Below are 120,875 nucleotides of genomic sequence, written 5' to 3' on the forward strand. Positions count from 1 at the left end.
TTCTTGAGGCTATCTCTGTGTCCCAGTATGTGGCTGATTCTTGAAAATGTTCCATGCGCATTTGAGAAGAATGTATAAGCAGCTGTTTTGAGATGAAAGTCTCTGTCAATGTCAATTATGTCCAGTTGGCCTAATGTGTCATTTAAAGATGTTATTTAGTTATTGATTTTCTGTGTGGACAATCTGTCCATATCTGACAGTGGGGTATTTAGGTCCCCTACTACAATAGTGTTTTGGTCTGTTTCTTTTTTTAGTTCTCTTAGTAATTGCGTTACATATTTTGGGGCTCCCTGATTGGGAACATAGATATTAATAAGTGTTATGTCTTCTTAGTGAATGATTCCCTTTATCATTATGAAGTGTCCCTCAGGATCTTTCTTTATCTTTTTTAAATTATGAAGTCTATTTTGTTCGATATTAGTACTGCTACTCCCACTTTTCTTTGAATGCCATTTGCTTGAAATATCGTTTTCCACCCTTTCACTTTGAGTCTATATTTGTCTTTGGAACTGGGATGTGTCTCCTGGAGGCAGCATATGGTTGGGTTTTGTTTTTTATCCAATCTGCAACTCTGTGCCTTTTAATTGGTGAGTTCAGTCCATTTACATTTAGGGTGATTATTGAAATATAAGGTCTTATAGCCATTTTATGTTTTGCTTTCTGGTAGCTCATTGTTTCCATTGCTTCCTTGTTCTTGTGTTTCTATTTTCTTTATTTTGGTTGGCTTCTGTGGGTTTTCCCTCTGGTCCTTCTTGTTTTATGTTACATGCTTCAGTTCTGAATCTTTGGTGTGTGGTTACCATTACGAAAATGTAAAGGATAAGTTATATATATAAAGTCGTCCATTTTTTTCTGCATGTGCCTTATCGCCATTCCCCTTTGAGAATTTGGATCTTTGCATCTTCCCTTTTTCAGTCATCGTAGTCTCAATTTGTCCTTATGTATGCCGACCATTCATTACTATCTTGCTATAGCAATTCTCTTATTATTATTTAAGCTTATTCTGTCCTGTTCTTAGTAAGGTAGTACTCCTCTGCTTCTATTTGTCTGATATTCACCTTACTCCTAATTATGTATTTTTTTCGTCATTTTGTTTTAGGTGAGCTGACCCCTTTCAGTATTTCTTGTAGTGCAGGCTTCATAGTGGAGAATTCCCTCAATTTTTTTATATTTGGAAAGGTCTTAATTTCTCCTTCATATATAAAGGAGAGCTAGCTGAATAGATTATTCTAGGCTGGTAGTTCCTTTCACTTAATAGTTTAAATATTGATTCCATTCCTTTCTGGTTTGTAAGATCTGCACTGAGAAGTCCAATGATAATCTAATGGGTTTTCCTTTATACGTTCCCCTTTTCTTCTCCTCTGAGAATTCTGTCTTTGTCATTGATTTTTGATAACTTTAACAAATATGTCTTGGTGAAGGTTTTTTTTTTGGTTGAGATAATTGGGTGTTCTGCTGACTTCTTGAATTCCAAGTTCCAGCACATTTCTTAGATTTGAGAAATTCTCGTCCACTATTTGTCTGAAAATGCTTTTAGTCCCTGCTCCTTTTCCTCGCCTTTGAGAATGCCCATTATTCTTCCGTTTCACCTCCTGATGGTATCAGCTAGTTCTTGTATTTCTCTTTCATTAGTTTTTATTCTTTGGTTTCTCTCTTCTTCCTTCTGATTTATTTTTATATTTCTATCTTTGATACCATTGATCCTTTCCTCCACTTGATTGACTATTTCCTACTCCTGTTATTTCATTTTTCAACTCTTACAGTCTGTTTTTTATTTCCAGAAGATCAATTCTGTTCTTTTTGAGGGTTTCAGTCTCCTTGCTAAAGAACTCATTCTGCTCATCTAGGTGTTTTTTCGATTCCTGATATTGTCGATATGACTCATTTTGGAACTACTGAGTTTTTTCAGAAGTACCATCTTGAATTCTCTGTCATTTAAGTCACATATATCTATGTCTGTAGGTTTATTTTCTGGAGATTTTTATTTCTGAGATGCCTTGTTCATGGTGTTTATTGGACTATTTATCTGCCTGGACATTAATGGAAGTGTATTTAGCTTTCTTCTAGAAAGATTTATCATAGGAAAGTCTCTCTTTAGCCTGCTGCAAAGATGGCGCTTTTCTTTTGGTTTCCAGTAGATGGCATCTAAACCTCTTGGATCCCAGGTTTATTTAAAGCTTTAATAATTCCTTTTAATTTTCTTGTAGATATTTAATCACACATGCTACCCTCAATTTCAATCCCTGTCAGTGTTAGCAGCAGTTTCAGTAGTGTTTGCTCAGATTCCCCTGGGCATCCCCGGCTTTCCGTCTCGGAGGATATGTGGGGAGGAGCCCTCTGAGTTGGGGCTAGGGGTTATGCCTCAACCTTGGTTTTGCAACCGTGGCTGGTCAAAATCAACTGTATTTCTGTGCTATCCTGCTTCTCTGTTTTCTCCATGATGACTTGGCCCTGCCACTCACCATGTGGAGCTCACAGCACTCCTGGGCAGGGCTGTTCAGGGAAGTTGCTGCACCTTCTCCCCTCCCCCTCCTCCTAAATGGAGGTCTCGTGGCTGTGTGAGGCAGCTTCTTTATTTTCCCCATTCCTCTGCCTGACACCCGGGGTTGTGACCTGTGGTAGCTCTTATGTGCAGATCCCATGCTCAGACATGCTGGTGTGCAGTTTGGGTAATTTTTTTGTTGAGTTTTAGATATTCAGCTTCTGTTGTTTCATGGGGATAGATCTGGGGATGTCTCTCACTTTGCCATGTTTCTCCAAACATCAATAACTTTTTTTTATCATGTCATATTCCTACATCTAAGCTACCTTCTGAACTAAGCACCTCATTTTAAGCTGGTATAAACTTAAGCAAAGAGATTTTGGACAAACGAGCCAAATATAGGGCAAGACATACTGATTGTTAAGATCCTTGTGAGAACTACAAATCTAGAGGAAGAAGAGGAAGAGGACACCTATCTTTTTGTTACAGAGACTTGCTATCTCCCTTAATCTTTACAACTTTGAGATGAACAAATCACTATACCTGTTTTACATAATAGAACATTAAGTCACCACAAAGTAAAGTCCTCATTCAAGGCCACACAATTATACATATAAATAAACTAGATACTCTTTTGACTTAAGCAATTAATGGCACATTTGGCCCAAATGTATGTGTACATGAAAAATGTTCTAATTATAAACTCTTAAGAAACTCATGGATAAGAACACTCGACTAGTGGTTACCAGAGGTGGGGGGAAAGGTGATATAGATGGGGTAAAAGGGGTCCAATATGTGGTGACAGAAAGAAGTCTAACTCTGGGTGGTGAACATACAATGCAAAATACATATGACTTCTATTTACTTGTACACTTGAACCTTGCTGGATTTTGTTAACCAATGTCACTATAATAATAATCAAAAAGAAATATTGAACTTTTTCATTGCTTTTGATCTCTCTCTCTTTCTCCCCTTCCCTTCCGTCTGTCTTACAACCTGTCCTGATGTTTTGTTGTTGTTGTTATAGTTATTTTTGTTTGTTTGAATTTGCTAATGTTGCTCTCCTTTGGCACAGGAACTCATAGGGAAAGTATAGACCTTCTTGTGTGCCTGAGGCTCCACTCCTCTTGATTTGCATGTGCAGTTAGCTATTTTTGGTCAAAATGCAGATGTCTTGATCTGGAAAAAAAGTGGCATAGATGATAGAGGCTTTGTATAACCCTATTCCGACCAAATCAAAGTTGTGACGGAATCTGGGAGCAAACAGCAAAAAAAGTTGACTGGGATAGAGATGAACAAAAGCACTATAACTATTGAGAGAAATAATCTACCTGCAACAGTAAAAGGTAGGAGGCAATGAAGATGTGAGGTTGCCAGATCTGCAGCAGCTGAGTGGGACAGAGGCTATGGCTGCGGCAGGTGGCAGCTGCAGATGCCGTGTCTGAAAGCAGACTTTCGTGGTGAAGGACCTACTTGCTCTGAGCACAAGTGTTGGGTCGGCTGCCCAGGAGGCACCAGGGACTTATAGGGGGACTCTGAGTTGTCAGAGTGTGGGCCAGAGGTGAGGTTTTTTCTCCGGCAGAGTGCTGGCGGTATCCATTGTTCCTCTGGTGAACCATACCCTCACTCAATGTTCTGAATCAGCACCGCTATTGTTGAGACTTCATCAAACTGGATAACAGAGGTCGCTCTGCCCAAAAGATTTTCTGAAACTCCGCCTCCCCTAACTCACAGACCCTCCCAAACCACACCAGTTGTGTTCTCTAGGAGTCAGGTACTCCTTGCTGAGCAGCGCCAAGATTCACACTAGTGGCAGCTGACCTTGGTTTCTGGCATGGTTTCTTGAGGCAACTATGAGCATAGTATCTATGGGTTGCTAACGGAATCTTAACAGGTGGCCCTCGAGGGGCACAGGCTGGGGCTAAATTTGGCCCGTAGTGGAACCCTTCTCAGGACTGTGCCACTAGACACCTACTACACAAAGCAAAGGTAATAAGTCTGGGAGACTTAGGAGCTTTGCTTACTACATAGAAACGGGCACAGAAAGGCAGCCCAAATGGGAAGATAAAGACACAGAAACTATATGAGATAACAGAACAGAGATTCAGGAATAATGGAGTCAAGCAATTTAACAGATTCAGAGTTCAAAAGACTGGTTATAAAGATGCTCAATGAACTCAGGGGAAGTGTAGGTGAATTCAGTGAGAATGTTCACGAAAGATAAAAACCCTAAAAATGGAAATGGAAATTATAAAAGGGAACCAGTCAGAAATGAAGAACACATTATCTGAGATGAAGAGGATATTAGAGAGAATAAACAGAGTGGATAAAAAAGAGGATTGAACCACCGATATAGAGGAAGGGGAAGGCAAGGACACTCAATCAGAACAGCAAGAAAAAAGAAGCTAAGACTATAATAATAATTTAAGGAGCCTATGGGACACTATTAAATTTAAAAATATTCATGTCATAGGTGTACCTGAAAGAAAACAAGACATTGAAGAGAAATAATGTTGGAAAAATTCCCTCACCTGATGAAAGAAATAGACTTACAACCCCAGGAAGCTCAGAGAGTTCCAAACAAGATGAAACCAGAGTCCCACACCAAGACACATCATAATTAAAATGCCAAAGGTAAATATAAAGAGACAATTTTAAAAACAGCAAGACAAAAGCAGTTAGTTACCTACAAGGGAGCATCCATTAGAGTGGCAGCTGATGTCTCAAAAGAAACTATGCAAGACAGGAAGACTTGGCATGAAATATTCGACATGATGAAAATCCAGAATTGACACCCAAGAATACTTTATCCAGCAAAGCTATCATTTAGAGTCAAAGGACAGATAAAGAGCTTCTCAAACAAAAATAAGCTAAAGGAATTTATCGACGCCAAGCCAGTATTACAGGAAATGTTGGAAGAATTTCTTTAAGGAGAAAAAATATGTATCACAAACAATAAAGAATGGTAATAATTACATTCCTATCAACAAGTACCTCAATGGGAAAGAATTAAGTTCCAATCAAAAGATAGAGTGGCTGAATGGATAAGAAAACAAGACCCCTACATATGTTGTCTACGAGAGACTCACTTCGGATTAAAAGACATACACAGACTAAAAGGAAGGAGATGGAAAAAGATATTGCCTTGATGGACCTAGAGGATATTGCATTGAATGAAATGAGTCAGACAGAGAAAAACAAATATCGCACGATTTTATGTACATGTGGAATCTAAAGAATAAAATCATCATCATCAACAACAAAAGGAGAAATAAAACTCATAGATACAGAGAATATTTTGAGGGCTAGTAGATGGGAGGGGGTTCAAGGGAGATGGTGAGTCACAGAAAAAGGGATTAAGAGGTACAAATGGGTAGTTGCACAATAGACATGGAGATGTTGAGTGTAGCATGGAGAAGATGGTTAATAATGTTGTAATAAATATGTAAGGAGGAAGAGGGGTACTAGATTTACTAGAGTGATTGCTTTGCCAGTTATGTGGATCTATGATCACTATGTTATACAACTGAAACTGGTATATTATGGAATGCTAACTGTAATTGAAAAAGAACTCATTGAATTGTACAATGTAAATATGAGCAACTAATTGTCTATTATGTTTTAATAAAGCTTGAAAAAGTGGAGATGTCTTTTGTAAAATAATAGACACTGAAGTAAATTATATATATATATTTTATTCTTGGTCTGGAAAATGGGCATGCCTTTTCATTAGTTAAGCATTGAAATTGGGAATTTGAGTCAATCTAATCAGGATTTAATTAGGTTTGTGTTTTGTTGTTTGTGTTTCAACAGTCTGCAAATTTTTCTAGCATTAGTCTGTTTGTAGGGTAGGGCTGTTTGCCTGAGTGTTTTTGTTAAAGTCTGCTTCTCTCTCAGGTTTTGATATTTCCTTTATGATGTGCCTCAAGAAGATTTATCTTCATGCTCTTGCCCCTGTTACAGTAATAGACTGCTTTTGTTACTCAATGCTTGTTAACCTGCTTGGGAGAGGGAGCAGGAGCATTATCTTTCCTCTGGTTTAATCTCATTCTTAGGCAGGTGCTTTGTGTTTTGGTTTTGAGGATCAAATCTTGTAAGTGGTCCTGCTTTTTTTCTCAGCAGTCTTGGAGTTTTACTGTTCATTTCCCAATTTTCCCCTTCCCCCAACTGCAGTGTACCTTTACCTGTGCTCTGAAAGCAATAGAGCTTTCTGCCCTCCCCCACCAGGTTAAGAAGTTTTCAAAGAAAGATCTAGTTGGGATTGCCTGTCAGTCCTGTGCAGTTGCTGCTGTCATACCTCAGGCTTGCACCAGGAGAAAGCTTTTTCTGGTCTCTATTTTTTGACTTCAATCTTTCAGGAGCCTTTGGAAAAATACTATAAATATAAGTGAATTTTCCATATCTGAGATTCTCAGTTGTTCTATATACTCATATAGCCTTTAGTAATTTGTTACTGCTGTGGAGCAGGAGAGAATCCCCTCCACTCTACCCTTCTTTAGTTCTTATGGCTTTGACTAGTTATAAAATCATAAAATTGACATAGGACTAGATTAACAGGAGAAAAAAACAATTTAATACGTGTGTAGGGGAAAACCACAATATGATACTCAGGTCGTAAAATTAGGCTCAAAGAAGTTATTGAACAAGGCACCTTTTAATACTTATTAGAGAAAAAAACCAATACATTTGTGAGAAATTGACAGGACAAAAAAAGTGCTCATTGGAAAGGAATTCAAGTAGATTTGGATATTTGTTAGGGAGTAATCTAAACAAAGTTTGATTTAGGTAGTAAATTAGTAAAGGTGTTACAAGGTTTGTTTATACTTGCTTTTTCAACTCTAGATTTTGTAATTCTTGTGATAGGTTATCTCTCAGTCCTTCAGGTGTGGGGAGGGCACCTATCATGGAGATTTATTTTTTGCTTTTAGGAAGACAGAGGAGAATCAGAGAGTTTTTCCTGCTCTTGCTGCTTTTCAAGTGATTTTAGTTCAAAATAATCAATATGCCATTGTGGACTATCATAGGGCAGCCTACCCTGGGCCCTGACATTAATTTTAGCTGAATTATTCTTACTGGCTTACATAGAATCTGACATCTGTTACAATTAAGGAAATGTCTGCACCCCCTATTTTCTTGAAGTAATCTGTTTGTTCTTATATTTTGAGTGAATTGGTTGCCTGGATACTTTAGCCTTCCAATGGATTCAAGGAAAGTTGTGATTTTGTTTATCCAGGCTTTTATAATTGCAAGTATAAAAGTGAAGGTCTTTCTAGCTTTCTGTGTTTTAATTGTGAAAAGTGGAGCCATTTTAAAATGGAACCAGAGCAGTAAGTCATTCAAGAGGACCTGCCTTTCACATATTGCTCCTTGAAACTGGTGTGTTTGAAAAGGCCAGATTGCCACCTTGCAAATGGCACGCCGTGATCGTATAGTGGTTAGCACTCTGCATTGTGAAATAGACCAGATCTTCAGACTGGCCAAACCAACATTTCTCCGAACAATTGTTTGCAAGCTAACACTTCTATTCTGATTATGAATACTAATTATTATGGACTCTGTTGATGCAAGAAACATCCAAACCTTTAGAGAATTTTTATAAGAGTTTGTGCCAAACTGACAACATGTGCCATGGAGCACGATAGTTAACAAGATTATGTGCTCCCTTGAGAGTGGTTACACTTTCCTTCTCTTTAGAGAGGTCTGAAAAAGAGGCTTACTTCTGACATTTCGAGGATGTGTTAACCTAGATGCACAAAAACAGTGGACAAAGTTTGCTTAAGTCAAAGATAAACTTTTATAGTCCTGTGGTGTGACTACCCACCAGGACTTGCCAAATTAGAAATTTATGATCAGGTCACCTTGTAATGTTACCTTCTGTCACTGAACTTGTCAGATTTATAACATAGCACCCCCCCTTTTTTTGCAGTTAAAATGAGGTATCTATGGCATTCTGAGCTAAGGAAGAGGTAAGGTACTTAGGAGCTTCAAAGGGTTATTGCAAGATGATAATATGATATGTTCAGTAATTAGTAGTTTGTTCTGTCATATAGATAGATTTTTTTTAAAAAAAGTTGATTCTAGTGATAACTCATTATAGGCATTATTTAAATTCTTAAAAGGATAGGTAAAAGTTTCCTGTGAGCCTGCAGGGTCTTGATTGCCTTCAGCTCAAAATAATTCAAATACTAAAGTGGTACATTTTTCGAGGCCTTTTCTGAACCCCTACAATAGCTAAAGATTAATTCAGCTTGTCAGCTTGTTAGCACCAATAGAAATGTCTTTCTTCTATTCACATAAATTACCACTTCTTTTCTTATAAAATCCTATTGCTTTCACCCTGTAATCAGGACACTTTTTGGATTTCTGCCTGAATCAGTGTTGTCTGAGTTGCAATTCTTTGATCCCAAATATACACTTATTGCCACACATTTTGGCTTTTTTAATTTTAGACTACCATAATCTTAACTTTCCCCAAAACTATTTTCTTTCTTAAATTAACCTTAGATAATTTCTGTTACTTGTACACCAAGAAATAAATGGCCCAAGCATATTTATCTAGATGATACAAAAAATCTCCAAATATTTAAGAGCCTTTAAACTGTTATAGAGAGCAAGAAAGAGGAAGGTCAGCATGTCCAGCAAAGACCAGCTAATAAGACAAGCATGGAACATCCAAGCAGGGCCAATAAAAAAGGAAATCTTGGGTAAATAATTCCAGGATACTCTATTAATTTCACTTCCCACAAATTTTTACTTTTAAAAAAATAATAACTAATGGGGGATTTACAGTATAACCCCCTCTGTTAACTTCATGGTTATTAGCATATGTTTTTATCCTAAATAATAGCATATAAGATTCTCATCTCAACAAGTAGGGATACAAAATAGTTATGTTAAAAGTCTGCATAATTAAAAAAATAATTAGCTGCCTGAACCAAATTATTCAATCATTCAAAAATATTCATGGAGCACCTAACACTTGCCAGGCACTGTGTTAGATGTTGGGGATGAATACGACAGAGACATATAGCCCTAATACCCCAAGCCAAACACTGAAGTCTAGATTCTGAATTGGTAACATTAGTTTAAGGTTTATTCTTTACAAAATATTGTTTCAAGAAGCCATGTGTTGGTTGAGAGTCTATACATTATAATAAAATCGAGTACACCAAGATTTATAGTTCTAGCTTTATGTGTTCTTCCTAGGTCGAATAAAAGCTCCTTGAAAAAAGTGATTGCATTATTGACCTCTGTATATTCACGAATGTAGCAAGATGCTTGGATCTAGGCAAGTGCTAAGTGACTCTTGGGTGAATGAATACATATCAGTGCAAGTCAGATGGGGTTTTTCTTTATGTGTTTCAAGGCTCCCGTGGTCTCTGTGATGGCTACTTGTTCTTTCCTAAGAATAATGGAGAATTTATCATAGTTTATACTGTTACCAATAATGGGAATCATAAGGGACTCTGAAAGAGCAAATAAAGCAACCAATGAGAAATCAGATATGTGAATGAGGTGGGGTGGGGATGAGACAGGGGAAAAGAATATTTGGAGAATATTCTAAGGAACAAGAGAAGGACAGAGTGACAGAAAAAGCAAGGACATAAGAACATTAGGTAGGAATTGGAAAGCCATTTAGTTTTATGCTTTTATTGTACTGAAGAGAACGACATGTCCCCAGAGGTAAAGTGACTATTTGATGCCACATAAGACTTATTTCATAGAGATTGCATTAGGGAAAGATGAACAGAATGGAGGCTGGTGACAAGTGCAGAAGCTGAAAGCCAGAGAGGAGAGTCAGACCAGGGAGGAAATGAGAGGCTGAGTTGGCAGTCCAAGGTTTAGGGAAGGAGCACTTTTTTAAAAAAATTGTTTTGTTGCAGGCAGTGACTAACCGGGAGGTTTGTCTGTTGGTAGAAGAAGGAAGTCAGAATAGAGGTGTTGTGGAGTAGGTTTGTTTAAAACAGAAATCAAAGACAGACTTTTCTGAGAGAAGAAATAACACCTGTAAATGAAATGCTGTTTCTGCAACTTCCATTGCTAGCAGTTCTCCTGCCAGGTGGTAACAATGAAGATGGTAAGAACTCTGGACACTGCCCAGTTGGGTGCAAGTGTGTGTGTGTGTGTGTGTGTGTGTGTACGCACACACGCGCGCGAATGTCAGCATAGTTCCATTCTGAGCATTCCTGACTCCAGGACTCTGCACTTCTGAAGGTTGTATACAAAGTGTGGGGCCCTGGGGGCAGACAAATGTCTGCTGAGGTAACTATGGCTTCCCTTTCCTCCAGATTCTGAGTTTCCCTCTCTGGCAAGTTTCTTTCTCCATTCTCTCCTTTCTGATGCCTTTTTTTTTTCTTTCTCAATTTATCTGTTCTTTTGCAATAGTCTTCCAGGAGCAGATCTTCCAAATCATCCACACCTCATCTTTTTACAACCGTTCCTGGACACAAAGTTGGAGCTCGGGTTGGTTGGGAGACTTGCAGACTCATGGCTGGGAGAGCAACTCGGGCAGAATCATTTTCCTGAGGCCTTGGTCAAAGGGAAACTTCAGCAAGAAGGAGATGACAGAAGAGGAAGGGCTTTTCCGCAGACTCTACATTGAATTGTATCACATATTTCACAACTATGCCAGCCAATGGAAGTTTGAATGTGAGTTCAATTCCCAAAATGGGGAGGTCAGATATGGGTGGGGTGTGTATGTCTCAATGATATTTTTACTCCAATTTCCTCCCCATTCAGTCTCTTCAGCAATCTCTGTCTATACATTTATTGTAACTCATTGCATTCCCTTCACCCTAGATTATTTTAATCACAACTCCCTCATACTAAGTCTTTCCTTATTCTCTTGCCCTCACCATTTATCACCTTCTTCAAAAAAAATTTGCCCCCTCCCTCATGCCATTTTTTTTCTCCACAACCAACTACCACCAATTCTCCCTTTTCTGAAACTCTGATCAAGCTAAACTTTTTTCCATTGCCTCAACCCTCCGACTATTCCCTTATACTTCCTTCTTTTGCTTCCACTTGTTTAATTATTTTTACTCTTTCTTCCCTCTAATTCATAACCCTTCTTCTCCAGATCCCTTTGTGGTACAGATGGCAACAGGCTGTGAGCTGCACTCTGGGGAAGCCAAGGAAGGCTTTGTGTGGTTTGCTTATCAAGGATCAGAGCTCCTGAGCTTCCAGAATGATTCATGGTTGCCATCTCCAAAGGGTGGAACTGGAGCTCAGCAGGTGTGCAGACTATTTAATCAGTATAAGGGTGTCAAGAAAATAACACATGAACGCCTCAGTGACGCTTGTCCACGTTTTCTCTTGGGTCTACTTGATGCAGGGAAGGCAGATCTCCAGAGACAAGGTCAGTCCCATACCCTCCCTCCAAGAATTTTCTATTCCTTCTATTCTATACCTTCCCACCATTCCCTTCAAATTGAGGATAAAAGAGAGCAAAGAAGAAGAGGAATAATGGGTGATGGATTTTTAGAGTGGGAAAGATGTCTTTATCTAAACTGATGTGAAGCTGCAAACCTCCAATTTTGTGTTAGAGTTCTCATCTGAATATCTTTCCTGTTCTCTGCAGTAAGGCCAGAGGCTTGGCTGTCCATTGGCCTCAATCCTGGTTCTGACCATCGGATGCTAATTTGTCATGTCTCTGGCTTCTACCCAAAGCCGATTTGGGCTATGTGGATGCGAGGTGAGCAGGTACAACAAGGCACTCAGCGAAGCGATGTCTTGCCCAATGCTGATGGGACATGGTATCTCAGGATTTACTTGAATGTGGAAACCATTGAGACATCTGGCCTGTCTTGCCGGGTGAGACACAGCAGTCTAGGAGGTCAGGACATCATCCTCTACTTGGGTAAGGAGGAACTGGGACACAGCTGGGAATGGGAGTAGGTGGTCCTCAAGCAGAGCAGGAGAGGCAAATGAAAAATTGAGGATTTATGGACTCGAGACCAAAAGGAGTGAACGTAATTAATTCAAGAAATAAAAGAGTTTAAAATTAGAGACCCCGCATATGTGGGAGAATTTTGAGAGTTAGGTGAATGATTCATCCTTGAAGAGGAATGAGAGAAGAAATAGGAAGAAAGGTGCATGGTGAAGTAGACAGTCAAACAAAAAAAGTAATACCAGGTAAATGTACTAAACAGGGAGTGGTTTTGAAATGACATCCTTTTATCTAGATAAACCCACAGAGCATCTCAAATCCATGGGCTTGATTATCTTGGCAGTGATGGTGCTCCTGGTGCTTCTGGCAGGTCTTGCATTTTGGCTTAGGAAACGCTGGTGAGTGCTTTTTGTCCATCTTTCTTGCTCTGTTACCAACCTTCTACTCGTCTTCCTATTTTTTTTTCTTTCTGTCCTCAGTTCTCCTCTTCCCAGCCCTCTTACCTCTTTTTTAAATTAAATTAATTGGGGTGACATTGGTTAATAAAATTATATAGTTTTCAAGCACACAATTCTATAACATATCACATGTATATTGAATTATGTGTTCACTTCCCAAAGTTAAATTTCCTTGTTACCATATATTTGACCTTGTTTACTCTTATCTATCTCCTCCCCGTTTCCCTCTGGTAATCATTAAACTATTGTCTGTGTTTACAAGTCTCTGTCTTGTTCATTTGTTGCTTTCAGTTTTATGTCCCACATATGAGTAAAATCATATGATTCTCAGCTTCTCCTGTCTGACTGATTTCGCTTAGCGTGATAATCCCAAGATTCATTTATGTTGTCACAAATGGCAGTACTTCATCTTTCCTTATGTCTGAGTAACATTCCATTATATGTATGAACCACATCTTCTTTATCCAATTATCTATCAAAGGGCATTTCAGTTGTGTACATGTCTTGGCTATCATGAATAATGCTGTCATGAATATCAGGGTACATATATCTTTACAGATAATATATTTTCAATTTTGGGAAGTAGATACACAGAAGAGGGATTGCCGGGTCATATGGTAATTCTATTAATTTCTTTGAGGAACCTTCATACAGTAGTCTTCCATAGTGGCTATATCAATTTATATTCCCACCAGCAGTGTATGAGGTTTCCTTTTCCCCACAACATCTCCAATACTTGTTTGTTGATAATAGCCATTCTAACAGGTGTGAGGTGATATCTCATTGTGGTTTTGCTTTGCATTTCCCTAAGAATTAGTGAAGCTGAGCATCTTTTCATATTTCTGTTGATCGTTTGTATGTCTTCTAGAGAGAAATGTCTGTTGAGTTCTTCTGTCCATTTTTTAATTAGATTGTTTGTTTTACTCTTCAAATCTCACCTCCATCTCATGCAAATCTCACTTCCATCTCTGTTCTTATTAGGACACACTGTGACCCTCCTCTCACTCTTACTCCCTCGGAATGAGATTCCAGTTGCTGAGGGACTCAGGACGCAGTGTGGTGATGATGTCCTTTCAACTCTTCTTGTATACTTTTGTTATTTTTTGTATGTTTATTCTTAATGATTAGTTGTTAATACAAGTTAAATGTAATTTTGCAGGAATTTTTTTTTTTTTTGACCTGAAGTCTGAGATTTTAAAACTCATATTTTAACTCTGGATAAAATGAGATCATAGCAACATCTACATATTCAAAAATTAATGGATATTCAGCCTATTTCAGATGTCACTTCCTTCTGATGCACTTGTGGAAACAGTATCTGAACTATCGCACTTGCAGTGTACCTTGCTAAATCTTCTTTCTATCCTTTGTTACAGCTATATATGTCCCTCTTACCTTTGTAATGTTAAGCTTCAAGAGAGCAAAGTTCATGTCTTTTTAATATGATATCATTGACAGAGTTTATTAAATGCATGTAATATTTTCTCATTAAAAACCTGTGTTGAATTTATGCCAAATATATAGTCTTTCCTTATTCTTTACCTTTCTGACAGGTTTGTAGTAGTTGAGACATTTCATGCTCTTTTTGTTAAAAGTCTTCACACTTTGTTACTTTCTTTGTGATTTCTCTGACCCCCTGAGGAAAAACAATTTAGCCTCCAACCATTGTTATGATTTAACTGTAGAGACCTAATGGTATTAAACTATTGCTCCAAGTATCTTAAACAAAAGGAAGAAGGCAGAATATAGCCCTTGATCTTTAGTGTGGTTTAGGGACAAGCAGCAGAATTATCACCTTGGAGGTTGTTAAAAAATCTAGAATCTTGGACCTCACCTCAGTGTTACTGATTCATAATTTCACTTTAGCACAACCAGAGGGGATTCATAGGTGCATTAAAATTTGAGAAACTCTGATATAAGTGATGCCTGAGAGGTAGCAGTAATATGCCTGAGAGGTAGCAGTGTAAGTGTGCCACTGAAAGAAAAAGATGGTTAAGAGAAGAGAACTAGAGTGCTGGTAGTCAGGACTGAAGTGAGATCGAGGAGTACATACAGCACATTCTCTCTATTCATGGATGTTGTGTTAAAGACACTGTGAACATTGAGTTAGTGAATGTGGAGCCATTGCTTCTAGGAGAAATATAGGGTTAGGTTTCTGCGAGCCTCTGGTCAAAACATTATTGTGAACTTATGAATACAGAGCTGTTTTATGTGTGTTTCTGTTTAAAACATCTTATTTAAGGTATATATAATTTCAAATAATTTATTATACATAGTATTTTTTGTTGTAATAAAACACCGGCCAAGAAGTATGTAACATTTTCCTGACCCTGGGTAAAGTGACTGTAATTTTTTTTTCTTACTTTTAGCAACACAACTTTGCCCCTCCACTATGCTTTAATAAACAAATAAAAATAGTCGTCATATCATGAACTCAAAAATGTAGGTCCTTTTCAATTTTTAGCTTCCTCATAGCATTGTAGATGTTACTTTAGCACTTTCTGAGCAGCTCCACATACAGGTCAGCAAATTCCTCTTCTTTTTTCTGGATTTACTACACTGTTAATTTATTAACACTGCACTCACAGCCTGAACAAAGTTTATCTACATATGCATTTTCTCTTAAGGGATATCACAGTGTTCTTGTTTATAGGAACACTAGACAGCTCTTCTGCACTCAGTGCTATTTAAACATCAAAATCACCAACAAAGAGCACAAAAATGTGAAATATGTGACACTAAACAGACCTTAAAAGGGACACTTGTTCACAGTGTGAGAACTGAAACAAGAAAGCAGGGTATCATCTTCTTCAGCCTCAGAGGGAACATGTGAGGGGCTGACTCAAATTATGTGCCACTCTGCACAGGTCCATGAATGATGGTAAAAGCATTGTAAGTATTGATTTGGGGTTACGATGAAATTTTATCAGGTAGGTAAATTCACAAATACAGAATTTGTGGAGTGAAGATTGACACTTTCTGATGAATAAGCACAAATGGCAGTGTGAATTGAGATATCCATGACGAGAATTCAATTACTTTAGAATTCACTAGTTAATTCCACAAATAGTTCTTAAGCACTTGTTGAGCAGCAGGGACACATTGAGTATAAAGTAGTGGGAAGAGAAAGATCATCACTGACTTCTGAGCTTGAAAATTTTGCTATTCTAAACTGATTCCATAGTTTACTGTTTTCATTGTTCGCTGTATCTACCTTAATTTCTTAGTATAGCAACTTATTTGGGTTAAACTAAGAGAGAGGACTTGTCTCCAATTTGTTTATGGAGTTGGGAGAGGAGGCTCAGGGCAGGGAGAACATCCAGGTGAATCTAGTGCAGGTAGTAGCAGCTGTATATGTAGAAATGTTTGCAAAATAAAGTTGAGATGGGGGGGCGGAAAGTGAAAATTATGGGGTTGAGGAGAACAAACAGAGGGGCCACTGCAATCTTTCTGCCTGGATTAGATTGCTTGGTTACTTCTCTAGGTTCCAATCTACCTTATCAACCTTGCAAGCAGCCATGTGGTTTTTGGTTGGTTGACTACACTCTCATCGGTAGTTTTGGACTCTGATCAGCCTAATGCACTTATGAGAAAGTATCTATGACAATGTGATAGACTAAAGGACAGACAAGTAACCTGCAATTTAAGCCAAATCATCATATAGATCCCACTATTCTTGCTTAGAGTGATGGTTCATGGCTAGGCATCTGCTCTAAGGTGGCAGTTTATGTGAAGTCTGTCTCTTGGGTTTGATGGTGGAGGAAAAGATGCTTTTTCTTCTCCTGGATGTTACAGTGTGGGGTATAAAGGTTGAAATAATTAAAGCTATTTTTTTCCAATACCAGAGAAGCAAACTGAGGATGAAATAATACATGCAAGAAGGCAGATAAATTGTATACTTGAAATTTGTTATGTTGGTAGATCTTAAGTTTTCTTACAACAAAAAAAGAAAAAAGGTAACTGTAAGGTGTTAAAAATATTAATTAGTTTGATGTGATCATTTCACAACATACATAAATCAAAACATTGAGACTTTAGATATATAAAATTTTCATTTGTCAATTATATCCCAATTAAGCTGAGAACAGCAAGAATGACATCAAAACACTTTTTAAAAATAAGTCAGAAAAAACAGACTCACAGAAGAGTCCAGATTAAACTCTAGCTAAAGCCTGAGTGATCCTGACTTCTCAGTTATGTCAGACCATAAATTCCCTTTATTGCTTCAGTAGCAAAGTGGGATTTTCTGTTGGTTGTGACTGAAACATCCTCTCTGATATACATGGACATCAGGACACTCTTGGCTAATTTCTACTCTTGAAACATTCCTCTTCATGTCCCTCCTTTTCTTCTATTCTTTAAAAGTGGGTTCTTGCTCTTTTGCTTTTTCCATAGTGTCTTCATTGTTAAATTCTTGCACTGTCTTGCTTTTTAACTGTGACATCTGAATCAATCCCTCTCCTGGACTCTTTTCATATATTTGTAACAAACCACTCAAAGTGCTGGTTCTGCTGCTGGGTAAGTGAGTAACTTTGAAAAGGCTTCTTGATCTTCATTGTTTTCTTTGGTTAAATGAAGACAAAAATATATATTCTCAGAGTTTTCATAGATTTGAAAAGACAGTCTAGCACCAACATTTGATAAACCATAAAATATTGCTGCAATGACAGTTAAATAATCAAAATGCAAGACATTTTCCATGGAGTTCCTCTTGACACAATAAGTTTCTATCTTTCATTCCTTCCTTCCTTCCTTCCTTCCTTCCTTGATTCATAAATTCATTACATATTCAGCTTTTGCTATTTGCTTAATAAACATAGTAACTGAAATATATTCCAAAATATATGAGAAGCAGCTGTGTCTCCAGGTATTTAAACTACAATAAATAATGTCTTTTCCAATCTTGTTCCTTTTTTTGATGGCTGTATTTAATCACCCAGAGTCAAACTTCAGAAACCTTTCAAGCCCTTCTTTCCCAGCTTTTCTGGTTACCAAGTTATTCTATATAATATCTTCGAAGATTATTTCTTCTTTTCACCATTGATGGACTTTATCAACCTCAACATAGAATAAATGTAGAGCTTTCTTGTCTCCTAAGACACATTCCTGTTGGTTTCTTAAATACTCTGTTTCAGCCGCAAAAGTCTGGGCACAAGTTCAGAGGATAGTAATTTCCACCACTGAGATTCTCCTCAAAAAAATAAAAAATAAAATAATCAAATGCGAGGCAGGTATGTAATTGAAATTACAAGAAAATATAAGCTGATGCATAAACTTCCTGAGATTCTCAATTGGAAGGAGTTGACCATATTGCCAGAATTAGTAGGCATACCAGGAAAGTGGATAAGTGAATGATGACCAAGCCACTCTATTTGTGAAAATATGTAAAGTGTTGGGTATTATGCCCCACTGTACCTGTGTTCCCCTTCCTGGTTATTTGATGTAAAAACAATTTGATCAAGTGGAAATACGTGATAATTTGAAATGTGAAATTGTGTTGAATAGTAAAAGTGTATAAATTAGTATTTAATGATTTTCTAATTTATTAATTAGATTTTAACTTTGTTCTTAACTTTTTAATGCCATAAAAAGATTATTTTTTGAAGAAAATCCAGGCAATGTGACCAGATGGCTATAGTCAGCTTTGAAATGACAGAAGGTTTAACACATCATTGCATCATCACATTTATAAATATTTGTTTACTTCTTATAAGGATTTAAGTATGAATTCTTTAATTACTCTTTTTTAATTAATTATTTTACTGGTTTCTGATGCTCTTTTTACAAAATCTTTTTCTTATTCACACTTCAGAGTACGTTTAACTGACCAAGTCCACAGCAGGCTGCACGTTTATAGGAAATTTCTCAGTTCTAGAAAGAAAGGTTAAAAGAGAACTTGTGATATTTTTTTTTTTTTAGGATCGCAATTCCAGTGAAAACCAAGAGGAAGGAAATTTCTTACCATAGACTTGGCCACATCTACACACAATTTGTTTCATCATAAGCGATAGCAAGCGATAAGGAGAAGTTTTAGTAAGATTAAAGGAAAAATCAATCTATATCATATGTTGTGAAAATTAGCATTAGCCATTCTCACTTTGAAATTCATTTTCTGTGGGACTTTAATTTGGGTTAGAGACGTTCATTGGTGAATGTGAAAATCGGTGCGGTTTATAAGTTTCAGAAATTGTTTATATGTGCTTTGTTCAATTTGCTGTGGTGATTTGAACATTCAGTACCTCACTATATAAAATGGGATGCAGACATCGACTATGAGCAAACTGTGTATCTATACTCACACATTTCTGCTTTTGTTTATTTTTAAATATTCTGAGATTTTTAAACAATAGATTGAGGATTAGTTTTTGCAATCTTATTACTATACATTGTTCTTACATAGATGAGCACAGATGCTCTTTTTCTGGTTCATAAATGATTCTGAAGTGATCTTCATAGGGGATTTTACAGCTTTAAAAGCATTTATTTGTAAACAAGACAGACTGAAAACATGAGCTAAGAAGATTTTAATTGAGAAAGCTAGAAAAAAAAATAACAATTTAGAAAGTAGAAAGTTAATTTAAAAGCACTAAAAATAAAAATAAAAAGCAAAACAGTATATTTTAAACTAATTTAAATAAATAAATTTTAAAATAAGCAAAATAAAAATTGATAGAGCAAAAAGTGGCTTTGATGATAGAGGCATTGTTCACCCCTCTTGCTACCACATCAAAGTTGTGAGAGAAACAAGGAGAAAGCAGAGAAAAATTCACCTAGTATCTAAATGAACAGAAGCAATATACTAGGGAGAGAAATAAATAATCAATCTGCAATGGTAGGAGGTGTTAGAGGGTAGAAGACGTGAACCTGCCTGGTCTCCAGTGACCAAGTGGGACACAGGCTATGACAGCGGCAGCCTGCAACTACAGACACTTTTTCTGCAAGCAGACTTTTGCGGTGATGAACCTGCTTGCTCTGAGCACTAGTGCTGGGTTGGTTGGCTGAATGAGGGGCACCAGGGACTTATAGAGGCACACTGAGTTGTCAGAGCAAGGGCCAGAGGTGAGGCTTTCTCTCTGGCAGAAGTGATGCAGATATCCATTGTTCCTCTGGTGAGCCTTACCCTCTCCAAGTGTGCTGACTCAGCACCATGATAGCTGGGACTTCATCAAACTGGATAACAGAGGTTGCTCTGACCAGAGGATTTCCTGACCTTAGCCTCCCCACAACTCCCTTATCACCCCATCCGAGCCACATCCAGTTGTGTCCTCAGTGAGTCAGGTGCTCCTTGCTGAGCAGCACCAAGACACACTAGTGGCAGCTGACTTTGGTTTCTGGCATGGTTTCTTGAGGCAACTATAAGCATTGCATTTATTGATTGCTAACTGAATCTTAACAGGTGGCTCTAAAGGGGCATAGGCTGAGGCTAAACTTGGCCTGCAGCTGAACCCCTGTCAGGACTGTGCCATTGGACACCTGCTACCCAACGTCACACTAATAAGACCGGGAGACTTAGGAGCTTTGCATAGTACATAGAAACAGACACCGAAAGATAGGCCAAATGAGAATCTAAAGACGCAGAAACCATATGAGAGAACAAAACAGAGATCCAGGAATAACGGAGTCAAGCAATCTAACAGATGCAGAGTTCAAAACACTGGTTATAATGAAGTGATGAGAAGTGTAGATGAACTCAGTGAGAACTTTAACAAAGAGATAAAAAACATAAAAATAGAAATGAGAATTATAAAAGGGAACCAGTCAGAAATGAAGAACACATTATCTAAGATGAAGAGAATATTAGAGGGAATAAACAGAGTGAAGAAAAAAAGAGGATCGAATCACCAATATAGAGGAAGGGGAAGGCAAGGGAACTCAATTAGAACAGCAAGAAAAAATAAGCCAAGACCATAATAATAATTTAAAGAGCCTATGGGACACTATTAAGTGTAAAAATATCTGTGTCAAAGGGGTACTTGAAGGAAAACAAGATGTTGAGGAGCTATATGAAGAAATAATGTCGGAAAACTTTTCTCACTTGGTGAAGGAAATAGACAAACAACCCCAGAAGCTCAGTCTCAAAAAAGATGAACCCAAAGAGGCCCACACCAAGACGCATTATAATTAAAATGCTATTGGTTAAATACAAAGAGGGAATCTTAAAACCAGCGAGGGAAAAGCAGTTAGTTACCTATAAGGGAGCACCCATAATACTGACAGTTGATTTCTCAAAAGAAACTATGCAGGAAGGAAAGACATGGCACAAAATATTCAAATTGATGAAAACCCAGGATCTACAACCAAAAGTACTTTATCTAGCAAAACTAACATTTAGAGTCGAAGGATAGATAAAGAACTTCCGAGACAAAATAAGCTAAAGGAATTTATCAACACCCAGCCAGTACTACAGGAAATGTTGAAAAGACTTCTTTAAGAAGGAAAAACATGTATCAAGAACATGAATAAAGAATGATAACAACTACATTCCTATCAACAAGTACCTCAAATGGAAAAGAATTAACTGCTTCAACCAAAAGACAGGTGACTGAATGGATAAGAAAACAAGACTCCTACATATACTGCCTACAAGAGACTCACTTCAGATTAAAAGACACACAGAGACTAAAAGGAAGGGGATGAAAAACAATATTGCCTTAATGGACCTAGAGGGTATTGCGCTGAAAGAAATAGGTCAGATAGAGTAAGACAAATATTGCACGATTTCATGTACATGTGGAATCTAAAGAACGAAATCAAAAACAACAACAACAATAAAACAACAAAGGAAACAAACTCATAGATAGTTGTGAGGGCTGCTAGACGGAAGCAGGTTTGGAGGGACAGCGAAAAAGGGCAAAGAGATTACGAACTACAAATGGATAGTTATAAAATAGACATGGAGATATAAAGCGTAGCATAAGAAAAATAGTTAATAATGATGTAATAAATATGTAAGGGAAAAAAAGGGTACTAGATTTAGTGGGGGTGATCATTTGTGAATTACATAGATCACGAATCACTATGCTGTACAACTGAAACTAATATATTATTGTATGTCAACTATAATGGAAAAAACTCATTAAATTGTACAATGTAGATACAAGCAACTATCTATTATATTTCAATAAAGACAGAAAATAAATGAAACAATTATTGATAAAAAATAAAATTTTTAAAGGTGACTGACAATACTAAACGATGGCTTCTTGAGGAAACTAATAAAAATATAAAAAGCTCTCAGAACTAATTAAAAGAGTAATAAATATTAGAAAAGTAGACATTACAGATAAAGACATATATAGATTTAAATTTTTTTAATGCTATACATAATTTATATCAACACATTGAATACATAAAATTTTCTTTAAAAAATCCTAGAAAAGGGAGAAAATCTGAATAAGTAATTGTTAAGGAAAATGAATAAGTCATCAGGCTTCTTTCTAGTTGCACAAGGTCTTGGTCCAGACTACAGGAAGCAGTAAATAATCATATTTCATATACATTGTACCAGGTAGAGAAAAAATGGAAAAGTATTTCTTTTAAAAAAATTTTTTTTTATTAAGTTTATTGAGACATTGGCTAACACAATTATATAATTTGCAGGTGTACATTATCATTTGACATCTGTATATTCTATTGTGTGTTTACCACCCAAAGTCCACTTTCCTTCAGCTACCACATATTTGATCCCATTTACCCACTTCACCCTCCCCCTAAACCCTATATTTGACCTCCTTTATCCGGTGTACCTTCCCTCATCTACCCCACCCCACTAGTAACCACTAGACTATAGTCCTCTGGTAACCACTAGCCTATACTATAGTCCATGTCCATGAATCTCTGTTTGTCCTGCTCATTTGTTGCTTTGAGGTTTATATCCCATATATAAGTGATATCATGTGATTTTCAACTTTTTCTGTCTGGCTTATTTTGCTTAGCATGATTATCTCAAGGTCCATTCATGTTGTTGCAAATGGCAGTATTTTATCTCTTCTAATGATGGAGTAATATTACATTGTATATATGTACCACAACTTCTTTAGCCAATCATCTATCGTAGGACACTTTGGTTGCTTCCATGTCCTGGCCACTGTGAATAATACTGCTATGAACATGGATGTGCAAATATCTTTTCGTATGTGGGTTTTCAAGTCTTTAGAGTAAATACCCAGTAGAGGGATTGCAGGATCATAAGGTAGATCAATTCTTAGTTTTTTTGAGGAACCTCCATACTGTTTTCCATAGTGACTGTACCAATTTGCAGCCCCACCAGGAGTGTATAAGTGTTCCTTTTTTCCGCATCCTCTCCAACATTTGTTATTACTTATCCTGTAGATATAGCTATTCTAACAGGTATGAGATGGTATCTCATTGTGGTTCCGATTTGCATTTGCATGATAGCAATGTTGAGCATCTTTTCAAATATTTGTTGGCCATTTGTATATCCTCTGGGGAGAAGTGTCCATGCAGGTCCTCTGCCCATTTTTTTATTGGATCATTTGCTTTTTATTGTTATTGAGTTGTATGAATTTTTTGTATATTTTGGATATTTGACCCTTATCAGAGGTGTTGCTTCCAAATATATTTTCCCATTTAGATGGTTGTCTCTTTACCTTATTGACGATTTCTTTTGCTGAGCAGAAGCTTTTTTGATGTATTCCTATTCACTTATTTTAACTTTTACCTCCCTTGTTTTTGAGGTCAAATTCATAAAATCCTCTTTAAGTCCAAGGTCCTTAAGTTTCATTCCTATGTTTTCTTCTATGTATTTTATTGTTTCAGGTCTTCAGGTCCTTAATCCGTTTTGAGTTAATTTTAGTGTGTGGTGATAGACAACAATCTAGTTTCATTCCTTTACAGGTGGCTTTTCAGTTTTCCCAGCACCATTTATTGAAGAGGCTTTTCTTTCTACACTGTATGTTTTTGGCTATTTTGTCGACAATTATTTGCCCATATAAATATAGGTTTAATTCTGGACTCTCAATTCTGTTCCACTGGTCTATGTGTCTGTTTTTCTGCCAATACCATGCCGTTTTGATTACTGTCGCTTTGTAGTATAATTTGAAGTTGGGCAGAGTCGTTCTTTTTTTCTCAGGATGGCTGTGGCAATTTAGGGTCTTTTGTGCTTCCATACAAATCTGATGATTTTTTGTTCTTTTTCTTTAAAAAATGCTGATTAGATTTTGATGGGGATTGCATTAAATCTGTATAATGCTTTAGGTAATATGGTCATTTTCACTATGTTGATTCTTCCAATCCAAGAACATGGAATATCTTTCCATTACTTTGATTCTTCTTCTATTTCTTTTAATAAAGTCTTGTAGTTTTCATTATATAGGTCCTTCACTTGTTTTGTTAAATTTATTTCTAGGTATTTTATTCTTTTTGTTGCAATTGCAAAAGGAATTATTTTTTCCACTTCTTTTTCTGACATTTTATTATTAGAATATGGGAACGCTATGGATTTTTGAATGTTGATTTTGTATCCAGATACTTTATTATATTTGCTTATTATTTCTAGTAGTGTTCTTGCGGAGTCTTTAGGGTTTTCTATGTAGAGAATCATGTCACCCACAAATAGTGACAGTTTGACTTCTTCGTTTCCTATTTGGATGCCTTTTATATCTTTCTCTTGCCTGATTGCACTTGCTAGGACTTCTAATGTTATGTTGAATAACAGTGGCAATAGTGGACAGCCTTGCCTTGTTCCTGATCTTAGAAGGCAGGTTTTTAGTTTTTCACCAATAAGTATAAAGTTGGCTGATGGTTTGTCATAGATGGCCTTTATTGTGTTAAAGTATTTTTCTTCTATACTGATTTTGTTAAGTGTTTTGATCATAAATAGGTGTTGTATCTTGTTGAAGGATTTTCTGCATCTATTGATATGATTATATGATTCTTATTTCTTAATTTTTTTACGCAGTGTATCACATTAATCAATTCACATGTGTTGAACCATCCTGGTGCCTCTGGGCTGAAGCCCACTTGATCATGATGTATAATCCTTTTAATATGTGGCTTTTTGTATCTGTGTTCATGAGAGATATTGGTCTGTAGTTTTCTTTTTTTGTGTGTGTTATCTTTACCAGATTTTGGTATCAGAGTGATATTGACCTCATGAAATGAGTTGGGAAGTATTGCCTCCTCATCGATTTTTTGGAAGTGTTTGAGAATAGGTATTAAATCTTCTTTGAATATTTGTTAGAATTCACTGATGAAGCTATCTGGTCCTGGACTTTAACTTTTTGGTAGATTTTGCTAATTGTTTCAATTTCAATACTGCTGATCGGTCTATTTAGATTTTCTAGTTCTTCTTGATTCAGTCAAGGAAGGTTGTATGTTTTCTAAGTACTGGTCCATTTTTTATAGGTTATGAAATTTGGTGTTATATATTTTTCATAGTATTCTTGTATGATTTTTTGTATTTCTGTGATATTAGTCGTAATTTCTCCTCTTTCACCCCTGATTTTGTTTATTTGTGTCCTTTTTCTTTTTTGTTTAGTGAGTCTAGCCAGGGGTTTGTCAATTTTATTAACCTTCTCAAAGCACCAGCTCTTTGTTGCATTTATTTTTCTATTTTTTTTCAATTTTATTTATTGCTACTCTGGTTTTGATTCTTTCTTTCTTTCTACTGACTTAGGCTTACTTTGTTCATCTTTTTCTAGTTTTTTTTAAGATGAAACGTTAGGTTGTTTATTTGATCTTGTTCTTGTTTTTGGAAATAGGCCTGTAATGATATGAACTTTCCTCTTATGACCCCTTTTGCCATGTCCTAAAAGTTTTGATATGTTATACTATCATTATTATTGATTTCTATGTGTCTCTTGATCTCTCTTTTTATTTCTTTCCTGACCCAGTTATTCTTCAGTAGCATAATCTCCATTTATTTGTGGTTCTTCTGATTTCTTTCTGCAGTTGATCTCTAGTTTCAAAGCATTATGATCAGAGAATATGGTTGGTATGATTTCAACCCTCTTATATTTGTTAAAGCTATCTCTGTGTCTCACTATGTGGTTGATTCTTGAGAATGTTCCATGTGCATTAGAGAAGAATGTATAAGCAGCTGTTTGGGATGAAAGGCTCTGTAAATGTCAATTATGTCCTCTTGGTCTAATTTGTCATTTAAGGATGTTATTTCCTTATTGATTTTCTGTTTGGATGATCTGTCCATATCCAACAGTGGGATATTTAGGTCCACTACTATGATAATGTTTTGGTCTGTTTCTTCCTTTAGTTCTGTTAGTAATTGCTTTACATATTTCGTGCGCCCTGATTGGGAACACAGATATTAATAAGTGTTATGTCTTCTTGGTGCATGATTCTCTTTATGTAGTGTCCCTCAGTATCTTTATTTACCTTTTTTATTTTGAAGTCTATTTCATCTGATATTAGTACCCCTACTCCTGGTTTTCTCTGAATGCCATTTGCTTGAAATATCATTTTCCACCCTTTTACTTTGAGTCTATATTTGTCTTTGGAGCTAAACTGTGTCTCCTGAAGGCAGCATATAGTTGGGTTTTGTTTTTTGATCCATTCTGCATCTCTGTGCCTTTTTATTGGTGAGTTCAATCCATTTACATTTTGAGTGATTATTGAAATATGAGGTTTACTTATAGCCATTTTATGTTTTGCTTTCTGGTAGTTCGTTTCCATTGCTTCCTCATCCTTGTGTTCTGTTTTCTTTATTTTTGTTGGCTTCTGTGGGTTTTCACTCTGGTCCTTCTTGTTTTATGTTATATACAATGGTTCTGAATTTTTGGTGTGTGGTTACCATTATGAATAAGTAAAGGATAGTTATATATATATATACAGTCATTCATTTTCTTCTGCGTGTGCATTATCTCCATTCCACTTTGTGAATTTGGATCTTTGAATCCTCCCCTTTTCAGTCATTGTTATGTCATTTTGTTCCTATGTATGCTGAACGTTCATTACTATATTGTTATAACAATTCTCTTATTATCACTTAAGCTTATAATGTCTTGTTCTTAGTAAGAGTTGTACTTATCTGCTTCTATTTGCCTGATAGTCACTATACTTCTAATTGTGTATTTTTTTTGTCATTTTGTTTTAAGTTAGCTGACCCCTTTAGTATTTCCTCTAGTGCTAGCCACATAGTGAAGAATTTTCTCAATTTTTGTATGTCTGGAAAGGCCTTTATTTTTCCTTCATATCTAAAGGAGAGCATAGCTGGCTACAATATTCTAGACTGCTAGTTCCTGTCACTTAATTGTTGAATATTTGATTCCACTCCTTTCCGGCCTGTAAGGTTTGCGCTGAAAAGTTCAAGGATAATCTAATGGATTTACCTTTATAGATTATTGTCTTCTTTTCTCTGGCTGCCCTGAAAATTCTGTCTTTTTTTGTTTTTGATTTTTGATACTTTTGATACAATGTGTCTTGGTGAAGGTCTCTTTGGGTTGAGTTAATTGTGTGTTCTGTTAGCTACTTGGATTTGAAGCTCCAGCTCATTCTTTAGATTTAAGAAATTCTCATCAACTATTTGCCTAAAAATGCTTTCTAATTCCTCCTCTTTTTCTTCGCCTTTGATAATGCCCATTATTTGTATGTTTCCTCTCCTGATGGTATCAACTAGTTCTTGTATTTGTCTTTCATTATTTTTACATTCTTCAGTTTCTCTCTTCTTTTTCTGATTTATTTCTAGATTTCTGTCATTAATATCTCTGATCTTTTCCTCCATTTGGTTGACTCTATTTCCCAAGCTTGCTATTTCATTCTTTATCTCTTTTAGTGTGTTCTTCATCTCCAGGCGTTCTATTTGGTAGTTTTTGAGGGTTTCATTCTCCTTGCTAAAAACCTCATTCTTCTCATCTAAGTGTTTTTTCAATTCCTGATATTGTAGATATGAATTGTTTCGGATCTCACTGAGTTTTGCCAGAAGTACCGTCCTGAATTCTCTGTCATTTAAGTTGCATTTTTCTATGTCTGTAAGCATATGAGAGATTTTCTGGAGATTTTTCTCTTTCTTTCTGAGATGCCTTGTCACCTTGGTTGTTCATGTTCTTTAATGGACTATTTCTCTGCCTGGGCATTAATGGAAGTGTATTCAGCTTTTTATTCCAGAATAAGATTTATTATACAAAGTTCTCTCTTTAGCCTTTTGAAAGAAGGCATTTTTCTTTTGGTTTCCAGTGGGCTTAGAGGAAAGCCTCTTGGATTCCTGCTTTATATAAAGACTTAATAATGCCTTTTGTTTTCTTATAGATGTTTAATATACTCACTACTCTCAGTTCAGTCCCTGTCAGTATTAGCAACAGTTTCGGTAGTGTTTGCTCAGATTCTTCTGGGGTTCCGTGGTGTTCAACCTCAGAAGTAATGGGGTGAGGGTCCCTCAGGTTCGGGGTTAGGGGCTGTGGCTCAGCCTCAGGTTTTGCAACTGCGACTGGTAAAATTCAACTGCTGTTTCTTTGCTTTCCCACTTCTCTGCTTTCTTCCCTGATAATTGGGCCCTACTGCTGGCTGCATGGAACTCACAACTCTCTCAGGCAAGGCTGTTCAGGGAACTCGCTGTACCTTCTCCCTTTGTCCTCCTCCTACAGGGAGTTCCGGCAGCTGCAAGAGGCAGCTTCTTTATTTCTCCCAGGCCATCGCCTGACACCCAAGGTTCTGACCTGTGGTAGCTCTTATGCACAGATCCTACGCTCAGACGTTCTGGTATGCAGTTTGAGTGTTTTTATTTTTTTTGTTGTTGAATTTTAGATATTTAGCTTATTGTTGTTTCAAGGGGAGAGATCTGGGGACGTCTCTCATTCTGCCATGTTTCTCCAAATTCAGTATCACCAGGCGTTATTTTTTTTAAGTCTCTTAAGGTAAGGTGAATATGTCAGCCTAAAGTAAAAAAATGGGAAAAGTAATTGTAAACAACACAGAGGGATATGCTCCATGGGTGCAGCTCCTTGAATTCTGGCAAACTCAGTGGTTGATTTTACATAATCTAGAAGAATGAATAGACTCTGAGTCTCCCATAAATATTGTTTATGTTCAACTAATTTAATTACTTTTTAGCAGCAGTGACTTTTAGATTATGTATTGTAACATACATCTTATGTAAAACAGTTTTATATTATCTGTTAAATGCAGAGCTGGTTGTGGTTGTATGACTGTGGTCTGATTAATGGAGTGTACAGCTTCTGCAAGTAGATCTGAAGTAGTTGGAGGTGGGTTCTTCCTTTCTTCTAATTGTTGGTTAAAATGTGGGCTTGATGAAAGTGCCTCTGACAACCATCTCAGGGTCCTGCCACCGTTTGGAATGAGGACCAAGTATGATAAAGACCAAAATAAAGCAAAACAAACCAACCCGAAACAAAAGACAAAACTGAGAACCAGATCCTTGTCATAATAAAATGCCATAGCAACACAAAATTAATTGCCTACTCCCAGGCTTTTCATAAGATAGAACTATAACTACATCATTTAAAATCATTTTATAGATTGTTCATTTGAATTTTCTGTCATCTGAAGCCAACTTGTTTTAAATTAATCCAGGATTTTCACTGAATAACAATTAAAGGTTGATGGCTCTGATTCATCACATGTTTACAGTAGTTCTTTATTTTTCCCAGAGTGATAACTTATATGATTATTTATTTTTTTTCTGAGGCTAAATCAAATTTTTGACAATGAAACCCATGTTATTTATCTGTACATTTTTGTTGATATTTACCTGTATGTTTTCTAAGGCAAGGTAGAAAATACAACCAGCTCTTTTGAAATTTATATAAAAAATGTTAGAAATCAGAGTGAACTTCTGGGAAAAATAAGTGAAATATTTTATAACTCATTTTACTGAGATAAATCTGTGGTAGGAAAAGTAAATTTATCTATATTGAACCTAGGGAAGAAGTGTAACTTAAAACAAAAACCAAAGAAGCTCTGTATGTTGTAATCAAAGTTTTCCTGAAGGTGAAATGTTGGTGGCTGGCTACAGCATCCACTTGAGCAAGAATGTGTTTCTATAAAAGAAGAGATTTACTTACTGGATCTTAAATAAATGCATAGGCCTTGCAAACAAATTCAGTATTGAAAACTCAGGCTATGAGGCAAAGAAAATGTTAGGAAATCTACAGGAGATTCTATAAGCATAGGTCTTCAACTAGGTTGCCTCAGCAGGAATCATGAGGCAAAGATTCTATTAAAAGAATCAGAGAGCTCTTAGATATGGATTATTTTAAAACATTAAGAAGCAAAACAATTAGTTCCAGTTTTTACCTTGACTTTCAGTCTAGACTAGGTATGCAGCCTAGATGAGATGCCTCTGATTTGGTTCCTCTTCCATATTATTTGGAACAGGCATCATGGTCCAGCAGGAGATGTATGAAGAAACTCATCTTGAATTCGTGTGGTTTGTACACTGACTCAGGAATCACCTTCTACTATGTCATCTCAATTTGCCTATATCAGTTGTTTATTTCCCAGATTTCTGAAATACAAATTGTGACTTCAAACATTAAAAAACAAGAATTCTGATCAAGATGGTAGAGTAGGAAAATACTGTGCTTCCCTTCTCTCACAAACACATCAGAATTACAATGAAGTTATAGAACAACCATCATTGGGAGTTGCCTGAGGGCTAGCTGAACAAAAGTTCTACAATTGAAGATGTACAAAAGAAGCCACCTCCTGACAGGTAGGAGGCATGGAGACATGAAATGGACTGGTCCCACACCCATGCATGGCAGTTGTGAATTAGGAGGGCTATCTTTGCTGTGGAGGTCATCCTGGAGGAGCAAGGGGTCCCAGCCACACACCAGGCTCCCCAGCCTAGGGTTCCAGTGCCAAGAAGATAAGTCCCCACAATATCTGGCTATGAAACCAGCAGAAATTGTGGCTGAGTGAGACAGAGGGTAGCTGGAGTCTCAGGTGTTCTTCTTAAAATGCCCATGAAGGAACTCACTTGTTGAAGGATTCCCTCGCTCTGAGCTACAGTGCTGGTACAGCAACTTGAAAGGCACTAGGGACATACAGAAAGGAACTTATTTGTCTGGCTTCAGGATGAGGGCTGGAGGGGCAGCTGGTAAATAAAAGCTAGCTTAAGTTTGTTGGTTTAAGTAAAACAGATGTCTTTATTTTGTATGGGTTTTACAAATGTAAACCCATGTTAACAACTGATGTTTATGTCTATTTAAGATATTTCTAGAGGTTATAAATGTCGAAGCTAAAGAACGCTAATTCATTAATTCTTAGTTTTCATTAGACAGTGGGGTTTTAAGTGTTGAAATTTCAACATATGTAGGAATAACTTTGTGGTATTCCAGAAGGGTCCCTGGAACACTAGAAGATGTAGCCAGAGAGCTCAGACCCCCAATGACCAGGTTCTGGTCTTATGTCTTCAGAAAGAATTCAAGGTCCAGACAGACATCAAGCAGGAAAACCTAAGGTTTATTAAAGTGAAAGTACACACTCAAGAGAGGAGTGTGGGCTTCAGAGAGAGAGAGAGGGAGAGAGAGAGAGAGCCACACAGGTATGTCTCCATTATGGGCTTTTGTTCTTCTTGGAGCAGAGCACAGAAACGTGGTACTGATGTAGCCTCATTGTCTCCTCCCAGTAGGTGGAGAACTTGGGTTTTCATTTTTTCTTCCTGATATGTTATTTTTGAAGCTGTCATGGTGTCAGATGCATGTGGGAGCTGCAGTATTTGCATTTGGATGAGATTATAATAATATAATTAGCCAAAGGTCATGCCTTAGCCAAAAATGTCATCTAAGCAGGAAGAGACCAGTTTTGACATATCTCCCCTTGTCAGGGCTAAAACAATGGGAGGTCTGAAGAAAGGAAAAATTTTCTGGAGCCATATCTTAGAGGAGGAGGAGGCATTCTGCACTATCTATCTTATCTAAAAAATATTTGAAATTGCATGGGAAGCATTGTAAAAATTAGTGATGAAAACTCCTAGGGTATATTGTATGGGCAAAATGTAGTCGTAAATTAAACAAATAGTTGGGCTTATGGGAAAACCAAGTTGGCGGCTCGATTCCTCCCTGCTTCCTGGCTCTTCATTTTTTGGTTTTTACATTTCTTTATGTGTCATAGCACATTTAAACTGGACTTAGATGAGGGAACTTATAAGATGACATTTTTGAAACAAAACATCTTACATTATTACTAAGGTTTGATAAAGTCACTTCAAGAGAATGCCCAGTTGGTATTCACTTCCTTCCACAGACAATGTTCAGTTAGGAATTTATGATTAGATCACCTTATGAGGTTACTTTCTGTGAACCCTTTTTTTATCCATAATAAATCAAAATAATAGTGAACACAAACAAAGTCAAAGAATGTTAAAGTTAAAGTGGAATTAGAGAATATCAAGTTCTTTTAATCCAGTCATTCTTACAATGGGGGAAACAGACCTGGAGTGATGATCTATGCATTCTAGTAAATGGTCCATCTAGGAGTTTATCTTTGCACTCAGGATGGGGCTCTTTCCACTGTTGTAAATACGAGATGTAGGAGGACCAGAATAGAGAGAGAGACTGGTGTTGGAAGCCAGAAAAGGGAGAGATAAACTTGAAGAAGGGCTGATGGGGAAATGAAAGACACTGTAAAAGACATGTGAATGTGAGAGGCAGTGGGGTTTCTCAAACAGAGAAGTGGGCAGAGAGCAAGGTTTCTGTTGGCAGAAAGGTGGGTGGTAGAGTGTGTGACTATGTGGGGTGGGGACATGCCATCAGAGTTCTGAGGAGAGTTCTTTCTCTAGGGGTACAAAATCACTCACTGAGGTGAATTTGGGGGAGTGCTAGGTAAGACCCAAGCAAATGTGAACATGAGGATGCCTGTGGCCTAATCACCTATGGGGCAAGAAGCAGGAGCCTAGGTAAGACTGGTGACAGAAGAGAAGCACTGGGCTCTCCCAAGATGGCAAGACACTCTAGTCATGTTGGATTCTAATAATAGGATTCTCCATCCATTTCAGATTATTCTTTTGGAATTGTATGTGTCTGTAGGGTTTATATAACTACCTCATTCACTCCTCATTACCTTTTATATAAATTTCAGATTCTTGGATTTGTGTTCATAAGTATTTACTGGCACAAATAATCTGTCATTTTCTCTTTTTTTTTACAGAGCCCATTCTCTCCTACCTCCCTTTTTATTGGGGATTGAGATATATGAGCCTTTGTGTATAAAAAGGACGTACTTAGAGGTTAGAATTATTTTTCATAAAAGTAATTGAAATGTTTTAAGCATGAGCTTGACATGATGAGGTTTAAATTTTATGTAGCAATTCTGAAGCAAAGTGCTGAATCGGTATGGAGAGGATTTGGATTGCAATGTACAGCTAAGAGATAGTGGCAGTAATCCATGTCACACATAATGTTGATGTAAGAAACATCAAAATCTATAGAGAATTTTATGTTTATTTGAGCCAAACTGACTACACATGCTAGTGAGCAAGATCTCAACTGCTCCAGAGAATAACAGTTTTGCAGCTTCTCTTATGCATTTGAAATTAAGGAAGATTACATGGAGATGAGAGAAAGCAAGATGGGGGTTGGATTATAAGATAGTTAACAGGATTATGGGCTCTCTTGCGGGTGGTTACAGTTAATTTCAAAGATGTGTTAACCTAGATGCACAGAAACAATGGACAGGGCTTGCTTAAAGCAAAGATAAACCTTTTACTAAAAATACATATGCCTGGGGTGTGACTACCCACCACAACTTGCCCAGTTAGAAATTTATGATCAGAGCACCCTGTGAGGTTACCTGTCATAGAACCCCTTTTTTTTCATTCACAGCTAAATATCAGTGAGGATAAAGAGGAGGAGAGAGATTCTACAAATTAATAATAATATGGTGACATGGCGATTGTGGAGAGTAAAGGATGGTTAGGTTCCCAGAGAATTCAGGTTTCTAGGTTTCTGCTTAGATAATTGCACAGGTATTACAAGAGCACAGGATAAATCTGTTGCCTATTCTTCTATTTCCTCTGAAGGAGAATTTTTCTTAAATACCTTTTATTTCTTTCCTCACTCCTTATTCTTTCCAATGAAAAAAGAGTGAAATAGCTTAGTGGTGAGTACAGGAGAAAACATGGGTACATAATTTGTCTCAACATCTTCTTTTCACCTTCTTTCTCTGAAGCCAAGTTGCTCTTACAAGTGTGAATTCTGGTCTCCTTCTCCATGCCCCGATTCTCAGAAGATCATGCCCTCAGATGGGGATGATTAGGGGTTTCCAAACATTTCCTGAACTAAGTGAGTGTATTAGTCTGCCCAGGTTGCCCTAACAAAATACCACAGATTGGGTGGCTTAAGCCAGACATTTATTTTCTCACAGTTCTTGAGACTAGAAGTCCAAGGCAATTTGGTTTCTGGTGAGGGCTTTCTTCATGGCTTGCAGATACTTGCCTTCTTGATATGTCTTCACATGACTTTTCCTCAGTGAATGCGGAGAGAGAGAGAGACAGAGAGAGACAGAGAGAAGAAGAAGCTCACACTCTGATGTCTCTTCATATAAGGCCCAATTCTTAGGATCTCATTTAAGCTTAATTACCTTCTTCGAGGCTCCATCTCCAAATCCAACCACCGTGTGGATTAAGGCTTCAACATTTGAATTTTGGGGAACACAAATAATCGGTTTTTAACAGTGAGTAAGACCACTTTTTTGGAGTTCAATACCAGCAACATTACTGGCATAGATAGGTTGTGTTGCAGTTATAAATAAACTTTAGCATATTAGAGGTTAAACACAACAAGTGTTCTTCTCATGCAGGCAAACTCTATGTAGACCAGGCAGTCCTTCTCTGTCTTGAAGCTCTACCATTTGGAACAGGTGATCTCCAAGTTGGCACTGCAGACAAGATGATCAGATGTGATATTTTACATGGTCAGGCCTGGGTGGCTTACATCTCCAGCAGAGTATACTCCACTGACCAGTACTCAATTACAAGTAAGGGATTGTGTTTTTCTTATAGGCCCAGAGGGGGCAAAATGTAATATATATGTAACACTACATCAGCTACAGCTTCCTTAAACCACAAACTAAGAGTTTGTCAATAACAATGAGTTTCAGGCAAATGAGATCTGGTGCTTGTGAGTGATTTTTGTGAGGCCTTAAACTGTATGAAGTTATTAGAGGAGTTTGTATCTCATAGAAATTGTCAAATATCTGTGGCCATAATAGAATGAGCTCACTGAATGTAACTTTCAGCCTCATTATTAATGTCGACAAATAGAAAAGTAAAATAATGTTACAGAGAATTTTAAATGACTGCTTCCTGCATTCGGTAATTACTTAAAGTTTTTAAAGTGATATTATAATAATAAACGTGACCTAGGTATTAAAAAAATTTTGTGTTGATATATTCACATAGACAAACCAGTCAGAACCATTGACAAATTGCCACCTACTTTTCAGTTAAATAAAATAAAACACTAACAAACATTACCCCTTTTTGACAATGTATTTTTTTTTTTTATTATGGTGACATGGTTAACCAAATGCAGTGAGTTGTATGTCTATTTCCTTCACCAAGTCTTCAACTTCTTGTTTTCCTTCAGGTACCCCTACGACACGGATATTTTTACATTGAATTGTGTCCCATGGGCTCCTTAAATTATTAATGTAGTCTTGGCTTCTTTTTTCTTGCCATTCTGATTGGGTGTCCTTGGCTTCCTCATCCTCTGTATCGATGGTTTGATCCTCTTTATCCACTCTGTTGATTCTCTCTAATATCTTTTTCATGTCAAATAATTTGTTCTTCATTTCTAACTGTTTCCATTTTATACTTTCCATTTCCATTTTTATGATTTTTTATCTTTTGTTAATGTTCTCACTGAATTCATCTACACTTCCCCTGAGCTCACTGAGCATCTTTATTACCAGTGTTTTGAACTCTGCATCTTTAGATTGCTTGACTTTGTTATTCTTGGATCTCTGTTCTGTTCTCTCATATGGTTTTTGCTTTTTGTCTTTCCTCTTTGGCTGCCTTTCTGTGTCTGTTTCTATGTACTAAGCAAAGCTCCGAAGTCTTCCAGCTGTATTAGCATGGCTTCGTGTAGTAGGTGTCCAATTACACAGTCCTGAGATGGTTTCAGCTGCAGGCCAAATTTAGTCTGAGCCTGTGCCCCTCTGGGGCCACCTGTTATTATTCGGTAAGCAATCCACAGATTCTGTATTTATAGTTTCCTTAAGAAACCACACCAGAAACTGTGGCCAGCTGCCACCAATGTGAATCTTGGCTCTGCTTTGCAAGGAGCACCAGACTAGGAGAGGACACAACTGGATGTGGCTTGGGTGGGGCCACGGGTTGGGGCAAGGTAGTTTCAAGGAATCCTCTGGGCGGAGCGATCTCTGTTATCTAGTTTGATGACATCCCAACTATGGTGACGCTGCATCTGTACACTGGGAGTAGGGGTGTTTTTAATTTTGTATCTGTTAGATTGCTTGACTCCAAAAATATGGGGAAACAATGGATACCACTGGCATTTCTGCCTGGGAGAGAGACTCGCGTCTGGCCCTCAAAAAACACAGCTTTAACTGAGATAAGAAGATAAAGAACATCCGATTACCTTGATATTAATAAAATTAGGAATGTCATAAATATTATATATATATTAAATATAAAAATACAGTAAAGAAAAAAAACAAATATTAAAATAATTTGTTATTAAAACCGCCCACAGAGAAAACTTGTGGCTCAAAAGGCTTATTGAATTCAGACATTTATAGAAGAACAACCAATTTCTATAAACTCTTTCAGAAAACAGAGAAGGCATTCCTAATACTATATGACCAACACATTCTTCTCACTGAAATCTTACAAAGAAATTACAAGAAAACTATACACCAATATTTCTTATTAACATAGACACAAAAATCTTAAAAAATTTAATGGAATCTAGCAGTGTATAAAAACGTTATTATGTGATGATCATGTGGCATTTATCCTAGATAAGGAGCATTTACTTAAAATTTTAAAATCGTCATTATATTTCATCATAATAACAGAATATAGGAGAATCATCGTATTTTTTCTCAATAGATAGAAATAAAACATTTGAAACATTTAAGACCTCTTTGTGTCAAAAACTCCCAAGAAACTAGAACTATAAGGGCACCTTCTCAATTTCAGAAAAGACATCAACAAAATCTTACAGCTAATACCCTGTTAAGTGGTGACATTCTTTGCTTATCTTCAAAGATTGGGAAGAAGGCATAGATGTATGTGCTCACCATTTATATTCATCAATGTCGTGAATGTCCCAATCTTATTAAGAATTAATATGGCAAGGAACAAATTAAAGCTATAAAGATTGTAAAACCAGAAGCCCAAGTGTCTTTAATTAAGGGACATGATAGTCTGTATAACAGAGAACAGTCACTCCTGTTCTATGCTCTTTTCTCAATTAGTGTAGTCTGTGATGTTCGTTGGGGAAACAAATTAGCAACATAATAAACTAATCCAGAACAATGGAAAAATCATAGAATATCTCATTAGAATTGCATCAATGAGCTAAACTATTTTTGCTTTATCTAAATTTTAAAATAAATACGAATAGCAGCAATACCAACAAAAAATAAAATTTTTAGTGTATAAGACTGCATAAAAACATTTAGATCTGTACAAGTCAATCAGGGAAAATTGCATTTGGGGAGAAATAATAGCTACAGATGAAAACTCACAAAAGGAAAATTTTTACAGATAAAATTCAACATTTCATTTGCCAATTTGTTTTTACAATGTATAATTTTTTTGTATGAAAAAGAATTGTTCCCTCTGAATATACTTTTAATAAAATATAAATCAAGTTAAAAATGGAAATTATTTGTGTTTTTAGAACAATGAAATTAAATTGGCTTAATTGAATTTACTTGGTATACTTTCTCATACATACTTTAATTTGGAGATTTAAGTAAAGTAATTACCAATAGCTGGAGAATTAAGATTTTTAGATTACAAATGCAATATAGAGATCTCATGTGAGGTTGACTGCAACTATGGGAAAAAATATGGGAGAAGTAGCCCAGAGTCAGATAAAACCCACTACTTACAGCAAAGTCTTACTACAAAGGTCCCCATATCAATATAGTTTACTTGCGAGGTGCCAAACTGAGTTTGCCTGAACTTCTTAAAGTGGTGGGTTAAGATATGGGTCTCAACAGATGAACAACTGTTACTGCAAGTGACTGTCCACATCGGGCACTGGGCATTTATTTATTCATTCATTCATTCATTCATTCATTAATTCATTTATTTTTATTCTTTTAAAAAATAAATTTATTTATTTAAATTAGTTTCAAGTATACAGTACATTGATTAGACATCTATATTGTTCATCAAATGATTCCCCCAATTACTCTCTCCCTCCCCTGGCCCTCCACTTAGCCATCATATTCAGCACTGGGTTTTTAATTCAAAATGAAGTGAACAACACAGAATTTCACAGGAATTTCTCTTTGGACACCATTAATGAGCTGTAACTTGTCGCTTGTGAATGTTTATATTTTACCACTAGGTGTCACTGGAAGATAAACAGTAACTGAACAGACTGGCATATGGATGTTTTCCTGTAAAAAAAATTAATTGATTTTGTGTATATATTTATATTTTTTATTTGCTTGCTCATAAAAACATTCTAGCATCAGTCATCCCTTGTGTCCTGCCTCACATCTTCTCAGCCCACTTTCCCCCAGCCATTGCAAGACAACCATTTACAGAACCTAACTTCAGCTGCACTGCATGTGTTTTGCATTTTTGTACTAAGGCTTTTCTCATGATGTGGTTTTCACAGGGACACCTGTGAGAAGCTGCTTATCAACGACAACTGTGGAGAATTAACACCCCATGGGAAAATCCTTGACTGTAGCGGGTGTGGATCATTAATATGTACTTCCCTTGTATTTCTCAGGTGGGCAATACTGAGGCACAATCCGCATGATTCAACAGAAAGTTCTAATGGGATCAGAGCCTAGTTTTCCATAGTGGTTTTCATTCTGATAACACATCATTGTATTGGCTTTCTCTCTCTTTCCTGTTCTAGTTTTCCCAGTGTCCCAATCCTAACATCTGGTATATCCCAAAATAAAGTCTTACTTATAGAACATTCCACATCAGTATAATTTACTCTGACTCTCTCTCCTTTCCTGTTTTAGAGTCTTCTTTTTGGAAGGAAACTAAGCATAACTCACTACCCTGATAAAGAGTATTTTCAGATCTGAACCAGAAATGCATAGAAGAAAACATAGGTACTAAACTCATGGACTTTGGATTAAGAGAGTATTTTATAAATTTGACCTCAAAGGCAAGGGAAGTAAAAGCAAAAATAAATGAATGGGACTATATAAAACTAAAAAGCCTCTATGCAAAAAAACCAAAAACCAAAAACCCAAAAACAACAACAACAACAAAAAACAACAACAACAACAAAAAAAAACAACCCAACAAAACAAAGAGACAACCAACTAAATGGAAAAAGATATTTGCAAACAACACTTCTAATAAGGGGATAATATAAAAAATATATAAAGAACTCACATGACTCAACAACGAAAAAAAATAATCCAATTAACAAATGGGCATAGGACCAGAAGAGACACTTCTCATAAGATGTCATACAAATGGCCAACAGACATATAAAAATATGCTCAACTTCACTAGCTATTAGAAAAACGCAAATCAAAACCACAATGAGATACTACCTCACATCTGTTAGAATGGTTATCATCAACAAGACAAGTAATAACAAGTCTTGTAGAGGTGGTGGGGAATAAAGATCCCTTATATACTGCTGGTGGGCATGTTAAGTTGGTTACATTCACTACGGTAAACTGTATAGAGGTTCCTCAAAAAATTAAGAATAAAATTACCATGACCCAGCAATTGTTTTGGGTATCTATCTCCCAAATTTGAAAACATTAATCTGTAATGCTACATACACCCTGATGTTCATTGTAGCATTATTCACTGTGGTGAAGACATGGAAACAACTGAAGTGCCCTTTGATAGATGATTGGATAAAGAAGAGATGGTACATACGTACAATGGAACATTGCTCAACCATAATAAAAGATAAAATACTCCCATTTGTGATAACATGAATGGATCTTCAGATTATTAAGCTAAGTGAAATAAGTCAGATAGAAAAAGTTGAGAATCATATGATTTCATTCATAGGTTGGATATAAAACCGAAAGCAACAAATGAACAAGACAAACCCAAACTCATAGACTCAGACAACAGTTTAGTAGTTACCAGAGGGAAAGGATTTGGGGGTAGGTAGATAATGGTAAAGAAGGTCAAATATATAGTGACAGAAGAAAATTTGACTTTGGATAGCGAAGACACAATGCAATATACATGTGATGTATTATAAAATTGTATACTTGAAACCTATGCAGTTTTTTTTACCAATGTCACTCCAATAAATTTAATAAAAAAGAACATTTTCAGCACCCAGAAGTCTCTCTCATAGCTCAACTACCTTTCATTTTATATTTTTATTTTTAATTAAGTAATTTATTTTTAATTTTCCAGTTACAGTTGACATTCAATATTATTTTGCGTTAGTTTTAGGTGTATGGCATAGTCATTAGACATTTATATAATTTACAAAGTGATCCCCCTGATTAGCCTAGTATCCATCTGGCACTGTACATAGTTATTACAAAATTATTGACTATATTCCTTATGCTGTACTTTATATCAACTACCATTTAAGGTCGACAAATATTCTGTTCTCTATCACCATAGATTAGTTTTGATTCTGTTTTGAACTTCATGTCATTAGAATCATGCAGTAAGTCCAATTTTGTTCTGGCTTTTTCCATTCAACATTATTTTTGTGAGATTTATTCATGTTATGGCACGTAGCAATAGTTGATTATTTTTCATTTTTGTATAGTATTCTATTTGTGACTGTACTACAATTTACCCATATTAGTATGAGTGAATTGTTTTCAAATTTTAGCTGTTTTGAATAATGGTACTTTCAACATTTTTGTGCATGTCTTTTGATAACATAAACATTCACTTCTCATAAGAATATACATAGAAATAGAAATATTGGGTCACAAGTTGTACTTTTTTTTTTACATTGAATAGATACTAGTAAACAGGTTTTCTAGTGGTTATGCCAATTTACCTGCTATCTTTGCCACATCCTCGCGCATAGTTGGTATTATTAATCCTTTTAATTTTAGCCATGTGATGTGGGTGTAGGGTATCTAATTATTGTTGTAATTCTCTGTTGACTAATGGTACCAATTCAGGTCGAAGCCCTAACTTCTGGTTTTTCAGAACAGGACTATATTTTGAGATAAGTCCTTTAAAGAGGTAATTAAATTAAAACCAGGCTCTTAGGCTCAGCTCTGATCCAATCTGAAGGTATCCTTATATAAGGAAGTTAGGACATATAGACACCAGGGATGGGTGTGCATAAAGGAAAGATGATATGAGCGCACAGTGAGAAGTTGACCATCTACAAGCCAGAGAAGACTCAAGAGAAGCCAGACCTGCTGACACTTAATCTAGGTCTCTAAAACTGTGAGAAATCCATTTTTGTTGTTTGACTCACCCAGCCTGTTGGTAGTTATGGGAACTTTAGCAAACTAACACATGTGGTGTCGGCAAAGTTTTTTTCTAGATGATTAGTCATTAAACAAAGAAAGAAAGTATACAAATATATAACAGGCATTGCAGCATAATAATGAAATATTTAGGCTGCATTTTCAGAACTTATTAGGGAAAACCAAAATCTTAAAATAGTTTTTAAAGAGAAAGTTCTTAAGGAAAGTTCTCTAATCTCAGTGTTTAGCACAGCTCTTGGTATTTACTATACATTGATTGAATTATTACTTAAGAAATAACTAAAATAGTTTTTAAAGAGAAAGTTCTTAAGGAAAATATTGAGTAAACGTATAACAAAGAGTGTCTTCACCTACTTTCTATCTGATAATAAGAGACTTAACAAAGTAAATTGGGGAAAAATGGAAATATTAAAAGCAATCAGTATAAATAGAGGTATCTAACAGGTGTATGAATTTTTATCCTTATTATCTAGTGATTGCTAGAACAGATGAGAACTAATAAGAAGTATGGCCAAGAATTTTTATCAGTTTCTTATTGAAGATTTAGAAGGTGATATCTTACACACGAGGTGTTATATATGATGCTCATTATGTTTCATTTGAAATTTTTGTTATCTTTATAAATTTCTGAAATAAAAACCACATGAAATATTCTCATGGACATATAGTCTCATTGCTTAGGTCCTATCTGAGTATTGCAGCCAATATTTTGGTGCTGATTGAGCAAGTCCATGTCAGCAGTGTAAATACAGATGAAACATTTAATTGAGGCTTACTGGATTCCAGTAGTTTCCTTCATTAGAGAGTTATCACACTCTACATTTATGGTACATTTACATGTTTCTTTCCTTATAGTTTCAGCTTCTATCTTTCTACTCAGTCTAATCTCAGTGTTTAGCACAGCTCTTGGTATTTACTATACATTGATTGAATTATTACTTAAGAAATAACTAAAATATAAGAAAAAGGAATTTTGCTTTACATTGATTTATATTCTATGCTACCATATCTTTGAGTTGCTTTCTTTACTATACAAAATAAAGATAATTTTTCAAACTCAATAATTTACTTCAGAGTTTTTGTCTTTCCTTAATCTAAAAATTTATGCCTTTCATTAATTCTGGAAAATTCTCAGCCATTATTTCTTCATATATTTCCTCTTTTCGTTATGGTTTTTTTCTCTAATGAAATTTCTTTTGGGTTGGGTATTGGATTTTATTTTTGTTTTCATATCTCTTAACTTCTTTTTTCATATTCAACATCTCCTTAGCTCTGTTATTTCAAGATCATACATGTAGAATATTTTTAAACTCCAATCTTAGATTCGTGATTAGGAATTCTTAGAATGAGAAACAAACAAATAAGCCAACATTCAGTGAATATAGAGATAGATGAGCTTCTTCCCTCGCACAATTCTGTGGATTTTTTTTCTAGTTCACCTTGTCAGTGAGATGAGAGTGTAGCAGTAGACTCAGTTACAACTTTCACTTTGTATGCCTGGTCTCAGATCCAAGTGACCAAGATAAACTCCAGGAATCCATACAATACTTTGAATAACTAATGTCGGATCCTGTTTAGGTTCCTATTTTTTTGTTGTTGTTGTCTTTTCTTTATTTCATTGTGAATGCAGCTCTGCATTTAAAACATAATGAAAATAAAATTTTTTAATCTTATATTTCTGGGTGTTTGTATTATGTTTTTTTTCAAGGTATGTAGTGTGCCATCTTTCCAGAAATAGTATCCATAACTGTGTTTTATATATTACACATAGGAACTTAAGGGTCATGTACTAAACAATGCTTTAGGTTTGAAAGTGATTTGGGTAGGAAAGACTGAGATTAGATTGAATGGATAGGGAGTATAGGAAAATGGAGACCTGGGAGCTGAGATGGAGGCTAAATGGAGAATGACTGCTAAGACATGGAATAGTGAGAAAGAAGGAGGGAGAATCAGTGGGGAAAGAGGAAAACATGTGAGTGGGAAGGAATGGGAGTTCAGTAAAATACTTAGAATGTTAGAGCCAAAAGTAATAGTATTAGAAAACATTTCTTTCAACTCAGTTATTTTGCAGATAAGGAAACTGAGGCCAGAATACTGATATGATTCTCTAATTCACTGCATTCAGTAGGTATCCCTTCCAGGAATTCATCTTGACTTTTTGCCCTAAGATCGTTTTAGTACAAGATATTTGCTGTGAAAAGCACTCAGATAAGATGCATGAAGAGATGCAGAAGAGAGAAATGTGAGAGGAAAACTGGAAACCCATTGGGAGGAACAAATTAAAGCTCAATAAAGGGCATATGTTATAGGAGGCAGTGGATCTCTTTAGCAGAGAAGCTGAGGTTTTGCTAGTGGGAAGGGGGTGTCAGATGAGTGTGTGAGACTGTGTGGGAGGGGAGCTCACATCTGGGTTCTGAGGAGAACTCTAAAGGGGAGGAATTCAAGAGCAGTGATGATGTTTGGGGAGCACCACATAACAGCTGTTAGAAAGAACATGAGCATGCTTATGGCCTGAGCATCAATGAATCAAGAGGGGGATTCCTGGAGGATCTAGTGACATAAGAAAGAATTCTGGACTCCCCTGTAGACTAGCTGGGATATCCTGCCTGGTTAAGTTCTATTCAGGGTGTATCTAACCCATCCCAATTCTCTTCTCTGGGATTTCCTGTGCTCAGAGAAGACACGATTATCCCTTGTCCTGGTCACCTCCTCTGCCCCATTTTATCTCTTGATTTTTGCCATCAGTTCTCTTTTTCAGCTCTCCTCAGCCAGCTCCTGAGAAGCCCTTCCTCCTTCTCCTTTTGTAGATCTTTCCCTTTATCCGCCATAGCTGTGTTTGCTCAGAAGTGGAACTGGCTGGGAAAGCTAAAGATCCACAGTGGGACCATGTCTTTAGTACCAGCAGCTTCCTGCATTTATCGAGATTAACTATGCTCAGAGGAGCAGAGCGGAAGAAACTTGTGGCTCTGTTCCATTTCTCTTTACAATCCTCCTCTTCCTTCTCCTCTCCCTCTTCTTGTTTAATTCCTCCTCCTCCTCCTGCATCTGCTAAGCTGCATGATGTTTCTGACCAGCTCCCAACTCTTTGGTCTCAGAATTCCATTCCTCATGCAGTTATCTCTCTTTCTTCTCCTTCCTACCCAAACCTAAACTTCCTCCTTCTCACTTTCCCCACTCTCCACTCAAGGATATAAGCACTGGTGGCTACATAATTTTTTGGGTTCTATGCAAAATGAAAATGTGAGGCCTCATATTCAAAGAGCAGGAAAAAAAATCCTTTTTAGCTATCCTGAAATATTGAACTTTTTCATTTCTTTTGATCTCTCACTCACTCTGTCTCTTTCTCCCCCCGCCACTTTCAACCTGTCCAGATTTTGTTGTTGTTGTTATAGTTTTTTTGTTATTTTTTAATTTTAATTCACTAATGTTGCTCTTCCTTGGACACAGGAACTCACAAGGGAAGTACAGATCTTCTTGTTTGTCCTGGGGCTCCATTCCCCTTGATTTCTGTGTACGGTTAATAATTTTTGGTCAAAATACAGAAGTCTTATTTAGAATAATAGACACTGAGGTAAATAATATCTATGATCTATTTATTATCTATCTATGTATCTATGTATCTATCTATGTATCTATCTATATCTATCTATCTATCTATCTATCTATCTATCTATCTATCTATCTATCATCTTTATTTTTCCCTGGAAATAGCCATGCCTTTTCTTTGGCTAAGCATTGAATGTGGGGGTTGTCAAACTAATTAAGATTTGATTAGGTTTGTGTTTCAACAGTCTTCAAATTTTTCTAGCATTACTCTGTCTGTAGGGTGGGGCTGTTTGCCTGAGTGTTTTTGTTAAAGTCTACTTCTCTCTCAGGTTTTGGTATTTTCTTTATGATGTGGCTCAAGAAGATTTATCTTCATACTCTTGCCCCTGTTACAGTAGTAGACTGCTCATGTTAGTCAATGCTTGTTAACCTGCTTTGGAGAGGGAGCAGAGGCCTTATCTTTGCTCTGGATCAACCTCATTCTTAGGCAGGTGCTTTGTTTTTTAGGTTTGGGGATCAAGCCTTCTGAGTGGTCCTGCCTTTCTCTCAGCAGTATAGGACCTCTAATAGTCTAATAGTCTAGGACAGATTGTTTTCCTGTCTCTTACCCATTTTCCGCCTTCCCCCAGCTGCAGTGCATCTTCACTTGTGCTCTGAAAGCAATAAAACTTTCTGTCCTTCCCTACCAGGTTAAGAATTTTTTGGTGTAGGAGATATGGGAGAAAAATCTGGTTGGGATTGCCTGCCAATCTCGCACAGTTGCTGCTGTCATACCTCAGACTTGAACCAGGAGAAAGATTTTTCTGTTCTCTATCTTTGGATATAATCTTTCAGGAGTGTCTATTGAGGTCTCTGGAAAAACTCTAGAAATATATAGGTGAATTTCCCATGGCTGTGACTCTCGGTTTTTCGGTATACTTTTGTTAGTCTTTAGTAATTTGTTACTGTTGTGGAGCAGGAGAGAATTCCCCCCCTCTACCTTCTTCATTTCTTCTGACTTGACTAGTTATAAAATAATAAAATTATCACAGGACTAGATTAACAGGAGAAAAAACAATTTAATACATGTGCATGGAAGAATCACAATATGATGCTCAGATCATAAAATTAGGCTAGAAGATATGTTGAACGAAGCACATCTTTATACTTATTAGACAAAGAAACAATAAATATGTGAGACACTGACAGCACAAAGAAAGTGCATGTTAGAAAGAAACTCAAGTTGATTTGGGTATTTGTTAGTGAGGAATCTAAACAAAGTTTGGGCTTAGGTAGTAAATTAGTAAAGGTGTAACAAGGTTTGTTTATACATGTTTTTTCAACTCTAGATTTTGTAATTCTTGTGATAGGTTGTTTCTCAGTCCTTCAGTAGTGGGGTGGGCACCTATCATTGAGATTTATCTCTTGATATTAGGGGGACAGAAGAAAATCAGAAACTTCTTTCTGCGGTTGCTGCTTCCCAAGTGATTTTAGTTCAAAATAATGTGAGCTAAGGATGAGTTAAGGTACCTCAGAGCTTCAAAGGGTCATTGCAGGATGATAATAAGAGATGTTCAGTAATAGTAGTTAGTCCTACCATATAGATAGGTTAAAAAAAAAAGTACTTCTGGTGATAATTCATTATGAGTAATACTCCAATTTAAACTTTTTAAGGGAGAGGTAAAAGTTTCTTGTAAAACTGCAGGATCTTGATTGCCTTCAACTGAAATAATTCAAATGCTAAAGTGGCACATTTTGGGAGGCCTGCTCTGAACTTCTACATTAGCTGAAGTGTAATTCAGCATTTCAGCTTGTTAGCAACAATAAGACCATATTTCTTCTATTTATGTAATTATCCCTTTCTTTTCTTATAAAATCCCCTTGTCTTCACCCTGTAATCAGGACACTATTTGGGTTTCTGCCTGAATCTGTGTTGTCCAAATTCCAATTCTTTGATCTCAAATAAACACTGCCCCACATTTTGGCATTTTAATTTTAGGTTAACATAATCTCGACTTTCTCTAAAACTATTTTCTTTCTTAAATTAACCTGAGATAATTTCTATTACTTGTAAACCAAGAAATAGCTCAAGCACATTTATCCAGATGATACAAAAAAAAAAAAAAAACAACAGATTTAAGAGATATTTTGATGCAGACAGGGCCAATTTCCTCAAGTTAGGGGGAGTCGAAGCTCTGTACATAAAGAAGAGGGTCCTTTGGCGAAGGGTGAAGAAAAAATTTAACACACACGCCAAAGTTAGAGTCAAAAGGAAAGTTTATTAGGAAATGGGTAACACTTCGCAGACAGAGTGTGGTCTCCTCCCAGAGACAGAGAATGAGAGGGACCAAGAGAGGCTTGGAAAGATAGTGAGTGGGAATTCGGTTTATATATCATTCTTTAGTTCCTGTGAGTTATTGTTTAAAAGACTTTGTCAATACATTTCGTTTGATATGGACATACAGTTAGGAAGGGGAAGGGTATGTAGCTGAAAAGGTAAGAATCTAGATTGCAAGGCCTGCTGGCAGTTCCTAGCCTTTAATCCATAGGTTCCCCATAGTTTTAGCCATAAGGAATTACTCTTTGTTCTTGGTTCCCCTTCACTGGTGTGGAGAATGGGTTGTTAGTAATCCAGCAGATCTTCCTTTGTTCTGAAGGTGTCCTCCTGGCCTGGCTGCAGGGCTGATCAGCACATTGCAGTCTCTGAATGTGGCTTGAATAACATTTTAATTTTCTTATTTATTTTCTACATTATGTTAACATTTATATAGCAGCGTGAAAGAGGGACGTCAGCATTTCCAGCAAAGACCAGCTAATGGTAAGACAAGCATGGAACATCCAAGCAGGGCCAATAAAAAAGGAAATCTTGGGTAAATAATTCCAGAATATGCTATTAACTTCACTTCCAACAAATTATTACTTAAAAAAATATTACTAGCGGGGGATTTATAGCATAACCCTCTGTGTAAACTTCATGCTTATTAGCATATGATTTTACACCAAATAAAATCATATAAGATTTTCATTTCACCAAGTAGGGATACAAAATAGAGGGAGAGAAAAAAATGGCGTAGATGATAGAGACTCTGTTCATCTCTCTGGTGACCAAATCAAAATTGTGACAGAAACAAGGAGCAAACAGCAAAGAAAATCACCCGAGATCCAGATGAACAGCCATACAACTATGAAGAGAAATAAGAAATCACCCTACAACGGGAGAAGTTAGGACGGGGCGAGGACGCGAGGTTGCCCGGACCCGAGTGGCTGAGAGGGACAGAGGCCACAGCAGCGGCAGCTGCAGACAGCTCTCAAAGGGGCTGTGTCTCCCAGTGGACTTTTGCTGAGACGGACCTGCTCGCTCTGAGCACCAGTGCCGGGTTGGCTGTGCAAGGGCTGTCCAGGGACTTACAGGAGGACACTGAGTTGTCAGAGTGAGGGACAGGGAGAGACTCGCTCTGTACAGAAGTGGTGGCAGTATCCATTATTCCTCTGTTGAGCCTTCCCCATCTCAGAATGCAGACTCAGAGCTGACATGGCTGAAACATCAACAAACTGGATGACAGAGGTCACCCTGCTCCACGGATTCCCTGAAACTCCTCCTCCCCCAACTCGTGCCCCACTCAAGCCACATTCAAGTGTATCCTTGGTGAGTCAAGTGCCCCTTGCTGAACAGTGCCTAGACTCACAGTAGTGGCAGCTAGCCTCCGTTTCTGGTGTGGCCTTTTGAGGTAACTAAAAGCATAGCTTCTGTGGATTGCTTGTTGAATCATAACAGGTGATCCCAGAGGGTTACGAGCTGGTGCTAGACTTGGCTTGCAGCTGAACCTCTTTCAGGACTGTGCCACTGGTACCTACTTCACATAGATGCACTAATAAGACTGGATGATTTAAGAGCTTTGCTTAGTACATAGAAGCAGACAAAGAAAGTCAGCCAAAATGGTAAAACAAAGCAACAGAAACCATATGAGAGAACAGAATAGAGATCCAAATAATAGAGTCAAGCAATCTAATAGATGCAGAGTTCAAAATACTGGTTATAAAAATGCTCAGTGAACTTAGGGGAAGTGTGGATGAATTCAGTGAGAACTTTAACAAAGAGATAAAAAAACATAAAAATGGAAATGGAAAGTGTAAAAAGAAACCATTCAGAAATGAAGGACACATTATCTGAGATGAGAAATATATTAAACGGAATAAACAGAGTGGGTAAAGAAGAAAATCAAAGCACCGACATAGAGGATGGGGAAACCAAGGACACTCAATCAGAAAAGCAATTAAAAAGAAGTCAAGACTATAATAATAATAGAAGGAGCCTTTGGGACACTATTAAATGTGAAATATCTGTGTCATAGGAGTATCGAAAGAAGTTGAAAAGCTATATTTGAAGAAATAATGATGGAAAACTTCCCTAACCCAGTGAGAGAAATAGACACACAATCCCAGAAAGTGCAGAGAGTACCCCTCAAAATGAACCCAATGAGGCCCACACCAATACACATTATTATAAAAATGCCAAAGTTAAATACAAAGAGAGAATCTTAAATGCAGCAAGAGAAAAGCTCTTAGTACCTACAAGGGAGCACCCATAAGACTGGCAGTTTATTTCTCTAAAGAAACTACATAGGACTGAAGAGCTTGGCACAAAATATATAATGTGATGAAAACACAGGCTCACAACCACGAATATTTTATCCAACAAAGCTATCATTTAGATTTGAAGGACAGATAAAGTACTTCCCAGATTAAAATATGCTAAAGGAATTTATCAACACCAAGCCAGCATTACGGGAAAAGTTGAAGGGACTTCTTTACGAAGAAAAAACATGTATCAAAAACAGGAATAAAGAATGTTAATAACTACATTCCTATCAACAAGTACCTCAAATGGAAAAGAATTAAATGCTCCAACCAATAGAAAGAGTGGCTGAATGAATAAGAAAACACGACCCTTACATATGCTGCCTACAAGAGACTCATTTCAGCTTAAAAGACACACACAGACTAAAAGGAAGGGGATGAAATAGATATTGCCCTGATGGACAAAGAGGGTATTGTGCTGAATGAAATGTGTCAGATAGAAAAAAACAAATACCGCACGATTTCATGTACATGTTGAATCTAAAGAACAAAATCAACAACAAAAGCAGAAATAAACTCATAGATACAGAGAATATTTTGAGGGATACTAGGTGGGAGGGATGTTGGGGGGACAAAAAAAGGCAAAGGGATTAAGAAGTACAAATGGATACTTGCAAAATAGACATGTAGAGTGTAACATGGAGAAGATGGTTAATAATGTTGTAATATATATGAAAAGGGGAAGAGGGGTCCTAGATTTACTGGGCTGATTGCTTTATGAGTTATGTTGATTTCTGATCACTACGCTTTACAACTAAAACTGGTATATTATTGTATGCAAACTATAATTTAAAAAACTCATTAAATTGTACAATGTAAATACAAGCAACAAGTTGTCTAATACATTTCAATAAAGATGGAAAAAATGAGTTTGGTGAAACATGGCAGAGTGAGAGATGTCCCCATATCTCTCTCCTTGAAACAAAAATCAGTTGAACATCTAAAACTCAACAAAAAACACCCAAAGTGCACACCAGCATGTCTGAATGCGGGATCTGTACATAAGAGCTACCACAGGTTAGAATCCTGGATGTTGGGCAGTGGACTGGGAGAAATAAAGCTGCCTTGAGCAGCCGCTGGAGCTCTGTGTAGAAAGAGAGGGAGAGGAGATGGTGTGGCAAGTTCCCTGAACAGCCCTGCCTGGGAGAGCTAGGAGCTCCTTGTAGTCATCAGAGCAGAGAGCAGAGAAGCAGGGATGGCATAGATTGATTTTACCATGGTTGTAAAACTGAGACCAAGCCGCAGCCCCCATTTCACAACCCAGAGAGCTCCTCCCCCAATATCCTCTGAGCCCCAGAGGAATCTGAGTAAACGCTACCGAAACTGTTGCTAACATTGACAGGGACTGAGACTGAAGGTAGCAAGCATGATTAATATTTACAAGAAAATAAAAAGGCATTATTAAGCCTTTATATAAAGCAGGATCCAAGAGGCTTAGATGCTACCTACTTGAAACCAAAAGAAAAATGCCTTCTTTGCAACAGGCTAAAGAGAGAGCTTTATATAATAAATCTTCTTTCTGGAAAAAAAAAAAAGCAGAATACACTTCCATTAATGCCAAGGTGGTGAAATAGTCCATTAAACACCAGGAACAAAGAAGGTGACAAGGCATCTCAGAAAGAAAGAGAAAAATCTCCAGAAAATAAGCTTAAGACATAGAAATAGGTGATTTAAATGACAGAAAATTCAGGATGGTATGTATGAAAAAATTCATTGAGATCTGAAACGAGTCATAACAACAATTTCAGGAACTGAAAAAACAAATAGATGGGCATAATGAGTTTTTTAGTGAGTAGATCAAAACCCTCAAAGAGAACAGGATAGAACTTCTGGATATTAAAAACACACTTCAAGAGTTGAAAAATGAAATAGCAAGTTTGGGAAATAGAGTTGACCAAATGGAGGAAAGGATCAGTGATATCGAAGACAGAAATCTAGAAATAAATCAGAAAGAAGAAGAGAGAAACTGAAGAATAAAAAATAATGAAAGAGAAATACAGGAACTAGCTGATACCATCAGGAGGAAACATAAGAATAATGGACATTGTCAAATGGGAGGAAAAGGAGCAGGTACAAAAAGGATTTTCAGAATAATAGTTGATGAGAATTTCTTAAATCTAAGGATTGAGGTGGAGCTTGGAATACAAGAACTCAACAGAAAACCCAAAGATCTTAACCCATAAAGGCCTTCACCAAGATACATTGTATTAAAATTATCAAAAAAATCAACAACAAAGACAGAATTCTCAGGGCAATCAGGGAAAAAAAGACGATAACCAAAATGAAAACCCCTTAGATTATTGTCAAACTTCTCAGCACAAACCTTACAAGCCAGTAGGAAGTGGAATCAAATATTCAAACTATTAGGTGAAAGGAACTACCAGCCTAGAATAATGTATCCAGCTAAGCTCTCCTTTAGGTATGAAGGAGGAATTAAGACATTTCCAGATATACAAAAATTGAGAGAATTCTCCACTATGAGGCCTCCACTATGAGGCCTACAGTACAGGAAATACTGAAAGAGTTCAGCTCACCTAAAACAACAACAACAACAACAACAAACACACAAATAGGAATAAGGTGACTATCAGGAAAATAGAAGTAGAAGAGTACAACTCTTACTAAGAACAGGGCATTATAAGCTAAACAATAAGAAGAGATTTGCTATAGCAAGATAGTAAAGAACGTTCTGCATACATAGGGACAAATCGAGACAACAATGACTGAAAAGGGGAGGATTCAAAGATCCAAATTTGCAAAGTCAAATGGAGATAAGGCACACACAGAAGAATATGGGTGACTGTATACATGTAACTATCCTTTTCATATTGGTAATGGTAACCACATACCAAAGATTCAGAACTGAAGTATATAACATAAAATTAGAAGGACCAGAGGCAAAACCTACAACAGCAAACCAAAATAAAGGAAACAGAAACACAAGGACAAAGAAGCAATGGAAACACCGAACTACCAGAAAGCAAAAAATAAAATGTCTATAAGACTTTATATTTCAATAACCACCTTAAATGTAAATGGACTGAACTCACCAATAAAAAGGCACAGAGTTGCAGAATGGATCAAAAAAACAAAACCCAACCATATGCTGCCTCCAAGAGATAAATTTCAGGTCCAAAGACAAATATAGACTCAAAGTGAAAGGGTGAAAAATGATATTTCAAGCAAATGGCATTCAGAGAAGAGTGGGAGCAGCGGTACTAATTTCAGAAGAAATAGTCTTCAAAATAATGAAGGTAAAGAAAGGTACTGAGGGACACTACATACTGATAAAGAGAATCATGCAGCAAGAAGACATAATACATTAATATCTATTCTCCCAATCAGGGAGCCCTGAAATATATAAAGCAATTACTAACTGAACTAAAGGGAGAAACAGACCAAAACACTATCGTAACAGAGAACCTAACCACCCCATATCGGGTATGGACAGATCATCCAAACAGAAAATCGATAAAGAAATAAAGTCCTTAAATAAAACATTAGACAAGTTGGACATAATTGACATTTACAGAGCCTTTCATCCCCAAACAGCTGCTTATATATTCCTCTCTAGTACACATGGAACATTCTCAAGGACTGACCACATCCTGAGACATGGAGATATTCTCCACAAATATAAGAAGGTTGAAATCATACCAACCATATTCTCTGATCATAATGCTTTGAAACTAGAGATCAACTGCAAAAAGAAAGCATGTAGAAGAACCATATACGTGTAGAAGAACCATATACGTGGATATTAAACAACATGCTACTAAAGATTAACTGCGTCAGAGAAAAAAAATAAAAAGAGAGATCAAGAGATACATAGAAATGAATGATAATGATAGTACAACATATCAAGACTTTTGGAACACAGCAAAAGAGGTTATAAAAGGAAAGTTCATATCATTACAGGCCTATCAAAGAAAACAAGAACGAGCCCAAATAAACAACTTAACTATTCATCTCAAAAAACTAGAGAAGGAACAAGAAATAAACTCTAAAGTCAGTAGAAGGAAAGAAATAATCAAAGTTAGAGCAGAAATAAATGAAACTGAAAACAAAACAAATAAACAAGAAAAACAATAGGCAAAATAAATGCAACAAAGAGCTGGTTCTTTGAGAAGGTTAATAAAATCAACAACCTCTGGCTAGACTCACTAAAGAAAAAAGAGAAAGGATACAAATAAACAATATCAGGGATAAAAGAGGGGAAATTGTGACAGACAGTGAAGAAATACAAAGGATCCTACAAGAATACTATGAAAAAGTATATAGCACCAAATTTAATAATCTAGAAGAATTGGAACGGTACTTAGAAAAATACAACCTTCCTAGACTGAATCAAGAAGAACAGGAAAATCTAAATAGACCAATTAGCAGTATGGAAATTGAAACAACCAGCAAAAAACTACCAAAGAGTAAAAGTCCAGAACCATATGGCTTCTCCAGTGAATTCTACCAAGTATTCAAAGATTTAATGCTTATTCTCCTAAAGCTCTTCCAAAAGATTGAAAAGGAGGCAATACTTCGTAATTCATATTATGAAGCCAATATTACCCTGATAGCAAAACCTGGTAAAGATAACACAAAAAAAGAAAACTACAGACCAATATCTCTCATGAACACAGATGCAAAAATCCTAAATAAGATACTGACGAACCGAATACAGCAACATAGTAAAAGGATTATACACCATGATCAAGTGGGCTTTATCCCAGAGGCACAGGGATGGTTCAACATAGGTAAATCAATTAAAGTGATACACTTCATTAACAAATTAAAAAATAAGAATTATGTGATCATATCAATAGATGAAACCTTCGACAAGATACGGTATCGATTTATGGTCAAAACACTTAACAAACTTGATGTAGAAGAAAAGTACCTTGACATAATAAAAGCTGTAGAGGACAAACCCTCAGCCAACATTGTATGTAATGGTGAAAAATTAACACCTTTCCTCTAAGACCAGGAACAAGGCAAGTCTGTCCACTATAGCTACTGTTATTCAATATAACATTAGAAGTCCTAGTGAGTGCAATAAGGCAAGAGAAAGATATAAAATGCATCCCAATAAGAAACGAAGAATTCAAACTGTCATTTGTGGATAACATGATCCTTATATAGAAAACCCTAAAAACTCCACAAAACACTGCTGGAAACAATAAGCAAATACAGTAGTTTCTGGATAAAAAAAAAATCAATGCTCAAAAATCTAATAATGAAATGTCAGAAAAAAGAAGTGGAAAAAATAATTTTTTTTTTGCAATTGCGACAAAAAGAATAAAACACTTAGGAATAAATTTAAGGAAATGTGATGGACCTATATAATGAAAACTACAAGACCTTATTAAAAGTAATTGAAGAAAATACAAAGAAATGGAAAGATATTCTGTGTTCTAGGATTGGAAGTATTAACATAGTTAAAATGTATATAGCATATTACCTAAAGCAATATACAGATTTAATGTAATCCCATCAAAATCCATCAGCATTTTTTAAAGAAATAGAAATAAAAAATTATCAGATTTGTATGGAAGCACAAAAGACCCCGAATAGCCAGAGCCATCTTGAGAAAAAATAACGAGACTGGAGGCATCACTGTGTGCAACTTAAATTATACTACAGAGCGATCATAATTAAAAGCATAGATTGGAAGAAAAACAGACACACAGATCAGTGGAACAGGAGAGAGTCCAGAAGTAAACCCATATTTATATGGGCAAATAATTTTTGACAAAAAGGTCAAAAACATACAGTGGAGAAAGGAAAGCCTCTTCAATAAATGGTGCTGGAAAACTGAAAGACACCTGCAAAAGAATGAAACTAGACTGTTGTCTATCACCACACACCAAAATTAACTCAAATGGAATAAGGACCTGAATATAAGACCTGAAACAATAAAATGCATAGAAGAAAACAGGAATGAAACTCAAACACCTTGGATTTAAAGAGGATTTTATGAATTTGACCTCAAATGCAAGGGAAGTAAAAGCTAAAATAAATGAATGGGACTACATCAAACCAAAAAGCCTCTGCACAACAAAAGAAACCATCAACAAGGTAAAGAGTCAACCATCCGAATGGGAAAATATATTTGCAAGCAATGCCTCTGATAAGGGCCTATATCCAAAATATACAAAGAATTTATACATCTCAACAACAACACAACAACAACAACAACAAGACAAACAATTCAATCAAAAAATGGGCAAAGGACCTGAACAGACACTTCTCCCTAGAGGACATACAAATGGCCAACAAATATTTGAAAATATACTCAACATCACTAGCTATTAAGGAAATGCAAATCAAAATCACAATGAGATACCATCTCACATCTGTTAGAATAGCTATAATCAACAAGACAAGTAATAACAAATGTTAGAGAGGATGTTGAGAAAAAGGAACTCTCATACCCTGCTGATGGAACTGCAAATTGGTATAGACACTCTGGAAAATAGTATGAAGTTTCCTCAAAAAACTAAGAATTGATCTACTATATGATCCAGCAATCCCTCTACTGGTTATTTACTCCCAAAGACTTGAAAATTCATATCCAAAAAGATATTTGCACACTGATGTTCATAAGCATTATTCACGGTTGCCAGGACATGGAAGCAACCAAAGTGTCTTACGATAGATGATTAGATATAGAAGGTGTGGTACATACATACAATGGAATATTACTCAGACATATGAAGAGATGAAATATTGCCATTTGCAACAACATTGTTGGACCTCAAGATAGTCATGCTGAGCGAAATAAGCCAGACAGGAAAAGTTGAAAATCACATATTATCAATTACATGTGTAATATAAACCTAAAAACAACAAATGAACAGGACAAACAAACAGAGACTAATGGTTACCAGAGGGGAGAGAGCAAAGAGGAGGGGGAGGTGGGGGAGGTAGATAGAGTAAAGGAGGTCAAATATGTGGTGACAGAAAGAAATCTAACTATGGAGGGTGAACACACATTGTAAACCTATATATGCCTTGCTGTTAAAGTGTACAGCTGAAACTCGTTAGATGTCATTAACCAATGTCACCATTAAAAATAATAATAAAAATAAATATAAAAAAGATGGAGGAAAAAACAAGAGTTATGTTAAAGTTCTGCATAATTAAAAATAATTAGATGTCTAAGCCAAATTATTCAATCATTCAAAAATATTCATTGAGCAACCATCACTTGCCAGGCACTCTGTTAGACGTTGGGGATCTAGTACAACATGGGCTTATAGGCCTAAAACCACAAGCTAAATACTGAACTCAAGATTCTGAGTGACAACATTAGTTAAGGGTCTATGCTTTACAAAATATTGTTTCAAGAAGCCATGTGTTTGTCTAGATTCTATACATTATCATAAAATAGAGCACACCAAGATTTATAGTTCTTGGTTTATGTGTTCTTCCTAGTAGATTAAAAGCTCCTTAAAAAAGTGAATTGCATTGTTGACCATTGCAAATCCATGAATGTCCTGAAGTGCTTGAATCCAGGCAGGTGCTAAGTGACTCCTGGGTGAATGAATATATATATATATATCAGTGCAAATCAGACGGGGTATTTTAAATGTTTCAAGGCTCCCATGGTCTCCGTAATAGCTGCTTCTTCTTTCCTAAGAATAATGGAGAATTTATGGTACTTTATACTGTTACCAATGGGAATCAAATGAGATTTTGAAAGAGTAAATAAATTAACCAATGAGAAGTCAGATATATGAATGAGCTAGGGGGTAGTGAGACAGAAGAAAAATATTTGGAGAATATTCTAAAGGACAAGAGAAGGATAGAGTGACAGAAAAAAAGCAGGGACATAGAACATTGGGTAATAATTGGAAAGATATTTAATTTTATGCTTTTATTGTACTGATGAGAACAACATGTCCCCAGAGGTAAAGTGACTATTCAATGTCACACAGGATTTATTTCATAGAGTTTGCATTAGGGAAGGATGAACAGAATGGAGGCTGGTGACAAGAGGGGAAGCTGAAAGCCAGAGAGGAGAGTCAGAACTGGAGAGGAAATGAGAGGCTGAGTTGGCAGTCCAAGGTTTAGGGAAGGGCATATATATTTACATTTTTTTTTTGTTGCAGACAGTGACTAAAGGGGAGGTTTGTCTGTTGGTAGAAGAAGGAAGTCAGAATAGAGGTGTTGTGGGGTAGGTTTGTTTAAAACAGAAATCAAAGACAGACTTTTCTGAGAGAAGAAATAACACCTGTAAATGAAATGCTGTTTCTGCAACTTCCATTGCTAGCAGTTCTCCTGCCAGGTGGTAACAATGAAGATGGTAAGAACTCTGGACACTGCCCAGTTGGGTGCAAGTGTGTGTGTGTGTGTGTGTGTGTGTGTACGCACACACGCGCGCGAATGTCAGCATAGTTCCATTCTGAGCATTCCTGACTCCAGGACTCTGCACTTCTGAAGGTTGTATACAAAGTGTGGGGCCCTGGGGGCAGACAAATGTCTGCTGAGGTAACTATGGCTTCCCTTTCCTCCAGATTCTGAGTTTCCCTCTCTGGCAAGTTTCTTTCTCCATTCTCTCCTTTCTGATGCCTTTTTTTTTTCTTTCTCAATTTATCTGTTCTTTTGCAATAGTCTTCCAGGAGCAGATCTTCCAAATCATCCACACCTCATCTTTTTACAACCGTTCCTGGACACAAAGTTGGAGCTCGGGTTGGTTGGGAGACTTGCAGACTCATGGCTGGGAGAGCAACTCGGGCAGAATCATTTTCCTGAGGCCTTGGTCAAAGGGAAACTTCAGCAAGAAGGAGATGACAGAAATGGAAGGGTTTTTCCGCAGACTCTTCATTGAATTGTATCACATATTTCACAACTATGCCAGCCAATGGAAGTTTGAATGTGAGTTCAATTCCCAAAATGGGGAGGTCAGATATGGGTGGGTTGTGTATGTCTTAATGAGTTTTCAGTCTAATTTCTCCCTCATTCAGTCTCTTCAGCAATCTCTGTCTATACATTTATTATAACTTATTGCATCCCACCCACCTTAGATTATTATGATCACAATTCATGCTAAGTCCTTCCTTAATTTCTGGCCCTCACCATTTATGTCACACTTTTCAAAAAATTTGCCCCCCTTCTCAGGTCATTTGTTTTTTTCTCCACCTCTAACTACTACCACTTCCTCTTCGTTTGAACTTCTGACTTAATCAAACTTTGTTCCATTACCTCAAACACCCAAACTTCTTCCTTCTACTTCCTTCTTTTGCTTCCACTCGTTTAATCATTTTTACACCCTCTTTCCTCTAATTTAAAACCCTTCTTCTCCAGATCCCTTTGTGGTACAGATGGCAGCAGGCTGTGAGCTGCACTCTGGGAAAGCCAAGGAAGGCTTTGTGTGGTTTGCTTATCAAGGATCAGATCTCCTGAACTTCCAGAATTATTCGTGGTTGCCATCTCCAAAGGGTGGAACTGGAGCTCAGCAGGTGTGCGGACTATTTAATCAGGACCCGGTTGTCAATGAAATAACACACAGGCACATCAGTGACACTTGTCCACGTTTTCTCTTGGGTCTACTTGATGCAGGGAAGGCAGATCTCCAGAGACAAGGTCAGTCCCATACCCTCCTCCAAGAATTTTCTATTCTAATATTTACCTTCCCACCATTCCCTTCAAATTGAGGATAAGAAGAAGCAAAGAAGAAGAGGGATAATGGGTAATGGATTCCCAGAGTGAGAAAGATGTCTCTATCTAAACTGATACGAAGCTGTGAACCTCCAATTTTGTGTTAGAGTTCTCATTTGAATATCTTTCCTGTTCTCTGCAGTAAGGCCAGAGGCTTGGCTGTCCATTGGCCCCAATCCTGGTTCTGACCATCGGATGCTAATTTGTCATGTCTCTGGCTTCTACCCAAAGCCGATTTGGGCTATGTGGATGCGAGGTGAGCAGGTACAACAAGGCACTCAGCGAAGCGATGTCTTGCCCAATGCTGATGGGACATGGTATCTCAGGATTTACTTGAATGTGGAAACCATTGAGAGATCTGGCCTGTCTTGCCGAGTGAGACACAGCAGTCTAGGAGGCAAGGACATCATCCTCTACTTGGGTAAGAAGGAACTGGGGCCCAATTGGGAATGGGAGTAGGTGGTCCTCAAGCAGAGCAGGAGAGGCAAATGAAAAATGGCTGATTTATGGACTCCAGACCCAAAAAGAGTGAACATAATTAATTCAAGAAATAAAAGAGTTAAAAATTAGACCTGCATTTGTGGGAGGATTTTGAGGGTTAGGTGAATAATTCATCCCTGAAGAAGGACGAGAGAAGAAATAGGAAGAAAGGTGCTTGATGAAGTAGACACAGAAATGGAAAAAGTAATACCAGAGAAATGTACTAAACAGGGGGTGGTTTTGAAATGATACCCTCTTGTGTACTCAAACCCACAGAACATCAGAACTCCGTGGGCTTGATTATCTTGGCAGTGATGGTGCCCCTGGTACTTCTGATAGGTCTTGCATTTTGGTTTAGGAAGCGCTGGTGAGTTCTTTGTGTCTATCTTTCCTGCTCTTTTACACACTCCCCACTTGTCTTCCTATTTTTTTTTCTTTCTGTCCTCAGTTTTCCTCTTCCCAGTCCCCTTCCCTCTTTTTCTAAATTAAATAATTGGGGTGACATTGGTTAATAAAATTATATAGGTTTCAAGTATACAATTCTATAATATGTCATATGTATATTGCATTGTGTGATCACCTACCAAAATTAAATTTCCTTTGTCACTATATTTGACCCTATTTACTCTTATCTACTTCCTCCCCCTTTTCCTCTGGTAACCATTAAACTGTTGTCTATGTCTATGAGTCTCTGTTTGTTTTGTTCACTTGTTGCTTTCAATTTTATATTTCAGTTATGAGTAAAATCATGTTTCTCAACATTTTCTATCTGACTTATTTTGCTTAGCATGACAATCTCAAGATCCATCGATATTGTTGCAAATGGCAATATTTCATCTTATAAATAAATATAAATATTTCATTTATATAGGCACAGATATTCTTTATCCAATCATCTATTGAAGGTCCCTTCAGTTGTTTCCATATCTTGGCCACTATGAATAATGCTGCAGTGAACATCAGGGTGCCTATATCCTTAAAAACAAACATTTTCAAATTTTTAGAATAGATACCCAGAAGCAGAATTACTGGGTTATTTGGTAATCTTATTCTTAATTTTTCTGAGGAACCTTCATATTGTTTTCCATAGGGGCTGTACCAATTTACATTCCCACCAGCAGTATATGAGCTTTCCTTTTCCCCACAACAACTAAGACTTGTTATTACTTGTCTTGTTGATGATAGACATTCTAACAGGTGTGAGGTGGTATCTCATTGTGGTTTTGATTTGCATTTCCCTAAGAATTAGTGAAGCTGAGCATCTTTTCATATTTCTGTTGGCCATTTGTATATCTCCTTGGGAGAAGTATCTGTTCAGGTCCTCTGTCCATTTTTTAATTAGATTGTTTGTTTTACTCTTCAAATCTCACCTCCATCTCATGCAGAATAACTCCATCTCTGTTCTTATTAGGATGCACTGTGAATGACCTCCTGTAACTCTTATTCCCTTGAAACGAGATTCCAGCCACTGAGGGGCTCAGGACGCAGAATGGTGATGATGTCCTTTCAACTCTCCTTGTATAACTTTATTTTCGTGTGCATGTTTATGCTTAGTGATAAGTTGTTAATACAAGCTAAATATAATTTTGCAGAAATTTTTTCTGATCTGGAGTCTGAGATTTTAAAACTCATATTTTAACTCTGGCTGGAATGAGGTTCTAGTAACCTCTAGATTTTCAAAAATTAATGAATCTCCAGCCCATTTCAGATGTCATTTCCTTCTGGAGGCCTTCCTTAATCACAAGTGGAAGCAGTGTCTGAACTCCAACCACACTTTCAGTGTACTTGTTAAATCTACTTCTCACTTTCTATCTTTTGTTGCAGCTATGTAGGTCCCTTTACCTCTGTAATTTTTAAGCTTCTTGAGAGCCAAGTCTGTGTTTTTTAATATTGTGTCATTGACAGAGTGTACTAAATACAAGTATTATTTATCTCACTAAAAAGCATGTGTTGAATTTATGCCAAATATATAGTTTTTTTTCTTATTCTTTACCTTTCTGACATATTTGTGGTAGTTGAGACATTTCATGCTCTTTTTGTTAAAAGTCTTCACACTTTGCTACTTTCTTAGTGATTTCTCTCAGTCTCTGAGGGAAAACACAATTGAGCCTTCATTCATTGTTAAAATTTAACTGTGGAGACCTATTGGGATAAAACTATTGCTCCAAGTATCTTAAACTAAAGGGGAAGTCAGGATGTAGCCCTTGCTATTTAGTGTGTTTCAGGCACAAACAGCAGAGTTGTCACCTTGGAAAATCTAGAATTTTGGACCTCACCTCAGTCATAATAATTGATAATTGCATTTTAGTACAATCAGAGGAGATTTGTAGGTGCATTAAAATTTGAGAAACACTGCTATAAGTGATGCCTGAGAGGTAGCAGTGTAAGTGTGCCACAGAAACAAAAAAAGATGGTCAAGAGAAAAGAACAAGAGTGTTGGTAGTCAGGATTGAAGTGAGATTAAGGCAAGGGGAGTACTTACAGCACATTCTCACTATTGTGTTAAAGACACTGTGAAAACTAGTGAATGTGGAGTCATTGCTCCTAGGGGAAATACAGCGTTAGGTTTCTGTGAGCCTCTGGTCAAAACATTTTTGTGACTCTTATGAATACAGAACCCAGTTTTTTGTGTGTTTTTGTTTAAAACACCTAATTTAAGGTATATATAATTTCAAATAACTTATTATATGTAGTATCTTTTTTTGTAATAAATACCAGTTAAGAAATATTTAATATTTCTTGACTGGGTAATGTGATTTTAGTTTTTATTTTCATTTTTTTTTACTTTTAGCAACACAGCTTTGCCCTCCACTATGCTTTAATAAACAAATAAAAATGGTCATCATATCATGAATTAAAAAATGTAGGTCCTTTTCAATTTTTAGCTTCATCATAGAGAATTATAGATGTTACTTTAGCACTTTCTGAGCAGCTCCACAAACAGGTCAGCAAATTCTTCTTTTTTTTCTGGATTTACTATACTGTTGATTTATTAACACTACACTCATGGCCCATAGCACTATAACTCATGCCTGAACAAAGTTTATCTACACGTGCATTTTCTCTTAAGGCATATCACAGTCTTCTTGTTTGTAGAAACACTAGACAGCTCCTCTGCACACAGCGCTATTTAAACATCAAAATCACCAAGAAAGAGCACAAAAATGTGAAAGATGTGGCACTAAATAGACCTTAAAAGGGACATTTGTTCACAGTACGAGAAGTGAATGAAGAAGGCAGGGTATCAACTTGTTCAAATCAGCAGGAAGTTGAGGGGCTTCTTGTGAGGGGCTGACTCAAATTTTGTGCCACTCTGAACAAGTCATGAATGAAGGTGAAAACATAATAAGTATTGATTTTGAGGTTACAATTCAATTTTATCAGGTAGGTAAATTCACAAATATAGAATTTGTGAGGAGTGAAGTTTGACACTTTCTGGTCAATAAGCACAAATGGCAGTGTGAATTGAGATATCCATGACTAGACTTCAATTATTTTAGAATTCACTAATTAATTCTGCAAATAATTCTTCGTTACTCGTTATGCAGTAGGAACACACTGAGTATAAAGTAGTGGGGAGAGAAAGATCATCACTGTCCTCTGAGCTTGAAAATTTTACTCTTCTAAAATGATTTCACAGTTCATTGTTTTCATTGCTTGTTGCATCTCTCTTAATTTCTTAGTATAGCAACTTATTTGGATTGAACTAGGAGAAAGGGACTTGGCTCCAGTTTGTTTAGGGAATTGAGAGAAGGGGCTCAGGGCAAGGAGAACATCCAGATGAATCTAATACAGGTAGCAGCAGCCGCACATGTAGAAATGTTTGCAAAATAAAGTTGAGATGGGAAAGGAGGAAAAGGTGAAAATGGAATGTGGAAGAGCAGACAGTGGGACCACAGCAATCTTCCTGTCTGGATTAGATTGGTTGGTTATTTTTCTAGGTTCCAATTTACCTTGTCACCCTTGGAAGCAGCCATATGGTTTTTGGTTGGCTGACTACACTCTCATCTGTAGTTTTGGACTCTGATCAGCCTAAGGCAATCATGAGAAAGCATCTTTGACAATGTCATAGAGTAAAGGACAGACAGGTAACCTATAATTTAAGCCAAAACATCATACAGATTCCACTTATTCTTGCTCAGAGTGATGGTTCAGGGCTAGGCATCTGCGCTAAGGTGGCACAGTTTATATGAAGTCTGATTCTTGTACTTCATGATGGGGGAAAGAGATGCTCTTTTTTTGTTGTTGTTGTTCTGGATGTTATGGTGTGGGGTATGAAGCTTGAAACAATTAAAGCTATTTTTCAAACACCAGAAAGTAAACTGTGGAGGATGTCCTATATGCAAGAAGATAGAGAAATTTTATACCTGAAACTTATTAAGTGGGTAGATCCTAAATGTTCTTACAACAACAGCAAAAAAAAAAAAAAAAAAAAAAAAAAAAAAAAAGTAACTGTGAGGTGATGGACATGTTAATTAGCTTGATTGTGGTAATCATTTCACAACAGATAAATAAATCTAAACATCAAGTTGTAGACTTTAAAGATATAAAATTTCATTTGTCAATTTCAACCCCCCCAATAAAGCCAAGAATAACTGCAACAGCAAAATATTTTTAAAAAGACAGAAACAACATACCCACAGAAGAGTCCAGATTAAACTCTAACTAAAGCCTGAGTGTCCCTGACTTCTTAGTTATGTCAGACCCGTTATTGCTTCAGCCAAAATGTGGGATTTTCTTTTGTTTGTGACTGAAACTTCCTCTCTAAAGAACAGGGATCTCAGGGGACTCTTGGCTGATTTCTACTCTTACTTTCAACATTCCTCTTCATGTCCCTCCGTTTCCTCTATTCTTTAAAAGTGGTTTCTTGCCCTTTTGCTTTTTCCATAGTGTCTTCATTCTGTTAAATTTTCTCGCTGTCTTCCTTTTTAACTATGACATCTGGATAAATCCTTCCTCTGGACTCTTCCCATATATTTCTAACAAACCATCGATCAGGACTCTAAGTGCTGGTTCTGCTGCTGGGTAAGTGAGTAACTTTGGAAAGGCTCCCTGGTCTTCATTGTTTTCTTTAGTTAAATGAAGAGAAAAATACATACTCTCAAGGGTTTTCATTTAGTTGAAAAGACTGTCTAATACCAGCATTTAAAAAACCATAAAATGTTGCTGCAATGACAGTTAAATTATCAAAAAGGAAGAAATTTTTCATGGTGTTCCTCCTGACACAATAAATTTTATTCATTCATTCATTCATTCATCCATTCAAAGCATGTTCAGCTTTTACTATTTGTATCATAAACATATTTACTGAAATATGTTCCAAAATATATGAGAAGCAGCTGTGTCTCCAGGTATTTAAACAATAATAAATAATGTCTTTTCCCAAGTTTGTTTGTGTTTTGATGGCTATATTTCATCACCCAGAGTCAAACTTCAGAAGCCTCTCAAGCCCTTCTTTCCCAGCTTTTTTGGTTACCAAGTTATGCTACATAAAATCTTTGAAGATTATTTCTTCTTTTCCCCATTGATGGGCTTTATCATCCTTAACATGGAATAAACATAGAGCTTTTTTGTCTCCTAAGACACATTCCTTTTAGTTTCTTAAACACTCTGTTTTGTACAAAAGTTTGGGCTCAAGTTTAGAGGATAGAAATTCCGCTACTGTAATTCTCTCAAAAAAAAAAAAAAATCAAATGTGAGGCAGGTATATAATTGAATTTAGAAGAAAATACAAGTCGATATATAAACTTCCTGTGATTTCTCAATTGGAAGGCGTTGAGCATATTGTCAGAATTAGTAGGCAGACCAGGGAAGTGGATAAGTGAATGATGACAAAGCTGCTTCATTTGTGAAAACATGTAAGGTGCTGGGTATTATGCCCAACCCTACCTGTTTCCATTTCCTGATATAAAAGCAATTTGATCAAGTGGAAGATGAGATACTTTAAAATTGTGTTGAATAGTAAAAGTGTGTAAATTAGTGTTTGACGATTTTTAAATTTATTAATTAAATCTAATTTTATTCTTAACTTTTTAATGCCATATAAAATATTATTTTTTTGAAGGAAATACAGGCAATGTGACCAGATGGCTATAGTCAGCTTTGTAAATGACAGAAGTTTTAACACATCATTGGATCATCACATTTATAAATATTTGTTTACTTCTTATAATGATTTAATTATGAATTATTAATTATTTTAATGGTTTCTGGTGCCCTTTCTACAAAATATTTTTCTTATTCACACTTCAGAGGACTTTTAACTGACCAAGTGCACAGTGAGCTGCAAATTTATAGGAAATTTCTCAGTTCTAGAAAGAAAGATTAAAAGAGAACTTGTATCATTATTTTAGGATCACAATTCCAGTGAAAACCAAGGGGAAGAAAATTTCTTCTTACAACAGACTTAGCTACATCAACACACAATATGTTTCATCATAGGCAGGAGCAAGTGATAAGGAAGAATTTTAGAAAGATCAAAGGAAAAATCAATCTATATCATGTATTGTGAAAATTCTCACTTTGAAATTCATTTTCCGTGTGACTTTAATTTGGGGTTAGAGACATTCACTGGTGAATGTGAAAATCACTGTGGTCCACAAGTTTCAGAAATGGTTTATATGTGCTCTGTTCAATTTTCTGTGGTGATTTGTGCATTCGGTACCTCAGTACATAAAAGGGGATGCAGACATGGACTATGAACAAACTGGGTATCTGCACTCACACATTTCTGCTTTCTGCTTTTGTTTAATTTTAAATATTCTGAGATTTTTAAATGATAAATTAAGGATTATTTTTTGAAATCTTTTATATAGGTGAGCACAAATTTTCTTTTTCCGGTTCAGAAATGATTCTGAAGTAACACATCCAGGGGACATTACAACTTTAAAAGCATTTATTTGTAAACAAGATAGACTGAAAACATGAGCTAAGAAGATTTTAACTGAGAAAGCTAGAAAAAATAACAAAATCAATAAAAATTTAGAAAGTAGAAAGTAAATTTAAAGCACTAAAAATTAGAATAAAAAGCAAAACAAAACATCGATAAAGGTGATTGACAATACTAAAAGATGGCTTCTTGAGGAAATTAATAAAAATATAAAAGGCTCTCAGAACTTATTATAAGAGTAATAAATATTGGAAAAATAGACATTACAGATAAAGATATATAGATTTAAAAATTTTTTAAATTCTATACATAATTTATATCAACACACTTGTTATAGATAAACTTTTATTTAAAAAATCCTAGAAGAGGGGAAAAATCTGAATAAGTAATTGTTAAGGAAGATGAATAAGTCATCAAACTTCTTACTATTCACACAATGTTCTCATCCAGATTACAGAGTACAGTAGATAGTCATATTTCATATGCATTGTTCCAGGTAGAGAAAAAAATGGAAAGGAATTTCAACTAATTTTACAAGGCAAAATTTTTATGACACCAAAGCCAGCAAGAATTTGGCAGAAAACAAAACTAAACAAATATTAAAATGGTAACTATCAGCTAATTTCATTTTGTATATTTGTTCAGAAATGATGTAAATGTATAGACTCAAATACCATATTTGCAAACAGAAACTAGCTTAGGTGCAGTAGGATTTATCCTACATAGAATGCAAACATTATTTGCCATTAAAAATCTCTTAATAAAGTACAAATTAGGAGTTGATAGTTGGTCACGGGGATGGGGAGCACGGCATAGGGAATGAAGTTAGCATTAATATGATGGATAATTGGAGAATCAGGGGAGGAAGGGAGCAATTGAGGGAATCGTTTCATGAACTATATAGATGTCTAACCAGTGTACTGTATACGTGAAACGAATTAAAATTAATAAAGCAACTATAAAAATATTAAAAAATAAAAGCTAGCTTAAGTTTGTTGGTTAAGTAAAACAGATGTGTCTTCATTTTGCCTAGGTTTTACAAAAGCAAATCCATGTTAATAATTTATATTTATGTTTATTAAATATGTTTCAAGAAGTTATAAATGTCCAAGATAAAGAATGCTAATTGATTACTTCTTAGTTTTCATTAGACCGTGAGGTTTTAAGTGTTGAAATCTCCATATATGTAGGAATAACTTTGTGGTGTTCCAGAAGGGTCTGTGGAACACCTCAAGATGTAGCCAGAGAGCTCGGACCCTCAGTGACTAGGTTCTTGTCTTATGTCTTAAGAAAGAATTCAAAGGCAAGGTAGCAAGCAGGAAAGCCTAAGGTTTATTAAAGATAAAGTACACACTCAAGAGGGGAGTGCGGGATTGAGAGACAGAGAGAGAGACAGAGACAGAGACAGAGAGGGAAAGTATGTCTCCACTATGGGCTTTTGTTCTTCTTGGGGTAGAGCACAGAAATGTGGTACTGACATAAAGCTGTTGTCTCCTCCCAGTAGGTGGGGAGCTTGGTTCCTCACTTTTTATTTCCTATATGGTGTTGTCGGAACAGTCATGGCAACATGTGCATGTGAGAGCTGCAATATTTGCAATGTGGATGAGATAATATTATAATTAGTCAAAGGTCATGCCTTAGCCAAAAATGTCACCTAAGCAGGAAGAGACCAGTTTTGACATATCTCCCCTTGTCAGGGCTAAAACAGGGGGAGATCTGAAGAAAGGAAAAAAAAAATTCTGGAGCCATATCTTGGAGGGGATATCCTGCCTCAAAAAGATTTGAAATTGCATGGGAAGCATTGTAAAAATAAGTAATGAAAACTTCTGGGATATATTGTATGGGTAAAAAGTGGTTGTAATTTAAACAAATAGTTGGGGCTATGGGAAACCCAAGATGGTGGCTTGGTTCTTCCCTGCTCCCTGGCTCCCCATTTTTGGTTTTAACATTTCTTTATGTGTCATAGTGCATTTAAGCTGGATTTAGGTGAAGGAACTTATAAGCTGACATTTTTGAAAAGGAACATCTTACACTGTTACCAAGGTTTGATCGAGTCAGTTCAAGAGAATGCCAATTTGGTAACCACTTCCCATAGTCAATGTCCAGTTAGGAATTTATGATTAGGTCACCTTATGAGGTTACTTTCTGTAGAACCCCTTTTTTATCCATAATAAATCAAAATAATAGTGAGCACAGACCAAGTCAAAGAATGTTAAAGTTAAAGTGGAATTAGAGAATATCAAGTTCTTTCAATCCAGTCATTCTTACAATGGGAGAAACTGAGATGAGAGTGATGATCTATGCTTTCTAGTAAATGGTCCATCTAGGAGTTTATCTTTGCTCTCAGGATGGGGCTCTTTCCACTATTGTAAATATGATATGTAGGAGGACACAGAATAGAGGGAGGTACTGGTGTTGGAAGCCAGAAAGTGAAGCAATAAACTTGAAGAAGGCCTGATGAGGAAATGAAAAACACTATAAAAGGCATGTGGTTGTGGGAGGCAGTGGGGTTTCTCAAATAGGGAAGTGGGCAGAGGGCAAGGTTTCTGTTGGCAGAAAGGAGGGTGATAGAGCATGTGACTATGTGGGGTGGGGACATGCCATCAGAGTTCTGAAGAATTTTCTCTAAGGAGACAAAAATCACCTGCTGAGGTGAACTTGGGGGAGTGCCAGGTAAGACCTAGGCAAAGGTAAACATGAGGATGCCTGTGGCGTGATCACCTATGGGACAAATAGCAGGAGCTTGGGGAAGACTGTTGACAGAGGAAGAGCACTGGGCTCCCCTAGGAAGGCCAGGACACTCTAGTCAGGCTGGATTCTAACAACAGGATTCTTCATCTACCTCAGATTATTCTTTTTTAGATTGTATGTGTTTACAGGGCTTATATAATCATCTTCTCTTACTACATTTCATATAAATTTCAGATTCTTGGATCTGTGTTCATAAGTATACTTTGGTACAAATAGTCCGCCAGTTTCCATTTTTTCACACAGAGCCTGTTTTACCCCACCTCCCTTTTTGTTAGGGATTGAGTTATATGAGCCTTTGTGTATAAAAATGACATACTTAGGAGTTTGGATTATTTTTCATAAGAGTAATTGAAATGTTTTAAGCATGAGCTAGACATGATGAAGTTTAAATTTTATGTAGCAGTTCTGAAGCAGGGTGCTGAATAGATACGGAGAGTATTTGGATTGCAATGTACAGTTAAGGGATTGTGGCAGTAATCCAGGTCACACATAATGTTGACGTAAGAAATGTCAAAACCTATAGAGAATTTTATAAGAGTTTATTTGAACCAAACTCACTATATATGCTGGAGAGCAAGATCTCAAATACTCCAGAGAATAACAGTTTTGCAGCTTCTCTTATGCATTTGAAATTAAGGAAGATTACATGGAGATGAGAAAAAGCAAGGTGGGGTTTGAATTATAGAATAGTTAACAAGATTATGTGCTCTCTTGAGGGTGGTTACACTTACTTTCAAAGGTGTGTGAACCTAGGTGCACAGAAACAATGGACAGGGCTTGCTTAAAGCAAAGATAAACCTTTTACTAAAAATTCATATGCCTGGGATGTGAACACCCACCATGACCTGCCCAGTTAGAAATTTATGATCCTATCACTCTGTGAGATTACTTTCCAGAGAACTCCTTTTTTTCATCCACAGCAAAATGTCAGTGAGGATAAAGAGGAGAGAGATTCTACAAATTACAGAGAAAAATAATAAGGTGACATAGCAACTGTGGAGAGTAAAGAAGACTTAAGTTTCCAAAGAATAAGGTTTTTAAGGTTTTGGCTTAGATAATTGCATGGATATTACCAGAGCATGGGATGAAGCTGTTATCTATTCTTCTAGTTTCACTGAAGGAGAAATTTCCCTAAATAAATCCTTTTTGTTTCTTTCTTCACTCCTTATTCATTCATTCATTCATTCATTCATTCATTCATTTATTTATAATGGTGACATTGGTTAACAAAATTCAGTAAGTTTCAGGCGTACAATTTAACAATAAGTCATATATATATATTGCATTGTGTATTCACCTCTCACAGTTAGATTTCTTTCTGTCATCACACATTTAACCCCTTTTATTCCATCTACCTGTTACACCATACCCCTTTTATTCCATCTACCTGTTACACCATATTCTTTTCTATAAGTACAGGAGAGAACATGCATACATAATTTGTTTTCTAGTGAAGGCTTTCTTCATGGCTTGCAGATAGTTGCCTTCTTGATATGTCCTGACATGATTTTTCCTCAAATGTGGAGAGAGAGAGACAGAGAGAGAGAGAGAGAGAGAGAGAGAGAGAGAGAGAGAGAGAGAGAGAGAAAGAGAGAGAGAGCGAGAGCATGTGGAGAGAAAGAGTCAGGGGGCAGGGAGAGAAGACAGAGAGAGGTAGAGAGAGAGAGACAGGGAGAGAGACACTGAGACAGAGACAGAGAGAGACAGAGACAGAGAGACAGAGAGGCACAGAGACAAAGAATAGAAAGCTCACTCTCTGATGTCTCTTTTTATAAGGCCTCACTCTTAGGATCTCATTTAAGCTTAATTACTTTCTTAGAGGCCCCATCTCCAAATCCAACCACAATGTGGATTAGGGCTTCAACATATGAATTTGGGGGGAACACAAATAATCAGTTTTTAACGGTGAGTAAGACTGATTCATTTGGAGTTCAATACCAGCAACATTACTGGCATTACACACTTAATGGAAATTCTCTAGAATCTTTTTCTAGAAGTTATGCAAAGTTGACAATTTGATTCATATACCTTATACTCTATATCTTTATTTCATTTGTTTCTAAATTCAGGAGCAAGATGAAACACTAGTTACTGGGGTTCTATAATATTATTCAGTGTAGATAGGTTAATATTGCAGTTATAAATAAACTTGAGCATATTAGAGGTTAAACACAGCAAAGTTTATTTCTCAAGTAGGCAAACTCTATGTAGATCAGTCAGTCCTTCTCTGTCTTGAAGCTCTGCCATCTGGAACAGGTGACCTCCAAGCTGGCACTGCAGGCAAGATGATCGGATGCAATATTTTACATGGTTAGGCCTGGGTGGCTTACATCTCCAACAGAGCATACTCCATTGCCCAGTACTCAATTATAAGAGAGTAAGGGATTGTGTATTTCTTATAGGTGTGCAGAGGGGAAAATGTGATAAATATGTAACACTACATTAGCTATACCTTCCTCAACCACAAACTAAGATTTGGCTGTTGACAAGGAGATTCAGGCAAAGATGACATCTGGTGCTTGTGAGTGATTTGAGTGGGGCTTAAGCTGTGTGTTGTTCTTCAATGTGTTTGTAGCTCATAGAAATTGCCAAACATTTGGCCATAATAGAAAGACCTTATTGAGTGTAACTTTCAGCCTCATTATTAATGTTGACAAATATGAAAGAGAAATAATGTTACAAACGGGATTTTAAATAAGTGCTTCCTGCGTCTAGTAACTATTTAAAGTTTTTAAAGAGATACTATAAGAATAATCATAAGGCCTAAGTATTAGTAAGATTTTGTGTTTATGTATTTAAACACATTAACCAGTCAGAACCACTGACAAATCATCAACTACTTCTCAAATCGACTACTTAAACTAAAATATTAACAAACATTTAAAATACATTTTGACAATGTATTTTTATCTGATCACAAAATTTAACTTAAACATGGTTGTTTAATGTCTCCACTTGTATCTCTTGAAAAGTCGAATTTTCTGACTTCCATAATCCAACACAGTTGTACTCTGCCCAGAAGTTTAGCTCTCTGGTTGAGAAGCATGATGCACTTCTGAGACTTCAAATTATGGACACCTCAAGGGTTAAGCAGTCATAATCCCTTCCTGGGAAATCTTGTTCTGAACAGGCTTGTATCTGGGATTCTAGACACAGACATGGCAATCATCATAATGCATTTTAATTCTTGGTTTACATATACTTCTGTAGTTTGAAGCTCCTTGATAGAAGTGAATACATTGTAAATCTCTGTATGTTAATATATTTACTAAGATACTTGGTACCAACCATATGTTGAGACATTTTTTGGTGAATAAATATATAAGTTAAACTTAGTAGGAGGGCTTTCTTTCTTTCTTTCTTTCTTTCTTTCTTTCTTTCTTTCTTTCTTTCTTTCTTTCTTTCTTTCTTTTTCTGGTTTTATGAACTCTGGGATGCCTGCAATTTTATCTCTAAGGATAATTAAGAGCTGGCTATAGTTTATACAATTGCATGGGGAAATCATAGGAGACCTGAAAAAGCAAATTCTCCAATTTATAAATAAGCCAGAGAGAGTCAAGAAATGAGAAAGGTGGAGGAATAAGGGGTGAATGACAAAGAGAATACTTTGAGGGTATTCAAAAGGGGGAGGAATAGAATGGAGTATCCAGAAGAGGGGGCATAATGGATCCTGGAGATAGAGTTGAGTGAAGAAACTTGAAGATTTGTGGTCTGTTAAAACAAGCAGTGTCCAAGGAAGCCATGTCATTTCTCTTTTTTCATTTTAGAGATGAGATGCAAGTTCCAGAGAGGTGAAGTGACCTTTCAATATCATACACAATTTTGTCCATGGCAGTTGAGGAGGAGAAACAGACAGGGTGAAGGCTAGCGATACAGACAACAGACAAGAGAGAATAACTTTAGTCAGAGCTGGAGAGGAAGTGAAAGATCAAGTAGGAGGCTCCAGGTTGGGGGAAGCAGCAGATTTTCTTTGTTGCAGTCAGTGGTTGGTGGGAAAGTTGTCTGTTGGTGGAAGCAGGAAATCAGAATTTAGAGTTGCTGAGGGATAAGTTTGCTGAGAAGAGAAAGGAAAAAAGAAACATCTGCAAATGGCATGCCGTTTTTGCAACCTGCAATGTTAACTGTTCTGTCAGGTGGTGACAATGCAGACACTAAGAACATCTCTCAGGGGGCCCAGATGTTGAACTGTCCCAAGATGAATCTGGATTTTAAGGATGCCAGAGTGCATACAATCTGAGGAATCCTGTCTCCAGGTCCAGCTTCCTCTTTGAAGGATGGTGGTAGAGAATGGAGTTCCATGTCAGAAAAACATCATTGTTAAACTAATCATTATGTTTCTCTCTCTCTCTAGTAATTGGTTCTATTTTCTCTCCTTCCTGCTTGCCTCTTTTTTTTTTCTTTTTTCCTTTAAACTACCTGATCTTCTACCACTCATAGTGGTCCAGGGACACATCTCATTCTATCTCATCCAGAGCTCATCCTTTGTCAACCAATCAATCCTAGCAGGGATGGGAATAAAGTAACTAAATAGAATGACTAATGAGACTCATACCCAATGCACATATAAGGTAGGAAAATCAAAAAAGTCGAATTGGCACTTGGTTTAAAATGATATCCATGTATCTCTCCAATATTCACAGCACATCAGCTTTCCATGAACTTGATTCTGTTGGCAGTGATAGCACCCCTAAGTCTTTTGATAGACTTTGCATTTTGGTTTTAAGAAACCCTAGTGAGTTCCTTTTACTTCATTGTTTCCCAATTTCTTATTCTCATGTTTACCTGTCTTAGTTTTTGTCTCTTGACCACTCTCTTTTACCCCAAATTACCACCTTCAACTTATCTAGAGTTTTTCCCCATTTCTCATCTTTCTTAGCTCACATGAAGACATTCCATGAGATTTTCTTTTTTTATCACATCTTCCCCATTGTAATGAGAACTTAAGAGCCAGTAGCTTAGGACAACAGAGTTATGCCATCCTTTCTTTTCCCCACTTAAATTGTATTTTTCTCCTGTTTCTGCTTTATAATCATTTGTTAATGCAACCTAATTTAATTTTGTGACTCTATGGGGAGCGCCTTCCTTGTAATTTTTATTTGTTCTGTTTTTCTCAAACTTCAAACCCCATTCCTGATGCCTCTTTTTTGATTCGTAAGTGGGAAGCAATCTCTCTCTCAAGTGAATCCAGATAGCAGTTCAGCCATACTCTGCTACATGCACACATCACTTCTTACTCTGCATTACAGTTACTTAGGTCTTTCTTCCCCTAACAATATTTAACTCTTTTTGGAAATGATCATGGCAAAGGTGCCTTTATGTAATATAGGTTTGGTGACAATCGAACCAAAACAAACAAATAAAAACATAATCCAAGTTGGATTGACTGTTGTGTTGATACTCTTTTTTACTATATTTATTCCTGACATTGTTGTAGTATTTGAAATATTAATGCTTCCCTTGGTGATTAAATGTGTTTCACTTGGTCTAAAAATTTCCCACTCTTTTTGCTCCCTTATGTTCTCCCTAAACCGTTAAAGAAAAATTGCCCCTTGCCACGTTTATTTTCTAAACACAGTGAGCTAACTTTTTTCTACTTGTTCCAAACACAAAGGGAAATAGAGTGTACAGGCCATCGTGAAGGGGAGTGATGAAGAAAAAGAAGAAAGAGAGCTGGTCCTCAGAATTAGTGTGGGATCAAGGCAAGGGATGTAAACAGAAGAAAATTTCCCAAAGGGTGGTGCTGTCTATGATATCCTTCCCTAGACTTTGGTTCCTTTTAAGTTCTGCTTACTAATTCAAGTAATATTTGTTAAGTACTGAGTATGAGACAGGCACATGCAACTTGTAAACTTGTTGGGGAGAAAACAAACCAAGATTGTACTACCTACCTGAGTTGCAATGTTTACTTCTTCAGTCTGCCCATGTCCTTTTTACTGGTCACATGTTTTTTGTCTCTTTTAAAATTTTTTGAATCAACTTTATGGATGTATAATTTACATATAATGCAGTCTGTCTATTTTAAGTGTACAGTCCCATTCATTTTGATAAATGTATACATCCATGTAAATATGATTACACTTAAGATGTAGAACATTTCAATTACCCCAATACTCCTCATATTCATTTATAATTAAACCCACTGCCAGCTGGGCATCCTAACAACTACTGATACGCTTTATGCTAGTTAAGCTTAGATTTATCTTTTCTATAATTTTATTAAAATAGAATAAACTCTATGTATTTTTTGTATCTGGCATTTCCCCCCACCAGCATATAGTTATAAGTCATTCATGTTGCTTATGTGTGTATTTGTTGTCTATTCTTTTTTATTGCTCAGAAGAACTTCATGTATAAATATTCTATAATTTTTTTTAATACATTCAGTCTTTGATAGTCATTTGGTTTGTTTCTAGTTTGAAATTCTTCAAATAAAGTCATTATTATTGTTTTGTTTTTGTGTTTTTTGTTTCTTTGCTCTTTTGTTTAATTACTTGCCTGGACAAGTTCTGTAGATTCTGGCTGCTTTGCAGTTTGTAATCACTAATGGTTTTGCTTCTTTTTAAAAAACTATGTAGAACTTTTTTCTTTCTTTCTTTCCTTTCTTTCTTTCCTTCTTTCTTTCTTTCTTTCTTTCTTTCTTTCTTTCTTTCTTTCTTTCTTTCTTTCTTTCTTTCTTTCTTTCTTTCTTTCTTTCTTTCTTTCTTNGTAGCCAATGATTAGTCAGAGATTGTGCCTCTACACCTTAGATAGGTAAGGTTTCCATCTTTTGCTGAAGGAATACGTGTGGATTAGAGCACACATTTATCATTCAAGCAGTTTACAAATCTGCCCTGGTGTGTGCTTTTTCTATGCACAAGGTCTCATGTTTGGCCAGGTGTAAGTACATATTGTTGCCCTCTTTGGTGTCTCCTTAGTATGTGTGCATCTTCCAAACTTCTGGAAACAAGTGGAAGCTTATCAAAGTCCACTATGGCTGTCTCATTTCCCAAATACCTTTGTTAAGTTTTGGCCAGTTTCCTTCACCTCAATCAGTATTTACAGCATCAAGCAGCTATAATGTTGACCTTTGATTTTTTTCCACCAATTGCTATTGTTTTCTACAACTTCCCTGGGCATCAGACCTCTCTATGTGTTTCCAGATTGGGTATGCCCTTCTGTAACAGTAAGACTGCCACCAGGTCAGAGAAAGGATAAGAGCAGCTCCAGGTTACCACCAAACCAGGAGAGGGATAAGAGCAGCCCTAGGTTAACTTGCCACCATTGTTTTTGCTGAGATTCAGGTAGTTCTTGAATAAGCACTTCTCAATCTGCTGTGTATCTTTGGTCATTTTCCAGAATTCTGAAATGGTTTATTTTGAAAATTTTGTCCAATATTATCTTTGATGTTTGGGGAAAGGATTTTCTGAGCTTCTTACTCTGCTATTCTGGATTGTCTGCTCCATGCAGACTTTTTGTAACATTATAAATCAAACAAACAAGAGTTTCAGTTCCTAAAAATTGATAGCAAATGCAACAATGAAAATAACTACTTATCAAGTTGGTGACATACCATAAGTCAAGGATTGTTTCAATTGACTTTGAAGCATAACAATTTGCTTATCTCCAGCGGATATACTCTAGTATCAGAAAATAAAATTTTAATTGTTTTCGGTAATTATATTGTTGATGGTAGTGTTACTCTAAGACTATCATGCATATATAGTTTAGTGGGATATAGTGTATAGTGGGATTAAGTGTTGACATATTCGGAACAAAAATTATTGAATGGGAGAAATTGATATGAGATAGATGAGTAAAACTCTGTAGTTCTAAACTTGAATCAGAAGCATAAATATGATTCATCATGATATTTATCTTTAAAAAATGTTCTGGCCACTTAAAAAGTCCAGAGACCAAGACTAACCTAGGGTTCAGATTATGGCTTCCACATAGTATTTTTTCACTAAAAAGAACCAAGACAGTCTTGGAGAAAAGGAATGAAGAGTCTGGAACAATCTTGTCACACCAGAAAGTAATGTAGAGCTCAAAAATGAAGTCATCTTAAAAGAATTTAGAAGTAGCTGACTTGAAAGTGTCCTATGTCACAGGTCGTACAATTTGAGCCTCAATAAAAAGAAAAATGGCTCAGATATAGAGTCAAGCATTTCAAATATGTCAAAGGTGATAGGTATGCAATAATGCAAAAAGTAATTCATGAGTTACCTAGGAAGATATATAAGCAATTCTCTTGAAAAGTGGTAAATAAATGGAAAGAATCAAGTATTTATTCTATCTTTTGTTATCTCAGAGTAATAAGGTAGTTATTTAAGATAAAGTATCTCTTAAAATATTCTAACTAATAAAGATAAATAATAAAGAAGGTGTAATACCTTTATATATTCCCTAAAGAAATACCTGATTTCAGTTATTTGTTTTCAAGGTGTATTCAGGAATACCAGGAGTTCCTGACATCCTTTAAGAAGGTCCATGAGTTCAAAACTATTCTTATAACAATAGTAAGATGTTATTTTAGTGTTCACTGTTTTCCAGAGACTATATAATATCGCATGTACTATTGCATCAGGTTGTATTCAAAAACAGATATAAAATACAGCTATCTTCTAGTAAGTCAGATGTTAAAGAGAATTTCAAAACTATTTAAAAATGTTTAAATAGCTACAAAATCACTATCCTCACTACATTTTGGGGGGGATTAGTAAGGATATTATTTTTAATACACATTCAATTTGTTTTATTTTGTTAGTTAACAAATACATATTTAAAAATTTTATTCGTTTTTACTTCTGATATAGTATTTATCATCTATCTATCTATCTATCATCATCATCATTATCATCATCATCATCTATCTATTCTATATAAAATTCCAACACTCACATGTTGCTGGTGGGACTATCAAATGGTAATGCTTCTACAGAAAACAGTTTGGTAGTTCCTCAAATACTTAAACATTGAGTTAACCATTTGACCTCGCAATTCCACTTCTAGGTATATTCCCATAACAACTGAAAACAAATATTCAAACAAACATTCATAGTTGCACTATCCACAATAGTAAATAAGAATAGGAAGACAACCCAAATGTCCCTCAATGAATAAATGAATAAACAAAATGTGCTATATACATACAATGAAATATTATTCAACCATTAAAAGAATGAGTGATACATGAGTCATTTGAATGCACCTCAAAAACATTATGTTAAAGAAATCAGACACAAAGGACACATATCTTATGATCCCATTTATATAAAAAAATCCAGAATAAGTAAATCTACAGAGACAGAAAGAGTATCAGTTAAGAGGGACCTGGGGTGGAGGAGAAATGGGAGGAGTGACTGTTTAATGGGTGTGGGATGTACTTTTGGGGTACTAAAAATGTTTTGGAAGGTGTTAGACCTGGTAGTTGCACAACATTGTAAGGTACTAAATGCCACTAAATTGTAAACTTTAAAATGACTAATTTTATGTTATATTTCACCTCAATAAAAAATAAGTAAGTAATTGTGAGATATTCACACTATAATATGAAATTCCAGAGTCTAAAGATAAGATGTTTCATTAGAAAAGAACGGAGGAAAAGGTGGAAAATCTTTGAAGAGAAAAAGTTGCCTACAAAGTAATACCAAATAGTGTGATAGACGTTTCCTCATCAACAATAGATGCAAGAAAACAATAAAGTAGAATTTGACACGAGAATTTTGAATCCAGATATACTTGTACATTTATCTGCTATTCGTCTATTAGGCCCATATGGACCATACTATATGCACTCTTAAGTTAGACAATAGCAAAAAACAAATAAACAAACAAACAAACCTACAGGAGTATTGCAATGTAAAAACAAACAAACAAACCTCAAACCCCAAACAGTTTGGATTAAAGAATCAATAAGGCAAAAACGCAGTGGCTTTGCCTATCAGACTATCTTAAAGGTAAATTTCACTGGAAATATGACCCTTACAGATCAACTTTGAGGTTCTTTCCAACTCTGAAATATCAATGGATCCTGGACAAAATTAAACTAATTAAGGTTCCTGAGCTAAAAAAAAAAAAAGTCTGTGCACTCATTTCCAAGTTTGGGATAAGGTGGGATAAGTGATGAGAATTTGGAGGATGAAGAGGTAGTGCAAAGCCGCTATAGGTATTAACAGTAGGCACTCAATAAATACTTAATAAATACTGTTGATAAAATGAATAAGTGCATAAGATGTATAAGTAGGTCAAAATATATGTGTCATTGTGAATCTATTGTTAAATTTTATTACTTAGTTAAAATCACAAAATTAAAAAAAAAGTAATACCATAAGCAACTCACTTGCTTCAATTTCCTCTGCTTAGTTTAGCATCTTTAGGTACTGTGACCATTGCTCAGACTGCATGGGATTATTACACACAGTAGCAGTCCTCAAACAACCATTAGATACCAGCTCAATGGAGCAGCTAGCTACCTTATACTTCAGTGGAAGGTCCTCTGTTGACCTCAGGGCTGCAGAAATCTCACTTTTGGATCCAAGGCATGTGTCTTCTTTACCTTTGGGGTAGAATGTTAAGGTATTTGTTGTATTTCTTATTGTTGAGAACTTGGGGGAATCAGAGGTAAATTTTTACCTTTTAATTCCTACTCTCTCACTCTACTTTTTACCAGGAAAGCAGGACCTTGTCTTCTGAGCCTCTTGATCGGAGTAATGTGGATTTTTGAAACATTTGTTTCCAGTCAAGCTTGTGTTTGGGGGAAATAAGACATTTGAAAGAGTAGTCTTTATGGTATTAGTGTGGAATGGCTTGTGTAAAAATTAAGTTTTAAATGCTCCTCTTTTAGGTCATCATCTTCATGTCCTAGTGAGTGTATTTAGTACTTGTAGTCAGGTTTGCAGCCAAGCATTAGATAATAATGGTGTTGACAAAGGTACAATGAGTACCAGTGCATTTTAAATTGTCTGACTCCTCGAAATGGGGACTGTATTTCTCAGAATCTCTAGTGCTTTTTCATTCTCAGAGCATGTCTCTCTTTGAATGTACACCAAGACACTGTGGACACTCACATTAATCCATTTGACATCATTTTCAAGGTTAACTGCTTTACCTCTCTATCACTGCCACATCACTGTCAGTGGTATAGTTGGTGTGTGGGAGAATTAACCTACTTATTATGTTTGCACACAACTAAGTTCTTAAAATGTGTTCATGTCAGTGAATCTACAGTATAACAAATAAACTGAATCTTGGGAGTTCTATTCAAAACTCAAGGTTTACAAAGAAAAAAAAAGACGTTAACATTAAAGGCTGGTAATATTAAGTCTCTGCTGTTGTCTGTGACTGTTACACTAAAAGTGAATAGATTATATCATGTCCTGAATTATGAGAATATTATTTAGATTTATATGCTTTGGAATGAAGGTAATAATTTTGGACTTGATAATGAGGTAGTGATAATCTTAGATGAAGGCTACTCTTAATAATGTGAACAATTTATTTCTGAGAATAGAGAATGTTACATAACTTATTTTGCCATTTCTTATATATGTAAATAGAATCAGTTAGTGAAAACTCTTTATATTTGGAAAGATTTACTACCGCATTTCTAATAGATGATATGTAGACCTGTGTAAATTTGTCATTTTCTTTTCCTGATTAGAGAAAATCCAAGAATTATACTTAAAGCCAACAATGATTAGAGTCCAAATATTTTACTCAGTGGATGCTAAATATACTGTTAAACCCTGCCAAAAGCATACTAAAAGAAAATAGATGACATCATAAGATAAGTAGCTCTAAACTTTTAGTGAAAAAATGAGATCACTGCTCACTTCATAATGGTTTATTTGGTGATAGGAAAGGCCAAAATGTAGATTGAGGCTGTGAGATATTACATAAGGAGAAAGAGGTTCTATTGCTTATAAACTTTTTTATAAGTTAATTTTGACATATGCTGAAGCTACACATAACAAAACTTTCAAAGTTTTGCTTGTCTCATGAAAATTTTTTACTCAAACCTTCAATGGTCAAGACTTACTGAAAAGAATATCATATACTAGTAGCAAATGTAATTTTCCTTCTCAAAACTTGCTATGACATAAGACAATTTTGTTTGGATTATAAACTGCAATATTTATCACATTTGATTCTGGCATTTGGGTTTGTACCACTATAGTCCAGGCGGATTTTGTTGTTGATGTTTTGTTTTGTATTTTACAAGCAAAACTAAACTATGATGACAGAAATCAGTGGATTGCCACTGTGTGTGTGTGTGTGTGTGTGTGTGTGTGTGTGTGTGTGTGTGTGTGTGTGTGTGTGTGGGGGATGGGGTGACTATAAAGGGTGATAAAAAATTCTATACCTTGTTTTACATGTTGGTTATACTTGTAAAAATTTATCAAAATATGTATCTTATTATGTGTACAAATGTATTATTGCTTTATGCTAAACAAAATGTGGTGAGTGAAATGACTAACCACAATCTTCCCTTTCCTCTACCTCTTATCTTTCCCATCTGAATTGAGAATTCTACCACCTTGTGGTAACTCTGGCATGTTAGGAAATTTAAATTGAGTTTAGTTGCAGAAAATGCAGTATACTGTCTAGACGATATTTTAAATGTTCTGTTTTTTGTAAATGATTGTCAACACATACACACATACATACATGCATGTGATCAAAAACGTGGGATCAGGGAGCCCAGACATGGGGATGAGGGAAGAAGAGCCACTGGGAATGCGGAGAAGAGGTAATAATAGAGTGCCAGAGAAGAGAGGACCATGGAGAGGAAGGTCGAGTTGGGTGGGTGCACCAAAAGAATCTTTCTACATTAAAGCAGGCTAGAAGCAGAACAATTGTTTAATATTTAACAGATGTTGCAATAAATGATTGGGGAGGTGAAATAACCTTTCAGGATCAGATGGAGGCTTTTTCAAGTTCATAAGTATGAAGAAAGCTGAGATCAGGAAGAACAACTGGAAGCCAGAGAGATTAAAAAAAAAAAGTCTAGAAATCAAGGGCTAGAGTGCAACTGAGAAGCAGAGTGGGAGGCCCAGGGCTGGGGGGCGGTACAGCTTTTCTCCGATGTGTAACGTGGATGAGGAGCAGATTTGTCAGTTGGAAAAGAGAAGAAGTCACTATAGAGTATTGAGAAAAAGGTTTACTGAAATCAGAGATCATTTGTGAGCTCTTAGGAGTCAGAAGTTCTCTCTCCCAGTGAAATGCTGCCTCTGTCACTTCTATTGCTAGCAGTTCTCATCTCAGGTGGTGACAACGAGGATGGTAAGAGTACTCTGGCAGCCCCCAGCATGGGTGTAGGGGGTCTGGATAAAAGCATGCTGCACTTACCCCTATGGGTCTGGGTCCTCCTGTATCCAGCCCTCCTCTCATTCTGCAGGTTGGGGATGGAGCCTGAGGCCCTGCACAGGCAAATGTCTCAGGATTTATTTTGTTCTTCAGACTTTGGGTTCTTTTGCTCTGGATCTTTTCTGTTTTCATTTTTTAAAAAAATTCCCTCCTGCTTCTCCTTCCCTCTTCACTTTTTTATCCTTCTACTACCCACAGCTTTCCAGGGGCCAACCTCTTTCCACGTCATCCTGATATTATCCTTTGCCAACAGCACCCGGGCACAAAATCAAGGCTTAAGCTGGCTGCATGATTTGCAGATTCATGGGTGGGATAGTGACTCAGGCACTACTATTTTCCTGAAGCCCTGGTCCAAGGGTAACTTCAGTGACGAGGAGGTGACTGAGCTGAAGGAGCTATTTCTAGTCTATTTAATTGGATTCATTCGGGTAATACAGGACCATGTCAGTGAATTCTAGATGAAATGTGAATGCAGTCCTTGGATCTGTGGAGATTCTCATTGAATTTTTTCTTTCTCCTAATTTAGGCTACTATTCTCCATGATCTTTCACCCCTTCTTCTTACTTTACCCAACTGCATGCACACACTTCTCTAAAGTAGTCTCCTACTCAGACTTCATTCCAGATTTTTCCTGCTTTCTGCAGTCTCGTATGATAGATAAAGATACCCCTTTGTGACCGTCTCCTGGTTTGTGTATAATTTTTTCTCTCTCAAACCTCAAACAAGAAACCTTCTTTTCTTACACTGTGCTTGAGTGAACTAAAGTGTGACTTCCTCCTCCTCTAATCCATCTCCTCAAGCATCTCCTGCTTGATCCCTCTTCTCAATGTAATTCTCCTGTTCACCCTGGAATGTTGTACTTCTGACTTCATCACCCTTCTTCTCACACTTTGCACCTCTTCTCCCTTCTTATCCATTGTACCTCATTACGACAGCCCTTCTCTATCATTTGTGACATGCAAACTTCTCTCCTATACTCTTCTTTCTGAAGTCTCTGAAATATAGTCATGCACCACTCAATGACAGGGATATGTTCTGAGAAACATGTTGTTAGGTGATTTCATCATTGTGCAAACATTATAGTGTGCACTTACACAAACCTAGATTGTATAGCCTACTATGCACCTAGGCTCTATAGCATTGCCTATTGCTCCTAGGCTACAAACCTGTACACATGTTACTATATAAAATAATGTGGGATAAAATCAAGCACAAGAGAAACTAATGCAATCAAGAGACACATGAGATGTATGAGGTTACTGCCAGTGTAACACAGCACACTGTTTTACAGCAAATAGTTTTTTTTCCATAAGTTTACACCAGCATCACCACAAATATGCAAGTAATGTGTTGTACTATGATGTTATGATGGCTACAGTGTCACTAGGCAATAGGAATTTTTCAGCTCCATTGTACAAGTGGTTTATTGCTTATTGAAATGTTGTTATGTGGCATACGATGGTACTGAGTTGGTTGATGGCTCATCATTTCACATCTCAGACTTTTCTCCCCACAAAAATCCAACATCTTAGGTCCTTCTCTTTCTTGTTTGTATTTAATAAACTTTTCTCTGGTTTCCTTCTATCCAGACCCCTTTGAGATCCAAGGCATAGCAGGCTGTGAGCTGCATTCTGGGGAGGCCACAGTAAACTTCTTGAGGGGAGCTTTAGGAGGACTGGATTTCCTGAGCTTGAAGAATGATTCACGTGTGCCTGTCTCAGAGAGCAGCAGCAGGGCACAGCATACTCAGAACCAAGGTATCTATGAGACCATAGAGAAGCTCCTCTTAGAAACCTGCCCTCGATATCTCTTAGGTGTTCTCAATGTAGGGAAGGCAGAACTGCAGAGGCAAGGTTAGTCTTGTTCTCTCTTCAAGACTTTTTAATTTCACTTCCCATCACCTTGTTTAAATTCAAGAGTAGAAGGTAAATAAGAAGAGAGGGGTTTAATCAATAAGTGATTTGGTTTCCAAAGGAGTAAGAAGGGGTCACTGTCCAAATTTATGAGTTTTTGAGTCCCTATGCTCTAGATTAAAGCCATAATCTGACACTGTCCCTTCTCGTTCCTGCTACAGTAAAGTCCAAAGCCTGGCTTTCAAGTGGACTCAGTCGTGGGCCTGGCCTTCTGTTGCTGGTGTATCATGTCTCAGGATTTTACTCAAAACCTGCATGGGTAATGTGGATGAGAGGTGAGCATGAGTAGCCAGGAACTCAGCAAGGTGACATCCTTCCCAAAGCTGATGGGACATAGTATCTCCGAGTAACCCTAGATATTGCGGCTGGGGAGGCAGCTGGTCTGAATTGCCGAGTGAAGCACAGCAGTCTAGGAGGCCAAGACATTATCCTTTACTGGGGTGAGAAAGAACTGGGGCCCAGCTATAAATGGGAGAGGATGATCCTCAGGCATAGAAGGAGGGACTAGGAAAATGGTGAGAGTTAATGGAGAGAGAGAGGGAGATGAGAGAGACAGAAAGACTGAGAGAGAGACAAAAGAGAAAGAGAGAGAGAGAGACGGAGAGAGAGAGAAGACACCTAAGGTATAGAAGAGGTAAGAATAAAAGACCTATAGATTGGGTGAGATGGGGCATGAGGGAGAGACAGGGGATGGATATGAACACATGGTATCAGGAAATATAAGAGAGAATTAGAGATGCCCATACATCAGCAGCAGGTGAATAACTGTGTTGACACCCAGATGGGCAAAGAAAGCTCAGGAGAATCAGAGAATGAATTTTGAAGTGACATTCTTATGTTCTCCCCCAATTGCCAGGACACCCCACCTCCATCGGTGTGATATGTTCAGCAATAATTGTGCCCTCCTTGATCCTTTTCATATGTCTTGTGTTATGGTTTTTGAGGCACTGGTTAGTTTTTAAAAAATTTTCTTTTCTGTCTACTTCTCACTCTTTTACATCATTTTATCTTTTACATCACTTTAGCCTCTTTCTAAAAGACTTTCCCCTTTCTCCCCGATTTCTATCTTTTTAATGTAAATCTATTCTTTAATTGTGGTAAAATATACTCGGCATAAAATTTATTATCTTAACAATTTTAAAATGTATAGTTTAGTAGTATTAAGTGCACTCACATTTTTTTGTGCATCTAATCTCTAGCACTCTTTGCATCTGAAAAAACTAAATCTCTATACCCATTAAACAACATCTCCTCAGTTCTTGATCACCCAGACCTTGAAAACCACCATTCTACTTTTTGTTTATATAAATTTGACTGTTCTGGGTACCTCATGTAATTATCAATATTTGTCTTTTTGTGACTGGATTATTTTATTTAGCATAATGTCCTCACGATTCATTCATGTTGTAACATGTGACAGAATTTCTTTCCTTTTTAAAGAAGGCTGAATAATACTCCATTGTTTTTATATAACATATTTTACTTATTCAGTCACCTGTCAATGAACATGGAATTATTTCACCTTTTGCCTATTGTAAATAATACTGCTTTAAAATGGATGTTAAAATGTCTCTTACAAAGAGCTAAATTTGCTTGTGTTCTTAACAGGTCATATCAGAATATCCCATGAACTGTCATCATTTCTCATTTATCATTTGGAATAAATACCCAGAAGACCAGAATCTCAAGTTTTCAACCTAGGAGTCACTCTCATCATATTTAATCAAATAACCATCAAATAACCATCATATCTGATCAACTCAGAGTTCTCATAGGTTGTGAGATAAATCATAATTTATACACCAGAAAAGTAATTAAGAACTGTGAATTTATTATTACATCTTATCAATAGTAGAATCCACCCAGATTTTATAGATGTGAGATGTGAGAAAAAAATGTATCTCAGAATAACTAAAATAAAGTACAATTTTACAACTTTATAATGGCATGAAAGTGATACACAATTCAATAGAAATCGTACTTTGAATTTTGATCTTTTTCTGGGCTAGCGATATGTGGTATGATACTCTCTCATGATGCTGGGCAGTGGTAGTGAACCACAGCTCCCACTTGATCATGGGGGTTGACAACTGATACTCTATGATGTGTTCATTGTGTTAGATGATTTTGCTTAACTGTAAGCTAATGTAAGTGTTCTGAGTATATTTAAGGTATGCTAGGCTAAGCTATAATTTTCAGCAGGCTTGCTGAATTAAATGCATTTTTGACATACAATATTTTCAAGTTACAATGGATACATTATTATGTAACCCTATCATAGGTCAAGGATCATCTGTGTACAACTCAATGGTGACAGTACTTTGGTTTCCTCTTTAAAACATCATTTCCTGCTTCTGCCGAAATATTATTTGTCAAAGTAAGGTTACTGTAATTATGCTAAAATAATTGTATTTGCAGGGATGCTGACCATGTTTTAAATATAACTCTCTCTGCATGGATAACAACCCTTATGTCCCATCTGTGATACTTCTTTCTCCAGGAAGCTTTCCCTAGTGCTAGAGTGGAAGTAACCCTCCCTTGTCTGGTATCACACAGAGATCCCCTTTACTCTGTACCCTCAACATTGCAGTTATTAATGTTTTTATTTCCCTTCTACTTGCAAGTCCTTTGAGAGAAGACTTGCTCTAGGTGGATCTCTGGCAAGATCTTTAACTTGAATATTGTATCTGTTCAGTAAAAATAATCTGAGTTGATATAACTGCTATGTAAATGGTCTTTTTTTCTTCTATAGTTAACATTCTACATTTCCCTTTTATTGAAATATTTCTTATTTAGCAAAAAAATAGCTTGCTCTCCTTGTTTATGTCCTGAACCCCTCTGAAGAAAACCACTTGTGCCCATACTAGAGCTATAGTTAACCTACAAAGAGTCATCAGGATGGAATCCTACTCCTCATTTTTCTGTGAGAATGAGTGAGAGAGGCAGGATGGGTGAGGCATAATGGTGCAGGAGGGTTGTTAAATATTCAAGCAAAAAATCAAGAAGGCATTTCATGCCCTCAGGGACATTGAGATCTGTAGTGTATCAATTCAGATATATCTTTGTTTTACATTTACTTTATTTGTTTTTGCTTATTCCATAGTTTTCTAGAAAACCATTTAAAAAAATTAATCTCATTTGATTAAAATAGCAGCAGGAGGGAGATGGAAAGAATTTGAGTACATTTTTTATAGGACTTTAGAAAGGAGATCAGAGCAAGCAGAACTTTTGGAGAAGCTAGGGGTACTGGAAGCAATTCTTCCACCTGGAAATTCTAGGACAATATGGACTTTAGGATTTGGGAAGGCTAAGAAATTGCTGAAAATAATGGAGAGCATTAGCATAGTGGGTTAGTTCTCCAGGATGCACTAAACTCCACCTCATCTTATAGAGCTGGCATGTTGTTATATGCTTGACTACACACTCAGCTATAGTCTAGGGCCCTGATTAGTCTGTTTCTCAGAGTGTGGACTATGAAGCACCAGCAGCGGTAGTATGGGTAGGCTTGTTAGAAAAAGAAAATTTCTTTTTCTTAGGCCCCTCTCTAGACCTATTGAATCAGAAAACCCAAGAATGGGGACCAGAAATCTGTGTTTTAACAAGCTTTTAGGTTATTCTAATATGTTCTTTTAAGTTTGAGAACCCATTATCTAAAGATTCCTCAACCTTTGCACTATTGACCTTTTGGGCCAAAGAATTCATTGTGATGGAGGGATGTCCTGTGCACTGTAGGATTTTTAGCAGCATTTTTGGCCTCTACTGACTTGGTACCAGTAGTTCCTTTCCAGATTTAACAACCAAATATATCTTCAGATATTACCAAATGCCCCCTAGGGCTCAAATTTGACCCCAGATGAAAACCAAGGTCTAAGATGAGGAACAGAATTTTAACTCCAACCCCAGGCTTTGTTAAAATAATCAGTTAATTGTGTGTAAGTGACCTAATTTGGTCCAATCCAACTAAGCCTAAAGTTTATATCTGGTGGATGAAAAAGGAGGGGCTCTTTCTTTTTCTGGATGATATGCTACCTACAAAGCTCGAAACAGCTATAGAATTTTGTCCCATAAGTAAAACTGGCTCAAGAATAAAGCCAACAAGAGAAACAAAATGATTAAATGAGAGCCAAAGATCAAATCAAATTCAACCTAGAGACTGACTTACCTTTGGATATTTTAATTATATGAACTCAAGTATCATTTTTACTCTTAAACCAATTGATTTGGAATTTTAAGTTGCTCAAAAATTCTGATATTACTATGATGTCTGATGTCTTGCAACAGCTTCTTAACAGCTTCTTCGGTTTTATTTGCTCTTGTTATTCCCCTTCCTCCCCAAATCATCACCTTGCAAAGGTGGTTTCTTTCTTCTTTTTAAATACTATTTTTTAAATTTAAATTATAGTCATCATGCAATATTATATTAGTTTTAGGTGTATGACATAATGATTAGACATCTATAAAACTCATGAAGTGACCACCCCAATAAATCCATCTGACACCGTACATAATTATTTCGATATTATTGGCTATTTTACTTATGCTATACCTTACATACCCATGACTATTTTGTAACTACCAATTTGAACTTCTTAATCCCTTCCTACATTTTCACTGACTCTCCCCAAACCCTCCCATCTGGTAACCCTCAAAATGTTCTCTGTAGCTATGCGTTTGTTTCTGTTTTATTTGTTTATTTTGTTCTTTAGATTACACATGTACATGAAATCATATGGTATTTTCTTTTCTATATCTGACTTACTCCACTCAGCAATATACCCTCTAGGTCCATCATGAAATATCTTTTCCATCTCTTTACTTTCAGTTTGTGTGTGTCTTTTGATCTGAAGTGAGTCCCTTGTAGGCAACATATATAAAGATCTTGTTTTCTTAAACATTCAGCCACACTATCTTTTGATTGGAGCATTTAATACTTTTTCTTTTGAGGTGCTTATTGATAGATATGTAGTTATTACCATTCTTCATTCACATTTTTATATTCTTTTCTTCTTTTTAAAGAAGATCCTCTAACATTTCCTGAAATACTGGATTGGTGGTGGAGAACTCCCTTTTTCTTGTCTGGGAAGCTCTTTATCTGTCCTTCAATTCTGAATGATATCTTGGTTGTAGGTCCTGGATTTTCATCACTTTGAATATTTTGTACCAAACCCTTCTGGCCTGCAAAGTTCTGTTGAGTAATCAGCTGACAATCTTATGGGAGCTCCCTTGTAGATAACTAATTGCTTAAAATTCTCTCTTTGTATTTAACCTTTGGCATTTTAATTATAATACGTCTTGGAGTGGACCTCTTTTCATGCATCTTGTTTGGGACTCTGCACTTCCTGGGCTTGTATGTCTATTTCATTCACCAGGTTAGAGAATTTTTCATTATTCTTTCTTTAAACAGTTTTAAATTACTCTCTCTCTTCTTCCAGTACCCCTATGATGCAAATGTTGGTATGATCGATGTCTCAGAGGCCTCTTAAACTATTTTTTTTTATTTTTTTCGATTCTCTTATCTTGTTACTGTTCTGATTGAATGTCCTTTGCTACCTCATCCTCTAAATTGCTATTTCGATTCTCCACTTCATCCAATCTGTTGATTCCCTCTAATATACTCTTCACCTCAGATATTGTATTCTTCATTTCTGACTAGTTCTCTTTTATGTTCGTCATCTCCATTTTTATGTTTTCTCTCTCTTTGTTAAAGATCTCATTGAGTTCATCTACTCTTTCTCTAAGTTCATTGAGTATCCTTATCACAAATGTTTTGAACTCTGCATCTCGTAGATTGCTTGTCTCCATTTTGTTTAGCTCTTTTTCTGGGACTTTGTTTTGTCCTTTCATTTGGGACATGTTTCTTTGTCTTCCCATTTGGGCTGCCTCCCTATATTTGCTTCTATGTATTAGTGCTCCTAAGTCTCCTAGTTTTAGTAGAGTGGCTTCATGTAGTAGGTGTTCTGTGGGGTCCAGGGGCACAGTCTTCTGTAGTCATCTGAGTGAGTTGCTCAAAGTGTTTCCCTTGTGTGGGTTGTGTGTGCTTTCCTGTTATAGTTGAGCCTTAGTTGTTGTTTGCATGTCAATGAGAAGGATTACCCCTTGGGCTGATCGGTTGTGAGGATTAACTAGTGAGGGGCTGACCCTGTGGAGAAGGATTCACTTTAGCAGGGTTTTGGTGCCTGTCCAGTCTGCCCTTTGGGTATGTCCACCTCTGATGCTGCCCTGGGCGGTGCTCTGGCTCTGGTGTTGGTCAAAGCCAACCATTGGGTGTGCCAGCCCAAGGGCCACCTGGGAGGATTCCAACTGTAGGCCAGGTTGAGCCGCAGCCTATGCACCTCTAGGGCCACCTGGTAAGAGTCACAAAGCAATCTGCATATGGCTGTCAGCCATGTTGGGTTTATAGGTGCCTCAAGAGGCCAAGCCAGTAACTGAAGCTGGCTGTCCCTCATGCCGGACTTTGGGCTACTCAGCAAGAGGTATGGGGCATGCTGAGGCCAGATGTGGCTTCTTTGGGATGTGTGAACCCTTGAGAGATTTTACAAAAGTCCTCAGCATGAGCCAAGACAGGCAATTTGTGTGGAATAAACCACTGGAGGCAGCTTGGGTGGGCCCACAAGTTGGGAGAGGCTGTCTCAGGGAATATCCTGGGTGGAGTGACCTGTGTTATCCAGGTTGCTAGAAACTCAGATATGATGGTCCCCTGCATTTGCAAGCTGGGAGCGGGTCAGGGCTTGACAAAGAAACAATAGATACTGCCAGCACTCCTGTCCAGGAGGAAGCTGCTCCTCTGGACCTAGTCCTGAAGCCAAACAACTCAGTTCTTCTCTGTATGTCCCTGGTAATCTTCAAGCAGCTATCCCAGTGCTGGAGCTCAGAGAAATGAGTCCATCAGTGAGTAAGTCAGGGTGAGGGCCCTTTCAGAGGAATTTCTGTGATTCCCTAAGCTCTCCATCTCACTCAGCCAGAATCTTCACTGTTTTTCATAGCCAGAGGTTGTGGGGACCTCTATTCCCAGCACTAGAGCACTGGGCTAGAAAGCCCAGCATGGAGCTGGAACCGCTCACTCATCTAAATGGGGAGGGGGCTCTGCAGCCAAGATACACCTTCTAATTCTTGACCATCACACGTAGTTGTGGGATCAGGCCATTTCAAGTCTCTACCCCTCCTATTAGTCTCGTGGTGACCTTACATATGTCCCCAGTTGTAGGACTTTTCTATTCAACCAGACCTGAGGTGACACCCAGTGATGGTTATTCTGTCATTTTGTTGTGATTTTGATGTGGTTGTGAGAGGAGGCGAGCACAGCCATTACCTTCTACTCCATCTTGACAGAATCTGAAAGATGGTATTATAAACTTATGATTTTCCTCTAAGTGTCCTCACTTTGGAAAACCTTTATTTATCAATAAATGACTTTTAGAAATATATCTTCGGCCTCAAAATACAAAGGCTTTTCAACTTTTTTTTCTGTTGTTGTGAAAGTGTGTGCATGTGTATGTGACTTTTGCTAATATATAAAAGTATGATATAACTGGAGTTGGCGGAAGATGGCAGACTAGGTAAAAGCAGGGTTTGTCTCCTCACAAGTCCACATTGAAATTACAACCAAAATATAAAATAATCAACATAGAAAATTACCTGAAGTCAAGCTGATGGTAACACCTACATCTGATAATATAAAGGAGCCACATTGAAGCCAGTAGGAGGGGCAAAGTCGTGAATTGGGCTGGATCTGCACCTGTGGGTGGTAGAGGATCACCGGGAGGGAGAGCAAGGATGCAGGGGCTCTCCTGAAGGAGAGGGAGATCCTGGTCTCTTTTGGGAGCTCCCCAGCCCAGGGACCCAGCCTAGGGAAGAGGAGATTCCTATAACCCTGACTATAGAAACCAGGGTGGATTCTGGCTGTCTGGGTGAGATGGAAGGAGACTGAATCCCTAGATACACCTTTGAAGGACCCACGCACAGGCTTTCTGACGTGTGGACACTCACTCGGGACACCGGCGGTGGGTCAGAGGCTTGTGTGGGATTAATTCTGAGAAAGTCTGCAATTACTTAGAACCAGAATGAGGGCTGGAAGGGCAACCCCCATTGTGCCTTAGTCTGGCTCCTGTACAGGACAATTTACAGACTGAGCCACTTAACTGTGCAGACCCCTCCCACAGAGCCATTAGGAAACCCTGTTCAGAAGGTATCAGCACACCCACCCAACCTGCAGATTTCCCAGGGCATTTGTTGCTAGATGGTTGCCAAGCCCTGCTCCTATTCAGGGCCAAGCATTCTCAGTGGGCAGCCAGCCCTGTGAGTTGCATTTCCATTCTCAGGAGGTGGCCAGCGCTGGAGCCATATTTCCATGATAGGGTCAGGCAGATCACTGCTGCCAGCACAATCTTGGGTGGATTTTGGGGAACCATGGACCAGTCCCAGACAGCAGTTGGTCTTGCTGTGATCTGGGACTCCTGCGGGGAACTTGGGAACAGTTACCAAAGCTGCAGCAAGACCAAGGCTATATTAACCTGTCTGCCACTGTCTCTCTGAGACTCCGTCCCACCCTACCCACGAATTTCTCCAGGTGGCCCATTGTCAGTGAACTGCCACAGCCCAGCCCCTCCCCTCTCTTGAATGCTAATCCACACAGGCAACAAACTTTGGCTGGCACAGGATGGGCACTGGACAGAAATTAGCGGCAGGTAGACATCTGCTGCCTATGAGAGTTGCAACATTGTGTCCAGGGAGTGCTGGTCTCATTGTGATCTATGACTACAGTGGAAATGCCCAGACACAGAAGTAGAAGCAAAACTAAGGCTGTATTGATCTGTCATTGTCTCTCTCAGATGCCACCCCACCCTGCCCTCAAATTGCCCCAGGTGGTAAACTGCTACAGTCTTGCCCCTCCCTTCCCCTGATCTCCCAGTCCACACAGGCAACAAACTGGCTGGAACAGGGTGGGCACTGCACAGAAATCAATGACAGGCAGACCTTTGCAATATTGTGTCCAAGTTGCTCAGGAGTCTGTAGGACCACCCCAGAAGGCAGCTGGTTTCACTGTGATCTGTGTCTACAGCAGTAACATCCAGGCACAGAAACTGCAGCAAAACTAAGGCTATATTGGCCGGATGGACTTTGTCTTCCTGAGATTCTACTTCATACAAGCCACAAAGTGTCTGCAGCCCATTGACAATCAGCTTCTTCTGCCCTGCTTGGCTCTGGGGTTGTGTAGTCAGTGCAGGCAACAAACCTTGGGTACCACAGGGAGCGCATTTTGAGGAAAACAGTTGTGGACAGACCACTGCTGCCTGTACAAGATGTAATATCTCTTGAGGGGATTGCAGGGGTCTGTATTGGCCTGACGGCGCTTGACTCCCTGAGCTACTGCCCCACCCAATATACAAAGTGCCTGCTGCACATTGATAGGAAGCTGCCTGTGCCCTGGGGTAGTGCATTTAGGCCCAGAAAGGGCAGCAGTTGACTTTGCTACAAGTGGCAACTTGAACAAGGAGCAACAGAGACAGCATTAGTACATAAACTGACACTGCAGTGGCAGGGAGAAGTTTACTTAATAGACCCAGGAGACTTCCAGGGTCCCTGTGTCACCCAACACGCATATCACCCAGAGGCTCATCCAGTTTCAGACACTTATAGGCAACTGACAGGCAGTGTCAAGCCTTGAGGAGCACTGGTTCCTCTGCTAAACTGCAATAGGTCAGCAATTGGGGATAACCGACCGCAGCCTACAGCATTGTCTCTTCCACTTACCTAGAGATCCAGCATAGGCAACAACCAACTGTGGATCACTTTGTAGTTCTCGTTGGGTAGCCCTGAGCAATCAAAAGCAACAGCTAATGTTAGCCTACTGAAGAGCCCCTCCCAAGGGGCCACAAAACCAACGCATCTGGAGGCTAGCACCAGACTACAACAGAGCAACTCCTGACTAGTCCCATTAGTGATACACACAAAGGGTGGTTGCAACAAGTACACAAGCCTGCTAGGGCAAATCCCACTCAGTGGGGTCAGCCTGCTCACAGCAGCTCTTATCCTGTGGGTGCAGTCAGTTCCCACAATTAGTCTGCCTGAGTGTTAATCCCACCTACTAATCTGCTAACAACAGTAAAGGCTTGGCGACAACAGAAGATCGCACACAACCCATGCAAAGATCACGTCCAGAGTTCCCAGCATAAGGGATTAGAGAGAGTGTGCCACTGGGCCACACAAGACACTTTTCACATTAGGTCATCTGGCCAAGGCTGAGAGATGAAGCAAATATTCCTGACACAGAAAAACGAACACAGAAAGGCTAATAATAAAATGAGAAAGCAAAGAAACATGCCACAAATGAAATGACAGGAGAAAACTTCAGAAAATGAGCTAAATGAAATGGAGGTAAGCAACCTACCAGAGACAGAGTTCAAAATAATGGTTATAAGAATGCTCAACGAACTTATGGAGAGAATGCATGAGCACAATGAGAACCTCAACAGAGGAATAATAAGCATAAAAATGGACATAGAAACCAATAAAACAACAAGATAGAGATGAGGAATACAATAACTGAAATAAAGAATACACTAGAAGGATTCAACAGTAGATTGCACAAAGCAGAAAACTGAATCAGTGAACTGGAAGACAAGGTAGCAGAATATACCCAATCAAACAAAAAGAAAAAAGAATAATAAAAAAAAGAGGATAGTATGAGAGACCTCTGGGACAACATGATGCATAAAACTATCTGGATCATAGGGGTACCCGAAGAAGAGAGAGCAAGGGATTGAGAATCTATTTGAAGAAATAATTACAGAAAACTTCCCCAACCTGGCAAAGGAATTAGACATGCAAGTTCAGGAAGCACAGAATCCCAAACAAGAGGAATTCAAACAGTTCAGCACCAAGACACATCATAATTTTCAGCACCAAGACACATCATAATTAAAATGCCAAAGGTCAAAGACAAAGAGAGAATCTTAAAAGCAGCAAGAGAAAGGCAGTTAGTTACTCACACAGATACCCCCATAAGAACATCTGCTGATTTTTCAATGGAAACTTTGTAAGTCAGAAGGGCCTGGCAAGAAATAGTCAAAGTTATGAAAAACAAGAATGTACAATGATGAATACTCTACACAGCAAGGCTTTCAATTAAAATGGAAGGTGAGATAATGAGCTTTTCAGACAGGAAAAAGCTTAAGGAATTCATCACTACCAAGTCAGTATTATAAGAAATGTTAAAGGGACTTCTGTAAAAAGAGAAGGAGTTAAAAAGAAAACAAATATGAGCAATTGAGAGGATCATTTTATGAACTATATAGATGTCTAACCAATGTACTGTATACTTGAAACTAATTTAAATAAAAAATAAGATTAAAATATTTTGACCTAGTATCCATGTTAAATTAACTTATTAAGTTTAATATTTTTTCTATAAATCCTGTTGGATTTTTCTGTGCATACCGTCATGACATCTCTAAATATGAAAAATCCAGCTGTTTCTTATCAATTTTTTACTGCATTTTCTTGCCCAATTGCACTATGAACTCCAGTAAACGGGTTAATAGAATTGACAGCTGGCTTTCTCATCTTTTACTTATATCAGATTAGCATTATTTAGGAATTAACATTAGTTGTGATAATTGCTGTTAAATGTTTTGTGTTTACTTTATTTTTAATTAAAAAAAAATTTTAGTCGAGGAAACTCTTGGTTGACCTTACATATTGCAAAGACCTTGTCAACTTGCAATTCATTATATTTTATTTTTATTTTTTACACCTACAGCACCTGGTCTTCCTAGGTGGTCTCCCATCCAAGTACTACCCAGGCCTGACCCTGCTTAGCTTCCGAGATCAGATGGGATCGGGCTTGTTCAGGATAGCATAGCTGTAGACTGTTTATTTTTAAAAAAATTAGATTTAGAACATTTTCTTTCAAATTCATAAAATTTTTTTATCATTATTATTCTTATTATGGATACCTGTTGAATTTTCTTAAGTACCTATTTTGCATTTCTTGAGATAAAATATTTTATATCTTTTTTTCTTTAGTTTCTTAATCACACTTATTGGTTAACAAATGGTAAGATGAAGTTGTATTTCTGTAACTTATCTGCCATGTTCACAGTGTATATATGTGGATTCACTTTAATAATATTTTGTTTATAATATTTTATTATTTATTTTTATAATTTCATTGTTAAGTATTGGTATTGAGGATTTTTTGCATCGTCATGTGAATCAAGAAATATTTTCTGTTTCTCTTCTCAGGGAGAGTTTTCTTTTTTCTCAAAAATTTGGTAAAATTCACCTGTGAAGACTTATGTGTTAAGAAATATATTTTTGTGAGTGTGTAAAGGGATTTAATTTCAGTAAATTTAAAAAACAAATACACTTGTATTAAAATGATTTATTTCTTTTTATGTTGTCTTTGGTAAGTTCTGTTTTTCAAAGATTTGTCCAAAATGTTCAAATGTTCAATTTATTGTTTTCTTGTGCATAATATTTTCTTATTATCATGTTTATGTCTGTAGGGTTATGTACCCTTTTTACCAGATCTTGGAAATTTGTCCTCTCTCATTCTTTATTTCTCTCATCTTGAAAATGTTTATCAAATTTAAACATTTTTCAAAAACTAACTTTTGGCTTTGTTGGTTCTATGATCATATTGTTTTCTTTATCATTCCTTCTATTTTCTTTGCATTTAATTTGTTGTTATATAACGATTCTGATCACCTAATATCAATGTGTGGGGATGGGGTTTCCCCAAACACTCAAAAGGCAATTTTTGGGACACCCGCTGGGTGTGTTACAATTCTACTCAATTCTGACACTATCTATCTAGAGATAATGTCAAATTCCACAGGTTAAGAAATTTGTCCTATATGGCTGCCTCCCTATCCTATCTAAATTCAGATGCTGATTGCAGGCTCAGGTTATTACCTGTGATTCTGACCAATTGGCTATAGATCAGAGGTTCCCATGCTTTACTCTTGGGGTTCAATTAATTTGGTATCCCTCTAAATATTCTCTGTATCTATGAGTTTATTACTGCCTTTGTTGTTGTTGATGTTGTTCTTTAGATTCTACATGTATGTGAAATCATGAAATATTTGCCTTTCTATCTGACCCATTTCATTCAGCACAATACCCTCTAGGTCCACAAAGGCAATGTCCTTTTCCATCCCCTTCCGATTAGTCTGTGTGTGTCTTTTAATCTGAAGTGAGTCTCTTGCAGACAGCATATGTAAGGATCTTGTTTTTTTAATCTATTCAGCCACTCTATCTTTTGGCTGAAACACTTAATTCTTTTCCATTTGAGATACTTGTTGATAAGAAGATATTTATTACCATTCTTTATTCCTGTTTTTCATACATGTTCTTTTTACTTAAAGAAGTCCCTTCAACATTTCCCATAATACTGGCATGGTATTGATAAATTCCCTTAGCTTATTTTTGTCTGGGACACTCTTTATCTGTACCTCGACTCTAAATGATAGCTTTGCTGGATAAAGTATTCTTGGTTGTAGATCCTGGGTTTTCATCACATCACACATTTGGTGCCAAGCCCTTCTGTCCTGTATGGTTTCTTTTGAGAAATCAGCTGCCAGTCTTAGGGGTGCTCCCTTGTAGGTAAGTAACTGGTTTTCTCTTGCTGCTTTTAAGATTCTCTCTTTTTATTTAACCTTTGGCATTTTAAATATGATGCATCTTATGTGGGCCTCTTTGGGTTTCTGGTTTTGGGGACTCTCTGAGCTTCCTGGGGTTTTATGTCTATTTTCTTCACCAGGTGAGGGAAATTTTCCATCATTACTTCTTGAAATAGCTCTTCAACATCTTCCCCCCACCTCAGCCCCATTATCCCTATAACATGGATATTTTTACATTTAATAGTGTCCTATAGGCTCCTTCAATTATTGTTATAGTCTTGGCTTCTTTTTTCTTGTCATTCTGATTGGATGGCCTTAGCTTTCCCATCCTCTATATAGAAAATTTGATCCTCTTCTTTATTCACTCTATTTATTTCATTTAAAATACTTTTCACCTCAGATAATATGTTCTTCATTTATGATTGGTTCCCTTTTATAATTTCCATTTTCATTTTTATGTTTTATTTTATCTCTTTGTTAAGTTCCCATTGAATTTATCTACACTTTCCGTAAGTTCATTGAGCATCTTTATGACCAGTGTTTTGAACTCTGCATCTGTTAGATTGCTTGACTCCATTATTTCTGGATCTCGTTCTGTTCTCTGCATCTTTTGGGCTTCCCATTTGGGCTGCCTTTCTGTGTCTGTTTCTATGTACTAAGCAAAACTCTTAAATCTCCTGGTCTTATTAGTGCGGCTTTGTGTGGTAGGTTTCCAGTGGCACAGTCCTGAGAGGAGTTCACCTGCAGGCCAAATTTAGCCCCAGCCTGTGCCCCTCCAGGGTCGCCTGTTAAGATTCAGCAAGCAATCCCCAGATGCTGTGCTTACAGTTGCCTCAAAAAGCCACTACAGAAACTGAGGCCATCTGCCACCAGTGAGAGTCTAGGCACTGCTCAGCAAGGGGCAATTCGCTAAGTGAGGACACACCTGGATATGGCTTGGGTGTGGCTGCGAGTTGAGAGAGATGGAGTTTCAAGGAATCCTCTGGGCAGAGCGACCTCTGTTATCCAGTTTGATGATGTCTCGGCTATGGTGGCGCTTCAACAACGTACTGGGAGAGGGGAGGGTCCAACAGAGGAATAATGAATATCTACAGCACATCTGTATAGTGTGAGTCTTGCCTCGGCCCTCACTCTGTCAACTCAGAGTTCCCCTGTAAGTCCCTGGTGCCCCCTGCATAACTGAGTTTGAGGAGGTGGAGGTTCAAGGAATCTTCTGGGCAGAGCGACCTCTGTTATCCAATTTGATGACTAGCTATGGTGGTGCTGTGACAGTGCACTTGTAGTAGGGAACGCCTAACAGAATAACAATGAATACCTCCGGCCCATCTGTACATAGTGAGTCTTGCCTCGGCCCACACTCTGATAACTCAGTGTCCCCTTGTAAGTCCCTGGTGCCCCCTGCATAACTAACTGCTACAGGGGCTAAGAGAGGGCAGGTCCGTCACCGTGAAAGTCCACTCACAGACATGGCTCCTTTAAGAGGCATCTGCAGCTGCTGGCTTCCACTTTCGCTGCTATGGCCTCTGTCTCACTCAGCTGCTCAGGAGGGGGCAGCTTCATGTATTTTCCCCATCCTACCTCCTCCCATTGAATATTGATTTCTTATTTCTCTCCCTAGTTGTTTGGCTTGCTCATCTAGATCCCAGGTGATTTTCCTTGCTGTTTGCCACTGGTTTCTGTCACAACTTTGTTTTGATGACCAGAGGGATGAACAGAGCTGCTATCACCTATGCCATTTTTTTCCTTGAGATAAATATTTTGCATTTTTATTATTAGCATGAGTGTATATTCTTTTTTAAATTAGTTTCAGTATATAGTACATTGGTTAGACATTTATATAGTTTATGAAATGATTCCCTAGATTACTCTATCACCCATCTGGTTCTACACATAGCCAGTATAATACTAGTGACTATACTCCCCATGCTCTATTCAACATCCCTGTGACTATTTTTTAATGACTAATTTGTACTTCTTCAACCCTTTGCCTTTTTCTCCTAGTCTGTCAACTACCCTCTCCTCTGGCAGTCACCAGATTATCTTCTATTTCTGTGAGTTTGTTTTTATTTAGTTTGTTCCTTTTGTTCTTTAGATCTAGCATATAAGTGAAATCATATGGTATTTATCTTTCTCTGTCTAACTTATTTCACTCAGCAGAATAACCTCTACGTTTATCCATTGCCAGTGAAAATAGTAGGATTTTATTTTATTTTTTTTATGTCAACCGTTATTTTGTACATGTGTTTTTAAGGCTAAATATTTCCTTTAAGCATGGGTTTCACTGTATATCAGAAATTTTGGTATACTGCTTGCTCATCTAGATCCCAGGTGATTTTCCTTGCTATTTGCCACTGGTTTCTGTCACAACTTTGTTTTGGTGGCCAGAGGGATGAACAGAGCCTCTATCATGTATGTCATTATTTTTTTCTCCTCAGATCCTCTCTCTTTTCTTATTGAGGAGTCTGGTTAATTGTTTATCTTTTGAAATAACAAGCTCTTGATTTCATTGATCTTTTGTATTGTTTTACTGGACTCTATTAATTTTTATTCTGATTTATTAAGTTCTTCCCTCTACTTACGATGAGTTTTGTTTGATATTCTTTTTCTAGTTCTTTTAAGTATAAGATTAAATTGTCCATTTGAGATTTTTTTCATTTCTTGAGGTAGGCCTGTATTTCTGCCCCTATGTTGGGTGTGCATATGTTTACTAGGGTTATATCCTCCTGTTGTGTTGATCCCTTAAGTATTATGTAATGCTCTTTATTTTCTCTTATAATAGCCTTTGTTTTAAAATCTATTTTGTCTGATATGTTACCCCAGTTTTTTAATTTCCATTTTCATGAAATATCCTTTTCTAATCCTTTACTTTCAATTTGTGTGTGTCATTTGAACTGAAGTTGGTTTTTGTAGACAGCATATGTCTGAGTCTTATTTTCTTATCCATTCAACTACCCTTGACTTTTTTTTTAAAGCAAGGCAACACTTGGTTGACCTCACAGATTGCAAGGAACTTGTCACCTTACAATCCCTTATGTTTTTTATTTTTTTATGCCTACGGTACCTGGTCTTCCTAGGTGGTGTCCCATCCAAGTACTAACCAGCCCCAACCCTGCTTAGCTTTCGAGATCAGATGGGATCAGTCTTGTTCAGGGTAGCATGGCTGCAGACTACCCTATGACTTTTGATTGAAGCATTTAATCCATTTATATTTAAAGTGATCATTGATAAGTAGAGAGTTATCACCATTTTATTATTCATATTTATGGGGAGTTTTGCCCTTTTTTTGCAGAAGTTCCCTTAACATTTCTTGTAATACTGGCTTGTGGTGATAAATTCCTTTAGCTTTTCCCTGTCTGGGAAGCTCTTTATCTCACTTTTCATCTTAATCAATAGCCTTGCTGGGTAGATTAATTTTGGTCGTAGGTCCTGGATTTTCATCACTTGGATCATTCAGGCCAATCTCTTCTGGTATGCAAAGTTTTTCTTGAGAAGCTAGCTGACAATCTTATGGGAGCTCCCATGTAGGTAAATAACTGTTTTTCTCTTGCTGCTTTTAAGATTCTTTTCTTTAACCTTTGGCATTTTAATTATGATGCATCTTGGTGTGGGCTTTTTTAGGATTGATCTTGTTTGGTATTCTCTGTACTTTCTGAGATTGTATGTTTACTTCCTTTGCCAGGTTAGGAAAATTTTCCATTGTTATTCTTGAAATAGTTTTAAATTTTCTACTCTCTCTTCTCTTTCTGGTAACCCTGTGATGTGAATGTTGGTATGTTTGATTGTCCCAGAGGTCTCTTAAACTTTCCTCATTTTTAAAAATCCTTTTTTATTGTTGCAATGCTGATTAAGTGCCTTCTGCTACAATGTCTTCCAACTCACTGATTCAGTCTTCTGCTTCATCTGATCTATGTTGATTCCTTCCAGTGTATTCATCATTTCAGTTATTGTAGTCTTTATTTCTTATTATTTTTTTAATGGTTTCTATGTCCTTTTTCATGTTTACTATCTCTCCGTTAAAGTTCTCACTGAGATCATCTATTCTTTCCCTAAGTTCATTGAGCATTTTTATAACTATTGTTTTGCATTCTGTGTCTGATAGGTTGCTCGTCTCAATTTAGTTTAGTTTTTTTTTCCTGGAGTTTTTTCTGTTGTTTTATTGTGGCATGTTTCTTTCTTTTCTCTTTATAATTGCCACTCTGTGTTAATTTCTATACATTAGGAAGATTTGTTACATCTCCCAGCCTTGGCCAAGTGGCCTCATGTAATAGGTTTCCTGTGTGGCCCAGTGGCAGAGTCTCCCTGATCACTTGTGCTGGGGGCTGTGTATGTTTCTGATATGGGTGTGCTTCTGTTGTAGCTAAGCCTTGGTTGCTGTTAATATGTCAGTGGATGGGATTGACTCTCAGGCTGACTGGCTGTGGGGATTGGCCCCACCCACAGAGTATGAGCTGCTGTATGGGGGCTGACTCCTTGGAGTGAATTTTGCCCCAGCAGCCTCTCATACCTGCTGAGACCACTCTTTATGTGTGACATTTATGGGGCTAATCATGTGTTTCTCTATTGTGGTCTGATGCCAACCTCTGGGTATGTTGGCTCTGTGACCCCTTGGGAGGTGTTTTCATGTAAGCCAAGGTCAGTCACCTTCTGATCGCTCAAGAGTCCCTGGTAGGAGCTACAAAGCAATCCACAGATGGTTGCTGCCTATGTTAAATCTGGAGGCAAATGGTGAGACACACTGAGAGCCAAGGCCAATGACCCTTAGTACCAGGCCTGGGATGGCTTAGCAAAATGACAAGGGAAACAAGCTGGATGTCTGCCAGCTTCCCATAAAATTCCACAGCTAAAATAGGCTTGGTGTGGTATGCAAGCTGAGTAAGGCAGGAACTCAAGGAGTTACTGCAGTTAAATGAGCAGATTTCACCCAACCAATGCAGATTCAGGTTTTATGCCAGTGCTGAATCTGTGGCTTTCTACAAAAGTCTCAGATTGCAACAAGGCCAGCCACTGCCAGACTCAGGCCCACGGACCCTGCGATCTACTTAAGAGTTACTGTAGCTTGGTCTTTCCTGAAATGTGTGAACCATGTATGGGCTGCATCAGCTGAGGGCTGTTGTTTGTTGTCATATGTGTTGGCCAAGGAAAACACAGGCTGGGATTGGCTGCCTGTAACTGACTTGCCAGGGGTAATTTGTGAGTTGGGTGGGGCAAAGTCTCAAGGAAACAATGTGTGAAACAAGCCAATCTCGCTGGGCCAATGTAGCTTCAGAATTGGCTGTGTGGGGAAAGGTCAACACAAACAATATGGTGCCCTTCTGTAGACTGCCCTGCAGGGACACCCAACAAAGAAACAATGGCAGCTGTCCCTCCAGTTCCCACTCTGGCACCACACAACTCAGTTTTTCCCCATATGTCTTTTGAGCTTCCTAAGCTGCTGACCTTCTGCCAGAGGCTGGGATGAGAGTGTGCATGTGACTGGGTCTGTGTTCAGACCCTTTAAGGGGACTATATGGTTTTCTGGTTCCTACTATCACATCCAGAGAGCCAGAATCCCCATTGATTGTAATAGTCAGATGCTGTGGGAACATCTCTTCCTGAGACTGGTATCCTGAGCTGGGGAGTCCCAGTCTGAGGCTAGGGCTCCTAACTTTTTTATGGGGACATCTGCAACCACACTTTCTCCCAGTGATCAACCTCCATGTACAGGTGGAAGAAAAGTTCATTTTGCATCTCTGTCCCCTCTTACCAGTCTCAATGTGGCTTTTTCTTTATATACCCAGGTGTATGTGTTACGATCAGCTAGACTTCAGGTGGTTCTCCAAGTTAATTGCTTTATATTTTGGTTGCAATTTTAATGTGGTCACGGGAAGAGGCAAACCCCACTTTTGTCTAGCCCTCCACCTTGACTGCACCAAGATTTTTAAAATATATAAAATATATAAAAAAGAAAATCAGCAAGTATGTATAAGATTTAAACAAAATGATGGAAAGACTTAATTGATAGGTTTATAATCCAAAACATTAGCAACAGAAAAATATATATTCTTTTTAAGTACACGTGAAACATTATTCAGATGAATGAATAAAGAAAATGGTATGTTCCTACAATAGAATATTATTCAGCCTTTAAAAAAAGAAATCCTGCAATTCGTGACACGGATGAACCTAAAAGACATTATGCTAAGTTAAAAAGCTAGTCATAGAAAGAAAAATACTGCATAATTATACTTATAAAATATGTTGGATAGTCGAATTCATAGTAGCAGGAAATAGAAGCTTCTCTTCCTATATAGGACGCAAATTCACAGAAGCAGAGGCCAGAGGTGGGGGAAATAGAGAATCGTTTTTTATTGAATATAAAGTTTCTGTTATAAAAGATGAATAAGTTCTAGAGATCTGCTGTACATAGTACTTATAGTTAGAAATATGGTATTGTGCCCTCTAAAATATGCTAGGAGGCTAGATCTCATGTCATGTGTTCCTATAAAACAGAGAGAGAGAGAGAGAAACACAAGGAACTATTTGGAGGCAATAGATATGTTTAGTACCTTGATTGTAGTGATAGTATCATGGATATATGATTATCTCCAAACTCATCAAGATGTATACATTGAATGTGCACAATTTTTTTGTATATCAATTATATCTTAATAAAGCTTTAAAAAATAATGAGATGTTTATCCATGAAGCAACATGAATAAATTTCAAAAGTTTAAAACTATATAGGTATGAAATGGGTTCTAGACTTATCAGGGTGATCACTTTTTAAGTTATATAAATGTCTAATCATTGTGTTGCCCACCTGAATCTAATATACTATTCTATGTCAACTGAAATTAAATAAATTAACACAAAAATAATAAAAATAAAACCATACAAAATGTTTTTGGACAAGTGGAATTCAGCTAAAAATCAATGCTGAAAGATCTCTCATATCTGGAAATTCAGAAATACAAATTCTGATAACTAATGTGTCAAATGGTCATTAGAAAGTATATCTAACCTACAAAGGCAAGCAGTATACCAAAATTTCTGATATACAGTGAAACCCATGCTTAAAGGAAATATTTAGCCTTAAAAACACATGTAAAAAATAACGGTTGACATAAAAAAATAAAATAAAATAAAATCCTACTATTTTCACTGGCAATGGATAAACGTAGAGGTTATTCTGCTGAGTGAAATAAGTTAGACAGAGAAAGATAAATACCATATGATTTCACTCATATGCAAGATCTAAAGAACAAAAGGAACAAATAAATAAAAACAAACTCACAGAAATAGAAGATAATCTGGTGACTGCCAGAGGAGAGGGTAGTTGACAGACTAGGAGAAAAAGGCAAAGGGTTGAAGAAGTACAAATTAGTCATTAAAAAATAGTCACAGGGATGTTGAATAGAGCATGGGGAGTGTAGTCACTAGTATTATACTGGCTATGTGTAGAACCAGATGGGTGATAGAGTAATCTAGGGAATCATTTCATAAACTATATAAATGTCTAACCAATGTACTATATACTGAAACTAATTTAAAAAAGAATATACACTCATGCTAATAATAAAAATGCAAAATATTTATCTCAAGGAAAAAAATGGCATAGGTGATAGCAGCTCTGTTCATCCCTCTGGTCACCAAAACAAAGTTGTGACAGAAACCAGTGGCAAACAGCAAGGAAAATCACCTGGGATCTAGATGAGCAAGCCAAACAACTAGGGAGAGAAATAAGAAATCAATATTCAATGGGAGGAGGTAGGATGGGGAAAATACATGAAGCTGCCCCATCCTGAGCAGCTGAGTGAGACAGAGGCCATAGCAGCGAAAGTGGAAGCCAGCAGCTGCAGATGCCTCTTAAAGGAGCCATGTCTGTGAGTGGACTTTCACGGTGACAGACCTGCCCTCTCTTAGCCCCTGTAGCAGTTAGTTATGCAGGGGGCACCAGGGACTTACAAGGGGACACTGAGTTATCAGAGTGTGGGCCGAGGCAAGACTCACTATGTACAGATGGGCCGGAGGTATTCATTGTTATTCTGTTAGGCGTTCCCTACTACAAGTGCACTGTCACAGCACCACCATAGCTAGTCATCAAATTGGATAACAGAGGTCACTCTGCCCAGAAGATTCCTTGAACCTCCACCTCCTCAAACTCAGTTATGCAGGGGGCACCAGGGACTTACAGGGGAACTCTGAGTTGACAGAGTGAGGGCCGAGGCAAGACTCACACTATACAGATGTGCTGTAGATGTTCATTATTCCTCTGTTGGACCCTCCCCTCTCCCAGTACGTTGTTGAAGCGCCACCATAGCCGAGATGTCATCAAACTGGATAACAGAGGTCGCTCTGCCCAGAGGATTCCTTGAAACTCCATCTCTCTCAACTCGCAGCCACACCCAAGCCATATCCAGGTGTGTCCTCACTTAGTGAATTGCCCCTTGCTGAGCAGTGCCTAGACTCTCACTGGTGGCAGATGGCCTCAGTTTCTGTAGTGGCTTTTTGAGGCAACTGTAAGCACAGCATCTGGGGATTGCTTGCTGAATCTTAACAGGCGACCCTGGAGGGGCACAGGCTGGGGCTAAATTTGGCCTGCAGGTGAACTCCTCTCAGGACTGTGCCACTGGAAACCTACCACACAAAGCCGCACTAATAAGACCAGGAGATTTAAGAGTTTTGCTTAGTACATAGAAACAGACACAGAAAGGCAACTCAAATGGGAAGCCCAAAAGATGCAGAGAACAGAACGAGATCCAGAAATAATGGAGTCAAGCAATCTAACAGATGCAGAGTTCAAAACACTGGTCATAAAGATGCTCAATGAACTTACGGAAAGTGTAGATAAATTCAATGGGAACTTAACAAAGAGATAAAATAAAACATAAAAATGAAAATGGAAATTATAAAAGGGAACCAATCATAAATGAAGAACATATTATCTGAGGTGAAAAGTATTTTAAATGAAATAAATAGAGTGAATAAAGAAGAGGATCAAATTTTCTATATAGAGGATGGGAAAGCTAAGGCCATCCAATCAGAATGACAAGAAAAAAGAAGCCAAGACTATAACAATAATTGAAGGAGCCTATAGGACACTATTAAATGTAAAAATATCCATGTTATAGGGATAATGGGGCTGAGGTGGGGGGAAGATGTTGAAGAGCTATTTCAAGAAGTAATGATGGAAAATTTCCCTCACCTGGTGAAGAAAATAGACATAAAACCCCAGGAAGCTCAGAGAGTCCCCAAAACCAGAAACCCAAAGAGGCCCACATAAGATGCATCATATTTAAAATGCCAAAGGTTAAATAAAAAGAGAGAATCTTAAAAGCAGCAAGAGAAAACCAGTTACTTACCTACAAGGGAGCACCCCTAAGACTGGCAGCTGATTTCTCAAAAGAAACCATACAGGACAGAAGGGCTTGGCACCAAATGTGTGATGTGATGAAAACCCAGGATCTACAACCAAGAATACTTTATCCAGCAAAGCTATCATTTAGAGTCGAGGTACAGATAAAGAGTGTCCCAGACAAAAATTAGCTAAGGGAATTTATCAATACCATGCCAGTATTATGGGAAATGTTGAAGGGACTTCTTTAAGTAAAAAGAACATGTATGAAAAACAGGAATAAAGAATGGTAATAAATATCTTCTTATCAACAAGTATCTCAAATGGAAAAGAATTAAGTGTTTCAGCCAAAAGATAGAGTGGCTGAATAGATTAAAAAAACAAGATCCTTACATATGCTGTCTGCAAGAGACTCACTTCAGATTAAAAGACACACACAGACTAATCGGAAGGGGATGGAAAAGGACATTGCCTTTGTGGACCTAGAGGGTATTGTGCTGAATGAAATGGGTCAGATAGAAAGGCAAATATTTCATGATTTCACATACATGTAGAATCTAAAGAACAACATCAACAACAACAAAGGCAGTAATAAACTCATAGATGCAGAGATTATTTAGAAGAATACTAGATGGAGGGAGCTTAGGAGGATAGCAAAAAAATAGGCAAAAGGATTAAGAGGTACAAATGGATAGTTGCAGAAAACACATGGCGATGTAGAGTGTAGCAAGGTGAAGATGATTAATAATGTAATAAATATCTAAGGGGATAAAGAGGTATTATATTCAGTGGGATGATCACTTTATGAGTTATGTGGGTCTCTGATCACTATGCTATACATTTGAAATTGGTATATTTTTATATGCCAACTATAATTTTAAAAAAAGCTCATTGAATTGTACAATGTAAATACAAGCAACTAATTGTCTATTATATTTCATAAAGGCGGAAATAAAAGCAAATTTCTTAAAAAAAAGAACTAAGTAAATAAAATTTGAAATAAAAGAGTAGTAACTATAGACTCTACGGAAATATTAAGGATTATGAGAAAGTACTACAAGCAATTATATGCCAAGAAATTGGACAATTTGGAAGAAATAGATCCATTCCTAGAAATATACTACCTTCCAGAACTGATCAAGGAGAAACAGAAAATGCGAACAGTCTGATTACTACCTATGAAATTTAATCAGTAATCAAAAAACTCCCTAGAAACAAAACTCCTGAACTTGATGCCTTCACAGGTGAAATTTAACAACCATTCAAAGGAGAATTTACACCTAGTCTTCTCAAACTATTTCAAAAAATTGAAGAGGAGGACAGGAGAACTCCATTCTACAAGGCTACTATAACCCTGATTCCAAAATGGTCCAAAGATATTACAAAAAGCAAAACAAAACAAAATGAAAGAACAAAAAACCCCCGCAAAACTATAGGCCAATATCCCTGAAAAACACTAATGCAAAAATCCTCAACAAAATATTAGCAAACTGAATTCAGAAATATATTAAAAATATCATACACCATGATCAAGTTGGGTTTATTCCTGGGATGCAAGGTTAGTTTAATGTCGGAAAATCAATAATGTGATACATGACATTAACTAATTGAAAGATAAAAATCATATGATTATTTCAATAGATGCAGAAATAGCATTTGACAAAATCCAGCATCCATTTATGAGAAAAACTCTCAGCAAAGTGAGAATAGAGGGAACATACCGTAACATGTTAAAGGCTACATATGAGAAACCTACAGCTAACATTATACTCAACGGGGAAAGGCTAAAAGCATTTTCCTTAAGATTAGGAACAAGACAAAGATGCCTGCTTTACTACTCCTCTTCAACAGTGTATTGGAGATCTTAGCCACAATAATAAGACAAGAAAGAGATAAAAAATGATCTGAATTGGAAAGGAAGAAGTAAAACTCTTGTTATTTGTCAATGACATGATACTATATAGAGAGAATCCTAAAGATTCCACAAAAATCTTTTAGATCTGATCAATGAATTCAGTAAAGTAGCAGGATGCAAAATCAATATTTAGAAGTCAGTGGCATTTTATACAGGACAAGTAATAACAAGTGTTGGAGAGGATGCAGAGAAAAAGGAACACTCACACACTGTTTGTGGGACTGCAAATTGGTACAGCCACAATGGAAAACAGTATGGAGTTTCTTGAAAAACTGACTTGATCTACCATATGATCCAGCAATCCCTCTACTGAGTATTTACCCCAAAGATTCGAAAACATATCTGAAAAGATATTTGCACATCGATGTTCATAGCAGCATTATTCATGGTGGCCAGGACATGAGAGCAACTGGAGTGTCCTACAACAGACGATTGGCTAAAGAAGCTATGGTACTACAATGCAATATTACTCAGGCATAAGGAGAGATGAAATACTGCCATTTGTGACAACCTGGATGGACCTCGAGATAATCATGCTAAATGAAATAAGCCAGACAGAAAAAGTCAGACACCACATGATATCACTTATATGTGGGATATAAACCTAAAAGTGACAAAAAAAAAAAAAGAGGACAAATAAAGACTCATGGATAAGAACATAGACTAGTGGTTCTAGTGGTTACCAGAGGGTAGGGGAGAAGGGGGGAGGAGGGGTGGTAGATAGGGTAAAAGGGATCAAATATGTGGTGACAAAAAGAAATCTAACTATGGGCAGAGAACATACAACACACACACACACACACACACATATGCCTTATTGTTAAATTGTACACCTGAAACTTACTAGATTTTGTTAACCAATGTTACCATAATATAATATAAAAAAAATAAATAAAATAAAGTGGCCATACTACCCAAAGCAATCTGTCACTTCAATGCGATCTCTATTAAATACCAATGAGATTTTTTAGAGAGGTAGAACAAATAATTCTAAAATTTATATGGAATCGTAAGAAATCCTGGATAGCCACGGCAATCTGGGGAAAGAATAACAAAGTAGGCAGTATCAGACTACCTGATATCAAACTGCAAGGCTATAGGAATCAAAACAGCATGGAACTGGCATAAAAACAGATAGATAGGTGATAGATGATAGATAGATAGATTGATAGATAGATAGATAGATAGATAGATAGATAGATAGATGATTGATAGATAGCTAGATAGATACATAGATGATAGATAACTAGAGATAAATAGATGAATGGAACAGAATAGAAAGCCTATAAATTAATCCTTGTCTATATGGTCATTTGACATATGACAAAGGAGGTAAGAATATACAATGGGGTACAATGGTCTCTTCAACAAATGATGTTGGAAAAACTAGATGAATACATGCAAAAACAAAACAAAACAAAACAAAACAAAACAAAACAAAACCACCGGACCACTTTATACAAGAATAGACTCAAAATGAATTAAAGACAAATGTAAGATCCGAAACCATAAAACTTCCAGAGGAAAACATAGGCAGCAAATTCTCTGATACTGCTATTAATAATTATTTTTCTGATATATCTCCTTAGGCAAAGGAAACAAAAGAAAAACAAATGGGATAAAATCAAACTAAAATGTTTTTGCACAGCTAAAGAAACTATCAACAAAAAGAGAAGAGAACCTACTACATGGGAGAAGACATTTGCCAATGATACATTAGATAAAAGGTTAAAATCCAAAATTTATAAAGAACTCATACATCTCAACACCAGAAAAACAAACAATCCAATTTAAAAATGTCAGAAGACCTGAATAGGTATTTCTCAAAAAGGAAATCCAGGTGGCCAATAGACATATTGAAAAGATGCTCGAGGTCACTAATAATCAGAGAAATGCAAATTAAAGCCACAATGAGATATTACCTCACACTTGTTAGAATGGCTATCATCAATAAATCAAAAAACAAGTGTTGGTGAGGTTTCGGAAAAAGAGAATCCTCATATATTGTTAGTGAGATTATAAATTGATACAGCCAATATGGAAAACAGTTTGGAAATTTCTCAAAAATTAAAAATAGAACTTTTTCATGACCCAGCAATTGCACTTCTGGGTATTTATCCAAAGAAAACCAAGACATTTTTTGTAAAGATCCACACACTCCTACGTTCACTGCAGCCAAGATACGGAAGCAACCTACGTACTCATCAATACACAATTGTACGAAGAAATGATGGTACATATAATGGAATATTACTCAGCCATAAAAAATGAAATCTTACCATTTGCAACAGCATGGGTGCACCTAGAAGGTATTATGCTGAATGAAATACGTCAGACTGGGAAAATTATGACTACTTGAACTGATTGCTATTGAACTGAAAATTAAAAAAATATTGTTTAGAATTAACATCTCTATCTTAGCTTATCTGCACCAATAGTAATGCCTTCCTTCTACTGATGTAATTGCCCCTTCCCTTTCTCATAAACACTCCCTTTTCTTTGTCTCCTAATCAAAACACTATTTGGGCTTCTGCGTGAATCAGTGATTCCCAAATAGCTATACTTTTTGATCTCAAATAAATACTTGTTGCTTCTCACTTTGAAAGGACTTTTATTTTTAGATTTACAACTTTAATTCCATTAACCTTGATTTATATGGCAGCAGTTGTCAAATATTTTATTTTCTTTAGTAAATTTAATATTTTAAATAAATTTATCTAATAGAGTGAATATTTATTTTATATATTTTATTTCCCCTTTTCATTGCTCAACTTTGCTATTAGGGTTGGAGGCTGGCAATGTCAGTTGACCTTAACCCAATCAGAAATTGCAATTATTCAAGACTAGTTTAAATCCATATGATGGTTGTATTATTTTTTAAATTTTGGATTCACTTATATTCTTACAGTATAGGGCTTTAGAATGTGAGGTTTTAGGGTTTCAACCTAAAGACTGTGGTGTTTATTCCATCTTTTGTCTCCTTAGGCCCATGATTCTGTGGAAGGTTCTACTCAGCCTTGTGTCGTCTCAGGCAACATGTTTGGAACTGGCAGACACCTGTAGGTGAAGGAAATGTTGTTTCCAATGCCAGCTTGGTTTCACCTCTCAGCATTTCTATCTTTTCCTGGGTCAAAGCCCTCCAATTTTTCACTGTCTTCACAGCTCTCAATTCTCTTAGCACATTTAGGTAGACACCATTACAATGGAGACATTTATTTTCCCTTGTTACAGAGATCATATGTGATGATAATGGTGGTGGTTGTTCTAATGATACCAGGAGCTAATAATTTTTATTGTTTCTTGTGTGCTTCTTTTTACACACTTCTCATTAAATTCTCCCAATAACACCACCTAAGAAGTGATAAAATTGTTCTCATTTCACAGATGTGGATGCCAAATTCACAGAATTGTGCAATTTGTTCAAGTTATATTCATATAGAGCCTGGAAGCCTAATATAGTCTTGTTTCAATTAATATACTTTTAGTGACTTTTTGGGGAAAGAAGGACTTAGAATATTATTCAACTTGGAGAGTTGATTTAAAAGGAAAAGTTAGGAACTGGAAAAGTTAGGGAAATGAATAAGCAGAGGCAGAAGTAGTCCCTTTCATGGTTAGCAGAAGATATGTTAGCAGGTCTTCTAAATCTTAGTAAAACCCAAAGCATAAAATAAATATATATGTGTTTACATAACTATAAATAAATGATGAATAAATTTAAAAAATAGGAGAACAGGACAAATCTTCCTTATACAAGAATTCCAAATAATTTATGTAGAAGATCCTCTTCCTTGGGTTGGAACTTGATTCCCTCCCCTTGAATTGAGCTAGACTTAGTGTCTTACTTTCAATGAATAGACTGTAGAGAGGTAAAATAGTAACTTTACCATAAAAAAAACCTGGCAGACACAAGCTTAATGAAATCATCAAGGTTAACATTACCACTCAAAAATCATATTTATATAATGTGCCCCTGGTATAATGTCATGAGCAGGGCATGCTGCCTCTGCAGCATTCTTCCCTCAAAACCACAACCCCAAACTAATGAGAAAAGCATCAGAGAAATCCAAAGTGAAAAATAATTCTACATAATATCTGACCAGTACTCTTTGAAATTATCAAGGTCATGAAAGTACGGACAGACTGAGAAGCTGTCACAGATCAGAGAAGACTAAGGAGACATGATAACTAAATACAGTGTGTTAAGTTGGATTGAAACTTTGAATCGAAAATTGATATTAGTGGAAAAACAAGTGAAATCTGGAGAAATCTACACTTTAGTTAATGATAACATACTAAAGTTCATTTCTTAGTTCTGGGAAATTTACCAGAGTTATTTAAAATGTTAATTTTAGGGGAAGTGAGGTAAAGTTATATAGGAGCTCTACACTTATAATTGAACTTTTTCATTAAATCTAAAATTATTTCAAAATAAAATATTTATTTAAAAAAATGTCTTAGTAAAATCTAAAAAAATTCAAGAGTTCCTGAAGTATACTACCTATGAAGATAACCTACACAAGTGTGTGCCTCATAAAATAGCACTTACTCTGAAGGCATACGCTCTATTATATAAACTAAGAACAACTGAAAAATAAATTCCGGAAGTATAAACAGTAGAAATAAAAATTATAAACAAATGGACAACATGTTGAATGAAATGGAATGAAAAATAAAAAGGCTGAAATTCATTACTAAATCTATTATTCAAATACTTTGTCATTGGAAAACTTCATGCACCTTTGAGAAGTGTCAACTATCCTGGTTGGAAATGATCAGAAAAGTGGCACTTGAAGTAGTAAGAAACCAGTCTTATGCAATGGCCACTCCATCTTTTGCTATACTTACTAATAGTACAAGAAATAAAGAGACAGGAATCTTTAGGCATAGAGTATAAGATATCATAGACTGGAAAGTGTGAATAAAGAAGGGTAGGAAGTTGTGGTTATGAATTCTCCAGACTCTGTAAATGAAGCTTGGCAGTCAACATGCAAGTGTGTCAGGTGTTCCAGCTTGGGATGAACAGTGTCTGTCTTCAGGATTCAGATATGAGGGAATTTGTGGGCTGGACACATCTGATTCATAGAAAATCATAGACATGTGGATAAAAACTAAAAGTTATTCATTTCAGTTTAAACATGAAGATTGTACTTTCCAAATTTAAATTACATTAATTAAATTAGATTCTGTACTGGACAGCACAGAATAGGATCTTTCCATAGCAGTTCTATTAGACAGCAATATTCTAAAATGTGGTTAGCATAACTTAAAACTCTTTAAGCTACATAACAAAGATGTATCTAAAAGTGGTGATAAAGACAGGAATTTCCATTTGAATTTAGCACTTTGAGGGGCTCAGGGCATACTGTAGTACTTTGGAGGATGTGGAACCAGTTCATGTCAATAACCATGATTGTAATGACACATGACAGGCAGTGACCGAGGACATGGGAGATAGTGCCAGGAAGTTTCCCATAGGTATTTAAAAATGGGAGCTAAATGGACTCATTGGTGAGTTCATGGAAAAATCACAAAGGTTCACTTAAAAATAATTATTTAAGACTTTGAGGGCTCTGAAGGCAATACAATGAGAGGTAAAGGCAATGAACAGAGCAATGTAGATTAATATGATCAAAAAGATTTCTTCTTGTATCCTTCTTCTATGGTTATCTGGGACAGCATTGGCTTCATAAGTTCATATGAAGGGGAATCTCTTTGTAAAATAATTAGACCTCAGAGAAAAAAATGAAAATAAGCTTTAGAATATGACTTGGAAGGAAAAAAGCTAGAATATATAAACCTTCTGGAAATTAACGATAGGAAGGAGTTGGCTGTGTGGGCAGAGTTGGAAGATTAAATAATTGCTGAATAGATGAATGAGACTTAGAAAAGACCCAGTTGTGTAATTATATAGGACAGTCTGGGCACTTAACTCTCTCCACCTTTTTTCTGTACCTATGATGAAAGAGCAACATGTTCATATTAAAAGATGAGATTTTATTATACAAATCTTTAGTTTGCTATTGAATGTTTATAGATATAATAGGAGTTAACATTATTTTATAACTTCTGTTAACATTTTATTAAGTTGGCATTGTTTATTCTAATATCATTAAAGTTGTAAATCAGACTTCTTTGAAGGAAATACAGGAAGGTCAGGAGAAAATTAGTTTCAATAGTAGCCAATTGGACATGTCATTACATTCATATAAATTTATTCAGAATTTCTATTTTAAATAAATTGTAGGTGATTTCCCCCCTCATCATTTTCTTACTTAGGAAGAGCGATTTGTCTAAAGCACATCTTGTAATATGTTTCCAGTGAATTTTTTGCTTTTGGCAAGAAGGTTAGCAAAAGGGGATCTGTGAGTATGACTAGGCCATCATCGGAAAAAAGCATAGGAGGGGGAATTTCTTCTTAAAAGAGATCTGGCCAGAAACAGTAAGTATTTTTAGTCTAAAATGTTGGTTAGAAACTAGTGGTTTTGTCAAGCTAGGAGGAAATAATTATACCATGTTATATGCTAAAAAATTAAAATTAATGTTAGGTATTTTTTCCTTTGAAATTTGTCTTCTGCATGATTTTGATTTAGAAGAAATTTTACTAATGATTTTGGTAAGTTTTGTTGGATCGTTACCAGAAATTCATTTGGGTTTTACCCAGTTCATTGTGGATTCAGTAACCTCAAAATTGAAAAATAGTGTGTAATTATTTTTACTGATTAATAGTGCAATCTCTTGTGGAATAATACAATTATTTTATTCTCTAATACCTGTTTGCTTTGTTTTATTCTAAACTTCCTCAAATTAGTGTAGTGACTTGTAACATTGAAGTTAGTCATATGTCATTACAATGTTTTGACTATTATGATTTTTGTGGGTTGGTATGTATTTTCTTCAATCTCTATCCTTATCTACAGTTCATAATGGTATTATGAAACCAAGGGAGATTTAAAGAAAAATTTATAGCTTTAAATGTATTTGTAGAGGAGAAAAAGTGTTGAAAATAAATAATCTAGAATTTACTCAGGAAGCAAGTAAAAGAACCATAAAATGAATCCAAAAGTGTAGTAGACAGGAAATCAGTATGAAGGCTGTATTATTAAAGTAGAAATTAAGAGAAACCTTTTAATAAAAATTATCAAATAAGTCACAAATTGTTTTTTTAGAAACATTAATAAAATATAAAAGTAAATTCTAGTAGGTTTGATGAAAAAGATAATGGACAAATAAACAACACTGGGATTTAAAAAGTGGGTGCTAATGGATGTAGTAAAAAGTAAAAATGAATAAAAGAAAGTATAACTTTATTTCAAGTTATTTGAAGTCAAAATGAGATGGAAATTATATTGAAATTATAAATGACTACAATAAGACTCAAAGAAAGAAAAAACTCTAAGTATGCCATTTACCATAAAAAATACTGAACCTGATGGCAGTTATAACTAACCTCAAAGGTCCTAAGCTCTGATGTGTTGATCACTTTCAGGATATAAAAAAAGACAATAAAAATTGTAGTCATTATGAGGCTAGGATATCATAACACAAAAACTTAACAACCTGACAAAAAAGCAAGCAAGCAAGCAAACAAACAAACCTTGAAACAAATAAAAACAAAACAAACAAATAAACCAACACTCACTAGCTGTTATCCAAATTTACTTATGAATGGAAGTAAATTTAGATGTACATAGTTTTCACCAGGAATGTAGGAATAATTGAACATTAGAAAATCCATTAATGTAGTTGTATATATTAACAGATTAAAGGGGAAAATGCATATCATTTTGTATATATTCTGATCTGATCCAATCTGTTTTCTTTATAGAACAGATTAAACAATAAATTAATGTAGAAAGAATTCAGCCATTTAGATGGATAAAAACAACATGCTAAATAAATATAATACTAGAGTATACATTTTCCATTGAGCCCCACTTATCCAAAATGATATCCAGCAAAAACAAAACAAAGCAAAGCAAAATATACAGAAAAAATGATTTATTGGCAGAAAAACCAGGGAATCCTGCGAAAGGTAGCCATAGTGAGCCATGATGATCTCCCACATATTCCTGCAGTTCAGAAAAATGTCCACATGTACAAGGATGTCCACGTATTTATGTAGATGCAAAATGAATACAGGTGTTATGTTTTTGTTAATTTCATCCTTTTTATTTATTACTTTTTGATGTTTTTGTAACTGCTAGAATCTTTCTCCATTTATTTAGATCTTTAACTATTCTCAGAAATCTTTTTTAGTTTTTACTTGCATTTTTTAAATTAAATTTGTTTCTATGTTTTATTCTTTTTGAGACTTTTACGAATAAAACTGCTTTCTTAGTTTTATTTTAAAATTATTTATTGTTAATATATAGAAATATAATTGATTTGGGTAGGTTAGGTTGCATCTTGTTAATAATTTATTGTATTTTTTAATTCCAGAATTTTTATTTATTTATTTTTAAAAATATTTTCTATTTATTGATATTCTCTATTTGCTGCATCATTGCTTTCATATTTTCCTTTAATTCTTAAATGTGGGCTTTATTTTTTGAAATATTTAATGTTCATTTTTTTCCAGCTTTGAAGTTTTTTTTGCTATGTCTAACACTTGAGCAACATCAAAGGCAATTCTGTAACTTCTTTTTGCCCTGCATATAGTCACACTTTCTTCTTTCTTTTTATGGCTCCTTTTATATTGTTGAAAAATACGTGATGTTATGTTGATTCTGATCTCCCCATGCTGTTGCTTTATTTCTTTGAATGTGTGGTTAGTGCCTTACCTTGACTAATTCTCTATAGTCTGGCTATCTGACAGTATGTGGCCACAGATGTCTCTACTATTTTTTTAAATTCTTGTTTTTCTTTTTAAACCTCTTTTATTTTTTTATTTTTTTAATTTTTTCTTAGGGATTACTCCTGTGTTAGCATAAGTTAGTAAGCTGTGTTTAAATACCAAGCCTGTAAGTCTTCTACCCTTCCCCAACAGATTTCTGTTTGAGTTGGGGCGTGTATTCAAAGATCAGGAAGTTTGCAAGTCAGACTTGACATTTACTTTTTCTTCTACTTTCTTGCATCTCTTTACAGAATGTGCACAAGCCTCCTGTTTATCCAGGGACCTGCTGAAAGCTGGAGTTGATTATTTCTGATCTCTGGAGAATGCATGCATGCAACCTTGTACATGTGGACATCTTTCTGAACTGCCAAGAACATGTGGGAGATCACCATGGCTCACTATGGCTACCTTTCGCAGGATTTCCCTCTAAATTTTCTTGCTAGTTTGCTAGTATATTGCTTACTCCATTGAGTGTTTCACCCTCAGACTAGCTGGGAGATTAAACTTTTCCATTTGCCTTTGAGTTTACTATTGGTCTTAAGAAATTACCCCTGGGTTTGGGTTTCTTTCTACTCCTCTCTAAATTGAGTTAGCCACTTCCAGCAGGAAAGTTTCTGACTTCCCTGCCCTGGTAGAACTGCACTGAGGGCACTGGACATGGGAAGCTGATGAGAACAGTTCTGATTAGAACTTTAGCTGTGCTTACCGCAGGTTTAGTAGTTTTTCTAGAATAAACACTTTTCAATTTGTTGTATGACTATGATACATTTCCAGAGTCTTTACATGGTTGTCTTTGAAAATATTGTTTTATCATTGTTTAGGGAGTAGGGATTAGCCAAGCTCCTTGTTACAATATTTTGAATGTTCCCTATACTAGAGAAATCAGAGTCAGAATTGCTGCAGCACCTTTTTGACTGTATGGTCTTAGAATGCATTGTGAACATTTCTACTTACTTAAGGGCTTAGTGTCATGCACAAAACCAAAAAACTTCAATAAAAGCTTAGTTGGATGTGTAAAACGGACTTGGGAGCCTGTTGGATGGAGGGGTAGTAAAGTGAAGTACTCGAGCTTTAGCTCACATCTCTGTAACATGGTGGGAGGTGTGGGAGAAAGACCCTATGTTACTCAGAGTTTATCTTAGAGGCTGTCATTCTGAAAGTGTTGGCTGAATAGCACATATAAACCTGGTATCTCAGTGAATTGATAGATTAATGAGTTCTGGCATATCCATTACTGAGTTTGAGATTTGCAGATGCTGCATGTTAACACAAGAGGACTACATTATTATCAGATAATCAGCGTCCTGAATGCGTTACCTAGAAATAATATGATATAACTTTTAGCAGAGTATATTATGGAAGTCAGTGCATAATCATATCTTAACATATCTTTTGCCCATTTTCAAAGAAAATATATACTTAAAACAGAGAAGCAAATTTTAATGATATTTGAGAAGTTTTGTGTTATGAAATACATGTGAATTGTGATCTTTTCAGTTCCTCGGATAGGATATACTCCCTGTATTTGCTGAATCTTTGCATATACTGTGCTCTCTTTTTCAGGTTAACTCCTAATATTTCCTCAGAATACAGATCTATTATCACTTTCTGGGGATCCCTCCTGATCTGCCAGACTTGGTCCATTCCTCTTATCATTTGTTATCATAGCACTGTGTAGTTTTAAATTCAGTGTTTATGACAGTTGTATTAATACATTCATTTGTATAAATCTTTTCATTCACACTAAACTTCACCAGGATAAGGACTTTATACCTCCTTCTCTATTCTTAATTTACTCTTCCATTTTATTCTCTGCTCTTAGTAAAATGACTGACATATAGTAAATCTCATGACTATTTATTTAATAAACAGTGGGAAAGAACCAAGGCTTCTGGTCAAAATGGTGGAGTAGGTAGACGCTGAGCTTTCCTCCTCTTTCAATAGCCATCATTGAAAGTCTGGCTGAACAGAAGTCCTACAACTGGGGACACAGAGAAGAAGCCACCTCGAGGTTGGTAGGAGAGGTAGAGTCATGGAACTGGTTGATCCTACATCTGCACATGGCTGTTGAAAATTGCGAGGGATATCTCAGCTGCCGAGATCCCCTGGAGGAGCAAGGAGTCCTAGGCACACTCCTTAGCTCAGGGTTCCAATGCTGCTGAGAAGAATCCCCATGACTTCTGGCTGTGAAAATCAGCAGAGATTATGGCTGAGTGAGATGAAGAATGGTTGTAGTCTTAGGCATTACTCTTAAAGGGCCCTCAGCAGACTTGCTTGCTGATGGACTCACTCTGAGCTCTATTGCTAGGGCAGCAACTTGGAAGATGTTAGGAATACATGGAGAAGAATCAAGTTGTCTGGTTTCAGGGCAAGGGCTGGAGGAACAGATTTCTTCCAGACACAAATGCAACAAAGGGCATTGTTTCTTTGTTGATCTCTCCCCAGCCCAGATTGCAGACTCAAGTAGCTGCCATATCTGAGTCTCCATCAACATGGCTTAGGTGGTCGCCCCACCCTGGTGATTCCCTGAAATCCTGTCTCACTCAACTTGCGGTCCCACTCAAGCCCTTGTCAGTGGATTTTCCATTAAAAAAAAAAAA

General features: G+C 36.7%; 1 protein-coding gene, 1 non-coding gene and 2 pseudogenes across 6 annotated transcripts; 2 read left to right on the forward strand and 2 right to left on the reverse strand.

Moving 5' to 3' along the window:
• The first annotated feature begins 9,997 nt into the window (after nucleotides 1-9,997).
• Nucleotides 9,998-118,976, forward strand: CD1A (CD1a molecule). 5 transcript variants are annotated; one of them, XM_039852095.1, is made up of 9 exons: nucleotides 9,998-10,559; nucleotides 10,868-11,131; nucleotides 11,562-11,840; nucleotides 12,063-12,341; nucleotides 58,148-58,411; nucleotides 58,841-59,119; nucleotides 59,337-59,615; nucleotides 59,951-60,041; nucleotides 61,086-61,617. In XM_039852095.1, exons 1-9 carry the CDS (start codon nucleotides 10,499-10,501, stop codon nucleotides 61,099-61,101), a joined length of 1,812 nt encoding a protein of 603 aa, XP_039708029.1. In that variant the 5' UTR covers nucleotides 9,998-10,498; the 3' UTR covers nucleotides 61,102-61,617. The 5 variants fall into 5 exon arrangements, with proteins under 5 accessions (XP_039708029.1, XP_039708030.1, XP_039708031.1 ...); XM_039852096.1 differs by lacking the exons at nucleotides 59,951-60,041; nucleotides 61,086-61,617 and adding an exon at nucleotides 118,527-118,976; XM_039852097.1 differs by lacking the exons at nucleotides 59,337-59,615; nucleotides 59,951-60,041; nucleotides 61,086-61,617 and adding an exon at nucleotides 12,667-12,769 and having other exon boundaries at nucleotides 10,010-10,559; nucleotides 58,841-58,980.
• On the forward strand, nucleotides 81,999-85,850 carry LOC120594068 (T-cell surface glycoprotein CD1b-like; annotated as a pseudogene).
• Nucleotides 96,321-96,439, reverse strand: LOC120594069 (5S ribosomal RNA). Its single transcript, XR_005650488.1, has one exon. It is a non-coding gene; the product is annotated as a 5S ribosomal RNA (ribosomal RNA).
• On the reverse strand, nucleotides 101,243-101,361 carry LOC120594070 (uncharacterized; annotated as a pseudogene).
• Nucleotides 118,977-120,875: the final 1,899 nt, after the last annotated feature.

The sequence above is a fragment of the Pteropus medius genome, unplaced genomic scaffold, assembly GCF_902729225.1.
Source record: "Pteropus medius unplaced genomic scaffold, Ma_sr-lr_union100, whole genome shotgun sequence".
In the NCBI taxonomy this organism is placed as follows: domain Eukaryota; kingdom Metazoa; phylum Chordata; class Mammalia; order Chiroptera; family Pteropodidae; genus Pteropus; species Pteropus medius.

What these genes read in the sequence shown, in the direction of transcription:
- CD1A (XM_039852095.1), top strand. Translation starts at nt 10,499, where the DNA reads ATGCTGTTTCTGCAACTTCCATTGCTAGCAGTTCTCCTGCCAGGTGGT. An exon ending in GGCAGATCTCCAGAGACAAG is followed by an intron (nt 11,841 to 12,062) that starts GTCAGTCCCATA and finishes TGTTCTCTGCAG; the next exon opens with TAAGGCCAGAGGCTTGGCTG. An exon ending in CAGCCAATGGAAGTTTGAAT is followed by an intron (nt 58,412 to 58,840) that starts GTGAGTTCAATT and finishes CTTCTTCTCCAG; the next exon opens with ATCCCTTTGTGGTACAGATG.